A 144179-nucleotide genomic window follows, 5' to 3' on the forward strand; every position below is an offset into this window, starting at 1 on the left:
TTTTCGGGTGAAAACAAAATTAGAACATGAATATCACAATGTTTATTTCTGTTTTTGAGCTATATAATCTAAATTAGTATGTATCTTATCCTATAAGTTTTCGTAATCTCCTTTTTGGAATTAAATAATAGAATTTCGGAATTATTCTGTGACCAGTCTTTCTTTATTGTTATAGTATAACTCATGCCGAATTAAATACTTCAATTTAATTTTTTGTATTCAATAATAAAATTTTGAATTTAAATCTTTTTGTCTATTTAAATGTTCCTTCCTTAAATTTGTAGTTATCATGTTAAGTTTATGGTGCTCGTTTAAGGGTTGGAGAAAGTACAAAACAGTTGCACTAAATATTAATACAAATAAAACTTATATGAATAATATATAATTACACATATCGGTCTAGCTTAATTTTTTTTGTAAATATATGTTTATTTTGGGTCTTCCCAAAAACACGCTCCATTAGTCGGTTCAAATTGAATATTTAATGCTGTTCAGATTATCATTTAAATTTTGTATATACAACATTAGCTATGTTCTTCGTTACTGTAAAAGTAATTAACAATTATCGTAATTTAAGCAATGCATTTTTTTTATGAATCAACTGCAAATACGGATAAATTTTTTTTACAGCATCTTCTCTATTTTGCATGCAAATTTCCTAAAGAATTTTTTCAAATAGACTTGTAATAGCTTTAATATTTTGAAAATTATAGTGAAAACATAATTTAAGTTGAAGGAGCGAGTAATTTTTTAAATCTTTTCGAATCAGAAACACTTCAGTTATTGAAGATTTAAATAACTACGTTATGTGAATTATAATAGATTTACGAGTACATAACTATTGTTAAAATAAAATTCAATGTCGAAAATTATACGCTCTGTGTTCACGTTAGTTAGTTATATACACTTTATTGTTATAAAAAGAATGACGAAATTGAAAAACATTTTCAAATTTCTTTTAGGTTTTAATTCTTTAATTAAAACTTATTGCTTAATCATCTGTTCCATTTTCACCAATGAACTACTGACATGAACACTATGAGCGTGTAATCTTCATCAATAACATTTTTATATGATTTTAAAATTTTTATTTGATATTTCCCCCATTAAAATGTTTGCAAAAAAAATTCTTTGGGCTCTTAAGAATTTTTCTTTAATACATTTCTGTCTGTTAAATTCTACTAACTAATATTATTATTAATTTATTAAATTTTCATTATAATAATTACAATATTTTCATTTTAAAAACTTAATATTATTATTTAATTTATATTTTTTGCAAATATACGTTGTATGTATGTAACTATATTTATATATATTAATTTAGAATTAATTAAACATTTAATTTAACATTTAATTATATTTAAAATATATATATATATATATATATATTATCTATTTTATATTTAAATAGTTTTGTATCTATAAAATATAAAATTAAATTTTTTACCTCTAAACAGTTTAATTTCCTTTACAGTATAAAACTGTTTGTATTTTCATTTTAATTATATTTTATAAATTTTATTATTTCTTGTTTTGGCACAAATTTTTTCCTGAAAATTCTGTGGTTTTATTAATTTTCAAATATTCTATATGTATGAATTTAAAAATGTTCTTTTTTAATGTGATACAAATTTTCAATTATTTATTCATTTTTCTTGCGGTTCTTTTAGTAATAAATTTGATTTATATATGTATGTATATATATATATATATATATATATATATATATATATATATATATATATATATATATATATATATATATATATATTATGTATATTTTGTGAATTTTATATTAATTGTAGTTTATTTCTGGACAAAGTTTTTTCGTTAAGAGAATTTCAAAATTATAAAATACTACAAATGAAATTGAATTGAACTATGTATACATAATATGTATGTACGCAGGTATGTGTTTATCAATTGAAATGATTATTGTAAGAATGAAAAATAGAAATTTTTAATATTTTATTTAATCAACTATAAATAGTAATTATAAATTATAAAAAATATTTTGTGGTTAAAAGTGTTTCTTAATAGAACAGTTCATAATTATTTTATCGTTATGTAACAATTTCTTAAAAATTTCATTGCAGAATTTCATCTTAGGAAGTTTAAATATGCGATTTTAAATAGCAATTGGTTTAATTATGTGTGTGACTTTTATTTGAATGGACACTTTCTATTTGATCGTAAGCCTATAATATATATTGATTTCAAAAATAGTGAATTGTATTTAAATATTAGGAGGCCGAATGACTCTAAGTTTCATATCAGCTATGAAATATCAGCTTCTGTTTTCAACATTTTCAACAAAACTCGGAAAAATGTGCTCGCTGGCTAATTTAAATCTAGCCAATTCGCTGCACGTTATTTACTGATCCTCCTTTTAGTCCGGTAAAAATGCTAAAGTTTCTAGTGAAAATCACATTATTATTAACTAAGCATCACTTATAATTTCATAACTTTTTCGTATTTGCTTTCACAACCATTGCTTGAATCACTGTAGAGTTTTATTTATCAATTTAATGGTAAAATTTCACATTTGTCTTTATCAAGTGGTTTCTTACTTTCTGAATTAAATTTCTAATTTTCTTTGAATTTCTGCTTGTTATTAATATATGTATATTGACTTGCTTTTCTAAAAAAACCACTATACATAATTAGGAAAGCATTCACATCACTTGAAACTCGTTTGACACGACCATTAAATTTTTCATGACGTACCGAATAAAGATGGAATGCCAAATGAGACCTCGTTTTCCATAGAAACTACATCAAATATAGGAAAGTATTTTTAATTACAAACAAATTTTATGGTTAAAATGGTTTACACCATAAGATCTTCCAATTTGTTTTTATTTATATAAGATGAAAAGAATTACTTATAGGCATAGTATGTGATAACTATAGCAATTTAATTAATATTTTTCATAAAATTATAATTTTCTCATTATATCTAATTAATTTGAATACAAAAAGTTGCCTATAACTGACATTTAACTTTTATTTTTTTTAAGCGGTTTTTCGTAACCATAATTAATAATTACACTCATATTTAAATAGTGGTATAAAAATAATTTATAGTATTGATTTCTATAAGTAAAAAAAAAAATCTCGCGTTATGTTGATATTAGTATTAAAATAACAATAGAATATAGGCATTTGGCATACCTATACAAATATTAAATATCACCTAAAACCAATAATGAATCATTAATAATTAAAATAATTATTATAATTCTTAAATTATTATTTTACCTCCCACCTCTCACCTTTCAAACAAAAATTTATATCCTTAAGCAAAATAATGATAAATGAAATTAATTATCAGTAATTGTTACAAGTAATTAAAAATATGAAATAATTAGAAATATATATGTATATAATATATTATATATTTTTTAATAGTGTGAACAGAATACAAACATTTTAAATATTTATGCAGCTTGTGGGTATTATAATAAAAAATATGATGAACTAAAACTAGAATTATTATAACTTCAAATTGTCCTGTGATTATTTTGATACTTGCTTTAAAATAAATTTTTATTTTACAACAAAAGCCTCATAAATTCGAAATTATACTGAAAAAAAAATTATGAAGACAAATGAACCCTACAGTGGTAATCTACTAAATTATTAAAACTTAAAATAAATGTTATTATGTATGTGCTTATATCCCAAATATAAATTTATGTTACAATTTTAATATGCGGTATTTAAAATTTTAATACTGATTTAATCCCATTGTGCAATAAGTATATTTCGAGTTTTGAAGCGGTGATTACCATACACACATTTAATATTTAAAACAAAAGATATTTTAAATTAAATTTATTTAAATTATAAAATAATTATGAATTATTTATATTTATAAATTATTGTAATTGTATATAAATAATGAATATGCTTAATTTTACATTTAATCCAATTCCGATAATAAATTAAGATAAATTATTTGAAATTAAAAGCAAAACCCAAAATTAAATATAAAAGAGTTAAAATATCATGTTTAATAAAATTTGACAGCTCATATTGTTATAATTTTTAGAATTCATTTGGTATTCATTGTTATAATTTTTAGAATGTTTCAAAAATAAAATAAAAAATTTGTTAAAAGAATTAAGAATTAATAAGAATTTGTAGTTTTTTAGTGAGAGCACAAAATTTGACGTTCTATAAATAATATTTTGTTTTGTTTTATTTACTAAATTACACTGATACACGGGTAAATTATACGGTTCCTAGAATAAACCCAATATATTTTATATACAAAAATTGAAAAAAGATATAAATTAAATTATAATTATATTTGAAAAAAAAAAATGGTCGTTCATTTGGGTATGCGTCTGTTTTAGAAAATTTCAGTTTTATTTCTTTTTAATTTTCTTCTTCTGCTATGGAACAAAGCAAACCTTAATTTAAATCTATTTGAATTCAACTTCTTTTCAATTTCGTAGACATTCCTTGTATTCCTTTCCTTCTAACTACCTTTCATATCGCTTCTGAAAACTCATAATATCTCAATCTTTGGCAAATTTATACTTTAAACTATTCCAAATTTCTGTGAAATGCAAAGATTTAATGGTACATCTACATATTTTTCAAATAATTGAAAAACGACAACGTTCATTATGTCATAATTTAATTAAAATTCCTATTTTAAATCCTTACAATGAGAGCATATATCGTGTGTATGAAGTGAATGCTCCGTGTTACAAACAATTTATTTTATTTCAATAGTCAACGTACATTTTTTTTGAAGTAATAAAAAATATTTAACATTTATAAAGTTTAATACCTGTCTCTGAATTAAAAATTTTTGAAAACTGTTTTTGTAATTAATCCACAGCTATATGATTGGATAGCAACCCCTATTTAAAGATTGAAATCGTGAATTAATTTTTATTCATTCATTTTCGGGACAATTTCAATTTATGTATTCCACATTTTTAATATTCATAAATATGAATTCATATCCATAAATTTTTGTGATTATTGAAACATTGAACAATAAATAATATATGTAGCTATTATATGAATGACGTTTTGTACCGACGGAGTTAATCAATGTCAACATTTTCACTAAAAATTTTTTTTAAGAATCAATTTTGCTTTGTTTTTATTCAGATTTTTTTTTTAGTTTAATATTTTATTATTGTTTTATTTATTTAAATTAAAAGTAAATAAATCTAATATTGAATATTTTGATTCCATTGAAATAGGAGCAGGTTTCCATGTTTCTGTCATAATCAAACGAAAATTGAAAAATAAAAATTATTTTTTTTTTTTAATTCAATGCAAAATTCAATTATAAGATCGTGCCTCTTGAAACTCATTTCCTACGTTTTTTAGCGTTGCAAAAAAATTTGTTTTTATTTTGATTTTGTTTTCGAATAAATAATAAAAGTATTAATTTAGTTAAACTTTTCATTTAAACTGAATTTTTAAGGCTAAGTTGTTTCTGATAAAAATTATGATTCAATTCTTAAATTCCGAACTTCAATAATTGTGATTGCAAAAATGTAATGCTGCAAAAACTTGAGTCTTGCAACTTCTTTTAAAAATTGTGTAATCTTGCAGTCTTAATCTTGAAACAGACTAACGAAATAGATTTTCAAGTAAAATTTTTTTTTTGTAATTTAAATACCATCTGGTTGTTCAAATTGTAATCGAATTGAGACTGTTTTGGAATTGAGTTTGCAAAACTATTTTTAATTATTTGACTAATGAAATAAATAGTAAATCAATATTAGTGGCGAGACCTAAATTTAACTTGATACTGATATAATTACTTCGCAAGCTAACAAATTCATAGTATTTATTATTTGATTCGAACTCCAAATTCTGTTCTAATAAATAGGAATTCTAATAAATTTTAATTTTCACCATTTTAAATAAAGTTTCAAATAAAACGTATTACAACTAAGTGAATACTGTTTAAATAATGGAACAATATGTGTAATTAATATTGAGATAATTCATAAGGAACTGTGAGACGTAGGTGGGCACTTAATTTTTATGCTGAATATTGGGGATTTTCGATAATTTAGATATGTACTGAAAGTTTTAAATTAAATCTTAAAAGTATTTTCAAACATTCTTACAAATTTGCAGAAACTGCATATATTATTTTTGCCAACACTCGAGTAATTCTTTAATAAAAAACCTTAGCGCTTTTAGAAAAAACTTTTAAAATCTCTTTACGCACTATAAGTACAACTGTTTTTTTGTTGAGCATGCTATTTTTGCAGATTTTAAAGTTTGGATTTATCAACGTACTTTGTATTAAGACCTAAGTTAGAACTGAATTATCGAAAATCCCAATTGTATGACAATTTATGCTTTGTCTAGACTTGTACACATTTTAAAAGAGTAATTACGTACATTACATTCATTACTTTATATAGACATATATATACATATTTCAATTTTTAATTTCATTTGATTAAGAATTGCAAACGAAATTTTGAACTTTAAATTGTTGTTTTCTGTTTGATTTTTAATTTTCAACTGCTAATTAAGTAGCTGATTTAATTATTATTCTACAATATTAATTAAGCAATCATTAATTTTCTAACATCTTTTTAAAAATATTTTTATATTATACAAACACGCTATAATTAACAGTACATAAGCACATTATTTAAATTTTTCTAATCATAAATTTCTTAAGCAACAGGAATATATTATTTCTTTTTTTTGTTGGGTCGAATTTTTGTTTTTATAATAAAAATTTCTTTAACATAATTATGATTAATAGTAAATTGAATTTTTTAATCTTTAATTCGCTTCTAAGTTATTCAGAACTTTTATTTAATAAACACTATATATGTAGTTATACGTAAAAAAATACCATCCCTTAAAATTTTAACCTACATTTACCAAAATACACAATTTTAAAAAAATATTACTACTTAACATTTTTCTAATAGGTTACAATTGAGCATAAATATTTTGTTCAAAATTCAATGGTGGCCTTATTGGATTTACTAATTTTGAATTAGTTTCACTAATAGCCGAACGAAAAGGTTTTCTATCAAATTTATCAACAATATCACTACTATCGTAATGACTTTGACCAGATATTGTTGATGGTACCTTCACAGATGTTGTTGTTGACGTTGTTGTTGATGATGTCCCAATTGGTGTACTTGAATTTTGAATACTATTTCTTATAAGACGATTTGATTTTATTGATGAACTTCTAATGGACGAGGATGGTGTAATACTTCGTTGAATATGTGCTCTTGGTTTATTTAATTTATTACCATTACTATTGGTTCTTTCTATCACAGATACCTTACCACTACTATTACCAATAATTCCGCCATCACAATTTACATCAATATCCGTTTCAGAAATATCGTCTGATACAAAATTTGATGAGTTCATTGAAACAATATCTTCATCTTTGGATAGAATCGGAATTATAGGACTTGTACTTATTAAACCCATACCACTTCCTTGAATCGATGTTAAACTATCTCGTTTAATGCTACCACCACCTGGTGTAGGCAATTGAAAACGACTCGAAGAATTACTGGATCTACGACTTCCTGGACGTCTAGAACTTGGTAATAATTGATGATAATGATTTGTAAAATATCCTGCCGTTGCATTTGGATATTCGAATTGATTGTTTGCTGTACCGGCACTTATTGGCGGTGTTGGCATACAACCACTATCTACTGAATTACTACCATAAATTGAATATTGATTTTGGAGTGTCGATTCAATTATCTTCGGTGATTTACATTTAATTTTTTCTAGATCTGGTAAACGACGACGCTCTGATGTAATGCTATTATTTAAAATGAAAACAATAAATATTTCGTTTACGTTTTAAAATTATTTCTTAAATAAACTTAAAAATATTGTAAAATTATGTAAAAACTCACCTATAATTCCTAACTAATTCTCCACGCCTTTCTCTTTCCATCATATCTTGTATGTCCATGCTTCTCTCTCTTTCAAGTAAATCGATTATTTCCAAATCTCGATCTAGCGTTGATGATGAACCTTGACTACGATAAGAAATATGGCTGCTACAATCAAATGACATATCGCGATTTTTAGCTAATAGTGATGCTACAATTGGGTTTACACCATTCCATTTTCTATCATATACACCACCATACAAAGAAGTTTTTGTATCACTTCCACTAATCAAAGAATCTGTATCGTAATCGGTACTACCACGTTTTGTCCTTAATATACCACTTCCAGAACCTTCACTAGTTCTTATACTGTCATTACGATCTTGAATTGCTGCCGATCCGGCTATACTATTACTGACATTACAATACGTACTTGAAGTTATATTCGAACATGAATTATTTAAAGAATCAGTAGCCAAAGATTTTCTTGGTGGAAATAATCTTTCGCCTGATGGTGAAGGTAAATTTTCATTTTCATTACGTGCACTGCCAGTTGCTTTAGTTGAATTGGAAGTAGAATTACTTTGGGAATTAGTTTTTGATCTAATTGATTGTTGTGATTTATGCAAATCTTTAGCGGGAGCTGGTCTTGCGTTTCTTTTATCTCGTACAGATGGTACTGATTGTAAAGATGTATCAGCCTGTTGACTATGACTAGTTGATTTAATCTTATCTGATTGTTGCTTTTGACGTCCTATTGTATTTAATGTATGATTTTCTGTTAAAGCGCTTGTTTTACAAGTTTCCTTTTTTGCATGATTCTTATTGTTGTTGTTATTATTGTTATTAATTGTTGGGATTTCAATAGCTGTTGTTGTTGTTTCTTGTTCTATAGAAGAATCTTCTTGAAAATTTTGTGATTTATTTAAACGACGTTTTGAGGATAATCGAAAATATCCGCGTAAACGTTCTTTTTCAGTGCTGCAAAAGTGAATAAATTAATAAAATGGTTTTTCTCAAATTTTCGAATTTTATTTCCATATGAAATTGGCATTTCTGTAGATATAATTAGGAAGTTGAATTAAAAAAAAAAAGAAGCAGTTTAAAGAATCATGCCTACAAAATGAGAATTGATAATTGATTGAGAAAGTGATCTTAAAAATTCAAATCTTGAGGAATGAACTTAATTATTAAATTTTTTATTTATCGTTTTAATTATTTGACCTTCACCAATAATTCTTATGCTGAGGTTCCAGTTTATATTACATTGTAAGATAAAAATACTAAAAATATCATGTTCTAAAATTAAAGAAATGATTTTTAACGGTATTTTATCATTTAATAAAATTAAAATTAAGTTCACTGTACCTAAAAATTCTTCTGAGAAAAATCTATTTGTATAGAACCTTTTGGCATGCATCCACTTTTTTATTGAACCTTTATAATTCAAAAAGGGAAATTTTAATGTTCGAATATGTTATATAAACCTAGAGAGAGTTCAAATATTATAGATAGTCCTTTTTTCACCTTTTTAATTATAAACTCAATTTTTATACCTATCTTAAAACCTACGTGAAAATTGTATCAAAAAGGGTTATAATTTCCCTTTTATTTTTATTGCATTAATTTTTTGTTGAGGGTCGTCAGTCAGTCATCTTTATCATCGAAAATTTATAAAATCTTTACAAATTTATCTTTAAAAATATAAAAGTACGAAACCCAAAAACGTTCAAAGAAAATTTTAAAGCAATAATAATATTAATAACTCTTCCAAATGCTTTAATATAAAATTATAGATATAAAATTATTTATAAATATAAAGTTAGTGGTTAGTTTCAAATAGCAAATATGGGAAACATTATCATTCCTTGCTTATTTTTGAGTTTATTGGAATGAAAGAACGAATAACAGCAAAAGTCAAAGCTTTAAATTTTGCTTTTGTAATTTTAAGTAGATATTTTTAAGTTATACTAGCATAATTAAATTTTTTCTACACGACTCCTTAAATGTTCTATTTATATTCGTCTTACGTCAAAAATGAATTTAGAATTGCATTTAAGAAAATTTTTGTAAATTTTTTAAATGTTTGGTCAACACGTTTAAATGTTTGTTTTCGTCTGAAACTTAAATCAATTATAAAACAGAAGAAAATAGCGCTAACAAGTAATTAAACTTTTTGAAAAATCAAACTCTTCATAATCTGGAATTTATGTGAGGAAATAGTATTAATTACTTTCATTCAAGCGGATGCAGAAATGGTTTGTTTTGAGTGCTTTTTAACGAATATATCCTACTTAGTTAAAGCTGGAAGGGAAAATTCATAAATTCTTATGCAGAATAAGTGACATAATGGAAATTCTTCTTCAAAAAATCAAATTTCTACATATTATAGGCTTTAAAATTAATTTTGTACTTTCCTTTACTTGTGAAAAACACATTTCAGTAGTCCTAGATTGAATTTAAAAAATATGGAATTTAATAAACAAAAAAACCGGGTTCATCAATTTAAAAAAATTAATTTCAATTATAATTTTCTATTAAATCCTTCAGTAAAATTTTCATATACGTTGAAAAACATTAAAATTTGAACTTACCCTGGTAAAATTTCTGATGCATAAATGCAAGGAAATATTACAGTTGGTAAGAATGCTATCCATACAAACATTAAATACGTAAAATCAAAATGTTTACTATTCTCATAAGTTTCAACAACAACCATACGTGCTAATTTTAAAATCATAAGTGGACAAACGCATAAAACTTGTGTTGCTGCCATTGATCCCAATATACGTTGAGTACGTTTTTCACATGAAACATCTAATTCAGCACTATATAAATCGTATGAACGATTTGAATCAGCTCTAGGACGTCCACCAGATGTCATCGATGAGTTTCTGAAATGATAATTTATATAATAAATAAAATATATAATTACTTCGAATTAAAATTAATATTAATAAAAAGGAAGACAGAGAATTTTGAGCTTTAAAAAATGTTAAATAAAAATCACCAAATTATTTCGAAGATAACAAAATATTGAATAAATAGTTATGGCTTTAAAATTTAAAATAACTTAAGAAATTATTCACTTAAGACTTGCATGCCAGTTACTTGAATTTTGATGTTTTCATACTAAAAGGAAAATTTTTAAATTTCATAGAAACAAAAATATGTAAACAAGAATTCAATTAAAATTTTTTAGATTTTAAAAAATCTTATTCAATTGAAAAGGTTTGCCTCGAAATCTACAAAGTTATGCAATCACTATAACTATATAAATTTGCATGTACCAGAGAAACAAGCGAATTTTACAATGTCATAGACCCTTTTGTGTGCCAAAAAAATTTAAGCAATAAATTCGAAAATAATAAAGTAGTTATACAATTTGCGTCAACAAATAGTACTAGAGTAATATATTTTCGTATTATTTAGTTTTGAGGCCAGGACATATGACCAGGAATGTCGTCTTTATATAAAAATTAATATAAAAATTCGTTTAAAGTAAGCTTTTACACTAATGCGCTTGTATGTTAATTAAAGCAATAACTTAAATGTGCTAAATTACTTAAACTATTCTACAATTCTAATTCAAAATTTTTAATTAATACGAATTGAAATGATAGAAGGAGTTTTCATTTGAAATAAATTGATCCAATTAAAACTTTTTATAAAAATTCATTTAATTAACTACTTAAAATACTTTCAATTGTTTTCCCCAATCTACGAATGCAATTAAATTGCACACTTTAATTTTAGATGTCTCAATTGTACCAAGATGACATTACGTGAAGAAAATGTTCGGAAACTTTGAATGCATTGACAAAAACTATTTCCTTTAATGTTTCTGCCATGCATAAATAAAAATAATTAAAAAAAACTGTTATTTTTAATCACCGTTGCGGCAAGCGCAGTCCAAATATCTGTTAAAATACGGTATTAAATTTTTCTTATTAAAAAGGAATTTTTTTTTGGTTTTCTTTTTTTTTTAATTAAAATTAATATCCGATTTTGTCATACTTTGTCTATAAAAATTAAAATGAAATTTTCTAAAGTATTCAATCCTTGTTTTTATCCTTAAACCACGTACGATTTTAAATTGCATAATTTTATTCAAATAAAAGCTCTGAAAATTTATAAAATAATGAAGGTATCAACAGTTTTATCAATAAGGCATTAATCAAATTGTTTAGGTGTTTTTCAGTTTTATAAATTTTTAATGGGATTTTTATATTTAAAATTTGAAATTGTTTTCTATTTAATTCTCTAACAAAAAATGAAATATGCAAATATAAAATTGAAATCAAAATATGCGGACTCCGTATTAGGTATAGCTATAGATTACTCTCAATTATATATCTATATATGTATATTATTGCATACATAACGCTTTGAAGTCTGAATGAACATTTTATTTTGTGAAAAATTACTAGAGTTGATCATGCTAGCACTGTGATATCTGTGACTATAGCACAAGCTATAACTTTAATTATATCCTGGTTTTGTTTTGCAAACTGCTATAAACAGAGTTTATATGCAAAATTTCAGTAATGTGAATAGTTTTTAAAGTATGACCAAACAGCTATTGAAGTTGAATGGCAGCTATCACAAGGATTCAAACTATTTTATCGATTTTTATTAAACACAACAGCACTAATAATATATTTGTCTGTACGATATTTCGATGTTATGACTTCAATAATTTCTGAGATATAGTATAAAATAACTTTTGAAATTGTGTGGTTACTACCCGAACCACCGGCTCGATCATATTCAATTTAAATACGGTCCCGGCATTTACAATTATAAATCATTTGTTTTACAGTTGGCATTATTTCTAGCTGGTTTTATTTTTTTCTAAAATATATTTGAAGATGTAATGTAGCCAAAATTAGCTTCTTTAAAAATTTTTAAAATTATCAAATGCTGAAACAATGGTTTTTGACAGGAGGAATTGTAATTCTAACTAATCTAATTATTCTATAGATATCTTAAATTAAGTAGCTAGAATACCTGCATAGTTTTCCTAAGTTCCATTTTTTAATTAAGATAAATTTTCTAAATGGCGAAAAGTTTAATACCTAAACTATACTTAAAGTAACTCTAATATAATTAATAAATGAATCTTATAGAAGTTTTATAAAATAAATTAAATAATTTAATGATTTTGAAATTATGGCAAATATAATGAGTTCTCACTAAGCCTAATAAAAACCTCATTTTGTGCTTTTTTTATACTTCCATAAAACTAGATAAACTTTTCAGTCTGCAATTCTTTCTTCTTATTATTCTTAATAAAAATGAGAACTTTCCGAAATTCTTAAAAAAATTTATTTCCAGAAAATTTTTTCAGTAAGTTTTCAGAAAACTTTGTTTATTTTGTACCAAGTTCATTCATTTGATTATACAACCATAAAATTCCAACAGAAAACCTTAAAAATGATAATAAAAAAAAATTCTAAAAAATCTTAAAAAAAATAGAAAAAAAATCAAAATTATTCACCTTTGTCGACTTCTTAATTCAGCCCGATGTTCAAACATCATAACAGCAAATGGACCATCTGGTGGTCTTAATTCTTGTGATGTTCTTATATATAGATAAGACAATAGGATCGATGGACCACAATACCTAAAAAGAAAAAACAAAAAAAAAGTTTAAATTTTAATTTTCATTTTATTTTTTATTTTAAAACTCTTAAGTTCTTTAATTTGCTAGAATTTTATAGCAAATTTTTCAAAGTAAAGTTAATTAAAAAAAAAAATTTTTGTTTTGAAGAAAATGAAAAATCTAATTAGGTCTCCTTCCAAACTCAATTAAAAAGAAAAAAAGCATAAGAGGGCGAAAATTTCTAACATAGTTTCAAAATTAAAGTAAGAAGTTTAAAAAGTTGTAAATATTGAATTGAGAACCTCGATTATTTTTATGGGAGCGGTAGCTTTTACTTTTAAAATTTCTGTAATAAAGGTCTAATATATTTGGTTACAAATTGCTTTGAATATGTTCGACTTAAATATGGCTAGGAAAATTCTAACACATATTATAAAAGTTAGTGGTTTACTATGAATATTGAAATTGTAAATAAATTAATTCGGAAACTATGAAAAGTAATCTACTTCAATCCTACAGAGTTATTTATATTACGTGTATATATCTAAGCTTATAACAGAAGCACGTTTCGTCAAATAATTAATTTTTCCACTAAATAAAACTTTTCAACTGAGTTCATGAACCAAATTTCAACTTATTATTTTAGATTAAAGTGAGTTATTCTTTTTAAAGATTCCGAATCCATAAATTATGAAAGTACGTTGTACTTCCAGTTTATAAACGAAATTTGGAAAATGGAATGAAAACGTCATTCAATTTTGATTATTCATACAAAAAAAATTTATTAAAATTCAACTTTATATTTTTTATTTTTTTTCCTTTTTCAATTTAAGAATTGACAATGATTTTTTCATATCATGTACACACCAATTGCAAATAATCGTTTTTCATCAATCATTGTGTAGAAGAACTCAATTTCATTTCATCAATTAACTAAATTCACTTTTTCCTTATATTTATGATATTCGTCGAAAATAACAAGTAACTGCAATTTGTTGTACAATAAAAGCAATACAATGACAGGAAAATGTTGGAACAAATGAAAATACTGAAAAAAAAACTAAAAAATGTCAATCAATCATAATTTAACATAAATAATATGATGATAACTGATTGATTGATTGATTAACTGCATGATTATCTCTAATTTATGGCAATAAAAATATTTCTTTTCCCATAATTGAATTACCAATATTACGTCATCCTACATGATTCTGCTCGTACGCTTCGATAGTGTTTAATAATAAAAAATTATTATAATAAATCTTATTGGAGTACATATTATGTAGTTCCAATCAAGTTTAATTGCAACATATGAAACAATTGAATCCTAAACCACAATTTTTTAATATAATTTACCTATATAATAGTTAAATCTAACTTGGCGTTTTTCCTTACAATTGCCCATATGACATACCTGACTCAAAACAGGTAGCCTCTGAAATTTAAAAATAAAACCGCGTTAAAAATTGGATGCTCATAACAGAATGAAAAGTCTATTTATAAAAGCTTCATGCCTTTGAAATTATGAAACTTTTTATCGTACTCATCCTCTCACTCATTATAATTATAAGATTCATAGATGGAATCAGTTCTGTTCAATTTTAAAAATCACTTGAAACTTAAGACATAATTTATTGATAAACTAGTTTTGAAAATGAAGAAACGGTCATTTCAGATTCTGCTTAAATATTTAAGCATCTTTGTAATTATAAAAAACTTTTACCCACATTGAATATAGTTTTCCAGAAAGCTTTTGAAAAAAGTGTTGATTAGTTTTATTCTGTCCGTCCGTATGTGAACTCGTTTGTAAAACTTATTTCCGTAGAAGAAAATTTTTATAAATCTAAATCAGTCTAACCCCTTTATAAGTGATAGCCCCTAAGAATCCAGAAAATGCCATTTTTAACTCTTTATTGCAGAAACAAACACAGTTAACGAAAAAGTAGTTTGGCTCTTTCTACCGTGCCACAACGTAATTCAATATTAAAAATAAAATTAACGGTTATCTAAAACCCGTTTTTTGCAAGTTTTCGATATCGTTTTTCTTCTAGATCGTAAGCTGTAGGAACCTTAAATTTTACCAGCTTTTAGATATTAATAAATAATTTATTTCGTTAGAAGAACATTCCACCTCCACTTTCTCTCAAGTTATCGCCTCTAGAAACTTGTAAAATTAAAATTTTCGGCACCTTGTATTTACGATACAGCAAGTTTTTTTTAAAATTCTACAAATGCAGAGAGATATATTCAATGCTATCAAAATTTCCTTATCTATTTTTTTAGATGTCGCAAATAACCATTCATTTTCACCATTATATTAACAGTTCCTTCAAGGTTTTTTTTTTCGCCTCATCCTGAATGTATGCAATCTTTGAAACATTTTGATATATGGATGAAAAAAACTTTATTAATGTAATAGATTGTTTTAAAAAGCAGCACTTTCATTTATTGAACTAAAAATGCTACTTTATAATTGGTTGAACTCAACTTTATTCATTAAAATTCCATTGATTCAACGACAATTATTTCAAAAATATAAATGACAAATGATAAAATTTATGAACTAAAATTAAAAAAAAAGGAACACATGAATTCTATTTTAGTAAAAAGCGAAATAAAATTTTTCTTCCATATTATAAAATAAATTTGCATTACGATGTTGACGATAAAATTACGAGAGAAAATCGGGGATATTTAAATATTAACTTACATTATAACAAAAAGTCCTCTCATATATTCGTGCATGTCATCCATTAGGTTTACAACACAAAGTCCAATTCCTTGTAATCGTGGCACATAATCCTAAAAAGTAAAAAAAAAAAAATAATATCGTTTATATACAACCATATAAATGTAATAAAGTTCTTATAGAACCTATAATATACATATGTATATGTAGGTGCATATGGGGATAGTTATAAAAATTCATTATTCATTGTAAGTATGTTTGTATACGTTTATAAAATAGTGCTTCATGCATATTATATTATAAGGGAAAATTGAATTATTCGAAATATTTCAGAGAGACATAGAACAATATTAGGTTCGTCTTTATTTTATAATATATTATCTGCTTTTGTATCCAGATCAGAAAATTATTATAGTGGAAACATAGATCCTGAATGTTTTACTTAATAGTATATATGTACCCAAACGTTAGTATGTATGTGTATGTAGGTACTTTCTTTTAGTAATATATTTGATGGGTAACAAAAAGTTTCAGTTTCTTGGATGATGAAAATTCTATACAACGAAATTTCTTTTTTTATGAAAAGAAACCGTAACAAATGATTTGAATAACAATGAATATTGCATTTTAATATCATGATTTAATAAAACCAAAGAAATGAACTCTTAATTAAAGAATATAATCGGTCTGCAGATTGTTTTCAAAATTAAAAGTGAACTTTTAATCTAGATTTTGAATTTTTGTTTCTTATTTCTCCAATCTGTTCTAGTTATTTCTTTCATTTTTATAATTGGTGCGGTGCATACTAAAATGGCCTATACGCCAGCTGTAAGAGTGTAATTCTATTTCGGTTTACTACAATTATCCTATAGCATCACCGAAATTACGCAAATTAATGCAGGGGAGTTGGAATTAAGGTGGAAGGATGAAAAGAAATTCTCTTTTGGGGATCGCGTTCATTCTCATTCCAAATTCAATGTAATCTACTCTAGGATACAATTTTTTTTAAAATTAATATAACCAACTTAAACCAATTAATTCTGCTTTTTTCCCTCAAAACTCCAATTTTAGATTATTACAATACTCTTAGATGACCAGAAGTTATAAACAACATGGCAGCTCTTGAAGTTTATCTCATCGAATGTAAGTATAGGGTAAGTCTTACTATAACCGAGAAGGATCCAATATAGTATTCGCACATATTTTAGTTTTTAGTTAATTTCAAAAATACTATGTTTTCAAACTACTAACAGTTGAATGAAAACAATTAAAGTTGTAATGTAATAAAATAATGAGCTTTTGAACAATAAGAAGACACAAACATCTACCCATAATTAAAATGAAATTAAAGAAAATATTTACTTTCTTTTATTTCATTAAAATTATAGTTTTTATAGTAAAATACAACTGTTTTTTAAATTTTTATAAATCAAACGATAAAAGAAGACTTTATTTCAGGAACTTTATTATCTAGTATCCGTTTAATGGCAAAAAAACGCGATACATATAAAGATAGACCTATCTAAGTGTACTCACTAAAATAAAAATGAAACAAACTGCAACTGTGATACAAAAAAACTTTTAGGCAATAAATTGTAACAACGGAACCTACAAATTTTTAAATTTCTTCTGATTACTTTTGACTATTTAGAACTTATATTTAAAAATAAAACTTTTAGTTATAAAAACAAAATCTGAGAAAACTTTATAGTAATGTTTTTATTTTGTTTAACCTAACATGTCCTTCGTAGATTTATCACATTTTCAAGTTTTAGTTATTTTAGATAAGGCAAACACATTTCCTAACAATACAAATATTCATAGAAACTAGATACTGAAATCTACAATTCTATACAATGTTCTAGTTAAGTAAGGATAAAAAGTAAATGTAATGTTTGAGGAATCATTTCTATTAAATCAATGAAACTAAATTAAACTCAGTTGATGGTCAAATAAAAGGGTAAAGTTTCTCTTTTAAATAATATACATAGGTAGATCTCCATACCTATATAATATTATTCTCATATACATATATTTTATATAGTATGGGAATAGCAAAATCTTAGTGTGGAAAATTTTATGTTTCACGTTCTAGCAAAATTCTTTTACAATCTGAATATTAAGGTTTGAATGGCTTCCGAAATAGACAAAAAAAACCATTGTTAAGAGGCAATTTTGGAAAATAATGAAATAGGTTGACAAATCAATAAGTTATTTTCCTTTTCAATTTAAAGCTTAAATGTCGGCGATAAACATTTCTATTTGTAACATCACAAAGAATGGTAACAGAAATTTTTTAGATTTCAATTGATCCATACCGAACTGTAGAATGTGCTCAAATACTTTCTATAAAATTTAGCTAAAAATTAATTTAGATAACAAAGTTATAAAGAAAGGCTTATGTATATACATAGTTCCTGTGCAATACCTGTACTATACCGAAAACTGTTGAATCAGATTTCAAAACATTGCGTGGAGTTGTTTCTGTTATGGAAAATTTTATTTTCTCAATGATATTTTTGTCATAAATAGCACAAAACTTAATATATTTTAATTTCATTAATTTTTGAATATTGAAATTTATTAAGGTTTTCAAAATCTGCATACTGTATACGTTGTACAGCATGGCATGTAAACTATTGATATTTACTCCTTTATTTGATGTATAAATTGGAATAAATTTAATATTTGTGGTGTCATCTGGAATATACTGAAGAAATTTTAAAATTATAGTAAGTATGCACATAATATACATATACATCTGTGTAATATATATATATGTCAATGATATCAGCTCTGTATTAGCAACACATATATGTCGCATCATACATACCTCATACAACATAAATTTGGTTATAAGTAAGAATATTTTCATATAATCTAGACATACATATAAATGTACATATGTATGTATCAGGACATTTTTATTAAATTTAAAAAATTCGCTTGTTTTCAAAAATTTTATTTAATTGTCACGTCTACAATATTATAAAGTTTGAAGAGCAACTCAATAATAATCGAAAGCGTACAATGGTTTATTAATGTTACGTTCTAAGATACTTAAGGTGTTAAGGCTCCTTGTTCTCTTTAAAACTAGGTGACAAAGATTTTAAAATCGATAAAAATTTTTATTAAATAATATTAAATAATAATGAAGCGGTGGACGATGGACTGGTATGTACATACATATGTAAGCAACAATCGATTTAATAATAAAATTCAAATATGACAATGATTGCCTTGTGATCGAAAATAATGCGACATTTTGAACAACATATACATATTTTAGATTTACGGTGAAAATAAATTTTTAAAATTTGTTGTTTGTTGTCAGTCAAAACCGACTGACAGGTTTGTATCAATAAGAGACCCAATATGCTATTCTTAAGACAATTAATTTTTGAAAATGTGAGGGAAACTCGGTTTTTGGGTTGAACATTCACATAACAGGAGAGAAACAAAACTTTGCGGGAATTTTGTACATTTTTCAAAGTAAATTCAGCTAAAAAATTAACATTTTTTAAAAATGAAGTTAAAATTTCAACTTTTTCGAATTTTAAAGTCATGTGATTCCGAAATCTGAACAGATTATAACTAATGTAGATATTCATAAGAAAGACCTTACTCTGAGGTTTCCAAATCATGTTTGTTAATGCACTTGTCTTACATAGTTATACTTAAAATTTCAAAAAGTAAAAAAATCAGTCAAAATTTAATTTAAGCCCCGTGTAGCTTCGAACTTGTTGAGCTATGAACAGGGTCTTCATACAAAAGTTTTGTCTACTCATGACGGCCTATACAATGTATTGGAAGTATATAAATGATATGAAAATCTTATAACTGATCTAAATTGCAGATAATGTTATTAATGCTGTATAACAATGTTGGCGGTTAAGCTTACAGAACAATAAAAGTAAAGAAAAGATTTCTTTTGGCAAAACTTCCTATTCAATATTAATACCTTATGATTATATTTCCTATGTTAATTTAGAAGATTGATTTAAGGACATCTTAATAACAATAAAATTTTAATTGAACTCCTGCATTTAAAATATACGCTCATTAAGTTCATTTAAATAAACAAAAAATAAGCGATAAAAAATTTAAATGCAGAAATATTTTTTCAAATATTTATTTTGAACTTCATTATTAATACACTACTGAAGTAATTCAACATTCCAAAATGAAAAATTTAATTATAAAAGAGAAAAAAAGAATTCAGTTCCACAATATTGTACAAGAAGTGTCGATGTGAAAGAATTTTTTAAAGTAATTTTATTAGTATGCGCACACACGAAAAGGTAATTAAATTTACACATAATATATGCACACATAAAGAGGCAATCAATAAAATATTCATTAATTTTAATGTTGAAAAGAGCAAAAAATTGGAAAGAGAAAATCAATGAGCATTAAATTCTGTTGCTCCTCAATTCAGAATCAACAAAATCTCACATTTATTTTTAAATTAATTTTTTACTGAACTGAACATTGACAATAATGGAGGTATTGTTCTCGCCATGAATTTAAATTTTCTTCTATATCTTTATTGATATGGTTTTTTTTTAAATTTCAAGAACTGGATCAATTCTTAAAGTTTTTAATTAGAAATTGTGGGATAAATTTCATATTAAACAAGAGAAGATTGTTCGTGTGCATATTTTATGCGAATGTGATCGGTTGTGTACTGGTCGCATCTGATTTTTTTGCTTAATGTAAAAATAATAAATTTTCGAATATTTCTTATATGGCACATATGTGCAACCTTATCTACATTTATACATACTTAAGAAAAGCTGGCTGGTTGCTTTAATATATTTTTTAAATTTTCACATATTCATTCACAAATATTTGTTTTCAGTATTATTTTAGAATTAAAAGACGAGCTACTCGTATTAATTTCCCATAAATCATAAAATCATAATACAATATTGAAATTTTGCAGGATAACATATAATGTCCTTGAAATTTCCTATCTAATATAGAAAAATTTTTTTCTTGTTTGCCATTTTAAAGAGAAAAAATATTTTCATAAGATTTTATGATTTTTTTAAAAATTTTATACATATGTAGCTTTATAGAGCAATGTGGAATGAGAAGAATTTTGATATTTTGACTTTATCATAGTGAAAAATTCTCATTTCAGAGATTTTAGTAAAATATTTTTTAATATTAAATTTTTCTTGAAAATTATGTACATACATATATGTTGGGAATTCAAATATAGACTGAATGTAAATATGTATAATAAACAAGACCTAACGATACAAGTTCTTTAAAGCATATATTTGCAATGAACAAGATTAAAATAATAGTATGTGTAATTTTACAAAAAAAAGTTAAAGACTATTAACTAAGGACTAAAAATTGTTAAATTTTCCGAAAATCATTAAAACAAAATTTTCATTACTCTTTACTGGTCTTTAAAAAATTTTGTACAACTGATTTTAAACCAATCATTTCAAACAAATTTATTTTCATTGAAATTCGTATGACATGGAATTCCTCAACACAGTCACATATGCATTTAATTCATGTGAGAGTTTCATACAGTCAGAACGTCCTGCGGTGAGGCAATGCCAATATTATTACAATTATTCCAAATTAGTAAACAATATTATTACGATTTTAGACAAAAAATTTCAAATCATGTTTGAGTTAAAGGAGAATTAAGATAGCATCGCTTCCCAGAAAAAAGGATTTCTTTTTAGTTCAGTATATTCTAAAATAGCTTCCCTTCGGATATAACTTATTATATATTACAGAAAGTTTATGCTAGAAAGAACATCCACAAACATTAAACACTCAATAACAGTCAACCGAAAAATAATGGTCGACTTAGTGAAATTTTAATTGTAAAGTTCCAGAAGATTGGTTATTGGAAAAAACTGATTTTTAAGATTCTTAAAGATGTCAATGTCATGCTCACACCTGAATCGGAAATATTGAGAACCTTCATGCAGATTTTATTCCAATATTGCTTGTTTTGATTTTCTTCACCTAATTAATAAAGTTTTGTTGTTAATATTTCGGGAATTACGGCAAAGTTTTTTAAAAAGAACAGGATAAGCTATTTTGGATTGAATTTTAGATTACAAATGACATTAAAACTATGGAATATTGACATAAATTTAATTATCCCACTTAAACTTTTAATTTTAATAAGGATAAGTTAAAAATATTTTTTAAATGATTAAAAAAAATTTAAATGAAACTCGCCTTGTTGGTCATTTATATTCTTATGAAGAAAAAGGATCACTGACTTGCACACATGTTTATTAGATGGGTTAAAGAACAAAACTAATTTAATTTTATAATTTTCGCAAATAATCTTTGGTCCTTCAACTTACGCATGCAAGTCTATCCTCTCAGTCATGCTGAGATTACAGAGAATAGTTTAAAGAAAGAGAATTAAAATTTCTATCTAATTTTATTTTTTTTTTAAACTTATCACTAATAAAATTATTCATAAATTTTGTTTATTTTGGAATTGTTATTATTATATTTTATTAACCTCAATCACATTATAATCCTTATAAGAATTGGGTACTCTCATAAAATTTTATATAATAATGCTTAAATGACTCTTAAACGAAAATTTAAAGTCGTGTAAATTATTCAATTTCCATGAATTCTTCTTCTAAAAAAAAAAAGGAAAATTTTGACGAAGGAAAAATAAGTACCCATACAATATAAAAAGTAATGATGACCTAACAATCCTTATTTTGAAAGAATCCATATCCTTATTCAAAAATGAAAATGTTTGCTATGAAATTTTTCTTTCCGCTTTTGTATGAATAAAAAAATTATTTTTAAGGCTTTTTTTTCTACCATGATTCTCAACAGAATGGCCAAAAATTCTTGTTATCGTTTGAATTCTTTCTGACTATGTTGTTTTAAACAAGTACAATTTTTGGCTTGCTTTTGCTACTTTCTCTTTCTTGTCGGAAAAGATTTTTAAAATTAATAGTTTAGCTACAAACAATTGCGATTAAATATAGATTGTGAACATAAAATCCAAAACATTGCTAAAACAATGTTAGCAATATACTAATACAATATACTAATATAAATGATAATTACGCTTTTACGCCTTTACAAAATATTCAGTAATGCCGAAAAATTTATTTTTATTAAAATAAAATGATAGTTTTTGCCTCTGTTTACAATGTGGTGCGATGTATGTACTATATGGATTTATATATATTGTACAAGTACGAGTATATTGTGGAGTGTACGATGTGTATGCCATGTATTATATTTACATAATTATCTTTTGCCCCTTGGAATGGTCTTATGTCAATTTTTAACCTGTTTTGTTTTCTCTTTCGGTACCAAACAATAAAGTTCATTTTTAGATTTGTTTAACGGAACATAAACCACCTTATAATTTATATGTACAAAATATCGGAAAATGTATACATATAATTAATTGAGAATAAAAATTAACAAAGCAGGACCTTAAGGTAATTGTCAAGAACACAAACATGACACTCATTTTGCCATTCATAGTGATAACTTGCTTTTGATGCAACAAATTAACTTCTTACTAATGACTGTTTGTACTAGTAAAGTTCAATACGAAATAATTTAATGGTACTTAGATTATTGTTTAAAATTCTAGACCACTCTGTACTTTAGGCATGACAAGAAGAAAACGAAAAAGATTTTTGAAAAAAATATTTTGGGTTATGGAAAAGAAGAATTCTTGAATTATAGTAATAAATTAAAAATATTATGGACCCATTGTAGATTTAATTTAAAAATATGAAACTCTTTAAGTAATGAAAAATTTAATAAAAAAAAAACAAGTCCAGTTTCGTATGAGTTTGAAAAATTATTTTTCATGTTTTTTTTTCTTAACTATTCTAATTTTTATAAATTGAAAATTTGAGAAACAACAATAAAGGTAGTCTTTATCATTGAAATTGATAACACACCTGCACATTTATTATCAATTTAAATATTATATTTTCGCTCACTTTTAGCTAAAATTCAATTACACTCACTCAAACGCACATATGTGTATTTGATTAGAAATGAAAATATGCTTATTTTATAAATGAAGGACATCAGAACAATGAGATCCTTTCAATTTACTGAAAAAAAAATATTATATATATTGAAACAGTCAAAAAACTCCAACTAAAATAATAAAAAAAAATAATATTAAAAATTTCTTGGAAACTTTTGAATTTTTCGCCTCCGGTTTTTTAGAATATTTCCAAAACAATGTACATTTATAATATTGTAGGGCTAATAACTGAGTTGAAAAGGAACATAATGTATAGATGTTCCGTTAAAAATGACAAACTTTTTGTTTTCACCCAAAACTTAATATTGTGTTTATGTAGCGATTCTCAGCGTAATAGCCGCATCATAAGCTGAATATGAAAAATAATGGCCACATTGATTAAAACACATTTACTCTTATAAATGCTAAATATGGTTAAGAATCCATAAATTCACACATTTAAGTTTTACTATTTAAAACTCTTAGGGATGGTATACCCTATAAATACACAAATATTTGTCTTTTTAAAATGACAACCAATAATTTGAAAAAGAAAATACATACTTACATTAATGAATATTGCCGGTTGTTAGGATACAAGAACGTAGGAGGATGATATAAAAAAAAACGTATAATAGCCCATGAAGATTGTAAAGAATTATAAAGTAGAAATTTAAAAATATACATTCAATCATACTTTTCTCCAGGATAATACCCGATACCTTGGAAATTTTTAATTTATTTCAAGTTTCACTTATGTTTATTTGTTTAAAGTGATTCTAAAATAAAATGAAACTTAGAAATAATTGAAATATTTTATGACTTCAATAATTTAATATATAATTTAAAAATCTATTTATTAGCTATATTATAAATATTATGCTTCAGAGCAATTAAATTCAGTTATCAAAAAAAATTTGGGATTTTTTTTTAAAATTACAGTATTTGTACAAAATTCTAACCTTAAAACTAAACTAACCGAAAACTCTTCCACAAAAATTTTGAAAAAAGGTGCATATTAGTTTCACTTTGTCCGTCCGTCCGTCTAGTAAAGTTGTAATTTAATTTTAAGATGTTCTATGTAGATACTTCATTTAAGCAACCCACTTTTGATAAAATTTCAGCTAGAAAACCAAACCCTAGATGAAAACTTGCAAGTATTGTGTTTGTTTAATTGAACTGTTTTTCCCTAAAATTTGGCTTCATTTAAAGTTGTTACAGCCTTCATTAATTTGGTAAGTCTGTATAAAATTGGGATTTTTTCGCTCAGTTCTCAATTCTCGCTTCTTTCTAATACAAATTCTTTTTCTTATCTGAAAAAATTTAATCACATATCTTTATATTCTTCAAAACTGTTAACTCGCAACTCTTTGTCAAAACTCGTATATTAAATCGAAATTAATTTTCTTTCTTTTTTTATTTATTATTTTTGTTCCCAATAAAATTTTCTTAAAATTTGTGTTTTTCTATCAATATTTAAATGTAAATAGAGAGTTCAATTTGAACAAGGGTCTCTAGATATCAAAAAATCTTTTTATTCAAAGTAAGTTTTTTGTTTTACAAAAAAAAATCTTTAAAATACAAAAAAAAAATTGTTTTTTTTTAAAATGGAAAAATCTGGATTCGCACTCGAGCATATTATTTTCTTGTAAAAACAAAAACTGTCAAAAGTTTGAAGCATCAAGACTTAAGGCATGGAGCATCAAGACTTATGGTCAAACTAAAAGATGATAAGTCACTAGTCACAAGCCTTGCGACCATATTGCAATTATAAAAACGTGAATAAGGAAAATGTTTTGAAAGCTTTGACCTAATTTAATAACCAATTCACACGTCACACAACTTTCTCAACTACACTCATTCCAAATTTAATATGAACAAATTTCGAATACAGTATACATATTTTCAAAAAAATTTATAAATTTATATACTAGGATAATTTTTTTTTTCATATTACATGAAAATTAAAAATTGCTTTCAATTCATTTGTCAATTCTCATTAAAAATATTGTAAGTAAAAATTTTTTTCTTTCAATCAGAGTAGCATTATAAATAGAAAAATATAGAAAGAACTACAAGTAAATTGAAATTACAAAATTAATAACAAAATTGGTGAAAATAAATTAAAAAATGCGAAGAATTTAAGGAAATTTAAACTTAATAACCAGCTTATGCAAAAAAATATGGAAACTGTGAAAATTATAAAAAAATTCGAACTATTTTGATGAATTTTTTAATAGTGAAATGAATGTACACAAATTCCCAAAAAATGTAGAATTTTTTTAGTTTTGTGCAAAGGATTTGAAATGTTTTTAAAAAGAACAGTTTTGAATAACACAAAATTAATTTGAGAGAACAAATTCGTTGCAAAGGAGCCATAATTTAAACCGAAAAAAAAATAATTGAAACAATGTAGTTGAAAATATTCAAGTATAATCAAATTGATAATTTTAAAAATATCCAAAGTCAAGGGTAATAAATAGAAGCAGTTTTGTCAAGACTAAGTAAGATAATTTTGTAAAAATATTAAATTCGTGTGTGGAAAGCCTATTTTAATTTTTCTGTTCTATTTCAAAGACTCTATAAATCGTTCATCCTAAATATATGCAATCCTAGAAATAGTTTCACACAATGAAAGTAATTTGAATAATGTAGTACATAGCTAGTTTGTTTTTAAAAGCATTATTTTCACTTGTTGGTTTCACCTAACTTTATTTAATTACAAGAGTAAAAAGTTTTTAAAAGTCGTAAATTCAATTATAGTACGCTTCTCGGGAAAAATAGGCAACTAATAGCCGAACACAAATTAACAGTCTACTTTTTTAAAAGATGATGTAACAATTGGAATGTAGGCTGGAATCATATTATATACAGGTCAATTTATGGAGGATATTTGAAGTCAGCGATTCCCTTCTAATTAACTTTTATGAAAAACACATTCTAAGAAGAATCAGCTACAGTTTAACAACACGAATAGGTTTAGCAAATATTCGGTATATAAAGCGACTAGCTTATTTTACATTCTCTCCTGTAATTGACTGGAATTATAAGTAAATAATTAATCTGGAAATGAAATTTTGGAATACTACATAATTGAGTACACTACATACCTTTCACCATATAAAAAATTATTATATTAATATGTATTCTTAATTTACGTTAACCCATGCATATTTTTTTTAACATTAATATTAACAAATCAACAACGTGTCAACACGAGAAAAATTTTAACCTTTTTACGTTTACATAAGGTGCATAAATAATTTACATTGTAGTAATTATTCCTATGGCACACACATGCTTTTCAACTTAATCTGAATATTTAATTTGTTCGCTAATTGTTCCAAGTTTTGTTGTTTTGAAACAACTTTGAAATTAATTTCTAACTTTTCAGTAATGCTCCTTTTTCCATTTCATAAATAATAAAAATTTTGGAAAACACAAAACTCGTTCTATCGGTCTTAAAGTAAAGGATAATGTTTAGATAAAGTAAAAAATTCTTTTAAAAATTATCCTAAAACCTTTGCCTTAATTATTATTAATAATTAAAGCAGAAGAAAAGTATTACATTTTTCTTATATGTTTTTCTAAGAAATTCTACATTATGTAAGCTTCTTGTTTGTTTTTTCCTAAAGTCTAATGAAAATTAATTTTTGCAACGGAAGTACAACATTTACACGCAGGCAATCAACCCCTTTGAATATTTTGCATCAGTTAATTTGTTCAATGATTTTGTTCTTATGTTGGAAAAACAAAGTAGATATATGCAAACCCATTATAATTTAATAAATAAAGCATAACCTTAAATATTCCTAACAATTCATTAAAGCTTATAATGGAATAGTACTAGCAGATTGATAAAAATTATTTGCCATGTTGATTAACAAACTCACAAATACTTTATGTAATAATAATTAATCATATTTGAAATAACAATTAAGATTAAGATTAATTTTTGACAATAGAGAAATACGAGCACATCTATTTCTACTAACACTTTCAAGATAACAAATTCATAATAATCCAAAACATTGCATATTCACCTCTCATATTACTAGAAATTTCAAGACGTACGATTCAGTAAGTCTTCTTCTCGTTATATAAATATGCAAAATCATATCTAGAAATTTTTATTTGAAGTTAGTAATCATAGTTTTTAATTTATAATCTATGAGTTTTTCGTAAAAATTGAATTTATAAACAAAACAGCATATTAAATGAAAAGATCCTGCATATATTTGTGTATTTCTCCTGATTGTATATTTCTGTTTTCATTGCCGTTTTTTAGCACTTTTACTTTCACTCTGTTCGTCCCACTTACAAAACTCTTAAGATAGAAAACTGATATTTATACATAAATAGATTTTAATTAGAAATTTATTTCTGTACAAGAATACTTTTATCTTTTTCCCCCCACTCCTCTTTTTTCTCTACACAACCCATCTACAAGTGAGAGTCCCTCAAAGTCCTAAAAATTGATTTTTTGACAATATGCTTATTGTATAGGAACCACAAAAATTTTTTAAATCCTGTAAGTTGCGTGAAAGTACCGACTGGCTTCTTTCTCTGCGATATAATCCCTTCTTTTTTTAATTTAAAAATCGTTTTTCTTCTACATAGATGGTAAATTTAAGTAGTCAGATGTTTTAGCCGGTTTTAGATTCTAATAAATAATCTTATTTCGTTAGAAGAAAATTTTTTTCCACCTACTTACATCTCCTTTCAAGTTAAAATTTTGGAAAATTTGAATTTTCGGCGCCGTATTATTTTGCAGTTTAGAAAATAACTGCAAGCCTTTTTGAATTGTTATTAAATCAAATACCTCACGGTATAAGATATGACGTAAAAAAATTTAATTATTTATCTAAACTCACTTAATCCATCATTACGTTAGCGCTTCATTCAATTTTTTTTGCTCATCCTAAACATATGCAATATTTGACATACATACAATTAATTTAAATAGCTTGTGTTAAGAAGCAGTATTTTCACTCTTTCGAGCAGTGCCGCTTCGCAAACCATTGGTCTGATCCGATTTACCGGATCAATTGCATTTCATTCGATTTCACTTTTCGAATCGAATAATATTAAGTATCAATTTTTTTTCCTTCTCAAAATGTACAAAATCATTCACTCATCATTCAAACACATTGTTTTTATACAGATGAACAAGTTTATTTAAAGTATAAGTAACAACGAAGGGATGGAAGTTGTTGTTTCCATAATCAACCATTTTTCACAATTTTTCTTTTTTTCTGTAGTTTTCTTGTCATAATTCCATGAAAAACTTTATAAGCATTTACAAAAACAAGGTTATACATATTTCTCGAATCCCTTAATTTCTTTAAAAATTAAATAAAGCTACCTTGAATCAATACTAATTCCCAAACCTTCCAAAATAATTTTTATTTTTGCGTATTCCTTTTATAAAAACGGTCGTACTAAATAAAAAAATATAAATAATTCTTCTTGCCAGGACCTTTATTATTATTCAAATATTATAATCTAAACGTAAACTTATTACTTAAATTTGAATAATTTTAATCGAAAAGGGTGAAGATTTGAAGAGACAAAAGGATTTGAAAGTTTATAAATGCTGCAGAAATTGTTTGTATTTTAAGCGTGGAGGTAAAAGCAAAGAGGAATAAAAGAATTTTAGAATTGAAATTTTATGGTCTGACAAAATATGGAAAAGAAGAAGAAAACAAAGTTTTTCTTTTTATTTTCTAGACTATTTTATAGAATTTCTTAGAATTTGCTGTTGAAAAGTTATTGACCTGGAAGAAGAGTTCTTATTTTAACAATATTAGTTTTTCTTAAAAGGTTCTTATTTCATAAAAGATTGAATAAGATTAAATAGAATTTTTAAGGCAAAGTACTGATAATTTTCTTCTCCTGCTCTGATAATCTGTTGCTTTAATAATTTTCATAAATGATTAATATAAGTATTTATTGCCATACGTTTTACGCTTTGGATTATCTTAAAAGAGATTTTTCAAGAAAAGAAAAGGAAGAAATACATAGTAAAATATTACACTTTATGAAGATTTCCTTGAAATGGAATTTTCAATAAAATAATCGCGTTTACTTTCAACAAAATCAATTCGTATACGCATATCCAAAGGAAATTTCATTTATTAGAAATCTTGTACGCTTATTTAATAGCACGTACACTTCATTTAAAATGCATTAGTAAAAATTGGACTGATTGCTGTTAGATTGAGCTTGTTTAAGCGTTGGAACCAATCATACCTTCTGGGTCAAATAATAAGTGTTATGTATATGCAAATTTTTTTAAAGGTTTAAATCTATTTTTGCAATTGCTACTTTATTGCTTTGAACTTCATGTGAAATGTAACACACACACTCAGCTTAGCAAACAATTCGAAATTTAAATAAAAAAATGGAAAAATACTCTTCCGATTTCCCGTGCAAATTTTATTTATATACAGTTTCAAATTATATTAAAAAGTAACAGAATTTTTGTAGTAAAATTGGCTAATTAAAAGTAATTAAAATGACTTGAGCAAAATACAAGAGCTTCATCTCATTTTAACTACAGTCTTTCTCCAATACTTTCATAAATTATCGTTCCTAGAAACTAATATTTATTGGATACTAACACAGATGGCAAAGAGAAGCGGATTTTCACCAAAAAAAAACTCGAGTTGCAGATCTGATGTTATATTATAATTATGTTATTATGTTACGATATTATAACCTCCCTCATTGCAATGCCGTGGGTAAGATCAAATCAGTATTGGCATGTTTGTATAAAGAAATTGCTTTAACAAAAAAAAATTGTTCCGCCCTTTCAGAATTTTTTTTTCTCTTAAAAATTATCCTTGAAAAATGTTCTTTTATTGCAATTTCTGGCTGTGATATTTGAAACGCTGAACAAAATTTTCTGACAAGGTAAACCTAAATAAATAAGGTAAAGTAATAACAAAATGTTAACAAGAGCAAAACAAAAATAAAAGTAAAAGTAATCAAATGAATAAAATAAGGAATTTCAAGCGAAAGTGGAAGTAAGCATGCAAAAATGTAGAATAAGTAAAGTACAGGGGACAAATACACAATATTTTAATAACCCACCGATTTTAAAGGTCCAGTACACGATAAAATGTTCAGAACATGCGTTTAAATAAATTTCAATATTTTAGGAATGTAAAGTTACTAAAAATTTCAGTGAAGTTTCTGCCCAATTTACATCGGAATACATTGACTTACAAGTAAATGAATTGTTTGTAGCAATGGAATTTTTATATTATTAGTTTTAAGAGGCAATTTTGGACATTTTCAACTATTGTTAATAGCAAACAGGAGTTTTTATATCATGTTAATTTAGAATTAAATCAACATTCATAGTATTGTAGTCGGTTAGCTCATACTGGCAATTTTAGTCTCGTTAAAGGAATGAAAAAAAATATGATTTGATTATAAAGAGAAGAGAACTTTGGAGTTCCACATGGCTTACATTTTCTCTTAAAATATTCTAACAAAAATTTATTAGTCACGGTGTGTAAACTAAAATACAATCATTTTCTTTTGAATTATTCGTTTTTAATTCCAGGAAAATTTATTTATTCTAACATAGCTTCCAAGTGTTTAATGTTCTCCTAACATTCAAAAATTTTAATGATTTTTTGAATATGAAACGAAAATTCAGTTCTGGAATTTCTACCAAATAAAATTAAAAGCAAAAATATTCCTATAAAATAAATAAAATAAAAAATTAATGAAAGTTTAATAAAATATTTTACTGACACCTTTTTCCGTTTTGAAAAAGGATTAAAATCGGTCGGTGTCAAAAATTATAATTAAAAAAAGAATTAAATTTATTTTTTTTTTCATTTGTAAAGATAAAATTAATTGGAAAATAACCAAATGAAATCAGGTATTTTCTGTTATTTTTTTCTTTATAAAGTTTGACGCATTTTAAAAACAATTTTTGCTTTTAGCCTAAAAGAATTTTTATTGCGAAAATGTAAATTTACTGCGGCAGTATATTACCCATGTTACTTAAAATCAGTAATTAAATATATTTTAAATAATGTCATTTACTATTTAATATGGAGATTATTGGTAAATGCAATTATGAAATTAAAAATTATTTATTCACATTTACAGTCTGTTTAAAATATTCAATACCAATAATAATGCTATTATTAATGGGAATTTGAAATTCTATAGTAAAATAATTATTGGATTCATAATGATATTATAGGTTATATAATACCATAAATTGCCATAAGTTTTAATGAAAAAGATTTAAATTTAAAATTTAAAATAAATTTTAATTGCAATTTGGCTTTCACCCAACATTAGGTAAAATTTCGATTTAAAAAATTGAATCGGTTCAAATCAACTTTTCAATTTATTTGAATCATTAAGAAAAATTTTTACATTCATTATGTAGTATTGGTGCAGAAACATATTCCTGCTACAAAAATTTGAGTATGGCGACTTGTATATATTTTAATGTTTACGAATAATTTTATGAAAATTTTCTTAATATGGGGTATTTAAAGAGGTTTTACTCCATATGCTATTACCAACTTAGTTTAAAAATCACTTCAACTACATTACAAAGTTCGTACTGATAACTGGTTATTATTTAATGAGAGTTATGAACGTCATTTAATATATGTTTTTTTCCTAAAATTTAAGGGAACTAGCTATACCTTTATGAAAATTAGGGAGAGCTAATAGAAATTTTGAAAATTCTCATTAAATAAAAATATTTAAATGAAGTTCTTAAAATTTAAATTTAAAGTCCTTACATGATATCTTAACACGTGAAATGTCTGAAGGCACCATATTCGAGAACACCCTATATTTTTTTTGGTGTTGCAAACTTTATGAGTAAAATCTGCGCTTAAAAGAAAACATTGCCCCACTTAAATTTAAAGAGAAACGAAATATCCACTCTTAAAAATTGAAAACTATTGTCACAAGGCTGTCTGCTGATCTACATTCTTAACTTAAATAGATTAACATTTTTGTATTTTGAGCTTTTGTTCAATTAGAAACTACAAACGAACATCTCCCGTGCAGATCTGGAAAATATTTACATTTTCAAAACGTTCCCAGGTTCTTACACAGTTGATCAAACTAATTAATAAAATTAGAGCCACAGAGTGGTTGTAAGACAAACAGCCTAACTTTGGTTATTCTTAATTTTGTTATAGATCTTCAATTGATTAATTTATTAATTATATGTTCCATTGGAAATCGGATCATTTCACTTTACATACCTACTTCTTAAGTATATAACACTGACATAAGTGGTCATATTTTTTTTATTTTCTTAAAAACAATTCTATACTTAAACCATGATTTACTTAAAAACATTCACTTTCAATGTATAATGTTTTTGTCTTCAAATCCACATAATACAACCTAATTCAAGTAAAAATAGAGACTCTGACAAGTCTCTTTTTATTTGAATATGATTTTACTGGAAAATCTCATGTGGTTAAAGAAAAATCATATTAAATTTTCATTCAAAATAGCAATCTAATGATGACCCAAGTTTATTATAAAATCCGCACTTTACTCTTAATATATATCCTCTTCAAATTCTTGAAAATCAAAAGCATCAATTATTTCTATCTAAAATTAAAAATTTAAGTTTTTGTTAATTTCATCGTAATTAATGGTCATAATTGTTTTAAAAATTAAAATTATTATAAATTAACGCAGGATTCTTATGACGCAATATTATTGCTACCAAGAATCCTGCACATATACTTTATTATCCTCTTCAAATGTTGAGACGATATTTAACGTAAAATTTAAAATTTTAACCGTATTCCTGCAGTCCCTTAAAACCAAATTTCAAATTTGTAATTACTAAGAGAATAGTCTCAAGTTACAGAAAAAAATACAATATTTTTGCGTTATTCTTATACAATAAAATTATTGGGGCCAGGAATAGCAAGCTTTAAGAACAGAACTACTTTCTAAATTTCAAAAATTTGTGCACATATGCGTTATGATATTTAAAATATGCTCTTCATTTAATATATTCCAAATTTAACTATAAAAAAAACTGCTGACAGAATGAAAATTTTTTGAAATTTATGACTAAATTATTTTGGGAAGTGGTTCTCTTAACAATAAAGGCTATTCATTTTAAAAATATTTCAGAAAATGTAGATATTCACACAAAAAAATTTAAAATATTTTTTTTTAAATTCGCGTCTTTTTAAAAATTATCCTTGAACACATGTGAATAGGTTTCGGTTAAATACCGTAGAATTGTTATATGCACATATGCACGCACATATATAAAATATCCTGACCAATTTATAACGGTAATTTTCTGAAATTGTCCAATATTTTTTATTGCAAATTAATTTGAATTTTATAATTTTTATCTTTTCTTTCTATTTTATTTAAATTTCAAATAATTTAAATTAGCTGTAAAAATGTGGTATAATAAATTTAATTTAATGCAATCACGTCCTTGTTTTGTAATATTTTGTATTGTGTATTTTTATTTTCAAGTTTCCTGAACATACACATTAAGTACATACATAAAATGTAAGAATATAAAAGAATACTTACATTGCAATATTGCAATTGTGTACTACTAAAATTTGTATGCTTGTATGTAGCTATTATATTACACACATGTCAAGAAAAAAATGCACGTACATTACTGCTCATATATAAGGAAATTTTCAAAAGGATAAAAAATTTTATGATACCATTCACATATATTATTGCATAAGTAAGCAATTTGGGACCAGAAATTATGTTTCTAGAGTACATTGTGTTGTACACAATTGAAGAACACGTGTTGAACAACAATAAAATTAAAGGGAAAATGAAAACTTGATAAAACATTTTTTTTTCCATAAAACTATATAGAATTTCAAAAGTTTAGAGAGAAATTTTTTTTATTCCTTTTTGAATTCCCCATTTTACTTAAAGGCACTCGTTATAACATAGTGTCGTAATATTCCAAAAAGAAACAAATGGAAAAATACTTAAATGGTCGTTTTGAAGTGTGTGTTACCAAAGGAATTTCTGAAATTTTTTTAATATTTCGATTTAAAAGAAAAGCGAAAAAGTAAAAAGTTAAACACATAATTCTATATAATTTTGTAATTAAAGTTTTTATTGGAAATTTTTTTAATGATCTAGATAAAAATGCTAGTCAAAATTTCAGAAATGCACTAATAATAAAAATTTTATTTGAAAAATTTCATATACACAAAGACGATCAGTTCTTAAACATCTAAGTTCAAGCTACGTAAAAGTACATTTCAATAATGGAAGGTAGGATGCTCAAGTCAAAACTTATTTCATGATAATCTGAAATTTTAACACCGTTAATAATATATGAAAATATTTGTGAAAATTCATATCAAGGTCAATATAAATAGGTAATACCCATTGGGAGAAATACACATAATTAAGTAATTATGAGATTCGTTTAATCAAAAATGACAGAACAACCAATTATGCAACACACATTAAAGAATACCGAATACATAAAGAAATATGCAATACACATTAAAGAAGAATAATATTTTAGACCGAACCGAAAGAAGATCAAAGGGAAGAAGAAAGAAACTGTGAATTGTTAAAGAAATAGAGCCTAGATGAAACAATGTCTGACACATTGTTTAACCAAATATGAGAAATTGAAGCATTTGATTGAAATAAAGGCAAAAAAGTTGAAGTTAAAAACACCCCATTTCTAAAATTCAGCAATTAAGATCAATTAAGAAACAACATATTAAGAGTAAAATTAGCTCTATGCTATTTGAATATTATCAAATCTCTTAATGTTCAAAGAATCAAAGTGAATTAAAGAATTTTCATTAAAACTATGAAATATTTCAAACACATCATAAATAACCGAATAATGAGGTTTGAGTTTGTTCAATTAGTCAATGCCTCAAAATTTCTAATAACAACATATAAATTTAAATTTCCCTTACATATTTTATTATATAATAAAAATTTTCTTTCTGCCCAAATATATTCTAAAAATTATTTGACATACATAAAATTATTTTATAATATACAATTAGAACATGGGATCCTTATTGTTACATAATACAACAATGTATTGTCTTTCTTATAATAAAATGATAAATGACAACTCAATGATAATAAGTGTCAAATAAGTACAACACGATTGTAACAAAATATTACAATATAAAAAAAAACAAAAACTTACATACAAAAATAAATATTGTAAAAATTCGTACATATTACTTATACTCAAATTTTATAGCTCTACCATACTATAATGGTCAACATGAAAAAGCAAGAAATATAATGAGAAAATTAATGACATTGACAACGTCTGTACAATAGAAAACATCGTTTAGTATAAAGAACCAAACTATTATTATTTATTATTATTATTGTTATTATACTCTTATATGTTATACTATCAAAAAGGACATCAACATACAATTTAAATGTACAAAATATACAATCATATAAATTTATCCTGTACGTATATACTTTTATAATATGTAGTATTAACACTTACCCCTAATTCAATATAAAGTGTATAAATTGGATATGGTAAAGCAATAACCATTCCAGTTAACCATGATGCACAACAACAAACAAATGTTGGTAGACGTCCTTTTAATGGATCACCAAGCCATCTCATACGATCCCATGCAATTAATAAATGTGATATCATTGCAACATGAAGTGGTATATCCTTAAACAAAACAAAAATAAAGAAAACAAAAGTTAATAGGAAAATTTTTAAATAAAGATTATTAAAAATTTTGTAACAATTTTTAAACTGATTAAAATATGTGATGTAAAAGAAGCAATTATTTAGGTGATACTGCAACAATGAAGAAAACTTAATTTAAGAAAATATTAATTAAAATAATTGAATGGCTTTTCATTTTGACAAGTTTGGTTTGGTAGATATTAGGGATAATTTTGAAATTATGATTTGAGATCATAATTGTTTGACTTTAGTTGCCTCGTGCGATAAATAATAAGAAATCAAGATTAAAGAGTTTTTTATGACAAGTATTTTATTAGGGAAATTTTTTAAATTAAAATTTTCAAAATAGATTCTGGAGTGAAAAATATTAAGAGCACATACACACTACTCTAAAAAAAATAATTGAAAAGCGAATTGAGTAATAAAATTTGATTTTTGACCGGAAAAACTATAAGAAAATTGATTATTTCCATTTATTCAATTTAATCCCGGATTCATGGAAAATTAAGTTATAAAACTGGAAATTTATCTAATCAATTCTATTAGCTACAAACTTTTTTTAATATTTTAAGGCTTAAAGTTCGTTAGTATTTTGAAACATTTTTTTCTAGAGAATGGTCACCTGAATTGTAATAATTCCGAAGATAAATTAATCGCTTGAAGCCAGTTCTGATTAATTCGAATCTGATTAATTAAAGCTAAAAGTCAAAATCTTTAATTAACAAATTTTCAAAAAAAAAAAAAATGTATTTTAACATGTCTGTTTACGTCAAGTTTTCCATTTAACTGATTTTCATCTCCTTATAATTAGGAATATAAATATATTTTACCAGACGAATTCCTTAAGTCAATCGTCAATATTTTCATGCAATTAATATTGCACGAAAGATCTAAAACAATCATCAGTAAGACGCACATACTCATAATAATACATTATTAATTTCCTTACTATTTTCAACCTCTAGTCAGATCTCTTGGGTCTTACTTCTTTGGTTGCCCATTGGACCTTGCGAATGTAAATATTTAGGATCTTAGCCGATTTGTGAAGAGTTCTGGCTAGTTTGAATAACCGACGGTATCACAACGGGCCCAGATGGTCTATGTGTACCCCTCGGGGGACAGCATTAACCTAACCTAACCTTACTACTTTCTTTACTTAAACTGAAACTGTTTGTTATTTTGATTCACCACTCATACTTAGAACTCTAAATACTTTTTTTTTTTCTAAACTTATAAACATTGCTTTTTATTTGAATTAAATGAATTGAAATTTAAAGTTATTTATAATTAGAAAATGAATTTAAGGGACATGTTTAACTCAGCTTGTAGCACATAAAATTACATTTATTTCCTACTTCGTTGTTCATATTGCTAGCATACTGCGACAGCGAGAGTCATATACGAGATTTCACACAAATGTCACTGCCGTAATTCAGTTTCAATTGACAGCGACAGCTTCAATAATTTAATCAAAAGCAATCTAAAAAGTTTTTTACTTTCTTCTCTTTTTAATTTTTGCATTGTTTTTTTTTATTTTTTTTAAATTCTCCTTTTGAAATTAAAATACATATACGTAATGCCGGATATTCTCCCAATTAACAAAATTAAAAATATCCAGATTAAAAATGAGGTTTGTTATTCAATTGTCATCGCATGTTGCGTCGACAAATATTCAATTTTCCGACATGCGTCAGTATCGCATGTCGCAGCAATTACAGCTTTTACGTCTCACTCCTTCAAATTAAACAAAACTTCTTATCGTTTTATCAACTTAAAAAAATTCCTTAACTTATCTTTAACAAACTTTAACTTTTCATTGGATAATAATTCCCATAAAAACATAGTAAAAAAAAAAAATAAAATTTTATAAATTTATTCCAACGAGATTTAACAACTTTTGAAAAATAGATCCAATTCTCTGAAGAGATTCCCGCAACTTCTTTTCTTAAAATATCGTTCAAAAAATTTAATTTATAAAGGTGTCCTTTAAAAGAGCAGACAACGATTTTAAATTGAAAACTGTACACCGATTTATTTAAAGTATTTTTTTACTTTTCATGGTTCTTTCTGTTTAAAGTGCAGTCTACCTCCTGAATATTTAAACAAAGACATATTTGTAGTAACATTGAAAACATTAATCGAAGGATTAAATGCATTAAAATTTCAAAGTTAAAAAATGAACATTTTACAAGGATTTTCTTTGTAAATGTTACAAATCTCTTAAGTATTGACAGTTTAACATTAAAAATTCTACATATGTACACTCTTTCTGTTTTATAAATTTAAGGAATCATTTCAAATCTACTATACGTTTAAGGAATATACTTTAAATGTCCTTGACTATTTTATTATGATTTAAACAAAAAAAGGAAAAGAATTTAAATGTTATTTTTATTTTCTTTCATTTTTTTGCGTTTGCAGAATGACTAGGTACTTGAGTTTACAGAAAAAACTTGAAAAAAAAAACACCGGATCTCTAATGTATTGCTCATACACTTACATTTGAGAAGAAACAATAAAAAAACCGACAAATCCTTTTTTCTTTCTTATTAAATTTCAAAAGTTCCAAATGAATTTTTGTTTAAATCAAATTTTTTATAGCCTTCTCCTGACTTTAATACATAAATTTGTGTTTTATTTTTGCTCTGCCACTTCTTCCTTTTTCTTAAAAAGAATAAAATATTTTTTTCAAAGTCAGATTTACATAAATTTAATGGTATTACAATAAAAAATACTTTCTACTTTTAGCAGGACAAAAAAAATTTTACTAAACAAAAACTCAAACAATTAAGAAAAACTAGGAGTGAAAATTTTTTTTTTAAAGCACATAATGAGCACTTAAGTAAAACTATTGTTGTTAAGGAAAAATAAATTATGTGGCAAGCACATTACCGACCGCAAGGTGTGTTGTATAGTTTAGCAAAAATGTTGCACGAGATTATTAAAATGCCTTTTAAACACTTCTTTCAAATTTAAAGGACGCTAGTAAGCTTTTAGTTAATGTACCTCGAAAAATATAAGTTTCGTTTTTGGCAGAATTTCACTTTGCGCCATTCGAATTTTCTGAAAAGTTTGTCATTTGCTTCAGGTACCAAACAAAATCTTTCATTTCATTCAATAATTGCAAGAAATAAATTAATCCTTAATCGATTAATTTCTTAAATATGTCAAAAAACGTAAATTCGATTCCTAATAAAAATTAAGTTTCCAAGCCCATACATTCCCAAAACCTTTATAAGTTCATTGTTTTCACACCCTGAATTCAAATATTAAATTACAATGAAATTAGTTGATTATTTTTCTTGATATGCGCAAAAATGTAAAATTGACCCGTAGTAAGTCCACTTGCTGACTCGTGCTTTCTTTCAAAAGTTATGTGATTTCTATGTACTGTCAAGTGAAGTTTATATATGAGATTTCAAGTAAATATTTTGAATGTTTATCTAAAAATAGTTTATTTAAGCTTCCCTAGCATAGAAAACTCCACATGTGAAATTTAGTGTCATCACATAATCCCCCTTAACGTATTATACGCATAGTACATAACCGATAGTAGCAGTGAGTATTTTCTAACAAAAATTCAAGTGACATTCAAAAATATTTTAGTTTCTTTTTTAAGATTTTCTGAAGCAGACGAGGAAGTCTGCATCGAAATTTCTTCAAATGAATAATATTAGTGTGCATATAATGCCTCCAATATTTCAAACAATGACATAAAAAAAAAAAAATTATACTTTTTTTTCCGACCCATATATTGCATTCTTAAATTTGTACTTAGATTTATTATAAAGAATACGCTTAATGATAATAGCTTTAGAATTTTTATTTTTAGGAAATTTAGAGCTAGGAATTTAATTTTTTTTTTTAATTTTTCCTGATTGTAGTACAGCTGTAATATGAAATAGTCATATAAAAAACACCAATATTTGAAAGGTGAACTGAAAAACTACAAGCTTTTACATAAAATGCCTAATCAATACTTTTTAATATATATTTTTTAAACTGGAAATACTTTTTCTTAAGATAGACTTATCTTGTAGGTTTCAGTCAATTATAGTTGTTTTGATTTAAGTCTCAGATTATCGTTTATAAACCGAAGTGTCATATAATTATCACTTACTGAGTCATTAAGCACAATTTCCTTTTTACACGAATTACATTTGTACTACAAAGTATAACATTTAATCTGTTAACTTGAATTACTTCAAAACTTTAATAATTTTAATTAATAAAAGTATTATTATGCAAGAACTTCCTATTCAATAGTTGCTAGTTATTATACTAAGATGTAGTTATAACTCATTTCAAAATTACCTTGTGAATTTGTGAGTGACAAGTGCTATGTCATCTCCGTATTAGCAGTCAGGGTGGTTTCCAATAATATTTTTAATAAATGATTGATCATGATTTCAAAATTGTAGTTATATGGTATTAATATTCAATTCATCAATTATAATTAGAAAGTTTAAATGTGCATATTGCAATTTTGAAGTCAGGGTTATTATTTTATTCAAAAAATTAAAAAATTGAGCTTAAAATTACCTGTGCATTTTGGTAGGTAACAATAAATTCGTAAATTATAGATCAGATCAGAGGCATTCTATATGCCTAATCACTATCATTTCTTAAAAAATAATTTTTTATACTAACTTTAAAGAATTCATTTAATGTCTTCATCATACTTTGTATAAAATCTCTAGTTCTTGTACAAAAGTTTTATATGAAAATTTGATATTTTTCTAAAAGCAAATTATTACTTTGGTAATAATTTTGCTACAAAAAATATGGTTTAAATACAAAGTTTATTAAGTACTAGCTATATAAATTTCAATAAAATTCTTGCAAATTTCTTGCTTTGTCATATTGAATCTATAAACCTCAACTTCATTTTATTACTTTACACATGATTTTACCTTATAGTTTAGCTTTAATGACTATAAAAATATAAAAGTTGTGTTTACAATTTATGAGACTACCAAAAAAATAAAAACACAAAAAAAAAATTGCAAAAATTTTATTGCCCTTAAAAAATAGTTTGTTCAATAGACCTTCTGTGTTTAGTTAATAGAAAACTATAAAATTTCTTAAAAATTTCAATAAAATTTCTTTTTAAAACTTTCCAATTCCAAGCAGTTTTACAAAAAAATTAATTGTATACAAGAAATTTACATTTTAATCAAATAAATCCTTTGAAACTTTATTCAAATATTTTTTTGTCAACAAAAGACAAAAATTTCTGATTTTAAACTTAAAATTTACAAAGGTTTTTTTAACATTACCAAAAAAAAAAACTGATGTGGTCAGCACATAACCGACCGCATTGTGTATTGTCTAGTTAAATGAAAGTGTTACAGAATATTATAAAAATGTTTGTTAAATACTTCTTTCCAATTTTTAGGACATTAGTAAGCTTATAGTTAACATACTTAGAAAAATGTAAATTTGGCTCTTAGTAGAGTTTCGCTTTGTGCTACCCGAATTCCCTGAAATGCTCGCCAGTTAGTTTCGGTAACAACCAGAACTCAAATATCAAATTTCAAGAAATTCCATCATTTTGTTCTGTGGATATGGTGAAAAATGTAAAATCGGCCCGCAAATCAGTTCTCGAGCCCTGATCTTTCCAAAAAGGTTATATGTTCTTTGCTTTAATATGAGCAATTCATATATTAAATTTCAATGAAATCGGTTGATTATTTCTCCTTATATACGTCTAGTTGCCGATGCCTGATCTTTCCAAAAAATTTACATGTTCATTGTTTTAATACGAGGAATTTATATATTAAATTTCAATGAAATCGGTTGATTATTTCTCTTTATATACACAAAAATGTATATTTGGCCCGTAGTAAACGCCCAGTTGCTGATACCTGATTTCTTCCAAAAGTTACGAATTTTTGCGGACGGTCGAGCTGCGCTTATATATAAAAAAATTTCAAGTAAATTGGTTGAATATTTTCTTCAAAATGTTCAAAAATGTAAAACAGGTCCGCTAAAAAGTGCATTTTCCGAGGCCTGATATATGCCAAAAGTTGATCGATTCGTGCCATGGTGGAAACAAACTTACATATAAAATTTCATCAAAATCGGTTCAGCCGAACTTGAGATACACGCGTGCACACACAGACCGACAGACGGACAGACCGACAGACCGACAGGTTGCTAAAAATAGTTTATTTACACTTCCCTACTATGGAGAAGTACGTTCCCACCGAAAACTCGATATGCAAAATTTGTTGCCATCACATAACCTACCTATTGTTTACACAATACGGTCGGTAAAAATGAATTCTTAGAATTTTAATTAAGCACATACATACATTTTTAACGAAAATTGCAAAAATTTACAAAAATAAAATTTTTTGATTTTAATTAAAAAACTTTTGTTAGTTTAATAATGGTATTTATTTTATGGATAGGCGAAGCGTAAACCAAAGAAACTGTTTTATTTGACAATACAAAATATTTAAATACTGTAAGAAGAATGGCCCGACCGGATAAAAAAATTTATTTTTCAAAAAATATAAAAAATAAATTAATTTTTTAATAAAATGGAAATGGAATAACCATTAAATGTAAATTACTATACATTATCTGGGTGAGAAACTTAAAAATATAGAAAAATTATTTATATTCAGAGTGAATCTGGTGAAATTATGTAAAATATATTTTAAATTAACATTAAAAGAATACCATGTACTTTATTTTTCTTATTTATGCGAATAAATATTTTTTACAATTTTAAGTTGATATGAATAGTAATCAAATTTGACCATTGGTGCACTGGTTATTGCACCGGTCTTTTAATCGAATAGTCTCGGATTCAAACCTTGACCGGCCACTATAAAAAATTATATTCAATATTACAGCTTAATATACAATCCTTATAAGCTTTAGTTATATAAAAACTTCAATAATTTTTGAGATAAGGCTAAAAAATTTCTTGAAGTTGTAAAGCAGCTGCAACTGCCGTGGTAGTCACTGCCGTGATCACATCCAATTTACACAAAGTTCCGGCATTTACTATTAAAGATAATTTGTGAAAATTTGGTAATCTTTGCTTAATTAGTTTTTGAGTTATCTCCATAACGGGTGAGCATGGTTATGAAAGCTAATTCTAAATATTTCAAAAACAATTTTTTTTTATTGTCAGGGTGGCTGGGTATAATTCAATCAGTTCAGATTGCCTGAAATGTTTTGATTTGCTAAAATTTAATTTACGAAAGAATCATATTACACGTTTGTTGAAATATTATACAAGAATTTTGGTATTACCAGACAAAAATGAAATTGTAACTTAAATTAATATTGTACATGAACTGATGTATATGCATCATAAAATTGTGAAATAAAGATGGTGCGTTGTTATTTTAAAATCCTAAAATTAATATGTGATCAACCAAAATAATTTAAATAACCAAATCAACCAAAAATGTAAAAAAATAGTGTGAATTAATAACATTGATGTGAATTAATAACATTAGTATAAAATTCTACATTATAGGATAAAGAATAACAAGAAACTTTTACAAATATCGAAAATTCTTGTAAGGCCCCTAATAATATTGAAAAAAATCTGAAATCCTGACAGAAAAATGCAAATTTGGCTCTTACTTTAGTTTCGCTTTGTGCTACCCGAATTTCCTGAAATGCTCGCCAGTTAGTTTCGGTAACAGCCAGAACTCAAATATCGAATTTCAAGAAATTCCATGAATTCGTTCCGTAGATTTTAATACGAAGAATTTAAATATTAAATTTCAATGAAATCGGTTGGTTATTTATCTTTATATACGCAAAAATGTATATTTGGCCCATGTAAACGTCCAGTTGCTGACACCTGATTTCTTTCAAAGTTTAGGAGGTTTCGCGGACAGTCTAGCTCAGCTTATATATGAAATTTCAAGTAAATCGGTTGAATATTTCCTTCAAATTGGTCAAAAATGTAAAACAGGTTCGCTGAAAAGTGCAATTCCCGGGGCCTGAAATTTCCCAAAAACTGATCAATCCGTGCCATGGTGGAAATAAACTTACATATAAAATTTCGTCAAAATCGGTTCAGCCGAACTTGAGATATACGCATGCACACACAGACCGACAGGTTGCTAAAAATAGTTTATTTAAACTTCCCTGCTATGGAGAAGTGCATTCCCACCGAAAAGTCGATATGCAAAATTTGTTGCCATCACATAACCTACCTATTGTATACACAATACGGTCGGTAAAAATGCAAATTTACGTATAATCAAATTAAAAACCTTTTATACAACACCCAAGTTCACATTGACAGTGTTATGGTTTCCCATTATTACTTCATACACATTTTAAATTTCTCATAGACTTTACCAGTTTGTTTTTTCTTAAATTGTTTAAAAAATGCATAAATTAGGCTAAAATTCACTTCCTCATCCCACTGATAAGATGTAAATAAAAAAAAAATTATAATTTAAAATTTTAGAAAGTTGAAAAATTTTTACTTAAATAATATTAAGACGCCTTCTTTTTAGATCAACATTAAATTTTGTGAGCGTCTCCAGTATAAATTTCCATTTTGTTTTTTAACATAAAAAAAAAAATTTAAATTGTAACTTAATAAAGAAACGTCCTTTCTACTGCAGACCAAAGTAAAATTTTTTTATAATTTTTTTTTGTTTATATGAGTATAAGAATTTTAGAATAAGACAACATCAACGATGCTAAAAAGTTAAAAGGACATTAATAAAAAAATATTTTTCTTTTCTTATTTTTTTTTTTCTGTTTTTTGCTTTTATGATCTCTTTATTATTAAACCATTATACTTTTTAAGCTTTGTATATTGTACAAAGACAAATTCTATATTTTATGTAAGTTTATATGCTTGTTAATAACATCCTCGATAGATGAGACATGTATGTGTGTATGCATCTATTACTCTATTTTGTATAGTAGCAAATTTTATAGAAATCTTTTCAAATTCCACCTCTTATTGCTTAGATATGAAAGTATAAAAGAAAACTTTTTTGAAGTAAAATTACGCTTTTGTTGAATTTTTTCTTTATTTGTTCCGTTATTTGCTCATTTTTTTGTTTTCAAAATAAAAATTTTTTACTTAAAAAGTAATAAAAGAGGAGGATAGACAAAGTTACTTAAGTTGCCAACACATAAGGATGCAAAGATAATTTCTAGAGTAAAAATTTTCTGAACGCGATTGCAGGAGAAAAATTAATTATGGATTGAAGGAGCAACATATCTAGTGCAATAACTTATATTGTTTTTGTATGAAATTGTCAAAGATGTACTTGTGAAAATTTAGTTACCATTACGGTTAAATATCTATATTGATTTTAAATTGAAAGAAAGAATTTTAGTCTGCGACCTGGCAAAATATTCAATTTTTTAACTTATTTTACCAGCATTAAGACACAAAACAAAATATAAGTGTTATATTTACACTATTGTTACATAAATATTGTCAAAATTTAAAAACTGATTTTTTGAACATGTAGAATATTAATCCTATTCTTTAAAAATGGCTTTCTCACAACATAAAATGCCCTTTTGAAATATTCTGACTAAAGTAATTGTTATATATTGTTGTAATTATTGTCACTTGCAATTTATAAACTGTAATTATTACACTTCAGCCATGCAACTCTTTATTTTATTACAACTGTTTTCCCAGCAGCTAGTAACATTAAGAGCAATATTTATCTGAACTAATTGTTTTGTATATAATATAAAATAACTGTATAGATATAGAAACTAAATTTTGTTATATTCAATCATCACCATGAGTTTTAAACCATCAAAACTCATGGTGGTTGTGTTATATTAAATCACAACCATGAGTTTTAAATTATACTCCTAAATTGGATCCTAAATATCGAGAGATTAACATTTTCTTGTTAAAATTTAACGAGAAATAATATTAGTATTATTAAATTTTAAAAGAATTGCTTCAACAAAAACAAAGAATTTTTTATTAAAATTGTTACCAAATTTCCAAAAAAAATATGAAAAATTGTATTTCGGGATAAAATACTGGGTGGTTTCTCTTATTCCTTAAGTATAAAAATTTACATAGTGACATTTTACAACTCAACTTCACATTCTTATTTCTTTGATCTATGCCGAAACTTTATTAGATATCTATGCCAACATATGTAAGAAATACTTTTAGCTATAAAAGAAAATGGTTATCACCTTTAAGGACACTTGATTTTCTATTACGGATTCAGTAACAAAAAATAACACTTAAAATTTTACGTTTCTTTTTTGTTATTGAAAAATAAAAAAATTCAAGGAATGACTTTGATATCTTATTGTAATGAAAATCTGAAGAAGGTAAAAGAGGAACATAATTATATATATGTATGTAGACAGATATGAGCACGAAAATTTCATTAAAATTTACTAAATTTTATTATTTAAATTCTTATGAAGTTATTGCATATTTTATTTACTCTAAGTTTTGGTATTTTTGGTTTTTGCTAGGATTTGAACACTTTGTTTTTGTTAAATCTAAATTAGAAATAAATGAAATGTTTAAAATTGAACATAGATATTTTTAAATTGAAATTCAAGAATTGCATGAATTTCAATCATATTAAATTTTGCAAATAATTTTCTACAATTTAAAATTAATTTCGAAAAATTTGTTTTTTATTATATAAAATTTATCATATTGCAAGATTTTTGATTCACTTTTGATAATAAGTCTCCTAAATAATAAGCTAAATATTTTTAGCACCCTTTTAGGAGCCGTTTACAAAACTTCTACACCCATAAATCTCGATATTATAGATCGATTAAATTTCCTCTCTCTTATTACCTCTCTCTAATAGTGATTCTATCCTGAAAGTCCTAAAAATACCACTTTTTGACTATTTATTTTAAAGAAACTATAAACATTTTTCAGATTTTGTAAACGCAGAAAAGTAATGGCTGGTCTCTTCTACCGCGTCACAGCATAGTTAAATATTAAAAACGATGTTAAAGGACTATTTAAATTTTTTTGTCTCATCTTATATGTACGCAATCTTTAAAAAATTTTAGTATACCTATAAATTTTCATTTAATTTAGGTAATGTAATACACTATTTTTAAAAGCAGTATTTTAACGTGTTAAAGGGAAAAGTGCTACTTTACAAACTAATAGTTTAACTCAACTTAATTTAATTTTTACACTTAATAATATAAAAATATTAATATAATAATATTAATATGAAAATTTAGTCTTGAAAAATAGCTTAAATTAGAAAATGGATTCAATCACTGCCCTGGTTAATATAAGGCCTCCGTGTAAAAAAGAGTAATTGTTGTTATCCTTTTGATTTTTAAAAACATGTATAAGGAAATAAAATTTTTACTGTCCTTTTATGTTTTAAATCATTTTGCATCTAAATACTAAGTAGGGCAGTGATTCAATCACTTAAAAATACAAATAAAAGTAAATTTTAATTTATTCTTATAAAATTTCAATTGATACTTACTTGTAACATTGGTAAGAAAAAACATAAAAATTGTCCAAATATCCAATTTTGTATTAACATAACCATTAATGTAATCGGTAATACAATTGCACATTGTACAACATGACATATACCCAAGTTAATTATGAATGCATGTGTTATATCCTTAAATAATTTATAATATAATGTATATATTATAATTGCTATATTTGATATTATTCCTAATATAGCTAATACAGCATATTGTATAATAAATATCCAATAAAATGAACGTATACTTCCTTTTAAAATTGGTCTATTAATATCACCGGTTGTATTAAAATCACCATTATGTAATGCTTCAGCTATTAAAAGTAAATAATTTTCAGGTATTTGAACATCTTTATAATTTTCATCATTAGAATTAACAGATGATTGCGTTTGAATACCCATTTTTTTTATATAATATAGCTAGTTGTTGTAATATTATAATGAGAATATAATAACTAACTATAAATTTAATTCACTATTATTATAATTTTTTTTTAAATCCTTTGTTATAATATTATATAATATTAAGTTCATTTTTATCCATGATGATGATGATGATATGTTAATATGATGACAAAAATGATACATTCATAATAAAATAATCATATACTTTCAGTAATTAAAGATTTATATCATTAACTACATTCGTATAGGTATTTATTTATTGCTGTATACAAAATTGGTTACATATAGATGATGTTATTCTGGATACACGTGTATTTATTTATAATGTAAACATATTGTGGATGTCATAGAGGATTAACATATTCCAAAAACAAATTTAATTGTTATAGATCTGAAAAATACAAAAAGAAAAATAATGATTAAGGATAATGTGATTATACATCATGTTGTTTGTTTTGTATACTCAAGATAATAAGAAATTAAATTACATTATGTAATAAAATTAATTGAAAAATAGTTTTCTTTAAAGAATGCTTATATTAAAGTATTCATAATCTTATACTCAAAAATTGACTTTTTTTAAAGTTTATTCAGATTTTTCTTAATATATAAGTATGTAGGTACATATTTTACACAGCAGTAATAAAATAGAGTCCAATTTAGGATTATTGTCAATAAGCTTTACCTTTTACACTTCTTTAAAAAGAAACATTACTTTAAAAGCATCTTACATTCTTTTAAAATTCCGTCCGAACAATATTTCTTTAATATTTTTGATTTTTGAAAATTCTGAGAACTTTAAAGCGATGAATTTTGTGAAAAATTTAAGACAATGAATTTAAAAATACCCGGCATATTCTTATTTTTACGTTTTCTTGAAATTTCTAAAACCTAGAAAAATTATTTTCAATTAGCATTTAATGTCGGAAAATGAAAAACGAAATACATAGACTTTCGAAAAACATCCTTCTTCTCTATAATTGTAATATTAAATAGTTGTTTTTCACATTTTACCGCATATAGGCATCAATTTCTTTTTTGTTCATGTGCAGAAGTTTATAAATACGCAAGCACTACGTTTTGAAATTAATTCTATATTTCCATCTGAAAGTATCTTCATCTAATAAACATCAACTAACTCATAATGTTTAGCTGAGGTACGTATGTATGTATGTAATTTGTTGACAAACATAATTTATTTTACTAATTTTTCTTTGTTGATATTGTGCACATATGTATATGTATGTATTTATATTAGTATATAAGTTTGATAAAGTTTTTATGCTCCTTTTTACTCTTGTAAAATGTTCTTTTCATTTACTTTCAAATTGTATCTACAATTTTTTCAGGACTATAATTTATAACTTGAATTATTTTATCATTTACAGTTGAAATTGTTTTTTTTTGCACATTATTTATACAAAATATCTTAATCAAACTTTGCTTTCCACGATAACTGTACATGTATACGTTTACATAGACTGCTTCATATTAAAGCACCGGAACAAAAAAGAAGTGGTTTACCAAAATTACATATGCATGTACATGCATAGTAATACTATATTGGCGCAACAGCAGCTAAAAATGTAATATGTAGTTAATAAAAATTGAATGAATCTTAAGTTCTTTTCAACTATATTAAACAAATCCCAGGTTAGTTTAAGTTGCTTTTAATTCTATAAAAATTGTTCTATGTATAGCTACATATATTGAAATCGTCATCTTCAACAATTCTTTAAGGTAATTGTGTTCAGCTGCAACCCAATTGTGTTCAAATACAATAATAACCTAAAAAAAAACTAAGAAAACAACAAAAATTAGAAGGCATTGGCATTCTAACACGCAACAATTATTTGCACTAAATATTTACCTGTTGCATATTAAAATCCATCATGTTGGTCCATGCACTAGTTGCTATAGAACCAATAAATAGTCGTGTACTGTTTCTGGAATGGAGAAAATAAAATATTGCCTTAATAATACAACAAAAGAAGTTCAAGCCAAAATTTGAAAAAAAAAAACAATGTATAACGCATTAAAACTCACTGAAATTTGGTTTTGCACTTTTACGAAAACACTTTACTTAAACTTTAATATTTTTTCTAATTTTAAATAAAGATTCACTATTTAAACTTAATTAAATAAAATAAAAATGCCAAATTGATCTTACCTTTGAGCGAACTGAAGCGTGCGCGTACCCATGGCAATTTATTTATTTTCACATCTTATGTAAATATTGCACTACCTAACCGACCGAGCGTAGCGACAAATTATTAATGCTACAAAATGGTAAAATTGTAGTATTAGTGAATAATGACATTGACATCCAGCGTTCCCACTTGGATACAATTGTATCCATTTGGATACATTTTTGCTTTAAAATTTAGCTTGGATACAAAGATACTCAAATCTGCTAAAATGTCGAAATTGGCTACATTTTAAAATTTTGCTGAAATATGGATACATTTCTTTCTCGAACACTAAATAAATGTTAGAAAACTTTTAAAGTGCTGTAACTTTTAAGTGCATTATCTTCCAAAAAATGTTATTTGCTGACTAAATAAAATTTGCCCGTTTTCGTGCTGAATAGTTTTTACCGCATAGTTCAACAGCTACAGAACATATATTTTCTGACCTTAAATTTTAAAATGTAATAGAAATTGCGTGTGATTTCTAAAAGAATTTACTATAAATAACGAAACTTACATTGTTGAATAAAGCAAATTAATATTATTTAAGAGTTTATTGGTATAAAATAAGGCGATTTAGTATAATAATTCTACTTTAGGAGGCTGGATACATTTTGGATACATTTTGTTCTTGAAATTGGATACATTTTGTTTTTATTGAGTGGGAACACTGTTGACATCTTAAGAGAAAGAAAAAAATAATTCGAGATCAGTGCCAATAATATTTTCCATACATAAGTAAGTTTTAAAAAGGCCTAATGGAAAATTGTGAGCTTTTTAATTTCAAAATTATTCTTTTGTAAAATAAAATATAAAATTTATATAAAAGTTCTAAAATTAATGAAAAGTAATTAAATGGGAAACAATTATTAAAAGTACCTATGCCAAGTTAAGAAAAATGATTTTCATTTCTATTCAAAAATTTTAAATGAAACAAGCTAAATAGACGCTAATTTTCAAAAATCGTATTGAGGTTATGTTTTGATTCTCGAGATAACGTTTTGTGATGGAAAAATTTATATTCTGAACTTGTAATATACACTTTGTAATATTTGTTGTTCCCCAACTACAAATAATAAGGAATTATCTAAGAAATGCATATACATTTGTTAAAAATATGGAATTGCATACATACTCGTATTTTATATTTTATCCTATTACATTACACTCAATCATCAATATTAATAAGTGCAGGTGGCAAAGAACTGATGACTTCAAATAACATTTGTGTGGAAAACAAGATCATAAAAAAACATCATATTGGAAATAGCAATGAGATCAACAGATAAGCTCTACGTAATTCAATAAAAGAACATTGAGTCTGGCTTAATACAATGCGAAGGTAGGTAGTATCTTACTGTTTTTTGCCTATTTTTAATATGGTTATTTGTGTTTTAGTAATATTTTTGAATTCCGTAATTTGAGATTGTATTCTGTAAATCTTAAGAATATGGGCGAATGTTTATATATACATAACTCATTTTACTTATTTTTGCTGCTTCAATGATGTTAAACATATTCAAAATCTAAAAATGTGTTACAAAAAGAAATATAAGTAGGTAAGTAGGTATCTATCTACGTACTTAAAAAAGATCATTATCATAAAATTATAATTCGGTTTCATTTTAAAGAGACGCATTTTTAAAACTACCTGCATTGAATTTTCTTTTGATTTGTTATTAATAATTTTCTAATTTATTTTATTTAACTAACTTGTAAAATTGAAACTAAATCCTATCCTACAGTTTGTTCATATCTCTGCAGGTTTCATTACATACGTAGTTCTATAATAATTGCATATTTATGTTCTTATTCTCATTACACAAACACAATGTTTCAGAAAAGGGATGAATAAGAAATTCAGAATTATGTAAATTTTTTATTATAATAAAAAATCAAAATGCTATGATTGAATTGACTTTTTCCTTCTTAAAATCTATACTAGTAAAGCTTTTGTTAGTTTCAACACTTGCAATAGATTTATAAAAATTGTATTAAAAAAAAGGGGTAATAGATTTGCATATAAGACCATAATGGACCTACCTAGTTAATAGAAAACGCATGTTTATGGGAATGCAAAAATTTTTGTTAACTTAAACTGTGGGTACTGACTACTGAGTAAACGTGTAACGAAATATGAATTTCTAATGAGTTCTTAGACAAAAAATATTTTTTCGTTATTTTCATTTCTGTAAGTTTAAATTACAATTGGTTCATATTACTCTTTGATTTTTGTACTTGCTTATATAAATTAATCCTTTGGTAGGCATTAATATTTGTTATTATTTATCTTATTTGTTTATATTGTGAGTTAGCCAGAAAGAAATCTACATATTTGAATTTCTTAAAGCTTTCTTTTTTTAAATAAAATAAAATGTATGATGTGTGACGTTCGTAGGCAAAGGATTCAATTTCTACAATTTATATAAGTAAATACTTTTCTTAGAAAAACTTGCCTTTTTGTATTTTAAGTTTAAATTTCAATAGCTTCAAGAGTTTTATTAAACTTAAATAAAAATCATAAATTTCAGTCGGACGCGAATATAAACAGAACACCTATAACTCGCTTAAAAAGTATCAAATATTTAGCATCATTCTTTTATAAACTCAAAATGTAAATTAACATGTGTATAGTGATCATACTGCATAAGAATTTTGATTTTTTAAAAACGTTAACATTTAGGTTCAAATCCCTGAAAATTGTCCCGTTAACATAAAATTAAATATATCATTCTCATCCTTGATAATTCATTGTGTCTGGATAGCAAAAAGTAGTGAAAATAAAGAAAAGATTTGAGGTGTGAAATTAGGTTTATCATAAAAGTTTTTTTATATTTTGAAATTAAATGTGAATTAGAACTAATTATTTAACAAAATTGTGATATAAAAAATTAATTGTAGCGGTAATAGAATAAATTAGAATTTAAGAATAAATGAAATAAACTAAAGCAATTAAAAACTGAAATAAAGAAAATAACATAGTGATCATTTCTATAAACCCATTACCACCATAATAATATGTTATATGCAAAACTCGTCAAAACAACCATTTTGTAAAGTTACAAAATAAATATTATAAGATAGGTACAAACATTTTTTTGGTATGTATAGGTACTTATAAAAATTTTTATGTCAAAGTCGCATAGTGTGAACTGACAAATTGTTAGAATATATTAAATTTGTATGTGTGTGATATATGAAAACTCTTTATAAATGAGAAGTTCGGTTGAAATCAACGAATTTTCGTAAAAAATCAGTGCATATATATCCGTGTTGTACTGTATAGATTCTACAACCTTTCATTAATTAAGTTGGAACTAAAATAAAGAAAAGGTGAATAAAAAGTTTAAACTAAAGTAAAGAAAAATTAGAATACAGGATCCAACCCTATAAAAAGTAGTACTACATACTTCTAAATATTTTACTATTATAGCGTAACAGTATTATAGCGTAACAGTATTACTTCAAATATTAGCATGAAATTTCTATAGTAACATATTTCTAACTTCTAAGTATCAAATTAAAAACGTTAATTTATTTTAAAAAAACTTAATTATTTTCTTTCTAATACAATAAAATTATTCTTAATGCCTTAAATTTCACTAGAATTGAAATTGTAAAGAGTGTATTATAAATATTAAAGGTATTTTTAATATTTGTTTCATAACCTATCTGTTAATACAATAAAATATCGCAACTCAGAGTTCAAGAAATAAGGCAAGTATTAAATTTGCATTCTTTTAGAGCACAGAACATTTGTTCGTAGCGAAAAATAGAAGACCATTAATCATAAAAGCACATTAATTTCTTGTCATCATTTTTTAATTTGGTCAGCCCGATTATACAGTGTATCTGAAAACGAATACGAATGAAAAACTGTATTTAATTTAAGCCAATTCTTAAAGCACAAAATTTTAGAAATTTTGTACCCACCGTATGAGAATTCCATGTTTACACCATATTTAGTTTAACACAAGAAACATTGAATTTATTAAATATATTGTAGTTTTTCTAAAGTCTACTAATGGAATGGATATTTAAATACATATGCAAGTTAAGCTGACTGTTGTTGATCGTAACAAAATATTTTTCATTTGGGAATATGTAATTTTCTTTCATATTTTTCTTCCATACATACATACATACTTGACATCAAATAAAAATCAAAAGGAACAGGATAAATTTTTACTGAATATATTTTTTAAAAAAAAATTTTAAATAGAAAATCAAAAGTACCTATTTTCCATAGAAGTTTGTCGTTTTTGATTTTTTCCTTTCTTTTTTTTTCGTTAAGACCATTGATTTTCAAAAAAATTTCACGTGCACCTACTACAATTATGTAGGTACCTTCACAATTTTAAAGGTATTTACAAAATTGTTTTGTTAAGTTGAACCTGATATTATTTAAACATTAAAAGTATTTAACCCTTAGTAATAATTATTCATTTTGATTCTTTTTTTTTATAAAAAAAAATTATTTTCATAACAAGTCTATGAAATTCCCATTAATAATGCTTAATTAGTTTCGAAGTTTTTTTATAAAAATTTTTCGACGGTTTCAGTTGAAAAGAAAATTTATTTTATTAAAAATTCCTTGAGTAGCATTTACTTATATTTATAATATATATTTATATGTATTATAGTAGATAATGTTACATAATTATGGAACTATAGTAATTTAATTATATTCTATGAACATATTTTAATGTTCCTGAAATAAAAATTTAATTTATTATAATTTTATTTTACATAACAAAATCAGTTATGTAAATTCTAAGAGGAAAGTAGAGATTTGAATATGCTAATATGTATTTAAGTAATAAATGAAAATGTTCGTTGAGCTGTTTATATTACAGAGTACTATAATAAATGACTACACAGAATATTGGAGTGTTTGGGTGGATGTTAATATGTAGAATGTATTTTAAAGCCATAATGCTAGTAAAGCCACATTTTTCTAGAAATAATATATTTTTTCACAACAACAACAGCTGATTTTAATAAAATTTAATGTAAAATTATTTTTTAACTTAATTCGATTAAACTTAAAAAGCTATTATTCAAAAAAAAAAAATGCTAGTACTCAGCACATAATAAATTGGCGTTAATAATAATATTTGGCGTTACTTTTCGTAACGCCAAATTTTTTCGGTTAAAAACCATCGACAGAAAAAAATAGGTTGACTCAAATAGTCACCAGACCTATAAATAGTGGGGGACTCTAACCCAAACGAAATTGTACCTGATCTGGTCATAACTTTCTTAAACTAGTCAAACTGATTAAAAACTAGTTTTATTCTAGTTTGCTTTCGTGTCTATATTCCGTGAAGGTATACATGGAACTGTTATCTCAGCACATTAGACTAAATCGAAAGGTTTCGTTCGCTTCTTTGATTTTTTGCTTTTGTTTTGATAAACATTATAACTTCTACTTGACGAACTTAAAAATATAGAAAATAATTTTCTCTATCTTGAATAGGTACCCTTAATATATTTTAATTTCAACTTTTAAATTTTGTAGGAGAAGTTTATGCACTGAAAGGTCGCAAAATATTTCCTCATCATGTTTTTACATACATAATTTATATATATACATACATACAAAATTTTTCTCAATCCACCAATTCTCTTTTATACTTTTGTGTGGTTAAGATTGCATTTTTAATTGGTTGTTTTTCGTATTTAACATAATACACAATAAGCTCAAAGACAAGGTTCATGATACACCAAATATTTCTTAAGCACTTTAAGGTTTCTTTTCAATTCTTTAAAAAAATTAATTATTCCAGTGGGATGCTTAAATATATATAGATGTATGTACATATTAATGATCCTTTTATTATTCTTCATTATTATCCTTTTTTTTATTATATACTTACAGGAAAGGATCGCAAAAATATTCAAGGTTAAAATATTTTTTCTCTTTTCATTTTGTTTTTGTAAATTTTCTTTTTTTCTATTTTTCCTTCGACTTCTTTTTAATTATAAATAATTATGAAGGCGCCATTTTGTTTTTCTTCCTTTGTCGAAATTATTTTGTTTACCTTCTTCTGTAATCATAATAAAGTGTGACAAAAGCAGTGCTGTGCTGGTTCAAAATACTGTGATTTTGAAATGTAATTTTTTTTTTAAAATGAGTAAAAATTAACAGGTTAAAAAACAAACAGTCCATGCCTCAGTACCTTTAATTGTGCAAGATTGAAAATTGCCGAGATTTTGCTTCGTTTATTTTAATTTAGTCCTATTTTGCTTACAACTGAAATTTTAATTTGTTTGTTTCATTGAATAATTTTATAGTAAATTATTTTTAATCGGATATATTTTTATTCAAGTCGTATTGAATTAAAGTTATGTTTTGTTCCCTAGTTTAGCAATGATAATCTTTATTCAAACCCTGAAAAATGGACTTTTTTCTTATACATTTTATCGCTCATTATAAGCATATAATATTCGGCGAAAGAATCCCTGACATAAGTAAATACGGCTCTGGGCACAATCTATACACAAAATATTATAAAACAAGGTATCAGAATATCTGAGACTATAAAAAATAATAATGCAACACGGAATAAATAAAACGGTTAAATTGTTTTTCATGGTTTCGCTCTTTTTAATCATTGTATGTATTTAAGTCAATGTCATGCGCTTCAAAATATCCTTGTTTTATCATTTGTCATGTACTGAGTGGCGACCTAATTATTTAGATGTAAATAATAAAATAAAAAAAAATAATTAAAAGAAGCTAAAATGTAAAAAGGAATTTTGTCCTTTCTTTACCTTTCACTTTATTTAGACGAAGGTCAATTTGTTGAAAAGAAAAAGTAAATTTAACCTTAAACGAGAAATTTAAAAAGTAAAAGGCAAGGGACGTGCTTCTTTTAAGGGCGGATAATATTCCCAACTATACCATAACAACATTATATTTAATGGTGAAGTAATTGAGAAGTATTTGTGCGTATTATGCGGATATATTTTAACGATTTTAATATTCTCTTACAGAAATCAATGATATTTGAATTTCAATATGCAATAGAAAGTGTTGCTTTCATGTTCACTTAAACATTTTATGTAAATGAAACGTACACGTTCACTACTATCGCAACCAAATTTTTCATCATTTTCAATTTTACAATAAATAAAAAAGCTTTTTTAGGTAATAATTTTTAAATTGGGAAAGGCAATTGATTTTGGTACCCTGAGGCGTTCAAAGCAAAAAAAAATTTTTAATTGTAAAAATAATAAATAATTTTTATTAGATTAGTAAGAATATTTTTTATTACACGACCCATTCTGTTCCTTCGATCGTATATTTATAGCGGCATTATGAGGAGTTCAATGTAATTTCAGCCAAATGAATATACAAAAAATGTATAAAGCCAATTTAGTGTTTTTCTTTTAAGCTGATGAGAGTTCCAAATGTTTGTTTGTCGCTCTTCAATTATTAAAAATCTATTAAATTGTTCAAGTTTGGTAATTTTTCGTAACAATCTCTGGCGTTGTCCAAATCATCTTTCTGAAAAATTTTTGAAATGAAATCCGTGTATATATAAACAATTTTCATTTTGGAACATTTGGAATATTAGGTCAGAAATCACAATATATTGTATTCTTAATAAGAAAAAACTTTGGTACCATAGCGTTTTTTGCTCCAATGTACCACGGTTGTTGAAAATATTCCCCAATACTAGTTTTCATATTCAATAATAATAGTGAACCAGCAAGATTTCTCAAATTAAAGTCTTTTCTTGTTTTTGAAAGTATTTTGGTTTAAGAAAATTATTTTGACAAAAATGTTCAATTACCATGAGAATTCTTGCAACTGCTAATAACATATTTATAATACATGAAAGAATATTGATTAAAAATGAAAATTTCTAAAGGCATATTATAAAGTTTTCTAAAACAGAAACATAGTTTTTCTCTTAAATAAATAATTTAATTTTAAAATTTAAAAACTTTTTTAATAACTCACATATGTATGTGTGAATAAAATTATTTAGTGGAATAGGTATGTCAATATTATGTGCGTATCTCTACATAAATGTTTATATTCATATATAAAATGGTATATAATTTTAGAATGGGAGAATATTAAATAATTGATTTTAAGAGATGTGTCGAGAAATCGAAACTCATGGTAAGGCAATTTGGTTCCTTTGATATTACTTGTGCTCATTTAGTTTATACTCTTTTTTCATATAGTAAAAAATTAAATAACAAACAAAATTCTAATGAAATGTAATGAATCTTTTTATCATATCGCGTCGACGAATTATTTATGTATATATAATTATGTATTTAATTATGTATATATTATTTATGTATATAAATATGTTGAAACCTTAAGGGATCAATTAGCAAAAAAGAAAAACATTATATGTATTTAATAACTTTGTTAAAGTTTTGAAAAAGCTAATTAAAATTAGATACATGTGCTTTTGATAATAAGTTTAACAAATATTTTGTACTTAATGACAAAAATGATTAAAGTGTTTTAGAAATATCGATGGTACGAAATCATAATTGATCTACCAATTGTATCACAATTTATAATTGTTCGTAAAAATATTTCTTTTCATTTCCTGGGAAAAAATATAAAGTTTTTAAATTCAATTGTATAAATAAATATTAATAAATAAAGTTGTTAAATTCATGAAACATACCACAAGTTCATGGTTGGTTCTCTAAAATCATTTAGTTGGATTCAAGCATACTGCAATTGTTGAATGATAGCTCAAAACTAAAGATGATTATTTTTGATTGTGTACCGTACAACAATAAAACTAAATTTATATTAATTGAGTAAAAAATTTCTCTAATCCCGCTCACACGTAAATTCTCACGCCCATTGTTTGCAATCAAACATGTATAACTGTAACAATCAAACATGTACCACTAATGTTTGAGTAATATTATTTATTCTTTTATTTATAATTTGAATGTGTTTCATTGTTCGTTTTTAATTAAACAAGAAAATTATTTGTCTAATTGCTATTAGCAGTTTGTTATGCTTTCTTCAATTTTAAAAATTTAAATAAGACACGTGTAAATAATTAACTTTTTAAATTTTAGTACAACACTTGCATTCACATTTTAAAATTCTTCCCATAGGTGTATTTTATTCAATACGAATAACTTATTGGGCGTAAACTATTTAGAAAACTGTAGAATTTAAAAGTATTTTTATTCTTTATTAATTAATGAGAATGTATGAAATATTCTGTTTTTGAAAATTTAGAAATTACTTATAATATATTCTTTGGAACTGCTAACATTTCACTTAAGTGATATGTGTGTTATAGACAAGCAATTTAACATTATTGTAAGTAAATGAGTGTGGCTGTTTATATAAGTATATGTGTTGGAGTATGCTTTCTTCTTATCTGCATGTAAGTAAATTCACGAAATTGATATTACATTTCTTTGGAAAAATGTTGTATTAGGCAGTTTTTTTAATCGTATTGCTATTAAAAAAGCGAAAGGAGAAATACAGTTTGTATTAATGTGAAACATACAAATTTTATATTGTAAAAAAATCTAAACACATTAAATAAATATCAGGTATAAAAAGCGAAATTCTTCGGGGAAAAATAAAACGGTAATATTGTGGTAAACAAATTAAATTCACCGAAAACAAAAGTACGATATTGAATTAAATAATATTTTTCAGTGTATGGGGCAAGAGGTACCATTCAAAGTATATATTTTACGTAAAATTTCGCGCTAAGAACAAACACGCTTCTTGAGAAATTTTGAATTACTTGTGCTCCATAATAAAGAAATACGGCTTTTAAAATCTAATTCAGAAATTTATTTACGCGTGTACGTTGAATTGAGTAATTCATGTGTAAGTTAAATTGAATTTAAATGTGGTGTTATTACAATATGGAACTCAAGGATATTTGTGTCTTACATTTGAATATGTTTTGAAAGTACGAGTAATACACGTATATTGCGTACGTAATGATAACCCAAACCAACATAATATCTCTGCTAAATTAAAATTACATAGAAAGTGTTTAATGTTCTCAAATAAAACTGTAGTATATAGGACGAAGTCGTTAAAAATGTTTGTTTTTAATATTGGGTGGTAACAACACTGAATTTCATAGATATAAATTTCGACGGATCTGGAAAGTCAGCTGATGTTTCTAGTTTTATTGAACTTTTATGATATTTTTAAAAGAAAATTAATTACGCTACCCATTTTTAAAAATTAATGGTATAAATAAATTCAAATCTTGACCAATAAGTTTACATGTAAATCAAATTAATCTCTGATCTTAATTGGCATAATTAAACTGATTTATGTAATAGTGTAGTATCAATACAATTTGAACAGTAAAAGACATTGCTAAATGTTATGATGTTGTTATTTTAGACTGCATGGTAATATTTTATTAGACATTTAGATTTTTAGAATTTTAATCATATTTTATTTGAAACAATATTCATATATGTATATTTTGGTTCAATTTTTATTTTTTATTAGTAATAAGATTTTATGAAAAAAATACAAGAATTCAAAATTTAAAAAGAAAACTAGGAATGTGCAGAAAGATGTGCAGAAATTGGAACTTTTATTAATAGAAATGAAAATATTTTAAAATAAGCAATTTATTAAGATGGACCAATTAAATTTATCATAATAATTAGGGCAACTATGAAGGATTTGAGCTTAAATGAAATAGGTAAGCTTCTATTTGATTAAAAGAACTATTACCGTAAATGTTATAGAATACTATTGCGTTAAAAAGAGCCTAAATAATTTTAAATTTAGGGTGGCTTATTGATAAATATTTTCAAAAATATATAAAATAATATGTACACAATATTTATTCATATATTTTAGGGCAGAATAATTTTTCTTATAAGAAAAAATTATAGATAAAATAAATGGCAAGATAAACTACACTCCAATGGAAATTATGTTAAATTTATATAGAAGAAAATGTAGTTAAGTTCAGTACCCACGTAGGAGAACGTGAATTTCAAATAAATCATAATTTCCCTCTCAGATATTTTTTAGTAGTCACTAGCAATTCTTAATTCATGGATTTTCCAACTAAGTTTTGTTCATAAAATGTGTTCTAGCATATTTATTTCAATTTGCTTAGTATTTATTCCAATTACCTTACAATAGAGATTTTTTTCCTATTTCTTCATCTTTAACATTTTTGGCGCATTAGAATTCACAGTAAACGTTTTGTTGACTAAACAAAATTCCTGTTATTTCAAATGTAACAAAGCTCATTATATTTTTAACTTTTAAAAAATATTTTTATCCAATTTCATAAAATTTATTTTTCCTCTAAACTACACAATAAAAAATATAATAAATCTTTTACTGGCAAGTCTAGAATAAAATTCTAGATTATTTTAAATTAATAAACGTTATGGAAATTGCATTGTCAAAAGTTTTCGAAAACGATATTTTTCTTTCTTTCCATTTTTCCAAAAACGAAAAATAATTTTACACATAATTTTTTTTTTATAAAAATAACTTTAAAATTGAAATGAAAAACAAAAGTTGCAATAGATATCCTGCGTTTTCCTTTTTCCTTCTTTGCTTTTTTTTTACTATAAAATTGATGAAAACAACACCGTCCGTAGATTAACATTTTCTTAATTAAAAAAAAAACTTTTCCTATCGTTTTTCCTATAAATATTCGGGGGAGAAAAATCTTTGTTTTATTTTCATTGTTTCAAATTTAGACTGGTGTAGGTACCTTACAGTTATTTTCTGTTACTGATATTTCAATATTGTATTTGTTTTTTAATGTAATTAATTTAATTGGGAAATTTAATTCTATTTTTCGAGGAAACCATTTAAGCTTTAAAAGAAAATCTATGTGCCTACATACAAAAATATAAAGAAAAATAAAATTGTAGGTACATGTAGTTGCCATATGAAATTTCTTTTATCTTGAAAAATAATAACAAAAGTATATTGCAAAAAAAAGTATACATAACCTTAAAATATTATTGGAACCTTGAATAATGTTTCTTTATTCTTTAAGTTGAATTTGAAATTTTTGTTAAAAAAGAAAGCGTAACCAAAAAGAAACAAGAAAATAAAGTTGTATCGAACCATTGGTTTGCAAAGTAGGACTTTTTTTTCTCTTCAACAAATGAAAATATTACAATAGTCTACAGCATTATTAAAATTACTTGCTTCTATACCGAAGTATTTCACATAATGCATACAGTTGGGAGGGGGCAAAAAAAAAATTAAACATAACGCTCGAATTCAAGTATAAAGTCACGCACTCAAAGAAAAATATTTATATTTTTTGATGGCATGGTATTTGAAAAAGCTAGCCGAAATGTCAAAAATTCGAATTTTACAGATTTAAAAAAAATTTGAAAATAAAATAAGTTTTAGATAACTGTTAAATTTAGCGTCCATTTTGTACTTTTATTATTTATAGTTAGGCTGGGCCGCAGTAGAAAAAACCGGCCACTCCTTTGTTGTGTTTGAAAATTATGAAAAATATTCATGATTTCTTTGAAATAAATAGTCAAAAAATGGCATTATTAGGTCTTTGAGGGGCTATAATTTTTAAGGGGGATGTAAAAATTTGCTCCTACGGAAATAAGATTCTAGTAAAGATCTATGTGCAAAGATGTTTAATTTCAGCTTTCTATCTTTAAGGGTGTAGAAATTTTGTAAACACGTTCACGGACAGACCGAGTGAAAATAATAAGCATTTTTTACAAAATTTTTTTTTTTAAAGTATTTATGCAGGGTGAATGAGTCTGTATTGTATAACACCTAATTCAATTGCAATTTGTAAAACTTCAATAAAAGTGCGTAAAACTCATACCATTCTCTTATACCAAGTAGGCGCTTTTTGATATTATACCGTTTACTAATATAGATTTATGTATGCTGGGACATTAGCTTGGAATTTAAAATTTCGCTGAAAATTCAAAATTCTACGTTTACAATGCAATTATTTTTTATTTTCCAAATAAGAAAATTAGCCACTGACTAGGATTGTCTTAAAGGTGTTGCTTTTTAGAATTAAACATGAAATTAGGTTATAAACTTAACCAGTAATAATGCTAAATTGCTGCAGAAGAATGTAGAGAGATAAATCAGGACAATGATTCTGCTCTATATATTTTTGTGGGAATAATATACGTTATAAAAGTAATTAGTTTACCATTACAATAATTTGTTATTGTAGCAGCATTTTCTAAGTACTTCATTTTTTGTTAAATTTTTTGATTTTGTCCACTGTTATTAGTTACAAAATAGCTGTGAAAATATGATAACTCTTAAATATGAACGCTATCAATTTTTAGGCTTGGTAGAAATCGAATTTGAATTGAATAGTTGTATTGTGTCATGCAAGTCCTGTTAGTAATCGAACTTTCACAAACGAGAATAAAATTACCATAGTAGCTCACTCTGTACTTAATATATACGCATATATACACATACAATAATGTTTTTATAATTGAATTAAAATATTTTATAAACATTTTACATTTTTTGTTTCCTTGGAAAATTATTCTGAATTAAAAAAAATTCAATTCAATGTTCTCGAATCATAGTGGGTTGAATAAGATACACAAAATACGAGTATCACATGAATTTTTTTTTGAAAGAAAATGTTTTTGTTTTCTATTTAAATTTTCGTTTCATTTTTTTCAAGTAGGAATTTTGTTTTTAAGGACGTTGTTTAAGATGTAATTGAAATATGATCTTTTTAGTCTGAATAAAATACAATAAAAAACTCAAATATTGTGTTACGTGTAGCTTTGAAATAACAAAAAAGAAAATTTAACCTCAAATCCTTTTTTTTTGTTACTTGCTTCGACACATGTTTTCTTATTGTTTTAGTCCCAAACTCTTAAAACTGAACTGAACTAGATTATACAACTAATACTGGTTTTCGCCACAATATTTCAAATTCATATTTAGAAAGAATACTTATGTGAGAACCACACCATAGTTAAATTTAATAACTTTGCAAATTTAACGCAATTATGTAGCGTTTACAAGCTTTCAATATTCTATTCTAATTTTTAGTTAGTTGATTAATTTCACTAGTTTATCAACACAAAAGCTTACGAAAGCATATATCGTAAATTTTTTATCTATGATATGTAAAACATTTTCGAGTTATAAACTGTGTACGATTATGCATATTGTATCAGTGGCTTAGTCTTAGAAAAAAAAATATTACAAGACATTGTAGTTTAAGATATAAATTTAAACTTTACATTAACACCAATTTAGGTCTTTAGTTAAGGATTAACTGTCAATTCAATTAGCCCTATGCAGATCAAAATAGATTGATAGCTGTTCTTGTAAAATATTAAAATATTTTCATATGTACGTTATACTTTTACTGATCATTTCACTTCAACGTTATATACGTCTAAAATTTATAACATTTTACTGTCAGAGTCCAAACCAATTTAAGGTCAATAACATTCGCATTATAAATAAAAAATGGTTGATTTATTCTTGTATTTTTCTCAAATTTTATTAATTCACATAAATTTAAAAAAAAAAAAATTCTAGGCAGAATTTATAGATACAAACGGTATATTAAATTTACTAAGGCGTTATTTTCCAAGGCGAATCAAAAACATTATGTTAATTTCAAATTCCAATTTGATCGATTTGGGATCCCTCCTGATGAGTTTTGAAATAAATAAGGAATACAATACAAGCATGTTTGGAAAATTTATTGTAAAACATAAAATGAAATTTTATTTATTTTTGGTTGCATTTGTTATAAAGTCAATTTAGTTTTTCTTTGCCGTTGTCGTTGTGCCTATATTTTTTATACTTATACAAAAGTACTTTCGAAAGGTATTATAAATTCGCCACTTCATTTGTAAAGCTAAAATATAACTTAGTGTCGAATTCGGAGGAAATTTTGTCATGTCAGCTCGTCCTGGTAATAACTTAAAAGTCGATAGAGCTTTAGTTTATGCACAAAAACCGCTGAATACAAATGACTCAATATCACATAGATACATAATTTATTTCATTTATAATAAACAAAATCAGCGTAGTTAAAGTCATAGTAACGTATGTTCCATAGACAGCTTTTGTATTGTATTTTTTGCCCATAGATAACAATTTCGTACGGTTATCACAGAGTTGACACGATCAACTATGATTTTTCTCAATTTTTTTTTGTATAATCAAATTAAATTTGTACTAATAAATAAAACTGGCTAATTCAGGGAGATTCCGCTATTTGATTTTAAAATTTGATTGTATTGAAAATGAAGAATTTCGTTTTATTATACGTACGTTATGTAGCTAATTAACAACACCTGTATTTCATTCATTTAGGAGTAGCGATATTGTCATTAAACTAAAAGATTTTCAAGGAATCAGGGAATTGGATAATAATTAGGATGTACGGTTTTTAAAAGGCATAGGCAATAATCGTGTTGGTATTTGATAATCAAGTGTTCTTCAATAATAAAACTAAAAAAAAAACCTACAATTCATCAAAATTCTATAATAAACGTTTTTCCTAAAATTGAAAATATAGGAGACTTATTTTTTTTTTATAAATTTTTTTTACTTATTAAGATTTTTTTTTTATTTGTGTATTAAAATAATTCGGTAAACTAAACATTGTCCACCTACACAAATATTTTTTCTTTTCAAGTGAAAAGTTTCCTATTTAAAATGTAAAAGAATTTGCTCCATTGTTTTTTTTAAGGTCATCAACCTTTTGACACTTGTATTTTTTTTCTAAATAAAAACTAAATTTTGTAAATTTTTTCTGATAATTTTTTTATCTGAGATCAAATTAATTTAATAATAGAACCTTGAGGGTTTTAAAAAATTTCTCTTTTAGTTTTTATTTTGAATTGCACATTTTTATAATTGACAATGAATCTTCAAGCTAAAAAAAGAAAATTTTAAAATTTTTAAGAAGGATCCTTAAAAAAGAAAGACCCAAAAATATTATGTGTTTTGGCTTGAAGCAAATGAAGTTGTCTAATATATACATATGTGTGTATAGAATCGAATGGGTATTTAAATACTTAATTTTTTTTGTTTTTAGGAAATGTCATTTCACCTGAATTCAGTCATGAACAGCCGAGAATGTTACAGTGAAGAGAGTTAATTTAAAATTTAAAAAACAAAAAGGTCAGTCCGTTTTTTTATTGATTTGAACACAAGACTAATCCCGATGGATTAGTGAAGTTTTTGCTGGAGTTTAACTTTGAAAAAGTTGGTAAACAATTGCTATTGTATTGAACATCAATAGGTACCAAACTTTACTCAAATTAATAATTCAGTAAAGCTAAAAATGTTGTCCTTAACATAAGCAAAAATAAAGCAAGGAATCAGCCGACGAAGACAATAAAATTAACAGTATGGAATATTGAAGGGTGATTGCGATGAAGCGATTAGGATTACTGCTGGAATATTTTCAACAGACAATTTTGTGTTGTTTTAAATTTTTTAATCTCATTTTTTATACCCTGCACTTCGTGAAGGGTATATTAACTTTGGTATGGAGTTTGTAACTATTTGAAGGAGTCATCTGCGGTACTGACATATATATGTATTCTTGCTCAGCGTAAAATTCTGCGTCGATTTAGACATGTCCGTCCGTCCGTTCGTCCGTCCGTCCGATCGCACGATAACTCAAAAACGAATAATGCAATCGACACCAAACTTTCACAAGCTTTTTCTTTTGTGCCAAGGACGAACCCTATTGTTATTGGACTAATTCGGACAACGGGTTCGGGTAGCTGCCATACAACTCAAAGAGTTTATTTTTAATATTTCAAAAACTAATGAAGCTATAAATATAAAATTTTGTATACATGTGTCCAATTATATTCTACACATGCTCTAAAAATTATGATGGGATAGCTGCACCGGTTCGGGTGGCTGCCATACAACTCCAACAGCAAATTTTTGATATTCGGAAAAATAATAAAGTCAGATTCATGAAACTTGGCAGTCATGTGTCCAATTATAGATCAAATATATTCCTGAAGTTTTAGAGGGTTTGCTTGACAGGTTCGGGTACTTGCCATACAACTCCCGAAGCTAATTTTAAATATTTGAAAAAATAACTTGGCAGTCATGTGTCCAATTATAGGTCAAATATGTATATTTGTGAAGTTTTGATGGAATTGCTTGACAGGTTCAGGTACATGCCATACAACTCCAAAAGCTAATTTTAAATATTTGGAAAAATTATAAAGTCAAACTAATGAAACTTGGCAGTCGGATGTCCAATTATAGGTCAGACATATCCGTGAAGTTTCCATAGACTGATTTCACAGGTTCGAGCAATTGCTATACAATAACGAAAGGTGCAGGGTATAATTCAATCGGTTTATACCGACTGAAACGTTTTTACTTGTTTTTGTTTAATTTTTTGACGGATGCATTAAAATACTAGTAAAAGTAGGATAATTTTATTCTTTTCATATTACGGTAACAAATTGTGAATAAGTATTGTAAATTGATGCAGAACTTTATTTAATGTTGAAATTTTCATTTTCCTTATGTTATTCACAAAATATTTTTAAGTTTTAGACGAGTAAGTGAGAATTTTTTTTTAAATCCTGAAAAATTTTTTCTTAATATCGAACTCTGAAATAACGTAGGTTATTATTTTTAATATAACACCCAGGTGAATTCAATTGAATATCCCGTTGACTGAAATTTAATAAAATTAAAAATAATAAGCTGCAATTTTTTGTGGTCAGAATTCAAACCTCTACTCGTACTTCTATAATAAAATTTCGTATTACAACGTAAAATCATTTAAATCTTTTTTTTTTTGAGTGGGATTTTAATAATTTCAGTTAATAATTTTTATTATTCCTCCTTTGGTATCAAATAATTATTGTTACTTGAACAATTAATTCACATAAGAAAATTTTGTTAACACCTTTCCATGTCTTTTTTGAAGGTATATTGTTATCCTTTGAAATTATTTATTATTTTCTCTTTCTTCTTTATCAGCACGTTTGAAAATAATAAGAAGGATATTGCGTTCGCACCAATATCACATTGTAGCAAAAAAGCCTTCTTTAATTTTGGAGTAAGGCAAAAAGAAACATTTGTTTTAGTTTTGTGCGACCTTTTCATCTTAATAAGTAGGAATATATTTTTCGGAACTTTGATATATTTTTCATTATACTTATAAAAAATGCAGACAGTTATGTGCTGATCATGCAAGCTCTTATTATCATGAATGTTTACCTATTTTAATTCTTTTTTTACTTTGTAGCCGAAAATAAAGAAAAGCTGAATTGTGAAATCAAATTACGTAAAACCAAAATCATATAATATAATGGAAATATTCGTAAAAAACCGCGTGATACTAAATATTGAGTCAACAAGAACAATGCAGAAAAAGAAATCGCATTGAGTTTTACGTTAGAAAGGAAGAAAATCTTTATTCATCACTGACATTGTAATTCTTTAAAGTATTTTAATAGTTTTGTTCGTTGTGTTCAAAGTATTGTTCTCTCAGAATACTTCCTTTTTCTTCAGTTTTTCAAAGGAAAAATATTATATGTATTAAATTCCTGTGATCTTTACATAAATTTACAAATACAAAAGTATGAAAACGTGCTCAAATTACAAAGGAAATTAAATTTTAAAGGAAGATGAAATAATTAAAGATATTTTAATGCTCATATTCATGATTAACAAAAAAGAAAAGCTAGAAAAATAAAAAAAAATAATTTTATTGTTCTTATTAAATTTTTATTTTTAAAACTTAATTAAAAAAGCGGAGAAAATTCTCAATTGGTTTACTCAACTATAAAACACCCGCACGAAAATTCTATTTTATCAGTGTTACCTGTGTAGAATATAGAATATGGTACTGAAATATTAGAATAGTTAGTATAGTATGCAAAAATCTTTTCCACAGTAGTGCAATAATCTTTATTATTATTTCAATTATTTACAAGGATCAGCTTTCATTATTCTTGTAATTTAAATTTTTAAATTCAAAAATCTAACTTAAAATGTGACTCAAATGAATAAATTAGTTGGAGCATATTACTTCATTTTTTACTTTTCATTATTTTTTAATTGCATACAACTAGGGATAAGAAATACTGAAAAAAATTTTATGCTAATATAAAATACTATGAGCATGATTTGAAACTGGTAATCACTTTATTTCATCTCACATCTGCCGGCATATCTGTTTATCATAAACTTGTTTATATTTTCCTGACAACCATTGTCTTCGTTGTGCCTAACATCTCACTACAAGAGTCTTATATTTCTTCCAAATGTTCTTGAAATTAAAATTTTAATCCGTGGAATATAAAGTATGTTAAATTTGCTAGGTTAGGTTAGGTTAACGCGGCCCCTCGAAGGGTACACATAGACCGCCTAGGCCCGTGGTGATAGCACCGAATCTTTCTTTTTTCGTCCCTAATCTATTAATAATATTAATATCATTCTGACAAATAAATTTGCACTTGCACTTAAGCTTAATTAATTTCTCGGATATTTTGAACTACTAAGAAGAAGTCTTATAAGATAATTTTAATGATATTAAAAAATTTTTATTAAATTTTTTATATTTTTGTTGTAGGAAACACATTAGACGAATAATTTGTGATTTGAGCCAATTATGGAAACAACTTCAGGAAATCAACCATATCTTACCAGAAATACGACACTATAACATTATAAAAAATGGAAGACAATCAAGTAAGTGCTTTTCTTTTTATTTTCGTTAAACACTTACCAAATTGAACCACCATTTTAGAACTACATAAATTCAAAGATTATCCTAATAAATAATAACAAATTGATCTCATTAAATGTATTAGAGAGCAGGTATACCAAATAAACACACCTGACAAATGTTTTCCAATAATTCTATTCTAAAATTTAATCAATTTTTTCACAATGCTCATAAATTTTACACAAAAATTCATTAAATTTAATCAAGAAAAATTGTATAAAATATTGTCTCATACTATGAATTCAAGCGTGTTAATATAAAATATCATTTTCAATATTAAGTATATTTTTGAAAAGCAAATATTTTTAAGATAAAGTGATATAAATTTCACCTTCAACACACAATAATAAAATCTCCCATGATTTCCTTTGTTTTTTCATTAAAAGAAAAAAACTGCAAATTTACACAAACATGCACACTTCTAAAGGAAAATCTTAGAAATGAAAAGAAAACTTGAAAGGACATAAACCAAAAATCAATTTCATTTTATACACTTCATTTCCTTACAGAATAGTCTCCGGTGAATTGCTTTGAAATATGAGATAAAAGAAGGATTCTTCAAGGATTTTATTTTATCTGTTTTTCTCTTTAGATTTTATTTATATAAAATTTTTCTTTTTGCTCTTATGTCAAAATAATTTGTTAAGGCAACAGAACATTAAATAACCCTTGGAATATTGTACATTTACACATTGTACAAATTTCATTTTTAATCATCCCTGAATAATAAATATAAGTAAATAAATCCTTGAATAACCTTTAACTAATTCAATTCAAGTGATTGAAAGTACATAAAATATTTTCATAATTTTCGGAAACTGTTATTATCCTGAAAGGGCAAATTTGTATCGAATGTTAATAAAATTAATGTTTTTGATTATTAACAGAATGAAATTAATATGCTAATTTTTTTGCAAATATCTCAAGAAATTTTATTACCTTATTAAATATTTCAAAAGTTCTAAGGAAATCATTTGGTCTTAAAACTGAAAAATATTCAGATGATGCTAGCAAGAAAAAAACAGAATTTCTGTTCTTAAAGTGTACTGAGCTATTGTAAGAACATTAATCATTTGTCTTGTCAAATTCTTGGTAAAAGTAGTCCTTTATATTTGCACTTTCCTTGCACGAAGAAGACTCCATATTGTGAGGTTAATTGTGGCGGAGCCACAACTAGATAACTCGAAATTATTGGTTTAGAGATATTGACTTCTATTGATTTAGCAATAACAAATAATTTATCATGAGCATATCTAATTTTGACATAACAATTTTCAGATATTTAAGAACACTTTTAAGCTTAGATATTGGTCGCAGATGAAAGAGCATCCGACTTTATGACGCCTAGGCTAATTATCTAAAAATATAAAATTTTCGAGTTACCTAGTTGTATCATTAACCTCATGATAGGCGTGTTTTTTTGTCAAAATATGAATGCTATAAAGTTTTGAAATGTTTGACCATAAATCTTTGCCATGCCCCCCCATCACATTTTACAATATTAAAATATTGCATTTCATAATTATAACTTTAGCTTTTTTATATTATTAATGTAAATAACTAAAGGTCTTCAATTTTCCTAAGCGTTCTGGCGAATTCTCCATAATTTGTTCAATTCAAAAAAAAGAAGAACATTCCTGGAAATTTCATTTTAAACAAAAGAATGTTTCTGTGTTCCACCATTTCAATTAAAATATTTTTAATTTTAAAATTTATGCATCTTGCTAAGTAACTGAATATTTACTTTTAGGAGTTTACAAATAAGAATGAAAAATATTTTATATTAAAAAGAATTTTAGAATACACAAAACTTTTAGAAACCAAAAATTTGTAAATAATTTTTAAATTTTCTGATTTAGTATTATTTCTTTTAAAATTTTGAAAACTAGTAAGAGCACTAACGAGGTTCACAAAGGTAAAACAAAAAAGTTTTTAATTTAAAATGCTTAACTTGTAAAACTACTGTTTATTGTTATTTCTTTATTAAAAAGCAGTTTTTGATTTTGCGATTCAGAAATAAATTTATATAACAGAATGTATTCACTTTAATTAATGATAATTTAATTTTGTATGCAAAAAAAAAAACTTATTTACACTTGCACACAAAAAGTACCTCGCAAGAGTTAAAACAACAGTTCTCTAAGTTTCATTTCATTGTTGCATAGCATTTAAATTAAATGTATACATGGCAAATAAGTGGTAAATCAGAACTAAAAAGAAATGAGAATGAGACAGAAATCTCCTAATGTGCTTTAAATAAAATAATAGCAATACTACAACTAAGTAACACATTTCAAATAATACTTACATGAAAAAAGTTCTCTTTGAAATCTTCATAAAGTCATAAACTCTAAATTTTATCCAATATTCAACTACAATTTCTCAAAACAATAAAAAATTCAAGAAAATTCAAAAGTTAAATTTTGATTTCCAAAACAATTTTTAGCACATTTTTGTTTTGAAAAATATTTAAAATCCAGCTTATTCTTATCTAGATCTTATTTAAAATCTAGTCTTTAATTATTTTAATTGAGAAACCTGTGAGTCATAAAAGCTGTTTTTTTCTAAAAGTGTTACAGAACTTTATGAGAATGCGTTTTAAACACTTCTTTACAAAGACACTAGTAAGCTTTGAGTTAACTTTCCTCGAAAAATGAAATTTGGCTGTTAGTAGCGTTTTGCCTGTTGCCATTAGAATTCCTTGAAAAGTTTACTAACTAGTTTCGGTAACAACTAAAACTCAAATATCAAATTTCAAGAAATTTCACTCAAGTAATTCCGTATATATGGTCAAAATCGAGGTCTAGTTCGGTTTTGAGTCCTGATCTTTCCAAAAATTAAATAGGCTCATTGTTTTAACATCTCGCATTTCTATGCACAAAAATGTTAAGTCGATCCCCAAAAAAGTGCAATTCTCGAGGCCTGATCCTAAAAGTTGATCAAACTGTCATATCCTCCAAGTAAACTCGTATTTCAATAAATTATACATGTAACTCGTAAGGTTTCAATAAATTAAAACTCGTAAGGTTTTAATAAATTATACATGAATAATGATCGGCTAAACTTGAGATACTGATCTACACAGATAGACTGACAGAGAAAATTACAGATAGAAAAATACACCGTCAGACATCTCTCTAAAAATGATCTAATCAAGCTTCCCTGTTATGGAATTATGCTTTCCCATAGAAAACTCGACTTTCGAAATTTCTCGCCATCACATAACCTCCCTTATTGTATGCAATTCGTTTGGTAATTAAGAATAATAAAACTTTCTTTTAAAATTCAAAATTATGAATTTCAAGCGAATTAAATTCCATTTTTGTTTTTGCTGTGTTTTCTTGCGAACTTAAAATTCCCAAGTTGTGCGTTATCGTATATAAAATTTTATTTTTCTATGATCTTATCAAATAATACACAAGTTATTTGAATTTCAAAAAAAAAAATTTCAAAATTGTCTACAAGAGAGTTGAATTTTTCATTTATTTTCATTTTGAAGAATACACCATTGAAAGTTAAATCCTTGTAACAAAATGTCTTCTTTATCTTGTTTATTATTCTGTCTGTCATTTTCAATTTCCACAAAAAAAGACAAATAAAAGCAAGAATTTATTAAACAAATCAAAATTTATGCAATTTTTCATAAAATTTTTAACTAATTTTTCAAAAAATAAAAAGGAAAATCAAGACACCGAAGGAAAAATAACAAAAATTTTCTCTTAAATTCTCAGAAATTCGAAAACTTTTATTATTGAAAAATGAAAATTTTTATTTTTCTATTAAGAAATTTTATTTTAAAAATTAAAAAATTCAATCGCAACAAAACAATATCATTGAACGTTTTTGTAATTTGTTGGAAAATTCTAAAAAAAAAATTACTTTATTAAATTAAAAAAGTTTAAACCACGAACTTTTACGAAAGTAAAAAAGTACAAACAAATTTTTGAAGTGTAACATTTTTAAATGTGAAATTAAAAAAATAATAATTTAGTAAGCAGTTGAAATGTGCTTTTTACCAAAGCTGATAGGTTTAATATTTTAATTCAAATATGCTTGAAAACCGCGAATATTACAAAAGTTAAATGTTTCTATAAACCCTACATCTATTTGCTACGAGTGTGTTTATTTGTACAATGCATTTCAATATTATTTCTACTCTAGTGATGGGCACTATCGAATGTTTCACTATCGAATATATCGAATAACATTCGTAATGAATTTAAATTTTCTTTGGAATAGATAATTTATGTAATAATGTATACGGGTATGTAGTACAAATTATTGAATTTAAAATTATCCCGTTTGCGTTTTTTGAAAATTATCCATAAATGTTCAAATTCAATAGATTTGCACTAAGTGTTTTCCTTTTTTTCAGTGCTCAAACTAGTGTATATTTAAATCAGACTCGTAAAATGCGAAATACGAAACGTACAATTAAACTTTAACAAGTAAAAAAGTTTCAGTTGGTCTGAATCGACTGAATTATACCTTGCACGACGAGAATATAAAAACTTGTTTTTGAAATATTTAGAATTAGCCCTCGTGGTTGTATAGCTTTTACTCGAACCTGTCACACCATTCCAAAACAACTTCACGAATATGGGCGATTTTTAATTGGCCACTTGATTGTCAAATCTCACGAACCTTACTTTATTATTTTTTCACATATATACAATTAGCTTTTGGAGTAGTATGCCAGCTATCCGAACTTTTCCGAATTGGTTCAATAGCAATAGAGTTCATTCTTGGTACAAAAGAACCAACTTGTAAAATTTTGGTCATATTTGTTTCAGGAAGGTGTAGGGTATAAAAACTGAAAATTCGTGTAGTTTTTTTTTTTTTTTTGTATTTTGGAGTTTTTGTCATTATGCAATTCGTTATTTATGTTTCACATTTGAACAGTATACGCACGTATCACTTTGGGAATACGTCGGCATACGTATTAGCGTATAAAAAGTAGATATTTGAATGAACACCTAGTGTAAAAAAGATATTGGAATGAACACCTAGTTTTTGCACAAGTAAATAAAAAAAATTGTTTGTAAGAAGAATTATTCGATAGTTCTCATCACTTACTTTTACAATAATTGAATTTACTAGTACACAAATTTTGTCATGAATTATTTTAGTTACATAATTACTATAGGTAACCAATTCCTTGCAATCACCAGTTACAATTTTGGTAATTTTTTACATTAAATTTTGAGAAGAAATTTTTCGCAATATTTTTTAAAAAAACATATTTTAGCATATCATAATTATTACTACATTCTTTGTATGATTGCATTAATGAATTAGAAAACTTCATGAATGCAAAGAGAAGTACTTACCTACTACAATCCTACTTATACAACAATATTGTTAAGAAGCTGAAATTCTAATAATTGAGAAATTAACCACGAAATATTGTGCTTTGTACAAAAGTTGTTTCTAAAACACAAATTGCTACAATTTATAATTCAGTTGTTTCCGAAACAATATAATGGTTTTTCGTAATTATGGTAAACCAGCCCCATATTTACACGAGGGGTTCAAACAAAATTAGAGAGTAATAAATTGTTCCAATTTCCGGTAAAATTCTAAAAAGAAATTGAGTCCCTAAGTATTTCTGAAATAATATTACCAAAATTTTTGCCTCAATTATCCTATAATTACAGTCATATCCAAATATTGTAATGTGTTTTGTATACATCTGTATATATATTATTGTAGTTAAACAATCCATGAAGGAAAATGCAAGCTTTTAAATTGTTAAATTTTTTAGACTTATAAAATTACTTCCATTTTTCCGACCTCTTTTTCATTATAATTTATAACCAATTTTTTTTATTTATAGAAAAATTTTATTTTTTTGGGCATGTTCATTGATTCCAGCACATATATATGTAGATGATTAATGATAATAATGATGGAAAATAGAAAAATTGTTTGTTGAAATTCAATCCATTTTTCAAATAAAACAAAAAATGAAAAAAAAAAACAACAAACCAAAAATTAAAGAATTAGAAAAAGAAATAGAATTTCAAATTGGTAAAATAAATTAAGTTACAAATTATAGTGGATTTTATGTATGTAAGGACACTCGCACACACTGAGAGAAAAAAGTGCAATAAGATTGATTATGATTCTCGACCAGCAATTAAAATAACCTAAAAAAAAATTTAAAACAAATGTGATATGAAATTTAGATTTTTATTAATTACAAACCATTTACAAATTCATAAATATTTCAACAGAAAATGATTACGGTTTGCATGAAATTGTTGACGATACCGCAGATCCCACTTAATTTCTATAATTGAAAGTCAAGTAGGCAGATAGAAGGCGTAGAAGGTGGAGAACAAATTTCTGATGATTTCTTTTTTAACTCTGTAACTCATTTGTTAGAGCTTTCGCCTACAATTTTTAATTACATTTTTCTACCTTAACTCGTTCTTTTGCGGTTACGTTATCCATTTGTTTAGAAATTATGTGAAGAAATGATTTTTGTTTATTTCTTTAAGATAGAAGGATCTTATTTCACTTGTAATAATTGTACTGTTTTTATCTTAACCCTCTTACAAATGTTGTCTATTTTATATACTCGTTCAAGGATATGTTTTCAATACCCGTTCAAGGGTACGCATAGAAATAATGATCTTGCATATAAAGATTTTTTACACTCTTGCACAGGATCCAAATCTGAATCAGTTTAGTCATGTTTTACTGTCCATTTTGATTACATAAAAACGCATTTAGCTAGATATTGTGATCAAATTTGAACAATTTTTTAGAATAGTTGTATTACCATTTCAAAAATAATTTACTTATTACTCACAAATTTGAAAGGGCACAATAATTAAAGAGTTAGTTTAGTGCATTTTTGTAGCAAAAAGTTGAAGAATAAAGCTACCATTTCAACAAAATTTAGTTTTTAATTGTTTAAGTGCAATATTTAACATAATTTACTTTATCGTCGTGATTTAATTCCACCATCTCGTTAAAATTTGATCATGTTTACACAGCTTTTTACAAAATTCGCTTTATTACTTTGAAATTGAATTAAATTATATTTCGCAAACTATGAATTCAAATTTTAGAGTCAAATTTTGCATCAATAGGCTCGATTATCACGACACTATTTCAATACAGTAGATTGGTACAGTTGAATTTATAACAGCATTTCTGTTAACTAAAAAAACTAAACAAATTTTATAAAATTTTAATTTTTCCACACACTTTTATCTCAGTGTATAAAATAACAAGCGTGTGTCTTATGCATACACGTAACATATGTTCAGTTTTTAATGAATCCTTATTTCATCATTTGAATTTTAAGTAAAATTTGAACGTAAAATGAAAAATTTACTTTTAAACTTTTTCTCATATCATATGAGAACAACGTGATCTATCACATTCCAAATTATTCATTTTGAATAATAGTAAAAAAAAAAAATATAGAATTTCTATAATAAATGAAAATTTTTTTTCAAATTTTATAATGGTTTCTGAATTTTAGCTTGTTACAAAAAAAAATACTCGACTTTAGTCGAATATTAAATAACTTGAAAATGAAAAAAATATCAAAAATATTTGAAAACTATAAAAAAAACTTCATAATAAAATCACTCACTTGTTGACTTTAAAACCATCTAAAGCCTTAAGATAAAGAAATACTTGGTTCCACAATAACTTGCAGAATTTTAATTAGAGTAAAGGATTTTTATAGTGTTAACCATCAAAATTAATGCAAGTTTTTTTTAAATGCAATATTTAATCCTGTACAATCCTGTAGTATTAGTGGTGCTTAGTAGTAACTGGCTACTCTACCCAGTGAAGTATTAAGTTTATATACAATGTACTAATAGTTTAGCGGTATATTAAACTGCCAATTAGTTAAGTAGTAGTACTGAGTTTACAGGGTAAAACAAGTCCTTTTAAATTTAGGAAGTGATTCTGGCAACATTGAAGTTTCTGCCATTAGAAATTCATTTTCTGTTTTTAGTTTAAAGAGCAAAATACAAGAAAAAATTAATTTTTAATTTGAAAGAAATTCAAATTTTGTTATTTGATTAAGATGGTGGTGCATACTAAAATTAGAAAATTTTAAAAATTCATTCATTTATATTCGAAATGCGTGTATCCTTGTATAAGAATATTTTATTAATATATAAAAAAAGTTCATAAGTAAGTGATGAGTTCAAATTTGTTTGCTTTCAATAAAATTTAGTAAAATATTAGACAAGGGGTTATTAACATATAAAATATTTACATATATGTATATATGTAGATATAGACTAATAAAATACTCGTGTCTATTTTTACTTGGAATTGAGATAGTTGTTAGAAGCAGTGGAAAGCTAAGTTTGTTAATACAAGAAGGAGAGTAATCTGATTTAAACGTATTGATGTAAAATTTATCTTCAGTACTCTTTTTTTTCAACTTTTGGGAAATATCGATTCCAAATATTTTTTTAGCTTCTAGATCGTTAAAAAAGCAGTTCAATGATATCTACTTTAAATGCTGAACCGTAAAAGTTTACAGAGTGTTGTGTTTGGATTTCGGAACGAATTTCAAATTTAAATTGTTAAAATCGTATATACTTTGGTAAACGTATATGATTTTGACTTTTGACAACTTATCTTAAAACTTGCCAGATTTATTACAATTTATGCGGATAAACGTTCTCAGCTTTCACTGGAATTGAATGCTTGATCAAAGTTTATGCATAAACAATATAGAAGACGATACTTCGCCTAAGTCGATTAAGTTTCTACAATATAGAAATCAACAATTGGTTATTGATTAAATTTACAATTATGAAAACAAAGTTAAAATCCAATGGAGAGCTCTTATTGGATTAAAATCTTGCGCAATAAGTCAAATATTATTCGGTTGTGAATCGTTTTACGCAAAATATTTTTTTGCTATCCCCTTGTGTAATTTTTATACCTGTACGAACGTATGTTCTAAAAGTATACTAAATTTGCTTTCCGTTTGTAACGCTAAGAAATAATGCTCTGAGATATAGACTCAAGTGTATGTTTTTGATCAGCGTCGAATTCTAAGTTGCTTTAGTTTTGTCTGTCCGTCAGTCTCAGTGATAACTCAAAAACTAACTGAGTTAACAAAATTTTCACAAATAATTTATTGTAGTAAGTGCCAGAACCCTATTTAAATTGGATATGATTGGGGTACTGCGTCGGGTAGCTGCCATACAACTTCAAAATTTATTTGGTTATATCTCAGAAATTATAAAAGCTGTGGTATTGATATTTCAAACAAAAAAATATATTATTAGGACCAATGTGTCTGATAAAAGTCGTTGAAATGCCTTTACTCCTTCTGGTACCTCCCATAAACTTCAAAAGGTTTTTGGCTATGTCTCAGAAACTATAAAAGCTATAAAAGCTATTGAGATTTTACAGTTAAAATTGCTTAGCTCTTTCTAGTAACTGCCATACAACTTCAATAGTAGTTTGTCACACAATACTGAAATTTACATAAGTTGAAAAACACAGTACTGAAATTTTGCATAAATTAATATGGTAATACGGCAACTTAAAGTCATAGTCTGTTGAATAGTCAGTTATGGCATATTTATTCGCAAATAGGATAATAAATTCGTATACGGGTATCACAGAGTTAACAAGGTCAACTCTATTTTTTCTCGTTTTTAATAAAGTTAGAAATTCTATTGTGCGGTAGTCCTCAATAATTTCTTATTGAGTATTAGTAACATAACAAGTCAGCTACAGATTATGCACCTTCAAGATAAAACCAAAAGATTCAAAATATTTCAATGAGCAAAGTTAATGGAGTAAAGTGAGTGGATTTTTCGTGGCCGTTAAATTCATTAATAGTTTGCATTCTGAGATTCAACGTAATTAATGATTCAGCGCTTTAATTAAACGTTCAGCATATAAAGATGGGAATAAATTGGTTTAACAATACAGAAGATGACAAATTGTTTCTTCCTAATAAGATTTCGAATATGATAGGTCAAATTATTATAAAAAACTAGTATTTTTGCTGTCATAGAATATCGGTTACATAATCAAAATATTATCGATTGATTTTGCATCATAAAGTTGAAAAAAAAAATGTCATATTCAACATAAAATTTTTATAATCATAAAGAGACGTGTTCTCTATGGATTATTCCTACGTACTTACACTCCACGCATTTTGTAAAATTAATTTTTTTTCCTCTTTGTAATCTTGACGATAAAAGATGTCACCTAAAAGAGAAATATTCCGATTCATATACATCCTTATAGTGATATATGGGAACTTCATTTTCAAATTGTGTTCTTAAATTTTATGAGTGTATATACTTTCGAATGAATTGTCTTCTCGAGGTTTACTTACGTATAACAGAAAACTGATAGGAAAAAAATAATTGCTTAATAAAGCAAACCTAAAAAACTGGTGAATGAATGGTTTCTTACCGTCATAAAAATTGTAAATTATGGTTTTTTATCCTTTATAAAAAGCAGTATTTATTTTTCAATTAAAATTTTAAAAGTATTTTTAAGAAAACATTATAAAACTTTGGTATTTTCATCTAAAAAATGAATGAGAAAGTGTGCAAAATGTGTGAAAAATAACTAATTTTATTGAAACTACATTTAAAGTCTAAAATTCTATCACTTGTCCCAATTTAATGAATTCAATATCGTGGAATAATTGGATTCAGTAAATGTTACCGTGTGTAGATAGATGTTTGCGGTTGAGTGAGCTAAGTAATTGTACAAGTTTCTTTTCTGAGAAGTTCAATTATTGAAATTGCTTACGTGTGGAATTCAAAAAATAATTTTATATTTTTATTTATTTTATCATTTATTTATTCCAATTTCATGATTATTTAATTTCTTATGAAACAATTGATTGATAGAACGAAAATAGATTAAAATTTGAGAATCATAATAATTTAAATGAACAGAAATAATTTCGGAATTTGGCAATCAATTGTGTTTTTTCATTTTTAACTTATAATCACAAAAAACAAAATCAGCCAAAATCACATAAGCAATCACAATTAAATAAAATGATTGATTTTCAGTCATTGTAATCTACCAAAGTAACAAAGGGTAGCATAAAATTGAAATTTCATTCGTGTATTTATCAAAATATACCGCCCCTATAATGAATTTCGTTCGTACCTCTGAATTTCGGAAAATTACGAATTTCATATTGTCAATTTCGAATTACTGATATTGTGCTCCGAATATTCGTAATATCATTTTTATTCGTAGTAAAAATGTTCGTCAAAAGTCTACGATAATAATTTATTAACAAAACTTCTACACCACAAAGGGCCATAGGCAAAATATTTGACAGAAAAAATTCAACGATGTTATTCCAAGCAATTTCATAGTTTTCATTAAATTTCGAAGAAAACTAATATTTTCAATTAAAATTTAAAAAAAACTTCCTTAAAAAATCTATAAAGCATTCCAATGAATTATTCTTCACATAGATGTTGAAAGGCGGTTGCAAAACCTGTTTTATGCTAGAACTAGGAGTCTAGGGTTTGAAACCCTCTCGGGTTTATATGAAAAACATTCAATATTTATTATAACAGAAAACTATGGCAGACTTATCATCTAGCTGAAACTGAATGAGTTCCGAAACTGGGACACTGCTCTATATCATCTACAATTACGTAGTAATTCTCCCTAGGGGTAAAAGGGTAAAAAGAAATAAGAACCATTACATATAAAATAATTGTTAATAAATACCTCAATCTAAGAAATCCTAAAATTCAACCTTTATTTCGAGCACCTTAAATATTAAATCCATCCTGCGAAATTCAAGACAAGAAAATTTTCCACTAAAAAACAAACATGCATTAAATTCTTAAATTATAGTGATTTCATCTTTTTTATATAACACATAAGTACATACATACACTCATATATACATGAATTTAATTTATTCTATGAAGTTTGTGTAGAATAGAAAATCCTCGAAAAATTATAATAGGATTATCGTGTATATACAAAGGATTTTTATCTGTTTTGTCAAAGTTATAAAAACGCCAAAAAATTTTAAAAACAAAACCAAAAAATAAAAGCTTTTTCTAGGGAAAAATTTTCCTTAATTCAAGGATATCATTTAGCTATATAAATTTTAAGGGAATCTCTAACGTTGTTAATACGATTAAAATGAATGTGTGCAATTTACTTTTATTCATCAGAAAAACCGAAAAAGTCACAAAATTCAACCACAGATTTTTCCATTTATTACACAACAATACCTTCATTATTTCAATTTTTGATACAAAAATTATTATTGCTTCATCATACTCCCGTTATTTATTTAACACTCTATAGTGTTATTCATGTTGCGGTTATCAGAATTTCAAATAAAATGTACTCTTAAATTGACAGACTTTTAAAAAATTGAGTAATTTTAAGGCACAAGGCAAGGCAAGATAACAATTTGAGGGTGAAAATGAATGAAAAGGCCAATAATTACTCTGCTTAGGATCTAGATGATATTTATATTGTAATATCTGAAAATTTGGGAAAGGAAATAATGTAGAATCAAATGATGATGTTATAGAGGTCACCAGATAATTTTTTCAAGCTGAAAATTTTATGATCCATTGTCAGTTAATACTACTTTCTTTTTCTCCTAATAAATGAAAGCCTTAAAAGGACTCTTTTCGCCATAGTTTGCTGTGAACTAATAAAAAGAAAGGATATATTTAGTCAGATGTTGATCAGGCAGTTGACTGAATCGATTTTAATGTATGAATTTCTTTTCGGGATGAATTGATTAACTTTTAGGGTACCTTAGATTTCATTAACTGAACTTGTTTTACTAAATTAAAGTAGCAATGCAACGTACTAAATAAATTATAATTAAAATTTTTTGCCTATATCAGGGCTCGTAGAATGATTTTAGCTAGAGAACCACGCCTTTTAACAAAAATATATGAGTTCGGCGAGTTTGAGGCTTAAAACTTCTTAGCAGAAATACAATAAGATCGTTTTCTTTTATGTTTATATAAAAAAATTCTGAATTTTATCTCACTTTTTTGAATAGTCAAGTTGATGTAACTAAATTTGAAAAAAAAATTTATTTTAAAGTACGAGGGTCACTATTTATATTTCGGGTCCAGTGCTGCCAGGTGCAATCTGACACTTCCATTGGGAAGTTTGACATTTTTTAGGACAACTTCACTCAGAACGTTTTGTCATTCGAGCGCGAATTGTTTTGTTTACAGTGACTTGAAAAATTCATCTCGGTCAAAAAATGGAATTGTCCCGTGAAAATTTTCGTGCGATGATTTTTTACGATTTTCGGCGCGGATTATCGAGACAAGAGTGTCTCGATCAACTTGTTTCGACTTTTGGTGATGAAGCACCATCAAAAACCACTGTAAATCGCTGGTACCAAGAGTTTGGTTTCGGACGCCGTTCGCTCCAGGATGAATTTCGTGAAGGTCGGCCAATTTCGGTCGTTTTGCCGGAAACCATCGATGCTGTGCGCGAAATGATAATGATGGACCGGCATGTGACATACTGTGAGATTGAGGCATCCTTGGGCATTAGTTCCACCAGCGTACATAAGATATTGCATGAACATCTTGCCGTGAAAAAGGTGTGTTGTCGATGGATCCCAAAAAATTTGACGATTGCACAAAAGAAGGCTCGTGTCGATTGGAGCAAAGAAATGTTGAAAAAATTCAATCGCGGTGCGTCAAAAGACGTTTATAAGATAGTCACAGGTGATGCATCATGGATCTATGCATATGAGCCCGAAACGAAACAGCAATCGACCGTATGGGTGTTCCAAGACGAGCCAAATCCAACAAAAGTTGTTCGTGGAAGAAGCACATCGAAGCAAATGATCGCGTTTTTTTTTTGGTATAACCGGTCATGTGGCCACAGTACCTTTAGTGGAACGTAGGACGGTCAATTCTGAATGGTACACCACCATCTGTTTGCCGAAAGTTTTCGAAGAAATAAGGAAAACAAACAAGCGCCGGCGAATCATTCTTCATCATGACAATGCAAGCTCTCACAAATCAGCTGAAACAATGGACTATTTGAGCACTCAAAATGTCGAATTGATGGGTCATTCGCCGTACAGTCCTGATTTAGCACCCAATGACTTCTTCTTATTCCCTCACATCAAAAAAAAAATGCGTGGACAACGATTTTCAACACCTGAAGAAGCAGTCGATGCGTTCAAAAACCATGTTTTGGAGGTGTCTCAATCGGAGTGGAAAAAGTGCTACGAAAATTGGTTTCAGCGCATGCAAAAGTGTATTGATCTTCATGGGGAATATTTTGAAAAACAATAAAACCATTTCCAATGATAAATGTTTGTTTTTTATTGCTAGACCCGAAATATAAATAGTGACCCTCGTATCACTTCATTTCAATAATTTTATAATGAACAAAATATAAAAAATAAGGTTTGGCAGCTGGCATATAAAACCCATTTTACCATATTTATGAGTTTTTGTACAATTCACCACTTGTATTGTTAATTTTTATTCCACAATTATCGCCATATTTTTTTATCAAAATATTACAAATATTTTAAATTGATTTTCCTCTTTTCTCAAAATTCATTCCTAGATATATTCGTAACAAATAACGAATAGTTATGTCACAGACCATGCATGTGCAAACTATGTGAACGAATTGAAAATTTAAAATAAGTACTTAACTAATACCTTATTATTTTATTCGTTTAGTCCTGGTTTTCAAAGTATAAAAAATTTTTTTATTACAGAATAACAAAATTTTAATTAAAGTCAGGCATTATGTCGTTCCTGCAACTATTGTTAGATACAAGCATGATACAATATTGTTTATGTATAGTGTAAGTGAAGGAAAGCATGTTATTTAATTAAAAGTATATTTTAAAATATTGGGATTTTGTATTTGAACGTTATCTAGCAATATTTTTAGGCAATATCTGTATAGTATCCACTTGCAGGATTATTAATATATTGCAAATAAAAGATGATATTTACTGCTTCAATTCGAGTTTATTACTGATCCTAATATACATATACTTATATCTAATATGTGATACATCGGAAGCATGCATATTAATGCTATTATAATAGTAAGAATAAAACTACACTAATAGATTATAAACATAAGTATTCAAGGCAGGTTTATACTACATAAGTGTTTAAGTCAGGCTTATACTACAATTATCTAATCAATATGGTAAAATATGGTAAAGAAAGAAATAAATCAATGATCCTCTTAATTTGAAGAAATTTGGATTTTTAACCATAATTGCCCAATAATTGACAGGGAATAAAATAGCTAAGTTTTTGAATTTTTGCTTTTTTATTATTAATAATATAAAGTTTTCGAACTACTAGCAACAACTGTAGTAAACTAGATAGTTTGTAGTAAATTGTAGGGTTTAGACAATTTTAATGGAACTTATCTTGTCACAAACTTTTATCATTGAGATTTGAAATTTTCAAAAATTTAATATGGAAATCGTCATTGCCTGCAGCTAAATAAATAAATATAAATGGAGAGACGAGATTGTAATAAATAATTGATCAATTGTTGATGACAATTTCTTAGAATTTTGTTTGGAAATAGTTGCAACCACATCTAAGTAAACCAAACAAATTTTAGTTATTTTATGATTTATTTTTATTCAGTGAACTTTTGAAATCAGATTTACCAAAAACTCACAAAATTTGATTAATAAACTGCACCACAAATCTATCAATAAAAATATTTCAAACTCTTAATGAAATATTATTAGTCATTCATAAATTTAAAGGTAAATTAGAAAGAATTTATTCTGAGTTTTGTTACTAATTAAATTTGTTTCCATGACAAAATGAAATTTATTTATAAAAGCGAATTTTTTTTTTAACTCAATAATCAAAATGTGGAAATCAACAAAACCCATGTGTGGTAATTTAATTTGCAAACTAAATTTATCGCTAAATATAATAGATTGCGTAATCTGATGCACGTCATATTAAAAATTGTCGTAGTAACAAAAAATGATAAATATAAAATAATTTAATTGCAGCAATAAATCTAACCTTATGAATAGTGTTTAATGAATTATATTAGCGTTTATCATCACTCTATTGCACAAATAATAAATTCGAAATGCTAAATTGTGAAATCAATCCTGTAAAGGTTTTTAACCTTTGAGAAGGCAATGATGTCCACTAGGTTACAAAAGCTTATCTTTTTTTTTAATTAATTGCTTTGCAAATCCCTTTAATGACTTTGATTTGTTAATTTTTAATATTTTTATGTTTAAAACTCTCTGCGTCCGTAATATTAAGTAAGAAATATATGATTTTAACTATGAATTGGTGAAAGGACCAAATAAAATTAATCAGGTGCGATATATTGTTGCAATTGTTGTGAAGAGTTCTACAAACTTCAATTAAAGTAAATCGTTCAAAACTTGAATTTCCATTGAGTGTCTGGCAAAGGTTTTAAGAAATTCAAAAGGCAAGTTACTTAATTTTTAGGAACATGCGATATAATGTAAGAATAGTGTTCCCAGTTTTTGTATAAATAATTTTTAAAAGTTCTAGTGGTCCATTCACATTAATTATAATTTTTGTTCTTTATGAATTGTGTTATGGCTTTTCTGTCATATTTTTAACACAAGATTAAAATATTTTGTTTTAATTGCCATTATTAAGAGCCAAATTCTTTTATTTCTACAAAACCAAAAACTTTCTTCTCATGCCATGTCATTTAATGGTGGACTAATTGTGATGATAAGCTTCAGTGTAATTACACATGTCTTTCTTTTTTTTTTAAATACTTGTTGCTTAATAACAACAACCAAACCATATAATTTCCGTTTCCTATCCTGCTTAAATACTCGTGTTTATTTCAGTGTCACCGCTTTTTTCTTTTTTAATTATAAACCAAAAGGGACGGTTAATTAATGTTTCTTGTTCGTAAGAATAAAAAAAACAAACAAGAGAAACAATGACAAATAAAATGTTCGCCAGGATATCCTTTACGAGTTTTTCTCTGTGTTTTCTCCTTTTTTTATTTTTCTTGTTTCATTTACCGTTAATTTACCGTTAATAAGCAGTAGAATTTTGTTCTTGTTTTAATTTTTACACACAATTTTTAAATATTTTTTGTTTTTTCTTGCTGTTTCAGTTTAGGTGGAAAATTGCAGAATGGTTGTTTACAAATCAATTTTTAACAACCATTTCATTGAAAATTCTTTCAGTTATTTTAGGAGTAAAAATTTGAGAGTGTTAAGCCTTATTTAGCATTCTCAAATTATTAGGATTTTCAACCTTCTGCTAACTAAAATGCTACATTCATTACTACTCGTAAATAGCTTCTAATAGGAAAATGGTCAAAAGAGATATAACCAAGCAATTATTCAAATACTGCGGCAACTATCATAATTGATAAAATTTTAATTTGTATGGAACTGAGGTTCGACCACGATTATATCGAAATAAATTATTGGATTCTAGCACCTACATTTAGGCTGGGCCAAATATGTCTGAATCAACTTTAAATTCGATATTCGCATTAAACCATATTTAAGACTTTTATATATTGTCCACATTGAAGTGAGATGAGTTAATTAAATTTTGGCAAAATAAAAATTGAAATTTAGAAAACACGAATTTAAACAAAAATAATATTAAAAATAAAAATTCCATTGAAAATGTCTCAAAAGTAATTCAGATTCAAACACTAATGTCAAATATATTCAGTTCGGAACTGTAACTTTTAAAGACTTTAAGAGATTACTATGTGTTGTTAAAAAGCACAAGGTGAGAATAAAACTTAATTAAAAAAAAAAGGAAATTTTCAACAAAATTTAATGAATATCTCCTCGATTTTTTTCTTATACAGAGTGTTGCGGAACTTGTGTTAAAGCTCTAGAGGGTGATTCCTTAAAGTTAGCACTTTATTTGCCACACCGTACGTTTGACGTGAAGATTATGCATAACCAGCTATTTTATTTTGGAAACAAAACACCAACCGTATAAAAAATTTGTTTTCGCATCGAAAAACTAATAAAGCGGGATTTTTTCAGTAACCTAATAAGGTTTGTTACAAAATGTTCAGTTTTCTCAAAATATCCTGTTTAACTGTTAATCTCACTTCAATCATTGACATTGCAGTGTTTTACCTTTGCTCTCTATAACTGTTTCGAAATTGTCAAAGTTATAATCTATAACTTTGACAACTTCGAAACTAGATGTTAACTTTTTCCTTCCTTATGCGAACAATTCTTTTCCTGAAAAAATCAAAGGAATCAGCTTTGAAACTAGTAACGACACACCCTGTATTTCTTATTAAAGGAAGATAGAATGAAATCCAACAAGAATAAAACATGAATTATACGCTATTTTTGATAATTATTTTTTAAACCCAGAGATTTTCACTTTTATTTTTCATTTTTATATCAGAATAAATAAAAAATTTCATTTATTTCACAGGTCTGCAAAACTTAAGAGAATAAAAATGAAAAATTATTTGATTTTTGTATTTTTTCTTTTCTCTTGTTTATCTTGTTAATCGCTTAATCCTGACGAGGAATTAATTCAGTAAAATGATTAACAAAAAAGCATAAATCTGCTTGCGTTACGCATATACGCGCATTTATCCTTATAAAAGTTTTACAGTTTTGTTAATTTGTTTTTCTAATGTTTTTTAGGAATTAAAGAAAATATAAAAAAAAAATATTCATTTTTATATCAGACAATTTTATTTCTCCGTATTTCTACACTTTTGTAAATTATCCCCCAATTCCAACTTGTATTTTCATTTTATTTCTAAATTTGTGCTAATTATTTTTCAAGGTGAATTGAATTCAAACTATATACACATAATAATTATTGTCTATATATTCCATAGGGATGCGATGTCATACACAAATAAATGGCTTAAAGAGATTATTACATTGGTGTGCTTTCTTGTACGTATTCTAGCTACACATAATTATTAGTAGTGTTTGAATGTAAGACAAAGGATTAATACGGTGACATGTGTATTTGTGAAAATTTGTAAAATATTTTTTGGAAATATGAACATAAATGTGTACTTAATTATTATGATTATTAATTATGATGTATGTGTAAAAGTTCATAAAATGCAATTATTTTTAAATATTTTTGTGTATGGATGGGCTACAATAAGTCCTGGCTGGTTGCTGTGCTCGGGGGGAGAGAATTCTTTTGGTCATTTCTTTTTTCAGCAGTCTACAATCTCCAAATATTTTTGTACCTAGATGAACTTAAGTGAACTTAAGTGAAAGCCTAAAAAATTGTTCTATATATTTTCAAAATAGTTTGTTTTCTTCCCTTTTCACTCTATTTTGACATGAGTTCGATTTTGCCTTATCAAAATTTCTTTGAAAATTAAATATTTAAATATATCGCAATTTACTAGAATTGTCATTTTTGCAAGTAGACCACTAATCCATCTACAAAAACATTATTTTAAAAACGAAATATGGGATCAATGTTAAACAACTTTAATATAGGAGAACTATGGTATAGATAGGCGGAAAACATTTTTTTGTAAATCAATTTTGATATTGCATTTCATGTAAGTCTAAAATAACCTCCCAGATATGTAATTATAGATGTGTTCGAAATTCAATGAATGTCTTAATCAATAGAATGAGACAAAAATGTTCTGAATTAAATATTGTTCTAAGAATTAAAATGTGATCAAATTATTGAATGTGATTCCATTTTTCTAAAAATTTGAGGATTATGTGTAATTTTCTGGATTGTTTAGATATAGGTACTATAGTGTATATTTTCATTAGCATTTTAGGCTGTCAAGGAAAGAAATTAAAAATTAACAATGGTACTCGTATTCAGTGATTGGAAAAGAAGAATTCAGGAAAAGTCTGATGTATTCAAAATTACAATTAATTTTTTTTAAAACATTTTTCTATCGAACTTGCCAGCCAATTCTTTGAAAATCTGGTACGGTAAATATTTAAGTAATATGTAGAATCAGCAGAACTAAAAATATTAGTGAATTTCTTCACACAACTAATTTCCAACAACGTTTTTGATTTTCGTACAAATTTTCATACAAATTTTGCCTGATTTCGCGCGTAGTTATTAATAAATGCCATTGCTTCAGTACATTCAGCCCAATATACTGAGTTTATTGACGATAATTTATGGCCTGTTTGTATACTCGTATTAAGCAATACTTCAGTTCAGGATGGGGTCAAAAAAATATTAAGCTGAAATTGCATTGCGTAATATGTAAACGTTCTGGTATTACATTTCCTTGTTGTCTTTTCTAAAGGAAAACTTTATAATTTAGGATAAAATAAGTATGTATACTGTGATGTATACTGTGTAATTAATAAGTAACAAAAAAAGTTCATTACTACATTTACAAAAACAAATTATATTAATTGATTTCACAAAGTTTTCAAACATGTGTCCGTATTTTTCCTGTGGTTACAAGGAAAATATGACTAATTTATATTCGGAAGTTCTTACTTTTATTACAAGTTCTTTATAATTTAACCCAAAATGCTGTTAAAACTTCATCATTATCTGATCATTTTCGGAATTAAGCTCCATTAGTTCCGTAATAATTGGATATAGTTCCGAAAAAACAGCTATAAAGTATGAAAAGTCGTGACATTTTTCTTTTTTAATTTAATCTTAACTTTATTTTTAGAATTAATTTACATTGTACTCGTAAGTAATTTAATTTTGACCACACAAAAATTAAAAAGTAATTAAAAAGTAATTATCGACTTTATTTGAAAATTAAAGAAAAAAAGAAAAATTATCCTTAAAGATAAAAGCTATTGTATTATTAATATTGGACACGTTATTCAATAATAAATAAATACGATAAACATATACTTTAAATTATTTGAAATTAAATTTTTTACTGGAACTAATAAAATTTTTTCTTACTGGGGGGAAAACAAATTTTATTGGAATATTGTGGAGCATTTTACAAAAGAAAGTCTACAGCTTGTTCTCAGAATTGAGATATTGCAAATTGTGTTAAGGTTAATTAAATATAGCAATTTGGCAGAAAAATCAAGGAAGATAGGAATGGTAGAAAATAAAAATGATTTCATAGCACTGTCCGCAATGTTCGTGCATTATTCCAGGACTATCATTTAAAAGAAGATTAAAATATTTAAAAATAAAAAATTCTGGGAATAATAATTATTAATGGAAAAAAATACTGCTAAATTGCGGAAATTAATCGCCTACGGGTTGTATTCTTTGTAAAACTACTTTTCTATATAAAATTAGAATATTATTGGTTTAAATATGAAAAATGACCTCCCAAAGTGGTAGTTATATTGTGCTTCACAGAAAAATGCAATTTCCCAAACTTAAATCATCAATTCTGATTTTATGAACACGAATTTTAAAGATCTTCTTTTCTTAATCCATAAGAAGTATAAAATTTGCGTGTTTGTATTTTACATTACGCTGTTCCGTCTTGAATTACAAGTCTAGACTTCAAGTTTTAAACATAATATCATTTTAATATCGAAAAGTTTTTAAATAACATTTTCAGTCTTACTTGCTGTTCAGTCAGTCTTCTAAATGAAATTTAATAGAGCAATAAAAAAAAATTAAAATATAAAACCAATAGCTTTAAATTTATATAAGCTTTGTCTTTTCTGTGACAAAATAACTTTTTATTAAATGATTGGGAATAAGGGTGTGAGTAATAAAACTAAATGAAAGATAAGATAAAAAAAATAAAGAAAGAAATTAGAATATCCGGAGTCCCTCCACAATTTCTAATAAAACGTTAAATTACCTTTTTTATTTTTTTATTTAAATTTCATTTTTTTGAAGTTTATAAACGCTTGAAAGCAATAAACAAATTACAAAATTCGTTTTTATTGTATATGAAACAAAATTTTATTATTTTTTACAATTGTACTCACATAATCCAATAAAGATCAAAGACATTTCATATTAATGTGTGGCATGTAAACATCAGTAGACTCAACGGAATAAATAATAATAAAATTTTATTACTTCCGACCTTAAATTCAAATTTTTCTATACCCTGCACTTTCGTGAAGAGTTTATTAATTTTCCTACGAAATTTGTAACCACTTGAAGGAGTAATTTGCGGTATGAATATGTATATATGTATATTCTTGCTCAGCTCAAAATTCTGCGTTGATTTAGGCAAGCCCGTCCGTCTGATCGCACGATAACTCAAGTACGAATAGGGCAAATCTTGACTTAAAGCAAGACTCTTGGTGACTTGAATTCTTGGGACGAAAAAATTAAGATTTTTTTTTGTGTGCATGTCAGAGAAGCAAGAACGTCAAATAGACTTGTCAGAGTTCATTAATTTCTAAATTACTACATTTTGTCCAGAAAGAATAAATTATAAGATTATAAAATATAAAACGTCCTTTTAAAAAACAAAGATTTATTAAAAAAATTTAAAATACAATCGTCTGTAGTAGCATTTTCTGTACAATGCAGTGATTTTTAAAGTTTTTCGGTCCTCTAATCGTGTATTTTGATCTTATTAAACTACTTTTTGGAAGTTATGGAGAATTGCTTGTGTTAATTTAGTTAGCGTTACCGAAATTACAACATTTTTTAATATAACTGACTTATATATTCACTGGAAAGACAAATTCACTGGAAACATAAAGATTCACTGGAAGACACAAATTCAAACAACACAATTGTAATAGACAAAATTTAATTTTTGATCTTATTCTCCTTTTCGAACAAATGTAAAAAAAAAATGGCAAAATAAAAGTTCGAATTCCTTAATAACGAAAATTTTTAATTTGCATAGTTTTAAATTGTACAGTGTTCCCCCTAAAAGTATGCAAAATATTTTTTTTTAATTTTTAAAGCAGTGTGAAATGGTGAGTGAAATGGAAAAAGTCCGAAAGATTATTTCAGAATTTTCTTTGTTTTAGCCTGCACTTTTAAAAATATTCCGAAATTATTCATTATATTGAATTCTAATTATTCGTTATATTGAATTAATGCATTATAAAATATTCTCATTAAAATTCCTACGCGATTTATAATATTCCAAATCAATTCAAATGAGAAAACTTTAAAAAACATTCAAAGTTATTGTAGCCAAAAGAAGGCAATTCCAGAAATTCCCTTATTCAAATATTGAACTTTTCAAATATACGCAAATAAATATATTAAATTTTATATGTGCGTGTATGTTTACACGTGCATTTTAATATACTTATACATTCTCATTGCTCATATGCGCTCACATGCACTTCTATTTAAAAAAATCGATAAAACGAACATGCAATTTTAATTTACGGGCAATAAGTAGATTAATTTATAATGATATACAATTGATGACATGAGTATGTACGTACAACAGGATATCAACTGTGCTACTCAATAGACATAGACGGTATAAATATCAAAGAAATTTTTGGGAATAAGAGCAACTACAAAGGAATAAGATTAAAAGACTTAAGATAGGTAATTACTTTTAATATCACAGCTACTTTGTGCAAACATACGAGTAAGTTATTACTATATTTATATAAGTCTTATTATGATTTTATGACGCACATTCACACAAAATGAAAATTATAATTATCTTGTATGAGACTTTAATATTGCTCTCGGTATATTTTATTTTTGCAGACAATTTTATTATAAAATTGTTTTTGTATTATGCAATGTTTCGTAAGCCCATTTAAATTTAATTTAAATTATGTCGCAAAAATATTTTTCAAAGGAAAGGAAAAAATATAAAGGAAAGTCGACACGGTGTATACAATGTGAATGAATGATGTAAAACAGAATTTTTATATGAATTTTAATTGTCTTTCGCTAGAGCTATTATAGGGATTCGTAGACAATTTGTTCATTTTTTTTTAATAAACAAAAAATGTTCATCCTGTGGAATTAGCTTCAAAGTTGGTATAATGACTAACGAAATTAATGTCTCAATAAAAATAAATTGCAGCTTTTAATTTGTCGACTTTTTGGTAAATTATAAATAAATTTACTGAAAAATTTTTGAAACTTCAATGAACATAGATTAACCGACATATTGAAAATGTATGGGAAGTTCAAATGAACCAAAAACACGGGGAATAATTAACAAATGAACCAAAAACACGGGGAATGATTAACAAATGAACTAAAAACACGGGGAAAATTATTCAAAAATCAATGCTGAAGATATTTTTAATATTTACATGTCTTTTAGAACTAAATGCTACAATTAAGGGTAACGCAAAATGTAACTCTATTTACACCCTAGAATATAACCCTAGAAAATCTACTAAATTTTAGAAGAATATAACGCAATTTTGAGAAACCACTACAATGAAATTGTAACACGGTATCAATTAACGCAAAATATATCGCAGAGAAATGTCACATGACGATCATGTACTATCTGTCATCATTTTAAAAACTCTGCACTGCCAGTTAGACAAACGCCATAATTTGCATTTTGCAATTAATATTGGCAGCTCTGTTAAAAATGTCCAATATTTCAAAATTGCATATTATAATATATAATTGTGTGAAAGAATTTTTCGATATAAGTAAAAATAGCGAATCTGATACAGATGGAACTGTCTAAATATTGATCTTTTCTTTGTAGATATATAAAAATATTAATTTACATGATTTTTGTTGAGATATTTTTTGGACCGCACAACGAGTACGCATTTCAATCGCACTTGAATTGAAAAATATCAAATGACTTGTGTGATCAATTTCAAAAGTTAAATGATTGGAGTCATCTAATGTCAATGTAAACTTTGCAGATGTTGTCCATTTGCAGAAATTATATGATCATCACATGATATTTTTAAAAATGGCCATAGCTTCAATACGTTTACAAGCAGATTTGATTACAGAATGTGGAATCAAATTTGCTTGTAAAATCAAATGGACTTAAAAATTATGGTGATTTCCTTATATATTCGTTTTGTTTAAAATTAACCATAATTTTTTATTTTACTAAAAAAGTGTATGTGAAGCGCCAAAAATTTATTGTTTTAATTTAAATTGAATAAGAAAACTCAAGTTATGGCGGCCTCTTTCTTTGTTACAACCGAATTACAACTTCTATTTACTTGGATTTTATTGTTGTTAATTTAATCTTTTGTAAGTATTTACTCTTGCATAAAATATTATTGTTCGTTGCGTAATATATTTTTTGCTTGAGGAAATTCTTTATCTTTTCCCCTATAAATTCAAACATATTTTAGCAAGTAAATATTTTCGTATAACATAAGAGAATTTAATTTTAAAATTGTAAAATATTCTAGCCTATATTTGTATTTACAAAATAAATATTATTATTTTAACAAAATGAAAAGATTATAATTCTAATTCTTTGAGGATAAGGTTTTTGTTTTTGAGGATAGAATTTGTTTTTGAAATTTATGATTTCTTAAAATAATTCCAATAAAGATTAATACATATATTCATTCAATTCAGTGATTTATAATAAATTATTCTTAATCGTTTTTTAATTTAAAAAAATATTAAAAAATATTGAAAATATTTACAGATTAATTTAATTCTAATTGATTAAAAATAAAACGAGAGAAGTTTTTCCAAAATAAATAATAACCAGATTAACTACAATAATAAAATATAAAATTCTTGGAAACAATTTTGATTTCCATAGTCTCTTTATTATCTTGCATTATCTCACATAGAAAAATATTCTGCACGTTTACGTACTTTTAGATGATGACAATGAGAAAAAAGTGGCCAAGTTTTGTGTTATTTGATAAATTCAAACTTAGATATTTGATAGTAAAACATCCATCAGAACGAAAAGGACTGCCTACATAATCTTGCATTTTTTGTGGCGCTAGGTTTGTTCTAATTTCAGGCGTACTACCAGAATTTCTTTCCTTGATTAGATAATGAGTTGCCGAGTTAATTAAGTTACCGAATTGTGATTTTCACTTACGATTTGAAAATTGGAATATGAAATGTGTGTAATAATAAGAGCAAATTTTTAGGAGCTATATTGAAAGTATCTAAAATTAAGTTGAATCTAATGTAGTATAACTGAATATTGCATATTGTGCTTGCCAAATGTATGACCTATTGTGCTTAAAATTCGAACTATAGTTCATTACAAAAATCGAAACCACTTCTCCCGATTAATACAATGAATATTTTTTTAATATAAAATAATTTTACAAGTTGAATAATTGAAATTGAAATTTTGGATTAAAACGTATTCATTACTCAACTCACCTAGACTTTGGATTGAGAAAATGTTGGTTTATTAATAGAATTGTGCTACAATTAAATACAGTTGAATTAGCAAGTTTTGAATAATTCAATATGCTGGCATATTACTGAATTTTAAAATTAAAGATTGACCCTTTCAAAATATAGGACAAGGTCATGTTTTTACAAGAGCAGCCTATAAGCAAATTAAAATTTTAATTAACAACTCAGGTCTAATATTTTCACATTATAACAAAGAATGTTAAAAATGTTAAAGATTTAAAACCTTAGTCCGGAGTTAAATTGAACAAGAGACTAATCGTAGCCATTACTGTCGGGTTGTGAGTTAAAACTAAATCTTAACAACTAAATTATTCCCCACAAAAATTCTTCCATACCAAACCTACTCCAACTACAATATGAACAAAATTTTAACAGATTCAGAAAAAAATTTAATCTAGCTATCATATTAGAAATTCAAAATGTAAATTACAAATTAGAAAAGAGAATTTTTTTTTTTATTTTCAATCGAAGTAGCATTATGAATAGAAAAATATAGAAATATTTGGAATTATTTTAATATTTTTGAAACGAGCAACAAAATGGATGAAATTAAATTAATAAAATATAAGGAAATTTTTTCAAGAACTAAATTTTGTAACAAATACATAAATGCAAATAGAGCTGAACTAGCTGATAGTTGTGGAGTATTGAAAATTATAAATGAATTCAATTTATGGGTTTTACACAAAATGTATTTGGAATATTTAAAATTTACATAATCCAAGGAATTTTAAATTATTTTCAAAAATATGGTGAAATGATGAAGAACAAATTTAATACTCAAGAGCAGACAAGCTTATAAAACTTACATATTTAAAATATAATTGGAGCATATGTTGAAGAAATTCTATGTACTGCAACAAAATTAATAATTTCAAAAACATTTCCAAACTCAAGAAGCATATCTAATGTCAGGAAAAAAAAATTGGAGAAATTGCGGCAGAAATTTCAAAAGCAAGGTAAAATTTTGTTAAAAAGATGAGTTCTTTTACACAGAAAATATTCATTTTCAATTTGAGATTCTTCAATGAAATCTTAAAACTTAATATTCTTTGTGTATATGTATATACATATATATACATATGTATGTATATCAAAAAATTTACTTACAGTTAAAGTGAAAATTACATGCAGTAAAACTTCTCGTATAATCTTATGAGAGTAGAGTTTTGAGTTTTTCTTTCTCGAACTTTTCTCGAACTTGGTTCCTACATTTACAGAATTTGAGTTATAGAAGTTCTACTGTATTTTGATATCTTTATATTATAGCAAAAATATTACTCACATAGCAATCAATGATTATTTTCTCAATAATATAATTATTTCTAATTGCTTCTCTACAACAATTTTACAATTGTTCATGAACCTTAATAAGTTGCCCTAATATATTTTATATTTGTATATGTTAGGTAATTTTGTACATATTATTTGCTCTGTATAGTTTTTAGTAACATTGAGTTCTACACGAAAGTGCGATTACGTTTCGGAAATCATCTTAAGTATCTCACAAGCTGCTGGAATATTGCAGCATAAGAACAACATTTAATGCTTTTACTCACAGTACTATTTCAATTTGAATATAGAGATTGTTTCTCCTAATTAAATCGGTAGATAAACAATCGCAGACCGACGGACAGAGTGAAAATAATAAGCAATTCCTTTTTGGAAAATTAATAAAAAAATTGGTCAATTGTTATTATTTGCTCTTAATTAATTGGATGTTGTTAATATATACAAAAAAAAATCATAGGCAGCTAGAAACATAAGCTAAGTTCCATAATACTTTTCATGTTTTCTTTGCCAAATTCATTAAGTTTCAAATTTTTCCAAAATTTCACAAAGAGGAAGGAAATTGCTATTTTACTTGGAGTGTCAACACAATTAATTGTTAAAAAATGTAATTTTTAGTATTTTAAGATCTACTCTTCGAGAAGTAAACGAAAATTACTGACAAAGATTCATTTATGTTAAAAATATAGTTTTATGTTTTAAAAAGGGTAAAAGTTTTGTGTGTTGAAGTCCTGATTAGAATTTAATTTAAGTTAATGAATAAAACGATTTTTACTTGTGTAAACCCTTCCCTTATTTTACACTATTTTTGGTTTTATTTTGACTAAAAATTTTTTTAAGTCTTAAAAATTTATATCATATTCCTTTTACTACATTGAAATTATAAGAAATTTGTAAAATTTCCCAAGTATGTTAAAAAATAGAAATTTTCATTACGCTCAACTGATTTCAAGAATTTTTAATTCTATCATATGAAATTCCTTTAATGCCTTATATGTGTAGAAGAATAGAAATACCCAAATTTAAAAATAAATTGAAAAATTTGGGTACAATTCTTTTAAAAACTCTTCGACTTTAAACCTTTTTTTTTTGCGAAGATCTTCCAAACATTTTACAAGGAACTTTATAAAGTATGAAATGTTTATTCGGGCATTTTATATTACACCCTGCACCTTCGTGAAGGGTTTATTAGCTTTGGTAAGGAGTTTGAAAATACTTGAAGAAATCGCCTGCTGTATGAAAATGTATTCTTACTCATCGTAAAATTCTGCGTTGTTTGAGTCCGTCCTTCCAATAGCACGATAACTCAAAAACGAATAAGGTAAACACCACCACAATTTCACAAACTATTTTATGTTTTCCAAGGATGGACCATATTTTAAGTGGACCAATCCAGCCAGCGGGTTCGAGTAACTGCCATAGAACTTCAAAAGCTATATTTAAAATATTCGAAAAAATAATATTAGATTAATGAAACTTGCCAGTCGTGTGCCCAATTAAAGACATATCCATGAAATTTTTATGAAATGATTAAACAGGTTCGAGTAACAACTATACAATTATGAAAACTGATTCTAAATATTTAAAAAATAGATTTTTATATTGTCAAGGTGCAGCAGGGTATAATTTAGTCGGTTTAGATTGACTGAAACGTTTTTATTTGTTTTTTATTTTAGTCTTATTTGCATAATTTTGATATTATTTAAAGTGACAAGTTTTGAGTTCAAGAGAAAGAAATTTTTATTTGTAATTGGTTGGAATTCGATTTCTAATTATAAAATGCATTTATGTTTACAAATCTGGAACGCAATCACTCATAAAAAGATAAGCCTGTACATTTTGAACAAAATTTAATATTCATTATTTTCCTAAAAAACAGGATCTTATATTATGGCCAACTTATATTTTAATACATAGTTTGACAACATTTATTTACAGTTGAATTATGGTAAATGTGTCGGAACAAATATATTTATGAAATTCTACATTGAGCTTGTAAATTTTTTTTTGCTTCATACAAAATGAACAGGTTTAACGGTTTGCGAGTTAGGTTTTGTTCGTTGGTCTTAAGTAGAATGCTGGAAAATAGAACCATTTCCATTTTGTTAGAAAGTTTCAACTCACAAACTCCTATAGACTTATAATTCAAATCATTCTAAAAAAGAAAGAAGTTTTTTAAATTGTTTATTATTCAAAAAACTCCAATTGAACTTTAATAACTAAAAATTATTTTATATAATTTAAGCACAAGGAAGTAATTTGAAATCTGGAGCAATTTTCCATAAATATTTAAAAAAATTTTTCAGAATTTCAGATAAAATTCAAATAAAGAAAAGAATTCTTGAGATTTTTTATTAATTTTTCTACGCGTATTAAATTTTTTTATTTAAAGAATTTCGTAATTTAAACACACAATTAGCTTTAATTAAAAATTTATTAAGAATTTTTAAGTTGAAAAAAAGAAATTAGATTTGTTTTCAACATTAATTATGGAAATAATTAATGTTATGCCTACTTTCTCATACCCCATATAATGGGAGGGACATAGAATAATTAGGGAAAATGTATAAAATCCTTGTATGCGTATAAAATCATTAATAAGCCTTCAGATTTAATATTATATTTCATTTATTTTTACTTTTTCTTTTTTTTTGCTGGAAAATAATATTTTCTTTATCTGAAATTTTAATAAAGTTCTGGAACATTCACACGCCCCCCTTTTTATTGAAAAATTTAAATTTGAGTAAAGCAATCTACCTACATTGTACGGAAGGTTTATTTTTTCTTATTTGATAGATTTAAAAAAGAGAAATTTCCTTTAAAAATTAATGATAAAAATTAAAAAAAAAAATATTCTCTCTGTAACGAAAACAAAATACCACGGCTAAGCGGTAAAGCCCTCACCTAACAGTTTTGGACATTTTTTTAAATTTTGATTTTCATTTCTTGCTGTTTAAATTAGAATTCTTGTTATTGACTTAGTTGGTGAGGGTTCTGAGTAAAGTCCTTAGCTTAGATGAGGGTTCTGAGTAAAGTCCTTAGTTTCTGAGTAGTCCAAAGCTTTTGTTCGTAAAACTTTAGGAATAGATTAATAATTTGAAAAAATTAAGAAAAAAAAAATCTCTAAAATTTTAGTACTATATTCGTATTTCAACTTTGCAAAAAGCTGGTTTTGAAATAGAATATGAGAAAGTGTTTGTGTTTGTGTGATAAAGTTGGAAGAGCTGACGTTGCATAGACATTATTGCCCCTTTCAATAAACTAGTTCACGCAAAACTCAATAACTTTACTTTCAATAAAAATTAGAAAGCAAGGGCTTATTAATTTTATTCTGTACATCCGTCCGTGTGTCTGCTAACAAAACTTATGCCTAATTTAAGATAGAATTGTAAACAAATAGCCCTTTGCTAGAATTTTTATTGCTCTAGAAGAAAATTTTTATCTTTCCCAGTTTTCCTGTTTTTTGCCCATCCATGAATTATGCAATAATTTGATATATTTCGGTATATGAATGAAAGCAATTTAAATACTGTAGTAGTTATTTTTAAAAGCTTTATTTTCACTTGTTAAAAGGAAAAGCTCTACTTTAGAAACCATTGCTTTGATCCAACATTACTGACTTATGAACTTATGAAATTACTGACTTAATAATGTTTGGGGTTGTGTGGCAATTAATCGAAGCAAAAACAAACTTCAAATACTAGTTTCCAAGAGCACAGTTCCAATTCCTGCACCTTTATTTCTATTTTATTTGAATTCATCAGATCACAACAGAACACCAGAATTGTATTCACAACATCATGTAAACTAAGTACGAAAATTTTAATAATCGATAAGCAATTTAGAATGGTCACACTTGTAATGAAGCAAACATATTATTAAGGCTCTTTAACAAAATAGTAAAGTCAAAATCGCTAGTACGAGTAGTACCTTAAATTATTTTTAATTATTCTGAAATAACTTGTACTCTTGTACACATTTTTTATACCATTAAATTTAACCAAAAAATTTAATTTCTTTATCATTAAATCACAATTCTTCTTAGAATTTATTTTTTATTCATTTTAGGTTTCTCAGAAATGAAATCAATTTGATAATCACTTATTTATATTCAAAAGTAAATTACAGTCCAACACAGTGGTAAATCTTAATCACTTTTACATACATATACTCAGCTATAATCTAACTAATTAGGAAATGTAGAAAATTTCTTTCATCCTTCTTAGATTAGATATGGTTAATTTGTGCCTCAATTAAAGAATAATTTTAACACTGAACTTTTTTTTTTGTGTTTTCTTAAAGAGAAACTTTTCTACACCTTTTAAATCCTTACGAAATATTTGCTCAGACTATAAAGTCTATTTAAGTGTTTTTTTTTCTACATATGTGATTTTTTCTCTGCAATTTACCTTAAGGGATATTTGCTATTAAATTAAATTTTATGAAGAATGTTAAGTAAGGCTGCAGGGTAAAACCATAGAAGATATAGTATGTATTATAGGCTGACTTCTATTTAGTTTAGTCTCCTTAAAGGACAACCACAAAAATTAAAATGTAGAACAGGAAAATGAACAATTTGATTAAAACATTAAAGGACCTTGGAAATTTTTTCTTTTTTTCCAAAAAATTTTTTTTCAGGATTAAGTTGAAATTATATAAACTTTTTGTTTCTGATGAATTTTCTTAAATATTTTTGTTTTTTCAAGAGGGTATAAGAAAGAATTGGAAAGAAGAATTCGAAATTAACTTTTGAGTGAAAACAATTTTCGGATTTTGTGAAAAAAACCATTTACCATAGATTTTTCTTTCATCTCATATAAAAAGTACATAATTAAATTAAGGAAAATAAAAATTATTTTTGGGTAGAAGAAGAAAATTTTATTTTAGGTTTTTTGTGCAGAGAAAGAGAGTTAAGAGGAAATAAAGTACTTTTGCCACCAAATATATATATACATAGGTCCTTAACAATTGTAGGAATTGTAATAATGCTTTAGGAAAATTTCTGTTTACAAATTATTTTAATTACTGAAATTGGAAATTGGCTTCAAGTACCGTCATAATCAAAATGGGAACAATAAAACTTTTGTAATTCATTTAATTTGTTTTTTAATTTAAGCATGGCTTATTAAATATTACTGATAGAATTTAGTGAAATCCCAATTATATAAGAAATACTCAATATTAGAATTGTGCCTTCCAGGTATATAGGTATGCCTTCACAAGTTCGTAAACGAGATGGAACTACAAGCATTAAAAATATTAGGAGACTAATGAACGTGAAATTGCTTAAATTTCTCTAATTTACATTATCTAGAAGTGATACAGAAGGTACAGAATTTAAAGTTCCGTAAATTGAGGTGAAGCTTCGTCTTTCATTATTTATATTGAGCGTTTTCATAAACGTGTATGAAAATCATCTCCTATCGGGCGTTAAAATGCCAACATCTCATATAAATTGATCAATTTATTACACCTGAACAATTGGCTTACAGACTAATTACAAAAGGCTTTATGTAATGCTCCGAAATGAGAAAGCATTTCCACAGTAATTTCTTGTAAATTTTAAAGTATTATTGTAGACCTCATATTCATATAGAACTCATTCAATACCTTGCTATTTAACAAAAAACAAAAAAAAATTAAAAAATCACGTCGTTATTTTCCTTCCAGTCGTTCTTTTTTTTCCAGACTTGCCCGAAGAATTAAATTTTTAATGTAAATCTACAGATAGCTCTTTATTTTAAAAAACTAAAAAGGTGTCCAAAAATTTTTTTGCCTTAATCAATTCTAATTTGGAATATAAACAATCAGAAAATAAACATTAAAACTTTTATTTAATTTCTTAAAAAATTTTGTCTAAGAACTTTAAATACTCATTAAAGTCTTTAATCTCTATATGAAAAAATAAAATTCTAATTAAAGTTTATTTAAAAAGAAAACAAAGTTAAAAAGTATTTAATCAAAGTTACTGATATTTTTAATCCTTTCACTCTACACTCGTAGTATACTTGAAAAGTTTACAAATTGTGTACCTTATATTGGTTTGATAGTTAAATTTAAACCATGCCATCAGTCTTTGTTATGCTCAATTTATCTCTATCAATAACGCCACAATTAATGATTTTTGTAATTTAATGACCCTTACGGGATTTGATTTTCCTATTCCAATATATTTTTGTGAGAAAATTTTCAAAAATCTCATTATTCTACAATAATTAAATAAATTTTTTTTGAATATTTCATAATTATGAATAATTGGAATACAACCCTTTGGCAAAAAATTTTAATGCTAAGCAATAAATATTAATTTATTTCGCCTTGCAGAATTTGAAAATGATGATATAGAAAAGAAATATAGTGTAAATTTTTAAAGCAATCTTCGATTAATCCAGTTCCGATTCATAAATTTGGTAGTATACTTGAGAAATTGTCAAATAAATAATGGAAGATTTTTAGCCAACTGGATTTTTACCATAGAAATTATTTATAGTTTAGTGAAAATGTTTCAAAAGATTAGTAAATCTCCTATAACTTTTATTTGAAATTTTGAAAAGCTAGTCAGTTTTTTAGTTCACATACCTCCAAATTCCTCCATACGATTTATAGTCGAGCTGCGTTTTCTCAAAAAGCTTGTCAATTAATTTCGTACATAAATTCAAATAAAAAATTTCAATTAGTAAAAATTCGATTTCCAACGAGTCTTGATATTCCCGGAAAAAATGTGTTGTAATAAAAAAAAATAATATTAAATTTTAAAAAGCTGGATTTCCCTAAAAAACTTTGGGGCTCGTTATGTTGTCGGACAAATCTTATAAACCAAATTCCAGAAAAATATCAAAATATGTAAAGTTGGTTCATAAAAGTAGCCCACTTGCGTAGACCCGAAATTGAGATATAAGAGTGCAAACATGGACTAAGAAATGGATAAACAGCCATTTTCCTAAAAATATGTTATTTACGTTTTCCTATGACATTTCCTTTTAGTCCTTTTATAGTCATTATTGCTGAAGCACCTAAAATAAAAATTTTCTTGTGACTATTTTTCGCTTTGCCCTTAAATTTTTGTCAAATATTTGAGACTAAAATGAAAATCTCAACATCAACTGTAACGTCTCGTGAAGAATCAAGGTATAAATAATGTACGACACTTATTTTTTAAAATGACGTCGAGTTTCGACAGTTCTATACGTCGAAAACGAACATAACTTACTAGTTAGTGCAATACTTTGCACTGAAAAGGAAAAAAACCCGAATGTACGAAAAATTTTTATCGAAAAAATTTATCAATTAAAATGCACCAGGGTAATGGAACGAGAATAACGGTAATGGAAAATGACTAACTTATAAAGTATTCATAATATGTGAGTACATTTATATTATAATTTTGGGTACTAAGCAAAATTTCCGGAAATTTATTAATAAATTGTACCAATTTAAGTTTCTTTTTATTACTTTTCTTTCGTTCTTATATTGAAGGTTACTCAATATAATTTTTTTTTCTGACACAATTATATGGAATTTATTGAATTTTCTGCATTTAACTTACTTTTATTTATAAAATTTCAGAAATAGCATTGTTTTCTTTCAATTTTCTCTTCCATTTATTCCAGAAATCAGAATTGTACCAAAGTAAAACAAAACCACATTGATATTAAAAGAGAAAAATTGCCTGTGGGGCCACTCAAAAAATAAAATATTATTCAATTTTTCCAATTAATTCTCATTGCCACATCCATTTCATTTATATGCACAGTTTTCGTTTGAGTTTCCGCGTCTTGTTTTGTTATCGTCCCTTACTTAATAAGTAAAATTACGTATCATATAACGTTTTTGTAATAAATTGCGATATTCTACATGAAATTTATTGAAAACACATGAATATAATCTGCAATAAGTGGTTTGTGTTTGACCCTAAAAGGCACAAATTTTTGGTTTTCCTTTTATTCTCACATGTATACTTAAATTTTATATTTTTGATTTTTACATTAAAAATATTGCGAAAATGTGACTGTGGCAGCATTGAATTACAATTTTATGTAGATTTTTTGAAACTGAGTGATTGAACTCAGTTTGAAAGTTTATTTAATCGCTCAGTAAACACGACTTAAATCAAAAGTTTGTGAACTACATCATTTTTTTTTTTAAAACTTTATTTTGAGAGACAATAACGTAACGTAACTTGAAACGAGGGAGAGATGAAAAGAACATTTCTAACAATATAATAAAATTGCTAGAATAGATTCCATAAACTATTAAAATCTTATAGATTCCTATAGAACTTACCATCTAAGAGAAAAAGGAAGTCAAACATTTGAAGAAAAGGTTTAGGTTACGGTAAATCTGAACGGGGACTATGTCTTTGTGATATTTGCCCATGCGGTCTCGTAAAAACAATTCGGTGTTTTTCTGCATTTGCGAGGTGGAAAAATGTATGTGGTTCCAATACAATTATTTGTCAAAAAATATCATTTTTCGGAATTTAAGAGGTTATTGCTTCTAAAAATAAGGTGATATGTAAAAATTTTCTTGTATAGAAATAGTTTTCGTAAACAAAGGGAGCTCGTAATAACATTAAATAACATTTAAGTTTATATAAAATTTCAGCTTTCTATCTCAAATATATTAGAATTTTTGTCAACACTCACGTGGAAGGATTGGTGGACATAGCTAAACTAACAAGCACACCTCTTTTCAGTAAAATTATAAATTTAAAATTTTCAAGCTGTTTTCAACAAATTCTTATACCAGTATACGGTAATTTTGAATTACGTAACGAGCGCACACGGTCATTTTCGATTTTATCTCACACGGCAACCTAAACATTAGAGAAGTTGTAGAGGTTTAAAAAATTTAAAAGATTTGTTCAACAACATACTCGTAGAATATGTTTCCATTGTCCTTTAGCAAAACGAAAGGATTACTTTTTTGCAGACGCACGTACGAGTACCATAAAATTTAAAAGAAAAAACTTTTTTTTTAATTTCCTCACCTGAAACAAAGTAATTTTAAAATAATTTAAAGTTGACGAGTTTTTAATTTCATTTATTTTATTTAACCTGACCCTGATAAAAGTGTACAATGAGAATTTTTAAATTTTTTGATAAATGAATAACATAAAATTGGGTACATTAAAGCATACATAAACTTAAATGACATTCTATTTTCAAGGAATGATGGGTAAAAAAATTAAAAGTTTGTAGCATTTTTTATTCTAAAAGAAAATTGCCCAAGAAAGGTTTCATGCCTCTGTAGCTTAGTTGGTAGAGCGTTCGCCTAGAAAGCGGTAGGTCTAAGCGGTAGGTAAGTCGGTAAAAACTGGTTCGAGTCCAGTTTGAGGAGAAAAATTTTTTAATTAATTTTTCTGCCTTTAATTCGTTCCTTTGATTACGTCATCCATCTGTTCTGCAGTTGCATGAAGAAATTTTTTTCTCTATACGCGATACACTATTTTAATGAAGTATGGAGTGAACTTAATGAAAATGTTTTCTTTAGTTTGACCTCTTTCTCCAGTTATTGCGTCTCAACCATTGTAGGATCAAAATCGAAAACTTTTTATGTTTACGTAATATTTGAGTGCATGTCGAAATTTTTAAAAATTTTCTTCTACACTTTTCCTTGTAACCGTATTTTAATCAAATTAGGGTATTGGTATTAAATTGATGTGAATTTTCACCTTAAAGTTGGGGGGGTTTTCGAAAATTCAGATCTGATTTTGATCTGAAGCTTGTTCGATAAATCAAAACTACTAAATCTCCAAATGTATCATGTTGGTACATCGTAAGAAAATCGTAAAGTGCTTAAACTTTCAAAACAGTTTCAAAGAATTCTTTTAAAGTGCAAAAATATTTTCGTCCCTAATGTTCATTTTGATACTAAAATAATGTTCATTTTGATACTAAAATTATAACACCCTGCGAAATTATAAGGTTGCGATAGGTAAGGAAGTAATAAAAGTTTGAGTACTTACATTTTTAGAAGGTTTTTTATCGTCTTCATTATTGAATTTTCTGTTTGGCAATTTTCTTTCCTTTCTGTAACACTCCAAATAAATTTTCATCAACTTTAAAATTCTCAATTTCATGAGTCTACTTGGGCTTTAATTATTATATAATTCGTAATATTAAATTGCAATTTATTAATATTTTTTTGAATTTATGGAAAAAACGAAAAACTTTATAAATTGCTTGTACTTAAGTCAGAGTAAAAGAAAAATATACTTGAATAATTTCTCATTCTTAGTACCTATATAAAAATTTTTGTCTGGTCATGTCTGAATCACATGATGTGGAAATTTACATACGGATGCATATGGAAAAAGTAATAAAAAACTATTTCGATTTTTTTTTTTACAAAATGTCCTTTACAATATGAATAGTGGAAACAGGTCAGTCGAATTTTCCATAGTTTTATTTTCTTAGAATATAAAAAAATTTCCATTATATTGCACATTTAATTCATATATCCTTTGGCGCATATTTGAGTTTTCTACAGCTGTGTGCACCTACATGTCTGAATATTTTTATTAAGATTACATAAAAGTTTCGTGAAGATTAAACTGTATAAGATAACTTAGGATAGAATAGCAAATTTTTTTTGATTTACTTTATATTTAAAATAATATTGTTTAAAATTTATGTAAGTCTAATTATTTTTCGGCATATTCGAAAATAATTATTTGGACTACTTATTCTAAGACTGTTTCAGAAATAACTTTTCAAGGTACATGGCAGCTACTTGAAGGAGTCAAGAAATTTTAACGACTTTTATCAAACACAATAGCTAATATAATATATTTACGTATACCACGTTTCAATACTATAGGTCCTGTCATATCTGAGATGAAGTCAAACAAATTTTGAAGTTGTGTGGCAGCTACCCGAACCAGTACCTCGATTATATCCAATTTAAATTGGGCTCTTTTGTGAGAATTTGGTGAACTTAGTTCAATTAGTTTTGGAGTTATCGTTGGGACGCACAGACATGGTTAAATCGACTTATAACGACTAATAAAAACAAGAAAAAATAAAGTTGGCCGTGTCAACTCTATGATACCCGAACGAATTTGTTAGCCTATGAATAAATATACCATAGCTGACTATGAGACAGATTATGACTTTAAGTTGCCACATTACCATATTAATTTATGCGAAATTTCAATACCACAACTTTTATAGTTTGTAAGATATAGTCAAATAAATTTGGAAGTTATATGGCAGTTACCAGAACCAGTACCCTGATCACATCTAATTTAAATAGGGCTCTGGCATTTAGTGTAATAAATCATTTGTGAAAATTTGGTCACTTAGCTCAATTAGTTTTTGAGTTACTGTTGGGACGGGCGGACGGACGGGTGTGCGGGTAGACAAAGCTCAATCGACTCAGAATTCGACGTTGATCAAAAACATACACCAGATTCTATATCTCAAACCATTTTTTTCTTAGCGTTACAAACGATAAGACAAATTTATTATGCACTTCGAACATACGTTCGTCGGAAATAAACATGAAGAAGACAATTACTGTTACGTTCTTACTGCCATACATAAACAATTAAATTTTGAACATGATTTTATTTGCTAAGCAGCAAAAAAAATTTATCAAGATTAATTAATTTCTAATTAGTTTAATATAGCGTTTAACTTAAAAGCCAATTCGGCAACTTAACACATTTACTGACTACAGTAATTATTTTTGTGATAGAAGAACTAAATAGCCACCTTCTTTTTCTTAGTCAAAGCTTTGCAATCATACAAAATGATGAAAAGGTAACGTGAAACTCATAACCATTTTTCCACAATTTCTTGGAAATATTCTAATATAATTATGAATTGATCACTTAGGCTTGACATCAAATTAATTGTACTTCATTAAATGAAATATTTTCTTTTTTTATGTCTATCCTAACTTTCATTTAATATTAAAGCAACTTAAAATAGAATAATCAGGATATTTTCTATAAGTTCTTGAAAAATTATGAGCGACGTCAATGAAAATTTAGATAAAACTCTTTAAAATTAAGATTAAATGTAGTAATTTGAAAGACCTTGTTGATTTTAACTCAATTAGTCCCCATACTCAACACCCATACCCGTGTACTTCGCATATGTGATTAATGCTATTAATTTTTTACTTTCTAACCAAGTCAAACTTTGTTTTAGTAATTAAAATGTTAAGACCAACAACACTTTCTTTAGATGCAACCATTTATGAATACTTTTAAGAGAAATCCTTTATTCGTGCTTATATTCTGAAGCAAAGATAAAAAGTTTTTATCAACAACAAAACTATCAAGATTGAAATTTTTTTTCTCTTTTTGTTTTTTGAAATTTAAAAAATAATTAAAAACCACAAAAGTTGAAATTACTAAAGTGAACACAAAGGTGAATATGCAAAATTTCCTTGACATTGACTTTTCGACACGAATAAGAGAATTTTAAAAGTTGCTTTGATGTTATTCTTCAATGGAAATTGAACTTTTTTATGCAATGCCTTTAATAACGTTTCGCAGATTTGTTCTTTAAATTATTGTTGGATTTGTATACTAAATTCCAAACTTAGGTTGAATTACGAAAATTTTCTATAGGAATATTGGAACGTTTTTTAGTAACACGTATAAGCAAGTAGCCTTTTTAGACATTAAGCTCTTATTAGTTTGTGGTTAGCTTTCTTAGAATCAAGATTTAATTTTAATATTTGCCGTGTAATATTTTCATAATTGTTGTAAATTCATGAAATCTTTAACATACCATTTCGTATATGATCTAGCGGCCATAATTAAATTTAAACTGAATTTCCATAATTTTCATAATAACCAAAATTTTTAGAGTTCAACTTATCGTCTCTTAATTAAGAATTTGTTTCATGAATAGTAAATTTTACTCTTGCTGTGAAGAGTAGGCGTAAATAATATGTTTATTTTTATTTTTGGAATAGGGGGCATTCATTTCCTAGTGCCATCTATACTAGGACACCGCAAGCAGAAATTATTTTCCGATGCATTCCGAAATGACAAAATTTTACAAAAACAATGTTTAATGTTTTACATTAATTGAGAACTACAATGTCAGCAAATTTTTCGAAACAGCAATTATTATTGTATAAGCCCTTAAAAATTCCCAGTTCCTTTGTCATTGTCAAACCTAAAATTTGTTTATTTCAGAAAGCATGTAAATGCAATTATATTCGGCAATTTAATATTAATTTTTGATATGAATTAGAAAAATTAATTCAGTTAGTTAACTTTGATTATAAGAGAAAAGAATAAAGCAATAAAATTTTAGCTTTATTAATTATTCTAAATTTCCTTTTATTGTTGAATCCTTTTTCTGTTTGTATAAAATTCCCCGTTTTAATTTAAAAGTTTTTGATGAATAAGATATTCAAATTGTGGAATAATACTCAAAAATATTTTATTAATAAATTAAAAAATGGGAAAAATTTAATTTAGAAAAGAAGAGGACGACAAAAATAGAAAAAAATTTTCAAATTGACCTCAATCAAATCAAAACTGAGACGACACAAGTAATCCATTTTCGTTTAATAAGAAAAAAAAAATTGAAATTAAGAATAAAGGAAAAATCACGTCTTTCTTTTTTTGGCTTGTGTTAATAAACGATTTTGATTTGGTAGACGTATGAATAGAATTTAGAGACGAAACGTGAGAATAGTTTTAGTAAATGCAAAAAAAATTGATTGATTGCCGAAAAATCTAACATAACTGACTAACATGTAAAAATCTAATCACAATTGTTACGTGTCAACTGTAAAAATATGTCCAGTGTCCCATTTCCGCTGATATTAGTAGATTTTTAGAAGTACCAGAGCTCTCATGGAGGTCACCGTTAAAGAGGAAAATTTATTGTATTCAACGAAATTATGAAAGAAAATTATTTTTTATCATTAGAATCTCAATGAGGATCAAAAGCAGTTTGCAAAACATAAATAATGAGGTGTTAAATAAAAAGTCAAGTAAACAAATGTGATCATAAGATTCCCGATGCCAAACTTTGTACGTCAGATGTTTAAGCGCAATCTCGGGAATCTATGAAGGTATATATAGTTTTTCTATATTAATTTTGGGGTTTTTGATCCGAAACACGGGATCAAACAAATATTATTAAACATTTAGTTTACCATTAACAACTTTTAGAACTCCGAATTCGAGTGATCATTAAAGTCAGCATCATTGTTGTTCAGAGGTTTCAATATGTTGCCGAAATCAATAGAGTTATTACCTTATGCGTTCAATATTTACTGACATATTCGCACCTGATAATTTTTTCATGATATTATTTTACTGTCTTTCTTTTTTCGAAATCCCCATAAATTGCTCTGCTCTTCACATCTTTTTAACGGCAAAACTACACATTTTGTTTTAAAAAATTTCAAACAAATGAAACACTAGCGTAATAACATCGTAAACGCCCCCCACCCCTATTTCATATATGCGAATCTAATGAGCAGCAAAGAACATCATTGTGTTGGGGTGGGACTCTCACAAAATGTAACATTATTATTTCAATATTTTACCAAATGAAAAGGTTGAAACCATATGCGTATTTTACCAATACGCAACATTTGTTGTATTTTATTTTTTTTTTTTAATAAAGTTGGTATTGATCACAATTTTTTAAGATTCGAGCAGTCAGATAGGTTCACATTAATGTCGACCTTGATTGAATACTTTCCTTTGAATTTTTTTTCTTTCCCTTTATTCGAATTCATTAAAAATAGATATTTTATCGATTTCGTATTTGGAAATGAAAATCTATTGAATTTACTATAAGTAAATTTAAAATATCCTTTATCCCTTTTTTGCTTTGGGATAAAGATATTATTTATTTTATTTTTTAAAAAAAAAAAATTTTTTTTAAAATATTCTTTCAATCTATTTCAAAAAAAGGTATAGAATTTTTTTCAAAGCAAGAAGATCTTGAACGAAAATGATGCTGTCAGCACATAACCGACTATGAAAACTCTAATAATTTTGTTCTCATTAGTTTAGCAATTTCACAATATCCTACACGCGCATCAAAAAAATTTTGTTCTTGGTAGAGGTTTACTTTATAAATTTATTCGACGTTTCCAAAAAGTATGTCAGTTTTTTTCGTTCACAAATAACACTCAGATGTAAAGTTTTTAAATATTACGAAATCAATTAGATATTAAAAATCTAAATTACGGGCCGGATCCTAATCAAAATTCATTTTCTGGGAACTGATTTTCATGACAAAAATATCAATATTATAGTTTATATGATAAACAGAGTTCAAAATTGTTTAAATGTTGTGAAAAGTATAAAATCGGCTCTCAGTGAAACTCAATTTTCTGAATTTTGGTAGTTCGCATAAATTCTTTAGTTTATTGTTTTAACCACCAGAAATTGAAACATTAAATTTTAAGAACATTCTTTGACTGTATAAATTTTGCTCAAATTAACAATTCAGTTGATTCAAAATCCCTTCAGTCGAAATTAAGATGCACGAGCGCACAAAGATAAGGTTTGGAAAAATGCATTTCAATTGAAAATTCGAAATTTAAAATCAACATATGGTGCCATCCCTATTATACTCGTATGCAATGTGTTCGGTAACAAAAATATAACACAAAAATCTTTTGAAATCTTCAAATTTATTATTTGTAGTCTTAAACAATACGTTCAGATTATAAATAATTCATTTTTTTTACAAAAAAATTTTACAAACTATTTATTCTTCCTTATAATTTTAGAAACAATACTCAAATTTCTGAAAAATTTCTAAATCAAATAATAAAAAGAAATTTTTAATTTAAATTCGTATTCAAAATAACACAATAAGATTAATATTGAATACATTTAATTAAAAATCGAAATTGTAAAAAAGAGAAAATATAAATGTGAAATTGTTTACATATTTTAATTTATTGAAATTTCTTCAATTAGACATTTTATCTTAACTTCAAAGATAAAATATTTAGATTTGAAATACAAATGCTTGCGGCAATTGTAAAAATTTTTAATTTCATAACAATTTCATGCAATTCAAATGCATAAAATTCAAACAAAATTTTATGTCAAATTCTGAATATCTAATAAATCTAATAATCTAATAAATTGTAGTTTTAAAAATTCTCGACCTTAGAGAATTAAAATTAGAATTTAATTGATAAATACCCCGCTTTTGTGAGGCATAACAGTAAATGGCTTAACATTAAATGTCATAGCAGTAAATTGCGTAATTATGAAATTTGCATATGTACAAAGTTGAAATAGGATTCAACAAATTCGGCAAACAATGATATTATGAAAAAGTCATTAAACTTCATTATGTTTCATTTTTTAGTTGGCGTGTTAGAGGAAAGTAGGTTAATACAATAATCGTACAATGTGATTTTCAAGTGGGAAGAACATTTTTGAATAACTAGTTATACTATGATATAAGTTGACCTGATCTTTTAAGATCATTTAAAATTTAAATGACAATTCGTGGGAAAATGGAAATCCAATAAAAAAAATGGGTAATCAACTTGCGAAAATTTGAATCTAATTCGATTTCGGTCGAACCGGAAGTCATGAAAACCTCAAGTATCGAACCTATACATGGATTTCTTGAGCGTTGTAACTCCTTTAATCCTTTTAAAATAAGGTTTGCTCTTAATCTTTGAAATTGAATTTTCGAAATTCTTCTAATATGACAATAAATTAAAATAGACTAATTAATTATTTCCAAAATTCGACCTTTAGAAATTATTGCAACCTAAATTGAGACAAAACGAAAAACTTCTCTTTGGAATATTTTAAAATTTCGGTTTATCAATTCTTTTCGATTTCCATTAAAATCGAAAACTTTAATATTTTCTTTTGCGTTATCCTTTATTATCCTTTTTGTACGATTTTCAACTTTCTTTCCGGTTTATTTTTCAAAATTAAATAAAAATAAATCAAAATTTAAATTAATCTAGCCGAATTTCCTTTTTTATTACTTCACTTTGTTAAAATTCTTTAAAGGATTTTGCATTAAAAATATGAGAAACGAGACAAACAATAAACAGAGAGGATAATAACAAACAAAATGAAAATAAATTTACTTAATAAATTATGATAATATCAAGGATCAAATCCATTATCAGCAAACATTTTTTATTTATATGCTCAATAAAGAAAATTCAAAACAGAATATTTTAATACATTAACAATTTTCGAAATCTGTAATATTGTCTTAGGTCCTTTTTGAAATAAATTATTTTTAGGGTTTTCGAGATAGAACCCTTAAACAAAATTTATAGCAAAAATAGAAGTGTTCATATTCTGGCAATTCGCCAAATTCTTCCCTAAAAATTTCGCAGTCAAGCTTGAATTATCCTCTAAAAAATATCGAAACAGCAAGGGATAAGGGCTATGAAACTCTATTATAATAAGGGATATTGAAACTCTTGTAGAAGTTAAGCCATTGAACGAAAGGTTTTTCGTCAAAAAATTTTTCTTTTTTATACAATTACAAGAAAAAACTGCTTAAGATTGTTCGAAGCTTAAATTTTCCTGACAAAACTTGATCAATTACTTTCCCGAGAACTGACTAATTTTTTTGAAACTAAGTTCAAACCTTGAATTTACCCTTTTTAAATCCTAATTTTGCAATTTTTGTAAATTTTATCTTACAACATTGCAATAAAATTGTTTTGAAAATAATAGTCCATAAAATCTTTTGTAAAAGTAATAGTAAGGTAGTAATAGTCATATTACGAGAGGGAACCCACACGAAACCCATGCACTGGGCCAATAGAAAAACCCATCAACAATCCTCAAACTTAAACTAGTCCCAAAAAACTTTTGAAAGCTCAGAACTTTCTTTAATTGCACTTAAATGCAAATGCGCAAATATTTCAAAATAGTATGGGTTATGGAAAAAGCTTAAACCTTCCCGCTAACATTTATTTCTGTTATACCTAAAATTCTCTGCTACATTATTTTTACTACTTTTATAACGGTACATGTTGCGAACTAGTCTTCTTTCTTTTTTTTATGTCCTTGAACTTTAAATATTATTTCGGATGCAACAAATCCTTGAAGAAAAGAACACAGAAATGGGTTTAAATTGTGTCGCCAATTAGATAAGATAATATTCGAAAATATTTGATTTCCTAGTAATTATTATTTATGTTTATACTTTATTTTACTATACTTACTACGAAAAATCGATAATAAATAATTTTGAAATTATAAATTAAGTGGAACGATACAATGGAGAAGTTCGTTGAGTTTCTTTAAAAATAAAGAAAATATCAGAAAAACTTTTAATATTAGTGCAGATATTTAAATTATCGCGATAAATGCGTAACAGGTATGAGTGTAACGCTTAACAAATTCTACATTTTGTAATAGAAAGTTCATTTAAATTAAATTTACCAGCAATTTCAAGAGTAAAAGTGTAAATTGTCACTAAAGGAAGTTGAGTAAGGAATGAGGGAAAATTCGTAGAATAAACAATTATAAAATTCAAACACAAAGTTTGTTTATATAGTAATGCAAGAATTAATTCCATAAGAGACCAAGGTTTCTTTAAGCATTAGAACGTCAATTTGATTATATTTCAATGACAATAAGGCAAAGCTACTAAGTAGTAACTTTGCATAAATCTAGTAAAGATTTAGATTGAAATTGGAAGGACAGTTTTCAAGCAGCTCAAGGATTTCAATATTTAGAATTTGGTGCTCATATTTTTATTGAACTATTTTATCTATTTCGTCTAACAGGTCCTACTATTAGATTTACCGTATATCCCGATTTTATGCCAAGTCAACTCAGACACTTATTCTAAGTTTTTTTTTTTATTCCTTGAAAAAATATTTCCTTGGCATTTTTTATTTGTAATAACAAATTCTCTTTTTTAAATTATAATTTATTATGATAAATTGATTATTCGTTCCCGTCTTTCCCACTCCTCTCAACTTGATACCTTTTTATTCATTTCATTTATTAAATTTTCAAATGAATTCTGTAAATTTTTCTTACTTAAAATTAAGATCATAATATTTGATTATGTACTCGTACTCCTATTATGTATTTGACTTCCGTACTGATTTGTTTCTTCGAAAATTACTGGAGTGATTTATAATCATCCTGATTTTACTCTATTTGAGGTTAAAAAATTACCAAAAATTATGAAGAATTTTACTTTATTTTTTTTTTAAATTTTCATCAAATTAACTGCATCCAGTGTCAACACAATAGAAATTTAAGAGTTTGCACCCGATTTTCGATAATTCTGAAATTTGGGCGAAGTCATAACATCATTCATCGGTATATTTCGCCTTTTTTATTGAAATAAAGGAAAATGAACCTTTAGACGCCAAAACGAATTTCACCATCAAGGTGGACGACGTCTCTAGATGCTATACTATCGGCTTTAGCCGGACGCTATACTAGCCTACAGATTCGATAGAAATTTTAATTTTTTAAACGTGAACTTTATTAATTTTTTTTTTAATTTTTAAATAAATCGTACATTTGTCATAATCTAAATGATTAAAACATTTTAATCTACTGTCGGAGGATTTTATTCTTCCCATTACAATATGCTCATTAAGGAAATGAGCATTCAGTGAACTACAAAAATACTTAAATGTTCTCGAAAATCATAAATGTCAGTGCCAGATATCTTTTGAATTTTGTGTATTAAAGTAACTCGTGAATTAATTTAAATTATTTTTATTATACTTATTTTTAATGTTGTGCTAAAAATTATTAATAAAAAAATTATCATAGTGACGGGGGTAAAATGTGAGAAATTAAAAAACTCTTTATACGTTTTGGGAGGGGCACAAAGAAAATTTATTAAACTGAAAATAATGAGTGCTTTTTCTGGTAGCTCTGTGCTCCCCAATTAAATTTTATTTGACTTATTATGTTCTATACCTTATCTTATGTCTTATATTATGTAGTAGCGCGCTGAAATTTAGAGAAGATGTAAGAGAATAAAACTAATTTATTTTAATGAAGTTTTTATATTTTGATTAAACTATAAATAAATTTAAGGTTTGTGTCATATAAGTATATAGAATAAAACGTTGTCAACCTTCATTGCTTGCTTATATTTTTTTCTTTACTTTTTAGTTAATTGTTTTTATAACTAATTATAAATTTCCCGTTTTAATGTCCCAAGGTTTATGGTACATCTGAAGAATTAAAAAAAACCTGATGGCTTAATTTAATTAATTTGTTTGCCTATAAATATTTCAAAACTCGCTGATACCATATTACCTGCCGCGGTTACATATGCGGTTTTTGTAAAAGTAAAAAATTGCATTATTGTAATTAGAGTAATAAGAAATATTACTAATGTTCCTCGAACATCATAAGTACACTCAATAGATCCCTTTTATTAGTGGTTGTAAAAATAAAATTCATAAAGTTTCCTACCTAGTATAAAGAAAGATACAAATAAATGCCAAAATTACCTCCACATCCCCTGTGCATAATGCTAATTATTTCAGTTGCGAAAAACAATATTAAATTATTCTATCTACCTGCCACCAAACATATTAAACTTTTTGTTTCTATGCTTCTACGCATTACCAGAGTATTATTTTTGTTTTTGTTCCTTATGTATTTGAGGAGAGAGTAGAATTCGTGCCGTTGACAATAAGTAGTCAACGCTAATCCAGTTTCTGCAGTAAGTGTTGAACAATAGAAACAACAACCAAACAATATGCTTAAACCAAACGACGTGATATGAAATAGAACATGTTTTTACAAATCGGGAAACTTGAAGGCTGTCATTTAACACGACCAGATTATTGTCTGTGGGGTTACTTAAATCTGTAGATTTGTACAAAAAAAGTTAAAAACTATAAAGAGTTTCTTAAATGTTACAGAGTTTCTTAAATCGACCAGAAATTCAATGTGCTCAAGTAAGCCAATGCCATTTGAATGACAAAAGTTTTTATTCTTTCCCATTAAATTCAAAGACGAATTCGGGCACTGTTATTGAGAAACCCTTTATTTGGAAGTAATACGAAAATGATATCGTTTCCATAACACTATTCGGTTCTTAAACGAATAAATAAGTACAAGTTTCGATTTTAAGATAATCTATGTGAATTTAATTGATATTACTCTCATCCATCATTATTTTTGTTTCAGTTCAAATCCAGCTGTTCATTCAAATATAAATTTGGTTTCAGCACAAGTATTTTTTATTATTTAATTATTTTACAAAGGAACACACCAATTGCTAACTTTCATAACAGAATGCTAAAAAGTACCAGCACAATAATTATTATTCAACATTTGGTTCTTTGAATTTGTTTCACTTAACACAATCACCTATACTATATTCTACTCACTTATCCTGTACTTTGAATTATCATAATTTCTAAGTCGTACATTTAATATTGATTATTCACTTCTCTTCTTCAACGTTTCTCTATGAAACTTAAAATTTGTTCCAAGAAATCATTTCTCATTTAAATCTTGTTATCCTTATTTTGTTTATTAGATTTGTTATTCCCTCATGTAGGGAGTATGTATAATTTTACCACATTATTACTCTTCATATTTCACTTTTTATTTACCAACAAAGCAAAAAAGTTACTTAAGAACTTGTTTCCTCTATATGAGCAAATCCATTTGAAGCGAATCTGAAAAGCTTTTTATATTTTTTATGCAATAGAAATTTTTCATGCAATGATATATGGCTTAACTCATACATATACACATACTCGTATATAAATAACTAGTTCAACTGTTAGAAATATTTTAAGTCACTTCCATGTTTTATGGACCAGACATTTTTTTTTTAAATAATGATTACTTTAATTTTCTTGTAATGATTCACATTAAATTTCATTATACAATAATAACCTCAGAGGTCTTATTTAAGGGCCATGCAATAATACAAAATTTATAAAATTATATTTTATTATATAAAGTTTTTAGAAAATTTTCAAATAATATTTTCAATTATTAATTTTCTGTTCGGTCGTTCGTTCGTCCATTTATAAGCCTATATGTAAGATTTAGATCTTAGTGAAAAACTTGATATTTGCCGTTATGATTTATATAGTGCCATTTAATATTAAGATTGAAATTTGAAAAATTTTCAAGTTAACAATGAAAACTTTATTTTGACAAAATATTTCTTTAATCCCTCAATTTCCATACTACTGTCACCGAAAATTAAATTTTTTTCACATATCATTTAGGATCTTGTAATTTGAGATAAAAAATAATATATGTACTTACAAGACTTAACTGCAATGCCTTTTCACCTTAAAGTCGGTTATAAGTTTTTTTTGAGTGTATAATATTTGGAATAAACCTCATAATTTGGAAAACTTTTTCCCACTTTTTAATATGTTACTTTAATTTTCTATATTAAAAGTATTTCCTTTTTGTAATCCTCCTAGGTGTATGCAACAATATATGAGAAAGCTATATAAGAGAACAAAAGTTAGTAGAACATTGTCCTCTTTTCTTATTTTAAATTTTAAAAATTTGAAAATGTGCTATTTTACAAGGAAAACTTGTTTGACCCCCTTAATTTTTATTTCGGAGATCATGCAAGACAAATTTTGAAATAAAAAAACTCCATAATACGAAGTTTGTTTTCCTTATACTTTTAGAAGTGAGCATATTTTCGGGCTGCTATAAGAGATTTTCAATTTTTTTTTATTACTTACTTTTCTCTATAGAGTAATTCTTGGGGTTTTACTATTCATTTATGTTTATTTTGTTATTTTTATTCATTTGCTACATGTTTTTCCATTATCCTTTACACTTATTTAGAATTTTCTTCCTTTTTTCATATATACTCAAAGTGGTACATGATATACCAATTGTACATGTACACGCATATGAAATTTTTTACATTTTTAACCAAAAAACAAAAAGTCTTTGAATTTTTTATAAAATTTTACTTAAGAAATAAAAAAAAAAGGAAAAAATAGAAACAAAATCTTGTTACACGTTACAACATAATTTCCCAGATTTATAAGATTTTGTTACAGAAAAAAAAATTTTGTATTTTCAAATTTATATGGAATTTTGGTTATAACAAGTGTAAAAAATAATAAGGAAAATATTGTGTGTATGGATTTCAAAATAAATTCTGATGAATCCCGTTGATAATGATTACAATAATGATGACGATTTGTGTATATAAGACGAATAAAATACCACCGCGTAATGATGAGAATTTGAATTTGTTTCAACAATAATTCCAATAATTCGATAACTTATCATACAATTTGTAGACGAAATGTGTTTTATAAGGAAAAGAAATGTAATTTTTATGCAAAGTATTCAAAAATGTTTTTGTGCTTAGAGATAAAAGCCAAAAAAAAAGGATGATTAGAAATACGCACATAGTAACGGTGCTTCTAGGAAAACAGCACAAACGAATTGAAATCTATTGAATTCGTTGCAAATATTTTTGAAATGTCTAGCATCGGAAATAAAACTGAAGAAGTATGGGATTATAAAATTTAAAATTCATGATAAGAGTTCAATTTAATCTTACAAATGGTTTGAATTCTTTTAATACTTATTTCTTCGGTTTGAAACACGGGTAAAACTATTTTACGTGGATTACTGGGTTCTAGATATTATAGCGTGCTTCAACTTAAAAAATTTGTTTGCATAACTTTACAGCCATTTAGGTCTTATAGTCTTTCAAAATTATTCTGAATTAAACAATTGAAATTATCTGGGTTTTTTTCACATTTTGCATATTTAGAGCTGCTTAACACTCATAAAATATTATTGCACATGAAATTCATTTTTAAGCTACATAGGGTTTTGGGAATTGGACAACTGATGGGGAATGGAAGTATACGAATATTGCGGTTAACAAAATAAATAAATCAAAAGAAAAATTTAATTGCAATCAAAATAACAAAACTGGCAAGCTGAAGAATTGCGATAAGTACTTAAAGTTAAGCAGGAAAATAAGAACAGAGACAGGAAAATGAAAATGTAGAAATCACTGGAGTAAGGAGAACTAAAAACCTGTGTACGTATGAAGTGATACTTATTACTGATGTGATACTAATTATAGAAAATTAAAAATTTGGAGAGGAGGATAGTTTCATTGAGACGTTCCTATATAAACGCCCGTCATCTGAATGAGTCAGTCAGTGACGGAGACTTTTTATAAGTGGTTTTATGACATTTGCCATATTGAAATTTGTCAAAAATACGAGAATAAGCCTCATTTGACTAAAATAGACTCGTAAAAGGTCCTACGACCTAAAAATGCTCTCTCTACCCCAGCTATATGACAATCTATATTATTTTTTACCCAACGAATAATGTAAATTATCTAGAATATACTTACAATAAGAATAATTAACACTGCATTAAATTCTTTCCAATAATAATTATAGCCAATTTTCCAAAAAAAAATTTAATTTCAATAGAAATGCCATTTATCGAAAACTCTTAAACTCGCAATAAATTATGTGTGCGGTGATGAAGAACACAAACAAATTTTAATCTATAGCACAAAACAGATGGCAAATATTAGAAATTCATAAATTTCAATAGGTCTAATTCTTTTCATAATCCTCGTTTCAAACAAAAACATTCTATTGAATTTCGATAAAATATTAAATATTGAATTATTAGGTTCTTATGAATTTAATTTTTCAGTCCTATACAATGTACAAATTTCATTTTGAAAAAATTCCAAGGATTTCAATGAATTATATAATACTCGTATGAGGAACATGTTTACCATATGCATAAATACTTACAATATAGCATTAAAAATAAAATAATTTGAATAGATTTTTATAAATTGAAGGCGGTATTGTGTATTCCACTGTATACAGATGTACAATTATATAGGTGGAGTACCTGATCCGATTATTACTTTGTTATTATTATTTTCAACAGATATTTTATACAATTTAGAGCAATATGTGTGTGTAGCTTCATACATTTTATATAACAATATGCACGCTATTATACAAATTTTATATCAATTTACTTAGAATTGTAGAAATATATAATTGCTTTAAATGACATGAAAAGGGTTAACAAAACGTTACGACGTTAAAAGGACAAAATCGGTCTTTTTAAGTTTAATGACATTGTGGTATTTTACAACTCTTTAGAATCTACTGTATTAGTGAAGGACTACTGAATTTTAATTCAGAACGTTAAGTATTGGTTAGTTACAATTTTCAAACGGCTGCACTTTTATATTCAAGTTATAGGAAGCACCATTTAGATTTATTGAGCCAAAATATTTCAGTCGCATTGGATTTTTCACAAAAAAATCTTTCGATATCATTTGAAAAAAAACATTTGTCTTAAGTATGTGCAATGTTTTGTGGAAATTTTTTAATCTCCTAATTCATTAAATTAGTTACTATTCTAAAAATTTTTTCCTAAATGAAACAGATTGATATTAGAGTTTGACGCTTTGACCATGGAATCTCTCAACCGAGAGTTATACCATCAGAGAAAGTACAATTTCAGAAAACACTAGGATTTCTTGAAGAAGACGAACAGACCGCAAGAAAAATATTGCTATAAATTTAAAAGAGTTACTTATAAAATTATATGAAGAAAGAAAGACGTTATATGAAGTCACTGTATGAACATAAAAACAGCAACAAAATTTTGTCACATTAAAGCTAAAATTAAATGAGAGAGAACAATGCCAATGAAGCTTGAACAGTGGGATTCACAACAACGTCAAAACATAATACATATTGACCAATATGGTTTCTAGATTTGGTAGAAGGGCACTTGTAGTAGTACGATTTGTAATTTCCGCAATATAATTTGAATGTAGCTGTAAATATGGGGTATTTTTTACAACAAGAAAATTAAATTGTAATTCTTAGAGCTTCGCATAATATTTAAACGAACAGTTTGGGAAATATTTGCAAAAATATAGTCTTCTAACTGTTACAAACACCAAAATTCAAAAAATCACTCACTGATGTTAAACCTAATACGAGTAGATTAAGCATTTTTAAATAAAGTAAAATTTTTCCCGCTTTTGTATTAAGTGAATTGAGCATTGTGACTTCTATTTCGGAAAGTGTGTAGCAATTGACTTAAAACGATTACCGTAATTACGTAATGAAGATGATTTTGAAAAATAAGCCGCTGAAGTTCAATATTCATTACCTCTGCATTATTTGCAAATAAATTAAGCTTAGAAAATATGCAATTATGTCAAGAATTTGCAATATTTCGTTATAGTTATTTGTTACGGATTATATCGTTAGAAAAACATCTATTACATGAAATTAAGAAAAAGGCAGAAGGTTTTATTGAAAGAAAGAAAAATTAATTTGAGCTGAAGAATATTTTATTATAACAATGATATAATCTAATGCGAAAATGGTATACAGAAGAGAATCACGTTGTGTACTCAATTTTTAGTTCATTTAGATTAGATTATAAATTCGAATTATTGAACAACCCTTTATAAATGAAAAAATAACAAAAAAAAATTTTTATATATAAAGAAAATGGAAACCGTTTTTGATAAATGGATTGTTATCATTTTTTTTTGTTTTTTTTTTTTTACGTTCTATTCCATATTTTAGTTTTATAATTCATGTAGTTTCAGAATTTTTTATTACTCTTCGACTTTATACAAAGTCAGTGAATAATAGAATAACAAACATGTCAAGGACATTCTTAATGAAAGCACATAATTTTGTTATACAGGTACGGTTGTTATTGCTTTTTCCATTTCAACTACATATTCCAATTGTATTGAATAAAATTTTTATTTGAATACCTTTGAAATTTTTGAACAAAATGAACGAACTTTTTAAGTTGTGACGATTAAAACAATGAAAAACTTATTTTATGAAAATTGAAGAATTTATTTCGTAAATTTATTGCGTTTTTGTTTTTGTTGAATTTTCCAGTAAGACAAATTGTATGATATATTTCGATTTCCTCATGATATTTTAATTTCTAATAAGATATAAAGAACTTAAGTTAGAGTAATCGGAGACGAGAAATGAAAGGAAATGGAAGATCAAGTTTAAACATTCAGTTGTATAGTGGTCACAGATGACAATTGAAAAAAAATTATATTTTAAAATTGGTATGCTAATGTCACATTTAAAGTCAAAATTAGAATTGAGTCTAAAACTTAAAAAAAAATACATTCGGAATTGGTTGTTAAATAGTTCAATAACTTTATTTCTTCGGAAATTTTCGTCTATTATCAAACATTCTACAATGTATGCGAAATGCCATACATATACTAAAATTTTTAATCTATCGGGCCAGTCGGTTTGGACGTCGAATAATAAAGCCCAGTCGGTTTGAACATCGAATGAAATAGACTTAATGAATGATACACTAATGATTCAGAAATTTGAAAAATAAATTAAAAATTAACATTATTAATTTAAATATTACCATTTTTGCCCATTAAATAACCTTTCTAACATCGTAGTTGGATAATAATCTATGATCATAGTTGGAAAATTTTTTCCGTGTGCTTCATCTAAAGTATAAGTATGATTAATGTTCTTTGTCTATCATATCTAAAACTAAACTTTACTATAACGTCATAATTATTTGCTTCCAATAACATTTAAGTAAAATACACTAAATTTCAGTGGAAAATTCCTAAAAACCTTGAGTAGAAATTTTATTTAAATATTTTCTAAGTTAACATTGCGTACATACAACTACACATACGCCTGTTTTGCTAAATTATTTTACTAACAATTAAAACTCATAATATGATAATGAAGACTATTATTATTCACATATGATTTGCTATTCAATCGATTTTTATTATCAGAATTTTCATTAAAGTTAATCCTATAAATTTGATAAAAATTCAATTTATTGGAAAATATTTAAGCTAAAGAGTTGATTTTCATTATCAGTGCATTGTTATCAGAAAATGACAAGTGAATTATTAAAATAGTCATCATATTTTGGATTATTCAAAAGTGTTGGCAAAATTATTTTAATAAGAGTAGCAGTAGAAAATTTAATTAAATTTGTGCTACTCAAATATTAAGAACGAATAAATGTGAAATGTAAGCATGTTACAGTTAACCTTACACTCGTACGCATTCTTGATTACAAGAATGAGTTTTCCTTAAAAAAAATGCTTGTAGTTCGAAAAGCTTCATTTACCTATAATACCTTCATGTTTACTTATAAAATGAATTCATAAGTTGTTCGGTGCTAGAAAAATTTTAATCTGAAAGTCTTTATTATACTAAATTTGCCTTACCGTTTACACTCAAGTGCATATTTTTGAACAGCGTCGAATTCTGAGTCGATTTAGCTTTTTTTGGTCCGTCTGTCCGTCCGTCCGTCCCAACGATAACTCAAAAACTAATTCAGCAACGTTCACCAAATTTTCACAAATGATTTATTATAGTAAATACCACAACCCTATTTAAATTGGATATGATCGGGATATTGGTTCGGGTAGCTGCCATAAAACTTCAAAATTTATTATAGCCTTATCTCAGAAACTATAAAAGCTGTGGTCTTGAAATTTCACATAAGCACAAATATTAGTAGGGCCAATATCTTTGATAAAAGTTATTGAAATTGGTTGGCTCTTTTTGGTAGCAGCCATACAACTTTAATAGTAGTTTGGCCATATCTTGGAAAATATTGAAAACACAGTACTGAAATTTTGCATATATTAATCTGGTAATATGGCAACTTGAAGTCATAGTTTGTACCATAGTCAGCTATGGCATATTTATTTTCACATGAGATACCAAATTCGTACGGGTATCACAGAGTTGACATAGTTGATCGTGTTTTTTTCTCGTTTTTTTTTTATATTTGACAGTGATGACATTTCAAATAATAATAATAATTTTTGACAAATACGCAAATTATATTTGACGTACAGGAATCTAGTGAATATTTTATTTCAGTTTTTTTTTTGATGAAATTGTGTCAATTTAAAACCTGTTAATTTAAAAAACTCCATTTTTCTCCAAAATAATCTGTTCAAATATTTAAATTTGGCCTCTTTAAATTTCGTAAAAATTGTGACTTACGGATTGACAGCTTGTATTCAAAACATATTTGGTTGGACGCATTAACCATAGAGTGTAAACTTTCCTATCTCAATTTCTAAAAATTTTTTGAAATATTAATAATAATGGAAAATACTTAAATCTTATCAAATTTCAAGTATTTACTGTAGATGAAAACAATCAAACACACAATATATGAACTAAATATAAAATAACGTTCATAAACAATGTTTTATCTTCCTTAATGGGTTTTAAGTGACTTTGTAAATATTTTCCCTACTGTGGTGGTGGTGGTAGTGATGGTGGTAAATAATTTTAACTTTTTTGCCCTCAATGTACATACTTTCATTTCCCATTCACATTTCACCACATGCGATTTTTATCTTTCTGCGACAGAATTGAAGTACATATACGATTACATACATACATAGAGATAGTAGAAGCTACAAAAAAATTTTTTTTTATAATCAACAATTTATCAATGTCCTACTTCTCTTTAATGTTTTCTATAAAAAAAATAGGAATTTAATATAAATTAAAGTTTAATAACGATTTTATAGTAGTATAGTTGAAAATCGTTAAACTACCTATCAAGTTTTGAAAAAGGAAAATTATGAAATAATATTTTAGAAATTAACAGTTTATCTTGTGAATAAAATATGTTTTGAAATAGTATAGCACGAATTTCTAGGAAATTAGTTTTCAAACATTATAAACCATTGGTTTAATCCAACCTTATTGTAATAAAATTTTTTCATCTCTCGCTAAACTAAAGTAATCACACTATTAAACACATAAACTTTTAATAATTAGTTTGTCAGAAGCGACAATATGTTGAATTTCCTTTGAAATGTAGAAGCTTTTTTGACATTTTAGCTAGCATTTAAAAAAAAACCGCCATGTATTCAATAAGCGTGCAACGAATTAGGTAGCACTTTTAGTTCAGACACCAACTTTCATTCAAAAATGAATTTTTAAAACTTTCATTTTTTCGTTTTAAATAATATAATTTTTTTCGGAAGCGTAGTATCCCAACTAGTATACCTATCCAAAATTTTCCAAGATTCAAAAAATTTGACTTGCGCCTTTCAATTTTGATTTTAACATTTCTTTTAGCATAACTTTTACGGCTTGTGAAATAAATGAGAATAAATTCTTTAAAAATGATTGAGACAACAATAAAATTTTAAAAATCCTAGGGTGCTATAGCAAAAAATTCTTAGTCCTTACGAAAAACCTACAGGCTAGTATAAACTTAATGCACTACTTATGGGACACCCTTTATTAAAGAGAAATTGTGCAAACTGCATGTGAATTTACTGTCGTAGACTCTTTATAATTTTATATATAGAAAATAATCGTCAAATTTTCAATATTCAAAGCAGAGTATTTGTACTTATTACTTCTGTATAACAGATTTTTCATACGGAAAAATTTTTCATTTGAACGCTAATTTTAATGATTTGGCAATTCTTTTAACTATTTTTTAATAAATTTTTAAACCTTGTAACTTAAAAGGTAAACAGATAAAACTAATTCAATTCCAACTGGTCTTCGTGATTTCATAGAATTATGAAATGGAAATTCAATTTTGTTTTCAAATGAACCTGATAAAATTGTCCGATTTACTTTGATTTCGTGTGGTCTAATTTTACTTATTCCAATCTCTAACCAATTTTTACATCTGTGATGTGCTTTACTTTAAATTCTAATCCAATATATTGATATTTTCAATTAGTTACATATTATAATAAATCTTAAAAAGCTAAAATATTTTTTAATTTAAAATTTAAGAATCTGAACGCCAATATTTTAGTTAATTTAAATTAAACCACACTTTTTATTTCATTGGATATTATTATTGAATAATATAAGATTTTAATAATTTCAAAATTTGAAAATAATCACAAAAATGTTACAAATTAAAGAGCAATATACAAATATCTCCAAAACAGTACTCTAGAAAAATATTATGTTCAGTTGTAATAAATAGGAAAAGATGGCTTATAATTTGCGTCGTAGGTGGTTTTGTGATAATTTTTTACATATGTACGTATACAATGACAAATAACAATAATTCTTAACTCAAATAAAATGTTCATATAATAGATAAAAAAAATTATAATAATCATAAGTCAAACCTTATTGTATAAAAGGAAAAAAGAAAGAGATGATACAAAAATTCTCATCCCAGCAAGCTACTCTAGCGTGCTTTAATCCAATTTAATGTGAATTTTTTTTTTGTTTTCATAATTATTTTTGCGATTTTTCATCTTTTGAATGGTGCTGTGCTGACTGTTTTTATTGTCATTTACTTTTTTTCTTAATTATTTTCTATGTTTACAATTCTATTAAAATAATCTTCCCGTATATTTTGTTACACTCACACTATCATACATAATATAAACAATATATATATATATATATATATATATATATATATATATATATATATATATATATATATATATATATATATATATATATATATATATATAGTTAAACACTAAAAAGCTTAAAGGATAATTAATAAAGATTTTATTATTCTTGTATATTTTAATAAACTAGAGAAAAAAAATGGCGTATACTTGTAAGTGTTGCCTTTTTATTTAATAAAAAAAAATGCGATTTACTTTAAAGAATGGTACTTAAACTGCTTTTATTTTCACTTATTTCATCTGGAATTATTAGATTACTGTTATTATAAAAAGTATTTTAATTAAAATAAAAAAATCTGATGTGGTCAGCACATAACCGACCGCATTGTGCATTGTCTAGTTAAGTGAAAGTGTTACAGAATATTATAAAAATGCCTGTTAATTACCTCTTTCCAATTTTTAGGACATTAGTAAGCTTATAGTTAACATACCTAGAAAAATGTAAATTTGGCTCTTAATAGAGTTTCACTTTGTGCCACCCGAATTCCCTGAAATGCTCGTCAGTTAGTTTCGGTAACAACCAGAACTCAAATATCAAATTTCAAGAAATTCTATCAATTAGTTCCGTAGATATGGTGAAAAATGTAAAATCGGCCCGCAGATCAGTTTTCGAGCCCTGATCTTTCCAAAAAATTTATATGTTCATTGTTTTAATACGAGGAATTCATATATTAAATTTCAATGAAATCGGTTAATTATTTCTCTTTGTATACGCGAAAATGTATATTTGGCCCGTAGTAAACGTCTAGTTGCTGACGCCTGATTTTTCCAAAAGTTAGGAGGTTTTGGGGCCGGTCGAGCGAAGCTTATATATAAAATTTCAAGTAAATCGGTTGAATACTTTCTTCAAAATGTTCAAAAATGTAAAGCAGGCCCGCTAAAAAGTGCAGTTCCCGAGGCCTGATATATACCAAAAGTTGATCGATCCGTGCCATGGTGGAAACAAACTTACATATAAAATTTCATCAAAATCGGTTCAGCCGAACTTGAGATACACGCGTGCACACACAGACCGACAGACCGACAGACGGACAGACCGACAGACGGACAGACCGACAGACCGACAGACCGACAGGTTGCTAAAAATAGTTTATTTACACTTCCCTACTATGGAGAAGTACGTTCCCACCGAAAACTCGATATGCAAAATTTGTTGCCATCACATAACCTACCTATTGTTTACACAATACGGTCGGCAAAAAAAATATGCTAATTTTTTAATACAATAAAAGGATATAGCTATGCAATTTTAAAGAATAATAGAAAACTTAAATGAAAATTTCTGTTTTTAAATGCTTTGTAATTGAAAAAAAAAAAAATTATTTTACTTTAATACTAAAATAATAACTTACACCTACACTTGCATGTAATTGAGAGCATAATATTGAGTTGTTTTTAAAAGTAATGAAAAAGTGTATAAGGGTTTAATATTTAATGAACAGTTATTTTACTAGAATGCTTAGTTTTGCAGCCAATTAGTGTTTTCTATATAGAATTGCTATATAGAAATTTAATATTATCTCCAACAATTGGAGATAGCTTTCCTTTGTTATTCAGTAATTTGATTAAAATTCACTATCAAAACTTTGCAGAATTATTAAATTTCTTAATTTTTAAGTTCCGTAAAGGTAGGGCAATATTGGCGGTTCCCTTCCTCTTAAAATATTATAATTATATTCAAACTAAAACATGAAATTTAGTTCATTATTTAAGCGAACTAGTTTTAAATAAATTTTTCGTTTTCATATTTGTCGTACACGGCAACTCGGACACTAATTAATATGTTGTATTTTATTAGATCACAATTTTTTCTACACTTTTTTCGTGTTAGGCTTCCATTTCTCATTTTAGGATCATTTACATAAACTTCCATTTAGGCTCATTTACCTAAACTTCTTTAGAACTATAAGATTTACCGTTGTACAATAAAAGTAGAAGGAAAACTGTAAAAGTTTTCTCCTCGAAGAATACACTTAGTACCAGCAAGGACATGTGTAACAAATGCTATTTAAACTTTTTTGTTAATTTCTTTGATATTTCCCCCAAATGTAAGCAATGTAATAAAAAAAAATTAAGAACTTCCTTATAATTAGTGCTTTCTTTAATTTTATTCTTTATTCCGTAATTATATTAACGCTGTTGACTTACGTTACGCTTAATACTCAAAATGAAACCGTAAAGTGCTTCAAAGTGAATTCCTTTAAAAACCGTTTCGGCATTATGTTTATCTACATCAAAAAAATTTTTTGGATCAATCAGGAGAATATTCAACTGCATACTCGTATTTTGGCAGTTCATCTACTTAATTACCAATATACGGCCAACAAATTTAGTTCTTGCTTATTTTTACCTAGATTTTCAAAACATCCATTACGTAAATTTTTTCGTCTTAATTGTCATAGCAAATATTTGCCATACAATATCTCTAACCTATTATAAATTTTATCAAAAACAAAGCCCATATTAGAAATAATTAATCTGCATCACTCTTTACCGACTAGTATCACGATAATGGCATTATTATGTTTAACATAATGCCATTATCAAAGAAATTTAAAGTCTTTATTATTATTTTATTACTTTAACCGAACTCAGAAAGTAGTAGAATTGAATTATTCTATATTCTAAAAAATTTATGGTCAAAATGGCTTGTAATTCAAGTGTTATGCCAATATATTCTTCGAAAATCGAGTAAGTTAAGTGACATAATCTATAATATGAGATGCTCCACATTTTCCAGAAAGCAAATCAAATTTATACATGCAGAATTTTTTATTTTTGATTTAAGACGATTGTCTCTAGATCGGATCCAATAGAAGTTGTCTAGACAGGAATAATAATAAAAAAAAATTTTTCAAAATCGTTTATATTGGTAAAATAAAATTTTCTTTTGAGGTTTCCAAGGTTAATGCTGCAATTAAAATCTGCGATTTGAACTCTTTTCATTCAAAATATCCTTTTTTTATAATTCATAAATATATGGAAATAAAAAGGATATTTTTATAATAGCTAGGTAAACAATTTTGCGGTCAACATTTTAAAATTTTTTGTAGAATTTACAATAAAATTTTTAGAATTTTATTTTGGAATTTATTTTGTAAGTAAATTCTAAAAATACTTAAAAATATTTTGATTAAATTATAAAAGAAAACCAAACTTTTTGAAAAGGAAACATTTTTTAAAATTTTGAGAAAATTGACATGGAATATAAGAAAGAATTTATGTCAAATTTAAGAACCGGCTTTGTTTTTTGGAATAAAATGATACATTAAACTGCCTGAGCTTGGAATTACGTTAAACGTGTTATGTCTTGAGAAAAAGGAAATTGGGAGTTAAAACTTTCTTGGGACGAATTTTTATTTTTTGTTAATAGATGCACATACGGACGAGTGCATGACCAAAATGAAACTAATATTTTTACAGATTAAGTGAAAAACTTTAGTTTCACTTTGGAGCTTGACTTGTCCCGTAGATCTTCCAGTTTTTGTTTTAGTTTCCAATCCACTTTGTAGACCTAAACAAATTAAGATCCTTTTAAAAATTTAACCTCAACATGGCAATTGCGAAATGCTTATAATTTAAAACTACGATTAATACATGAAAAATTTTTTCAGTTTTCTGATCTATTTTAGATCCTACAGAAGCGTTTTACAAAAATAGAAATTGAAAATCATTAAAATTGATGTAAAAAATTTACAATGTTCAATCGGAAAACTCACTTTTAAAGGTGTTCTTCTTTCATTTTTCTAATTTAACTTTGAATCTTTGCAATAAAACTTTTATTATATAGATTTCTGTACCTGATAAATTTAAATTATAATATTTTTCATTTCATTTCCTTTAATGACATTTGCAACATTTTCTATTTTAAGATTAAATCCTTGTTGTACATTGCACAATCAAATGGAAAATTCAAAGTTTTTATACTTTGTTTAATCTGAAACTTGTAATTTATTATAAAACTTGGATGTATTAACGATCTGTTATCACTGTTTTTCATTAAATGGAAATTTTTTTTTTTAATGGAACTACAAGGTATATTTTATTCTACATATCGTTGTTCCAACTTTAACTAGTAAATTAAATATAGAATCTCTAATAGCGAAATAAAACTCATAATTATTCTTACTAACACTAGAGTACAAATACATTATACAGAAGTATTTTGCATAAACACGTCTCAATGTAGATATATTTGGTGGAGGTTGCTCAAGTTTTCAATACCGTTTCTCACTTTCGGTCTATGAGGTCTCGTTGAATAATTTATTTTATATACAATTTAGGTATGTGAGGCCCTCTGCGAGTCCTTTCGTATAAAATCGCCCAAGAACGGCTTTAACTAAAAGATTACTGTAATTAAAAGCTTATAGGTCTGTAACGTTGATCTGACGGGGATTTTTTATCTGTGCTAATAGGAAACAAGACGAAAATGCACATTTGCGAATTGAATGAATAGCTTTTACGAACTAATATTAGACCCTTTTTCTTAAAGCTTGTTCAAAATAAAATTTCTATGAGAGCTCGTCATCCTATGATTTGCTTGTTTTATACTAGTGTGACCACTTCCTTATTCTTGACCATTCTTTCAATACCACATTCTTTCCACCTTTATATTGATTTTATATCAGTTTTTATGTGAAATCAAAATAAGAATTGGAAAAACGAGTACATTAAAATACAAAAACTGTAAGTGTAGTTGAAAATTTTTCACTTTTTTTCTCTCTTTTTTTTTTTTACAATAAATATCCTTTTATCCTTTAAATCCATTTATTATATTGCTTCAGGAAATTTTTATATATCAGAAGCATAATTTAATTCGACACAGTTTTTCTTTAATCTTAAATTTATTTTTATAATCTCATTTCGTGCAATTCAATTGAGAGTTTTTTTTTATCTCTTTAAAGAGAAATTCAGGTTTTTTATTCTTAAATTCAAGTTTTTTTCGAAATACTTTTGAGGTCCAAACCATAATTTATTGGTGGATTATTTTATAATTAGCTATTAGAAGAGAAATTGATTTATTTTGAAAAATTTCTTCAACGTTGCATTGATTTCATTAGATTTTCGTTTTAGTGGCAATTTTTTTTCTATTCTCATTTATTGAAGGATCTGTCATGCCAGAAATTAAATTCATTTATGGTTTTTTGTCTATATTATTCCGACAAATCATGAAATTGAATACTTTTTTTGTAAAATTAATACAAAAAATTAAAATTAAAAATTTTTTTTTTTAACATTTCAGAGTCCTTAAATTTACTTTTATAGTATTGCCTCCATTAATTATAGTATACATATTCTGAGAATAACAAAACCGGATAGTTTATATTATGACCTCGTATCAAAAAATTTTAGAAAATATTTTTTTACATACTTAAATTAAATTTGAAATAATTTAAATTTGATATAATTTGAATTATATATTCTGTGCCCATAAGGAGAATCGAGTTTTGAATAACTTAAAATTTTATAAGGGACAGGCAAATATATCGAAAATTTGCATTGGATGTTTTATTGTAGGCCTTTAATGATAGATGTAGACCTTTTCCGAGAAATGTTAAAATGTAAAATTGATTCAAAGTTTTAAAAATTTAAGAGTCAATGAATTTCAGATCAATCTAATTATTTTGAGGAAATTTGTCAAGTTCGACAAATGCTTTAAATAAAAGGACATTTTCAGTTTTTTTTTTCGGAAAAGTCTAACAAATTATTGAACGAACCATCATTCATAAAAGGTATGTAAAAAAATTAATGTAACAATTAAATCTTTCCAACCTGCGTTATATAACCAGTGAATTTTCTACTTAATATATTTACCATATACTATTCTAGAGGGAATTTCAGTAAACTAGCACACCTTCCTTTATTAACTATAAGAATTTATCATGTCTGTAAAAAAAAATTTATTACCCATATAGAGTTTCTGTCCAATTTATAAATTATCCTTATGGACTAACCCAAATAATCAGAATTTAATAAAGTTTGGTCAAACCAATGATTTGTAAAGTAGCACTTTTCCTTTTAACAACTACTTTTAAAAACAATCAATTTAAATTATTTTCATTTTTTTTTCCATATACGAATACATTTCAAATATTGCATACATTTAGGATGAGCAATGAATGTATTCTTTGAAATAAAACAAAAACAAAATTAAAGAGGCGTTATCATAATGCTCGAATTTAAAGGTTAATTGCGTAAATTAAGGAAATTAATTTTAATGAATAATTTTTATTTTCTTGTTAGCTTTTTGCATTTTAAAATATTTGGAAAAGCTTACAGTTTCGAAAATATTTTATCCTATATTTTCGAATCAAAAATTAATATAATTCAAATTTCGAGGTTGAAAAAAGTTTGTTCTCCCGAACTTCATATTTATTTATGTCTAAAAGTTGCTAAAATTTCAGACCCCTACAACCTGGGGCCTAGAATAAAAAAGATATTAAAAATTTTAAAAAAAGGGGATTTTAGATAACGCCAAATTTTGTCGGCCATTTTGTTTTTTTAAAAGTTCAAATATACTATGCCGCAGTTAAAGCTCACCACTATTTTATTAAAGAATTTAAAAAATGTTTTTGGTTTTGCTGAAATTATTACTTGAAAAATGAAGTTTTTAGGATTTGTAGGGATATAGCTTTTAAAAGGGGAGGGGGCGGGTGAGATAGGTAAAAATTTTCTTCGACGAATATAAGTTTCTAGTTAAGTTCTATGTACATATGAAATTTCAGCTTTTTATTTTCAAGGATAGAGAAGTTTGTAAACGGGTTCACAGGCGTACAGAAGGACAGCCGCACGGAAGAGTGGACCGACAGACAGAGTAAAACTAATAAGCATTATTTACATAACTTTTTCGGAAAAATGCTAAAAATGAAGGAAACTATTTAGAGAACTTATTACAATATTGAGAACTTAGACATAGGTAAAATCCCCTAAGGAGATTTTTTTTTATAAAAGTCTCTATTTCAGTTGAGTTTATTAGACCTTTCTAATGATACTTTAAATTTTATAGGAAAATTGATATTTTATTTTTTACCTATATTCATTGTAATTTTAAATAACATTTTGCATTAAAAAACAACAACAACACAAATGACCCTTAAAAAATACCTGGAAATTTTTAATAAATTTTTTTTACATTTTTCAAAATTTTACTTTATAACAATAGGCATAATTCTATATATACCACGTGTTTTAAATAATTATAAAGTTCACCTACAATTTTCCAAAACAAAAAAAATATTCACACAAATTTAATAAAGTTCCCTTGAATTTCTATTTTTTCACAAATTACGGAGATAGTGTAAATAATCTACACTTTTCGGAAAAGAGAAATAGAAAACAGAATAAGGTAGGAAATACCAAACTACCAAAAATTTAAATTTAAAATGAATGAAAGAACGGAAGTGTTGTAAAATAGTTCATTACTCACAAAATTATTTAATTATGATCTAAACAGATTTGATTTACTGATGGCAATAACTGTCAATGCCCCATGTATTTATACATATTTTAAAGTTGCATCGAAGACAAGCGCTCCAAAAAATAATTACTTAATAAAAATAAAGACTTTGAAGTAGCTTAAAAGTTGATACCAATACTAGTCAACTGCGAGGACAAAATTTTTAAAAACAAAATTTGTTTGAGCAAAACTCTCTTGCTTTTATATTTCAAATGAGCCTGTTTTGGAGCTGTATTCTGAATATCAGAATACAGCTATTCTGATATTCAAATCATCATTTATGTCATGAACCATTTTCAAAATGCGATATATCGTATATAGTGTGAAAAATTCGACAACATGGTGGTTCTTTCATATTTAATATTAATTACAAAAAATTGCTCTGCATCAAATAAAAAACCCCTAGTCCACGTTAATCTTCAAAATAAACTTATTTACTCCAGATAAAAATACTGCAACCACAATGGCATAATTTCCTACAAAGTTTTCTATCCCTGATAACACAAATATTACATGCGAAAACATTTTCCAAAAATCTTGTATACATTTTTTGCTTTCTTTAATATGAAATGTTCTGGGACTGCTGATCTCTAGTAGTCTTCTAAGTTTACATGTAGCTGTAAAAAATTCAGAATGTAACAAAAATATAAAATATTTAAAAAAAAAAGTTGTATATATTCGTAGCAGTTTTTAATTCCCTGAAAGCTAAACATGACTCTTGTACGTCAATTGCAGTTGTTTACAGTTTAAAAAAAATTTTAAGGAAAACTCGAAAGTAGCCGGAAGAATAGTTGATTCAATATAAAACCCAGAAGGGATAGAGTTGTTCATGCCAACCCTGTGATATGCGCATCAAACTTTTTTCATAAGGTTAGTCCCATTACTTTTCGTGCAAAGTTTGAGCATTGTATTTTGAATATGCTGTAAAATATCACACCGCCATTTATTTTTGGAGTTGTGTGGCAAGCAATCCAATTGCTGATTCAATGAAGTTCAAATTAAATTGGATTTGTACTGTACCTAATTGAACACAAATAACGCCTGAAAATTTATTTTCATAAATTAATGGGATTTTGTATTACCGCTAGGACAGGCGCTTGTACAGAAGGATTCATTATATAATTATTATGCTTTTGTGAACGTAATTTCTTAGCTTAACAAACGGTATAGTAAATTCTTAATGCCACTCGAACATTCGTTCGTATGGGTATAAAATAGCGATTTACACAAAATTTTTCTTTCCTAAATCAACTGAGAGTATAAAATGATAAAAATTTTTTTAAGGAAATAAAAAAATTCAGTGGAAAAAAGTATAAACAAACAAAACGGAAATAACAGAAAAAATAAGAGGAAAAAGGATTCTTTCTTTATTCTAGAGCAAAAATTACAAACAACTTTTTAAAGTATTTTCAAATTCATTCTAAATTTTTTTCTTTTTCTTATTTTAGTCTGCTATTGAATGGTTGTGGTTTTAAAAATAAAATTAAAAAAACTTTAAATAAGTAGGAAAGCATATCACACTTCACCTTTCAAATAGTTTGACAAGCCGAATAAGTGTAATTTTAAAATTTAACAGGAAGTAGCTTAAATTTTTTAGCAGCTTACGTTTTTATATTTAGATGCTCATTTTTTAATAAAACCCTCGTAAAATTGTTAAATAGCAACATTTTAAAAATCTTATACCTCCACACAAATTCAAATAAGTGAATTCTGAGTATAAAAATTCCATAATTTTAAAATGTTAGTGTAAATTGTGCCAAACAATTTCTATTAAACATTTGATAAATCCCATCTTTGTGGAACATTTGATGAGCCAATCTTATGGTTACTATAATTATACCCGTACTAGGACGTTTGTTCGCAGTGTATTATAAATTTGCCACTCCGTTTGTAACGCTAAGAAATAACGGTCTGAGATATAGGCATGTTTTTGCCTATATGCATTCGATGTTTAATTCTGAGTTAAACTATTTGTCAGTTCCTCTACGCGTCCGTCCATTTCGACAATAACTCAAAAACCTATTGAGCTAAGTTCACCAAATTTTTAGAAATGATTGTTTTAATATTCGTCAGAACCCTATTTGACTTAGAAGTGAATAAAGAAATGGTTCGGGTTCCTATTGAGCAAACATTCAAACTGCAAGAAAAAATTGTGCGCGAATGTATACATAGAAGATCAATAAGACCGGTTATCTAAAATAAGCAAAAGGTAGCAATATCAAGCAAATCTTAAAATTAGTGGTTTGTACGGGTATTACAGAAAATACGCGACAAACAATATCTATTCTTGTATTTTTTAGGACTGTTCCGAGAAATTTTGAAGTACTTACTTATTTCTCTCTGTCCGTCCTTCGGTCCGCCCGTCTGTGGCATGTTTACAAAACTCCTGTACCCATGAAGAGAGAAAGCTGAAATTTCTAAAACTTAATTTCTACTAGAAATTTATTTCCGCAGAAGAAAACGTTTTCCTATATCCCTTTTCCATATTTCTATAAAAGCAGCATGTTAACGATAAAAATGCCATACCATCAAAACATATAATTATTTTTCTTAACTCACACAATTAACCCTTAAATTCGAGCAATATATTAAGACCTATTTCAATTTTTTTGTTTTATTTCAAAGATTGCATGCGGGGGTCATCCTAAATGTATGCAATGTTTGAAGCTTTTTGGTGTATGAATGAAAGTAATTTCAATAATGTAGCAGATTGTTACTAAAAGCAGTATTTTCACTTGTTAAAGGGATTGACTATTTTACAAACTATTGGTTTGACCCAGCTTTATTTAATTAAAATGATTGTTACTAACTGGAAGGTAAACTAGGTGGAGGCGCAGAATGTAAAATAGGATTTAATTTAAAAAAAAAGGAAAGAAAACACCTCTGTAAAAATATGGGTTGGGATCACTTTTTTAAGGTTTATTTTGAAAAACATTTTATTTTTACAGTTTATTGATGAAGGTTGGTTCCCTTTTCTTTTCTCTTTTTTTTTTATTTTAATTATTTTATTTCAAGAATGTTTCCAAGACAAAAATGTTTAATTTTTTTTAGTATTTTTCTATTTTTGATGGATCAGTTTGAAATTTAAGGAGTTCCCATTTAAAGTTTAACTTTCTGTTGAATTAAATTTTTAAAAATTAACAAGAAATTATGAGGGAAATTTTGGCAATTGATAAAACAACCTTCAAACTTTTTCGAAGTCATTCCTCCCCGTTACATCTGACATTTTATTCATCGAAAAATATCATTAAGAAATAATTAGGGTAAAATCTTTTGATTGAATTGACAAAATTTTAAATAATTTTTTTGTTTTAAGAATGTAAGGATGTTAGAACAGTTGGACAATTAGTGACATTATTTCAATGAGAAATGATAAGATTATAGACTACTTTAGAATAAATCCGCGGCACATAATAAACTTTCTTAATAATTTGCAGCACGTCAAACCTAAATATGGAAGCATTCCTTAAGCTTTAAGTTTATTATTTCAGTTTTTCATGTGAATCATTTAATAAAATAGCCGGTTGACATCCACTTTCATTCGAAATGAACTACAGATAAAATTTAGTTGAAGAAAACGTTTGAATCAGTATTAATTTGCGGTTTTAATGTCAAACAGTTTCGTTGACATAATCTCAATCATTCTGATTCCCACCATGATTTTAATATTGAATTAATTAATTTTCTTTGTTTTTGACCCATCAGAAGACACCTCATCCTTTAGTTTTTTTTCTATCCACATATTTACAAAACTTGTACACCGTTCTCAATTTTATTTTGAACACAATTAGTTAGAATAATATTTTGCTTGCGAATAAAATTTTTATATAATCTTCCCATTTTTTAAAGTTATAATGCTTCAATAGGAAATCTTAAAAAACCATAAGAAATGTTAATCGGGCCAATAAAATAGTTAAAATTAATTATTTTCTAAAAAAGGTTTTTCACTAATTTTCTGTGTAATATTCGCCACAACTCGAATGAATTTCAATTCTTAACAGTTTGAAACGATAATTTTTTTACTAGGAGTTACTTTTCGCTCTTCCGAGTTATTTATGCTCGAAATTTGCAAAATTTCAATGTCAAATTTCTTCGATATTATAAGATGTATAATCTTTTATAAAACCAGAAATGTAACCGTCCTATAAACCAAAAGAATACCCTTATTACTTAACAAAAAAGCTAGTAATAAATTTCAAGCTTAATATTGTATATAAATTTTCTAAAAATTATTACTCTAATACTTCTCCTAAATTTATGCAAAATTTCGTGATAATAACCGAATTATTTCAATACATGAGCACTTACCGTACTATGAAAATTATCTATATCTACAGAAACAAAAGCTTTAAACTTATATTGTTAAATGCAAATGTGCTATTTCAAAAAAAATGGGTTTGGTAGACTAAATTTTTACATTAAAGATTTCTAATGCAAAATGCTATAAAATGTTCCCAAATTAAATTTCATTTCTCTTCTAATATATAGATAATTCAATTCCCTCTTTTTAATGAATTTCGCGAAGAAAAATTAAAATACTTAAGATTTATTTCAAAGTAATTTTAATTTGCTTATCTTTTATAGACAATCGAAAATAAATTTAAAATTTTAATTTGAAGGTAATTTGGTATTTGCATTTAATATGTAGGTGGCGTGCTACTTTACATTTTTTGTTGTTTATAATTGAGAATTTATGGCAACGTTAGAAACGGCATAGCAATAGATATTTTGTTTTTTTTTTTCAAGGCTCTTGTTTTAAAGATTTCTGTTGAATATTTTTTTGTTAATTAAATTCTATTTAATTATTAGCGCGGTTATAAATTTTTAATATAAATTAAAATTTAAATTTTTACAAAAATGAGTCAACAAAATTGAAAATCTTAAATTAAATTTTAAATTCTTGCTTTGGTTGATATAGAATTTCCATTCCATACTTTTTTTCTTGGTAAAAAAACAAAATAAAGTTCTAATATCAAAATGAACTCTTAATCAATCACAATATATGGAAAAATAAAAATGCGGTGTTTTGAAAAATTCAGATAAAATGAACGGAACCTTATGCATATACATCGATTTCTCCAAAATTGTTCTTGATTTATTGAGTAAAAAGCTTGGCTTAGATATCTGTGGGTTTTGTAATTTCCCAATAAAACGAAAGAAAAGGTTATAATTAAAAATCTCAAGTGTTAATCTGCTAGATAACAAACAGTTTTCAGAAATTCTCGCTAGTAGCCCTTCTTTTTCAAGTCATTGCTTCAAAAATGTCATTCGGATATATAAAAGATCGTAAACATCGGTTCTTAGATGTAATTCAAGCTTGAAAAAACAAACTGGATAGCAAAACGAAATATGCTGAGCAAAACACTAATAACTTAAGCCGGGAAAATAATATTTGTTCACAATTCACGCCACCATGGTCGTGTTTACGGGAAAATATCTTAGAACAGAACCTTGACTAGTTTCATGCATTTACGAACGTTAAATTGTAAACCGGCACTAGAAATCAAAATGGTCTAATTTGTTCAATGACAAATAACAATTGCCCTCAGAAGAAATTTTCTTTATAAATTTTATGTCATCTGTAAAACTGCTCAATTTACAGTACGCTACAGAAGTTGGCGTGTAATGAAAATCAGTGGACCCAAATGGTAGCATATGCAAGCTACCACCCTATGTATTCAACCCTATTTTATCGTATAAAAACATTAATCAGAATGCTTCTCTTCCAAAAACTTAAAACCAAATAAATAGATTTTCCTTAGCCCCAAGTTAATTTTTAACAAAATTATTTAAATTAAAGCACATTAAAGGCATTTATACACCAATACAAAAATTTTATATCAAAATACAATTAAAATTATTGCAGAAACCAAGAATCATAAATCTAAAGAATGTAATATGGGTTCGTTTATAAATTTGCGAGCTCATTTTTAAAAAACCTACACAAAGAAGTCATACTATTTAAACCTTAAGATTTTGTAATTACAATAATGACTACAAGTATGAGTTGAATGTTATGCACTTACCCATGTATCTTATTTGCAGGTGGTTTCTTTAAAATTATAAAGTTATTAAAAAAAATACCTTGTGGCCAAATTATCTTATGTATATTAAACATTTTCATTATTTCACGTTTTCTTTACTTTTATCATAGCAGTTACGTGAAAACTTTTATTTATTTTTCATACACAACAGTTTCCTTCAATTTTAAAGACGGAAAGAAAAATTCAAATTTTTTTAATTTAAATTTGAAAATTTTATTAAAAAATCTTTCTATGTTCACATGAATTTCTGATGAGCTGAAAACAACGAGTATAATTTCATGTCTTCCTTCATACTTAAATTCTTAAATTGACAATTTTTACTTTTTAACCTATTAAGTCCTTGTCCTTGTCTATAAAAATTTTGACCAAAACAATTTTCATGTTTTTTCTATCATAAATTTTATTTTTTTTTTCTGAATTTATTACAGTTTTTATTTTTACTTCCCTCATCTCATCCTTACGGTTGTCTTCCACTTTTATTTTTTTTTCCTTATTTCCTGCTTTTCTTTTTTGCTACTTTCGTTCGTCAACAGATGCGGTGATAACCATGACATTGGAATCCATTATTTTCATAAATTTTAGTAAAAATTAAAATAAATTTTTTTATTTTTATTTTTTTTTGTATTATGGCGATTTGTTAAGCAACAAGTTGTTGGAAAACAATTTAAAAGCGAAATGTTAATTTTTTCTATGGAAAAGAAAAGGAGCAAACACATTCCTACACACAAATATCTAATCGAAATTTTTTCATTTTTTATATTGACTTACCGCATTTTTGTCGAAATTATTTGAATTCGGAAAAGGTAAAATTAAATTAGATGTCAAGAGCGATCAAATAAAAACTAAGTACGTTTACGCTAGAAGGGTCACATCGGTCGAATTTTTTTTTTTGCAATATTTTTAATGTCAATTTCAAAAAGCATTTTACCTTAAAAATATTTTATGGTTGAGTTTGGTTGGTTCAGAAAAGTCTTTTTTATATTTGCAATTGAAAAATTTT

At 26.1% G+C, this 144179-nt stretch overlaps 1 protein-coding gene across 1 annotated transcript; it reads right to left on the reverse strand.

Moving 5' to 3' along the window:
- Nucleotides 1-6942: 6942 nt before the first annotated feature.
- On the reverse strand, nt 6943-48794 carry LOC129618929 (probable serine/threonine-protein kinase nek3). Its single transcript, XM_055533957.1, has 7 exons — nt 48384-48794; nt 36718-36897; nt 16205-16296; nt 13387-13512; nt 10481-10780; nt 7908-8867; nt 6943-7810 (listed from the first exon to the last, which is right to left on the reverse strand). The coding sequence occupies exons 1-7, from the start codon at nt 48792-48794 to the stop codon at nt 6943-6945; spliced, it is 2937 nt and encodes a 978-aa protein (XP_055389932.1).
- Between the last annotated feature and the right edge of the window lie 95385 nt (nt 48795-144179).

The sequence above is a fragment of the Condylostylus longicornis genome, unplaced genomic scaffold (genome assembly GCF_029603195.1).
Source record: "Condylostylus longicornis isolate FDR11 unplaced genomic scaffold, ASM2960319v2 ptg000010l, whole genome shotgun sequence".
NCBI classification, from domain to species: Eukaryota; Metazoa; Arthropoda; class Insecta; order Diptera; family Dolichopodidae; genus Condylostylus; species Condylostylus longicornis.

What these genes read in the sequence shown, in the direction of transcription:
- LOC129618929 (XM_055533957.1), bottom strand. Translation starts at nt 48,794, where the DNA reads ATGGGTATTCAAACGCAATCATCTGTTAATTCTAATGATGAAAATTAT. An exon ending in TTTTCTTACCAATGTTACAA is followed by an intron (nt 36,898 to 48,383) that starts GTAAGTATCAAT and finishes GTTTTGTTTAAG; the next exon opens with GATATACCACTTCATGTTGC. An exon ending in AGAGGACTTTTTGTTATAAT is followed by an intron (nt 13,513 to 16,204) that starts GTAAGTTAATAT and finishes TTTTCTTTTTAG; the next exon opens with GTATTGTGGTCCATCGATCC.